General features: G+C 34.9%; 5 protein-coding genes, 1 long non-coding RNA gene and 1 other non-coding gene across 18 annotated transcripts; 5 read left to right on the forward strand and 2 right to left on the reverse strand.

The window, feature by feature from the left end:
- Nucleotides 1-4,384: 4,384 nt before the first annotated feature.
- Nucleotides 4,385-28,643, forward strand: LOC106058413 (uncharacterized). Of its 5 annotated transcripts, none has more exons than XM_056028316.1 (10): nucleotides 4,443-4,483; nucleotides 5,972-6,074; nucleotides 6,471-6,655; nucleotides 9,269-9,458; nucleotides 12,796-13,068; nucleotides 15,869-15,952; nucleotides 17,760-17,846; nucleotides 19,673-19,693; nucleotides 20,932-20,970; nucleotides 27,840-28,643. In XM_056028316.1, exons 3-10 carry the CDS (start codon nucleotides 6,560-6,562, stop codon nucleotides 27,917-27,919), a joined length of 870 nt encoding a protein of 289 aa, XP_055884291.1. In that variant the 5' UTR covers nucleotides 4,443-4,483; nucleotides 5,972-6,074; nucleotides 6,471-6,559; the 3' UTR covers nucleotides 27,920-28,643. The 5 variants fall into 5 exon arrangements, with proteins under 5 accessions (XP_055884293.1, XP_013071303.2, XP_013071294.2 ...); XM_056028317.1 differs by having other exon boundaries at nucleotides 4,456-4,574; XM_056028318.1 differs by lacking the exon at nucleotides 5,972-6,074 and having other exon boundaries at nucleotides 4,385-4,483.
- A 3,450-nt stretch (nucleotides 28,644-32,093) lies between these two features.
- Nucleotides 32,094-51,887, forward strand: LOC106058390 (uncharacterized). 5 transcript variants are annotated; one of them, XM_056029176.1, is made up of 6 exons: nucleotides 32,094-32,216; nucleotides 37,583-37,748; nucleotides 38,169-38,292; nucleotides 44,240-44,333; nucleotides 45,896-48,085; nucleotides 49,039-51,887. In XM_056029176.1, the coding sequence occupies exons 5-6, from the start codon at nucleotides 47,069-47,071 to the stop codon at nucleotides 51,490-51,492; spliced, it is 3,471 nt and encodes a 1,156-aa protein (XP_055885151.1). In that variant the 5' UTR covers nucleotides 32,094-32,216; nucleotides 37,583-37,748; nucleotides 38,169-38,292; nucleotides 44,240-44,333; nucleotides 45,896-47,068; the 3' UTR covers nucleotides 51,493-51,887. The 5 variants fall into 5 exon arrangements, with proteins under 5 accessions (XP_055885151.1, XP_055885152.1, XP_013071269.2 ...); XM_056029177.1 differs by lacking the exon at nucleotides 44,240-44,333; XM_013215815.2 differs by lacking the exon at nucleotides 38,169-38,292.
- Nucleotides 51,888-52,256: 369 nt separating this feature from the next.
- On the reverse strand, nucleotides 52,257-79,248 carry LOC106058381 (dynein axonemal intermediate chain 3-like). Its single transcript, XM_013215802.2, has 23 exons — nucleotides 79,098-79,248; nucleotides 74,013-74,168; nucleotides 73,458-73,548; nucleotides 72,932-73,006; nucleotides 70,837-71,021; nucleotides 70,312-70,416; nucleotides 69,488-69,643; nucleotides 68,945-69,103; nucleotides 68,696-68,853; nucleotides 66,642-66,753; nucleotides 66,218-66,421; nucleotides 65,832-66,005; nucleotides 64,568-64,690; nucleotides 62,546-62,619; nucleotides 61,421-61,547; nucleotides 61,224-61,308; nucleotides 59,597-59,724; nucleotides 59,069-59,132; nucleotides 55,706-55,836; nucleotides 55,196-55,400; nucleotides 54,989-55,080; nucleotides 53,820-53,942; nucleotides 52,257-52,993 (listed from the first exon to the last, which is right to left on the reverse strand). The coding sequence occupies exons 2-23, from the start codon at nucleotides 74,121-74,123 to the stop codon at nucleotides 52,856-52,858; spliced, it is 2,820 nt and encodes a 939-aa protein (XP_013071256.2). The 5' UTR covers nucleotides 74,124-74,168; nucleotides 79,098-79,248; the 3' UTR covers nucleotides 52,257-52,855.
- A 273-nt stretch (nucleotides 79,249-79,521) lies between these two features.
- Nucleotides 79,522-79,593, forward strand: Trnac-gca (transfer RNA cysteine (anticodon GCA)). Its single transcript has one exon. It is a non-coding gene; the product is annotated as a tRNA-Cys (tRNA).
- A 16,870-nt stretch (nucleotides 79,594-96,463) lies between these two features.
- Nucleotides 96,464-98,483, reverse strand: LOC129926385 (uncharacterized). Of its 3 annotated transcripts, none has more exons than XR_008778020.1 (2): nucleotides 97,943-98,483; nucleotides 96,464-96,616 (listed from the first exon to the last, which is right to left on the reverse strand). It is a non-coding gene; the product is annotated as an uncharacterized LOC129926385 (long non-coding RNA). The 3 variants fall into 3 exon arrangements; XR_008778019.1 differs by having other exon boundaries at nucleotides 97,937-98,483; XR_008778021.1 differs by having other exon boundaries at nucleotides 97,885-98,483.
- A 33-nt stretch (nucleotides 98,484-98,516) lies between these two features.
- Nucleotides 98,517-112,953, forward strand: LOC106058353 (histone chaperone asf1b-B-like). The gene is made up of 4 exons (XM_013215765.2): nucleotides 98,517-98,754; nucleotides 106,080-106,195; nucleotides 108,921-109,097; nucleotides 109,983-112,953. The coding sequence occupies exons 1-4, from the start codon at nucleotides 98,646-98,648 to the stop codon at nucleotides 110,289-110,291; spliced, it is 711 nt and encodes a 236-aa protein (XP_013071219.1). The 5' UTR covers nucleotides 98,517-98,645; the 3' UTR covers nucleotides 110,292-112,953.
- An 8,994-nt stretch (nucleotides 112,954-121,947) lies between these two features.
- LOC106058346 (uncharacterized) lies at nucleotides 121,948-141,478 on the forward strand. Of its 2 annotated transcripts, XR_008778132.1 has the most exons (8): nucleotides 121,948-122,244; nucleotides 126,028-126,120; nucleotides 126,728-126,866; nucleotides 128,530-128,612; nucleotides 131,592-131,703; nucleotides 135,426-135,498; nucleotides 137,752-138,257; nucleotides 138,352-141,478. XR_008778132.1 is itself a non-coding variant. In XM_013215753.2 (7 exons), the coding sequence occupies exons 1-7, from the start codon at nucleotides 122,187-122,189 to the stop codon at nucleotides 138,151-138,153; spliced, it is 960 nt and encodes a 319-aa protein (XP_013071207.2). In that variant the 5' UTR covers nucleotides 121,948-122,186; the 3' UTR covers nucleotides 138,154-141,478. The 2 variants fall into 2 exon arrangements, 1 of the variants encoding a protein (XP_013071207.2); XM_013215753.2 differs by having other exon boundaries at nucleotides 137,752-141,478.
- The last annotated feature ends 2,701 nt before the right edge of the window (nucleotides 141,479-144,179 follow it).

The following is a 144,179-nucleotide window of genomic DNA, read 5'->3' on the forward strand; positions in this document are numbered from 1 at the left end:
TAAAGGTAGGCCTACATTTCTTTGATTTAGTGCTCCTAGTGCCAGTAGAGCATAAAGGTAGGCCTACATTTCTTTGATTTAGTGCTCCTTCGTCCCTAGTGCCAGTAGAGCATAAAGGTAGGCCTCTACATTTCTTTGATTTAGTGCTCCTTCGTCCCTAGTGCCAGTAGAGCATAAAGGTAGGCCTCTACATTTCTTTGATTTAGTGCTCCTTATTCCCTAGTGCCAGTAGAGCATAAAGGTAGGCCTCTACATTTCTTGGATTTAGTGCTCCTAGTGCCAGTAGAGCATAAAGGTAGGCCTACATTTCTTGGATTTAGTGCTCCTAGTGCCAGTAGAGCATAAAGGTAGGCCTACATTTCTTGGATTTAGTGCTCCTAGTGCCAGTAGAGCATAAAGGTAGGCCTCTACATTTCTTGGATTTAGTGCTCCTAGTGCCAGTAGAGCATAAAGGTAGGCCTCTACATTTCTTGGATTTAGTGCTCCTAGTGCCAGTAGAGCATAAAGGTAGGCCTCTACATTTCTTTGATTTAGTGCTCCTAGTGCCAGTAGAGCATAAAGGTAGGCCTCTACATTTCTTGGATTTAGTGCTCCTAGTGCCAGTAGAGCATAAAGGTAGGCCTCTACATTTCTTGGATTTAGTGCTCCTAGTGCCAGTAGAGCATAAAGGTAGGCCTCTACATTTCTTGGATTTAGTGCTCCTTCGTCCCTAGTGCCAGTAGAGCATAAAGGTAGGCCTCTACATTTCTTGGATTTAGTGCTCCTAGTGCCAGTAGAGCATAAAGGTAGGCCTCTACATTTCTTGGATTTAGTGCTCCTAGTGCCAGTAGAGCATAAAGGTAGGCCTACATTTCTTTGATTTAGTGCTCCTAGTGCCAGTAGAGCATAAAGGTAGGCCTACATTTCTTTGATTTAGTGCTCCTTCGTCCCTAGTGCCAGTAGAGCATAAAGGTAGGCCTCTACATTTCTTTGATTTAGTGCTCCTTCGTCCCTAGTGCCAGTAGAGCATAAAGTTAGGCCTCTACATTTCTTTGATTTAGTGCTCCTTCGTCCCTAGTGCCAGTAGAGCATAAAGGTAGGCCTCTACATTTCTTTGATTTAGTGCTCCTTCGTCCCTAGTGCCAGTAGAGCATAAAGGTAGGCCTACATTTCTTTGATTTAGTGCTCCTTCGTCCCTAGTGCCAGTAGAGCATAAAGGTAGGCCTCTACATTTCTTTGATTTAGTGCTCCTTCGTCCCTAGTGCCAGTAGAGCATAAAGGTAGGCCTCTACATTTCTTTGATTTAGTGCTCCTTCGTCCCTAGTGCCAGTAGAGCATAAAGGTAGGCCTCTACATTTCTTTGATTTAGTGCTCCTAGTGCCAGTAGAGCATAAAGGTAGGCCTCTACATTTCTTTGATTTAGTGCTCCTAGTGCCAGTAGAGCATAAAGGTAGGCCTACATTTCTTTGATTTAGTGCTTCTAGTGCCAGTAGAGCATAAAGGTAGGCCTACATTTCTTGGATTTAGTGCTCCTAGTGCCAGTAGAGCATAAAGGTAGGCCTCTACATTTCTTTGATTTAGTGCTCCTAGTGCCAGTAGAGCATAAAGGTAGGCCTCTACATTTCTTTGATTTAGTGCTCCTAGTGCCAGTAGAGCATAAAGGTAGGCCTCTACATTTCTTTGATTTAGTGCTCCTAGTGCCAGTAGAGCATAAAGGTAGGCCTACATTTCTTTGATTTAAGCTCCTTCGTCCCTAGTGCCAGTAGAGCATAAAGGTAGGCCTCTACATTTCTTTGATTTAGTGCTCCTAGTGCCAGTAGAGCATAAAGTTAGGCCTCTACATTTCTTGGATTTAGTGCTCCTTCGTCCCTAGTGCCAGTAGAGCATAAAGGTAGGCCTCTACATTTCTTGGATTTAGTGCTCCTAGTGCCAGTAGAGCATAAAGGTAGGCCTCTACATTTCTTTGATTTAGTGCTCCTAGTGCCAGTAGAGCATAAAGGTAGGCCTCTACATTTCTTTGATTTAGTGCTCCTAGTGCCAGTAGAGCATAAAGGTAGGCCTACATTTCTTTGATTTAAGCTCCTTCGTCCCTAGTGCCAGTAGAGCATAAAGGTAGGCCTCTACATTTCTTTGATTTAGTGCTCCTTCGTCCCTAGTGCCAGTAGAGCATAAAGGTAGGCCTCTACATTTCTTTGATTTAGTGCTCCTTCGTCCCTAGTGCCAGTAGAGCATAAAGGTAGGCCTCTACATTTCTTGGATTTAGTGCTCCTAGTGCCAGTAGAGCATAAAGGTAGGCCTCTACATTTCTTGGATTTAGTGCTCCTAGTGCCAGTAGAGCATAAAGGTAGGCCTACATTTCTTTGATTTAGTGCTCCTTCGTCCCTAGTGCCAGTAGAGCATAAAGGTAGGCCTCTACATTTCTTGGATTTAGTGCTCCTAGTGCCAGTAGAGCATAAAGGTAGGCCTACATTTCTTTGATTTAAGCTCCTTCGTCCCTAGTGCCAGTAGAGCATAAAGGTAGGCCTCTACATTTCTTTGATTTAGTGCTCCTTATTCCCTAGTGCCAGTAGAGCATAAAGGTAGGCCTCTACATTTCTTGGATTTAGTGCTCCTAGTGCCAGTAGAGCATAAAGGTAGGCCTACATTTCTTTGATTTAGTGCTCCTTCGTCCCTAGTGCCAGTAGAGCATAAAGGTAGGCCTCTACATTTCTTTGATTTAGTGCTCCTAGTGCCAGTAGAGCATAAAGGTAGGCCTCTACATTTCTTTGATTTAGTGCTCCTTCGTCCCTAGTGCCAGTAGAGCATAAAGGTAGGCCTACATTTCTTTGATTTAGTGCTCCTTCGTCCCTAGTGCCAGTAGAGCATAAAGGTAGGCCTACATTTCTTTGATTTAGTGCTCCTTCGTCCCTAGTGCCAGTAGAGCATAAAGGTAGGCCTCTACATTTCTTTGATTTAGTGCTCCTTATTCCCTAGTGCCAGTAGAGCATAAAGGTAGGCCTCTACATTTCTTTGATTTAGTGCTCCTTCGTCCCTAGTGCCAGTAGAGCATAAAGGTAGGCCTACATTTCTTTGATTTAGTGCTCCTTCGTCCCTAGTGCCAGTAGAGCATAAAGGTAGGCCTACATTTCTTTGATTTAGTGCTCCTTCGTCCCTAGTGCCAGTAGAGCATAAAGGTAGGCCTACATTTCTTTGATTTAGTGCTCCTTATTCCCTAGTGCCAGTAGAGCATAAAGGTAGGCCTCTACATTTCTTGGATTTAGTGCTCCTAGTGCCAGTAGAGCATAAAGGTAGGCCTACATTTCTTTGATTTAGTGCTCCTTCGTCCCTAGTGCCAGTAGAGCATAAAGGTAGGCCTCTACATTTCTTTGATTTAGTGCTCCTAGTGCCAGTAGAGCATAAAGGTAGGCCTCTACATTTCTTTGATTTAGTGCTCCTTCGTCCCTAGTGCCAGTAGAGCATAAAGGTAGGCCTACATTTCTTTGATTTAGTGCTCCTTCGTCCCTAGTGCCAGTAGAGCATAAAGGTAGGCCTACATTTCTTTGATTTAGTGCTCCTTCGTCCCTAGTGCCAGTAGAGCATAAAGGTAGGCCTACATTTCTTTGATTTAAGCTCCTTCGTCCCTAGTGCCAGTAAAGCATAAAGGTAGGCCTACATTTCTTTGATTTAGTGCTCCTTCGTCCCTAGTGCCAGTAGAGCATGGAATGGATTGTCGGAATCTTTTTTCTAATACATTACTGACGTTACTTCAAAAAAAGAAGATAATTGCTCTTACGCATTTCATGAATCCATCTAGTCAATCTAGTCATGCATATTAGTCAGTGACTTAACCTCTGCTGAGTCTTTCCTGGCCAGTAAAACCAAAATAAGTAAAGATTGAGTCTTTACACCAAAACATACAAGACCAGATGAATACAATAAGTCTCTAACATACAAGACCAGATGAATACAATAAGTCTCTAACATACAAGACCAGATGAATACAATAAGTCTCTAACATACAAGACCAGATGAATACAATAAGTCTCTAACATACAAGACCAGATGAACACAAGGATACATATTGGACGTCATTTTCTTTGTCGAAAGAATGTCTCTGTAATTTGTAAGAGAAAACATCCAGCAGTGAACAAGTTACAATCCCCCCTTCAGCAGTGAACTAGTTACAACCCCCCCTTCAGCAGTGAACTAGTTACAATCCCCCCTTCAGCAGTGAACAAGTTACAATCCCCCCTTCAGCAGTGAACAAGTTACAACCTCCCCTTCAGCAGTGAACTAGTTACAATCCCCCCTTCAGCAGTGAACAAGTTACAATCCCCCCTTCAGCAGTGAACAAGTTACAATCCCCCCTTCAGCAGTGAACAAGTTACAATCCCCCCTTCAGCAGTGAATAAGTTACAATCCCATAAAAAACACATTTGCACATTTGAGCACAAGATGCTTGTATTGAACTAGTTTTGTTGATATAGACATCTGTGTGTCCGACCGGATTTCCTTGTTTACAAACGTATGTTAAATAAGCTCCATGGATGTTATGTTTTTAACTTTAATGGTTTCTTTGCTAATGTTTGTTTGTATTCTAAATTATCATTTATCAGGTAAACTTTGAATAGACTCTATTATTGACATAATCTAGATCAAAATCTGATATATAATCATTATAATGTAACTGTTTACTTTAACTTTAGACACATTTGAGACCAAAAGAAAATCCGCTGCCGAGGACCAACGCAGACGGCGAAAAGAAAATCTAAATCGACCACCTGCGTATAATGGTTATGGTTGCCCTGAATGTGGCAAAATATGTAGGTCACAGCTGGGGCTGCGCCGTCACAGGAAATACTGCATTCCTCACTAAAATCTTTGGACTCGAAGACAAGCCTTATTTTTATTATTACTTTAGACAAGTTAACAAACTGGGTTGTGAAAAAACAGCTCTTTTGTTATAAAGAGTCTACAGAGAGTTGTATAAAATATTTGTCATATCGGAACAAAACTAAATCAAAGTCTATATCTTTAGTAGTCTAGAGTGTCTTCACTTCGCACTAAATAAAATATTTTGAGATGAAGATGTTTAGAGATAATTATTATTGGTTCTTAAAATATGATTTGCCCAGGGATAATGGTTCTCAACGTATTCGCAGTAACTTCGACGTGAAGTGGGGCGTTACAGTGTCATGATATGACAGGTTAAGAGATTTTAACCTCTTGGATGGTTCAAAGGGTCAAATAAAATCAAACATTCTTATCTCGATTCCATGGTTAGAATAGGTTCCAAATGACAAAACACAAAGAATGTCCGCATTAAAGTTTGTGCAGTTAGGAATGTTTCATAGAATGTGTGTGTGTGTGTGTGTATAAACTACTGTAAGGCAAATATTGAAACAGAAGTATAGTAGTCTAATATGCACTAACAAATACTATATTACATGTCAGTGTAAAGGCTAACTTTATTCTTCTAAACGGTCCATATGAAAAGATCTACACGATGTTTCAAATTCACATCCGTCCCTCAACTAACTCTTCTTAGTTCCGTCATGCGACATGTCAACAACCTAGATCACTGGATTTATCTATACTTTACAATAGCATTTCTGGTCAGACAAAAACAACAAGCACATTTACTCTATAAGGTCCTTTTGTCAATTATGAGCATGGTGCCATGTGGTATGCGCTCACGTTGGTATCTCGTTGGTACTGGGTTCGAACACTTCCCACGGCCTCTGCCCGTACTGCGGGAAATTTGAGCGAAAATGTAACTGAAGGAACGCTCATGTAAACCTGTCAAACAAAGTCAATAAAACCCAGTCAATAAAATCCAGTCAATAAAACCCAGTCAATAAAACCCAGTCAATAAAACCCAGTACGGCGTTTTGTAAATTGAAACAGCTGCATTGGTACAAATACTAAAAAAACAATACACTAACGAAATTTCTAAAAAAATTTTGGTATGGACCATTTACTTAAAATCAAATTATTCCTTTAAAAAAAACAGAGACCAAAGCCTTTCTAGAATAAGAAATAAATCTTTTGGTGTCAGTTGAGGACGTGGGATCATAAAGTCAGATTGACTCGTTGTCTTACATACGGCGTCCTCGGTAAGCTTCATTTGTTTTCACTTACATAAAGTCCTAGGCGTACTCAAGTTGGCTAAAATTACATAAACGTCCTATGTGTCCTCAAGTTTGTTTCTCCTACATAATGTCCTATGTGTCCTCAAGTTTGTTTCTCCTACATAAAGTTCTAGGTCTCCAAAAGTTATTAAAGTCATTGGTCTCCAAAAGTTTGCTAAAATTACATAAAGTCCTAGGTCTCCAAAAGTTTGCTAAAATTACATAAAGTCCTAGGTCTCCAAAATTTCGTTTCCTCTAAAAAAAAAAAAAAGGTATCAAACTTTGTCTTTTGTTCAGATAACTTTGTTCTTTTGTTTGTTAGTTTGTTCCAATTAAATGATAAGCAACTCATTTTCTATTTTGTTTTCTCTGCAAATCAAGCGGGTGTTCAAGTATCTCTTATTGACAACTCCATATCCAAAACGTGTCAGAAAGGCTTGTGGGCCGATAGAGACTGGCTCAATTTAACAATGATTGTGGATACAAAAGGGGAAGTAATCACTCCAAGATCAGTCATGACTGTGTCTTTTCGAGAACGGGAAAGAATTGGAAAGCGTGAAATTGAGGTGATCTTTTTTAGTTTTACATTGTTAGTGCAGTAGGTTATTCTTCTAAATTTAATTTGATTAATTGTATTTTACGTATACTGATTGGTTTGAAAATTTGATTGTATTTATAATTTTTTTTATGCCTTCAACACCCAAAGAAACATGCACAACTTCCTATACCCTAAAAACGTGGCGATTATGACATGTTGCAAGTGATGAGAGGTTTCAACATAGATACCAACCAACCAAACAAATTGAAGAAAGTTTGAAGACATCCATAGGAGTGCGGCAAGGATGCAGTCAGTTCTGGCAGACCATAGTGACCTGTGCGGCAAGGATGCAGTCAGTTCTGGCAGACCATAGTGACCTGATAACAATTGTAAACGAAAACGCAAAGACCTTCCTTCAGGCCTGCCATTGAAAGAGGTTCTATGGAAATTAGTGCAGAAAATGGAAAGTACAATGGAAAGTACTAGTTGGTGGTGGAGATAGTACAATGGAAAGTACTAGTTGGTTGCATACAGTTGAATGACCAAACGTTAGAAGAAAATGACGCATTGAAATACTTAGGAATCAAACATATAAAGAGATTGAAAAAAAAAAAACGAAAAAAAAAACTTAGCATCCGCCCCCATGAGTAAACTGTAGATAATCTGAAAAAGTAACTGTAGTTTCCTAGTAGAATAGTTCTGGTAGTAGTGGTCTCTGTACTCCTAGATCTATATGGTTGTGAAAGTTGGACACTGAACACGGAGAATGAAAGGAGAATTTTAGATTTTGAGAGTCAATTCTACAGAAAACTGCTGAGTCTCAGATACCAGGGAAAGAAAACAAAAGACTTTGTACTTTTAATGGTCAAGACTCTGGCTGGCAAAAAGATTGAGACCAAAGCTGTGAGCTGGTTTGGTCGTATTGTAAGACAAGACTCATTGTCAAAAACTACCTTTCAAGGTAAAATGGAGACAGCACAAAGAAAGGGTCGCCTAAAGAAAAGCTGGCTAGAACCGGCCTCTCTCTCTCTCTCTCTCTCTCTCTCTCTAATCCGCTAGGAGGAATAGCTGCTGGAAGAGTGTAACAGCACCCCTATGACGAAAGGCAAGAGACAGACGAAGATGATGAATTATAAAGATTACAATATGAACATAGCTACTCCAGTAAGAGAGACTTGCTAGAAATATCAAGGCTGGTCGATAGAAAGACAATAAAAGAGCATTAATAACTTTATAATACAAAAACAAATGTATTACCAAAAGTTTCAAAGATTTAAATCATTTAAGGAGAGATGTTGTTTCATCTTCTATGGAGGACCTCGTAGAACACATCCCGCCGTTTGCCCGAGACATGTCTGCAACTAGATCTCCTCAAAACGTTCAACACCACGTCTTCACTAGCGCAATCTTTCTCGATGTTCTTCTGTCAGAACATTCGAATGCTTAGTTCTAGAGTCAACTTTTGCGTGACAGAAATACAAGTTTCGCGATAAAACTCTACTTAATATGAAGATAATCTTACCACCGCTGCAGATAGTCATACGAAGAAACAAAATATGCTTAGCAGGATGCTAATGGCCAGTAGGCTGCCTTCTTTTCTTCTTGACTTAATCTTGACCTGTTTTTACAGTGCACTCTAAAATACATTTCTGCAGCTCAGAGTGTGGGTACGCTTTAATATTGGACTGACCCGCCACTTAAACTTAAAATGATTGCACTCTTTGCAGACGCGAGGAGAATGTGGAGATCTAAGAAAATGCTTGGACCTTGCTGAAACTCTAGCAGTGCTCCCTCTCATTTCCATGCATGCTGTGATGGGTGTCCGCTACAATCCCACAACTAATTAACAATAATATTTCTGTAATATACAAATAAACTTAAAAATTATTTCGAAAACACTCTTCTGGAAAATACAAACATTGAAACTTAATGGGCTACCTTTAATTAGCATTTACTGCGTACATTTGATGACCAAGTACAGGGGGGGCCAAGATAAAAAGAGGCCCTGAGTCCAGACTGATATAAGAATAAGACTTCCAATGATGGGCGAAAAGAAGCCATATGAAAGTATACATTTCATATGGTTTTTAATAATATTAAGTTTTTTCTGTAAGTATTTGCACTCCTGTAATCATACTAGGCCTTTTTTTTTGGCCGCCTTGTATATTGGTAATATTTATTTAAAAAAAAACTGGAAAACTGTGCTATAATTACGGATATGTTTTTTTTTATTTTACTTGTATAACTTATATGGATTCCGCTGGGGAAGTTTACAGCACATATCAGACACTCCTGCTTTGATAAATGTAAATGGACAAACACAGTTGATATTGCCTGGGGAAGGGTGCGTCACAGATAAAAGTTTTAGAAACACTGTCTTTATAGGAGTCTGTTGGACCGTTGGGACGCCACAGAAGATCTGTCAACCCGCTTTCTCCTCTCTGCTCTTTGACATCTCTTCTTCTTTGACTGAATACAAAGGTCAATTAGCTTGAAATGTTATACAAGTTATAAATTAACAATCAAATTTGTAGAAAAATCGATTGAGCCGTTTTCGAAATAACTGTCCACCCAGGGTCCAATTTAGCAAGCTAACAGTAGGAATCGCAATACAAATGTAAGATAATTATCTGGTCCTCAGGTGTGCTCGTTTGTCTATAAGACCGAATGTTTGGTGAAAAAAATTCATGGCTGTTTCTGTTATGAAACAAATGGAGAGAAATACTACATCCAATACATCGAAATAGCAAAGTTGCAATACAGCAGAAATTATGTTATCTTCAACAACGGAAAGCCTAATGAAACGATGATTCTTCCACCTATTGTAAATGGTACTTTATTTTATTGCATTTACTCCTCAAGATAAATCGAGAAAGTCAAAGAAGATGAATGTACATTTGGTGTCTTTCGCGAGTTTACTCGAGACCAATCGTTATAAATTTACTCACAGGACTGGTCAAAGTCTGTTATTAGGTTTAGATCTATGTACAATCAGTTACCAGTATTCTTTACAGTTTACATTATCACTAAAATGGTCAGAGTCTGTTATTAGGTTTAGATCTATATACAATCAGTTACCAGTATTCTTTACAGTTTACATTATCACTAAAATGGTCAGAGTCTGTTATTAGGTTTAGATCTATATACAATCAGTTACCAGTATACTTTTCGACATCTCGGGCTAAATAGACTGATAGATGAAATGTTGTGAAAGTCAAACTATAATCTTTACAAAATTCAAACTATACTCTTAAAGACGAAAGTCTATTACTTTTTAGTTGGATACTCTACCACACTTAGCAGCTGTTTCCTATTCAGAATTTTATTCCGCTATCCGGGACACAAACAGGAACAACTCTTTTCGTTGAAAGGTATTTTTAGCAGGCCCTAAAAAGGGAAAAGGCCGCTTTTAGTTTTATGTAGTCTCTCTCTCCATCAAATACTACAAAAATGTGTAGGAACTATCTTGGGTATTTTTATATCTTGCAATGTTCTGATACAACGGCCACCATCTATCTTCTAAAATCCATCCGCCTCTTAATTAAATAAAATATATAATCCTTATCTGGACGTGTATATACAAGGACTTATCTATACTGGACGTGAGAGATCATTGTAAATTGACGTGTGATTGCTTGGTGACTTCTCGCGTCTATGTTCTACCGTCTAACCTTCCTTCTCTCCCCCACATTTTCTATGTATAAACTCCCCTGTGGCCAGCTGGGGCTAGATAGTCATCTACATCGGAGAAACGTTTGTTCTATTCAAATAAGGCCATTTAGTTATCTTGACTGGACCCATAGCGCTAGAAAAGAGAACCCAGACTTAAATGAGCTCAGAGGCCCATTTGAGCTCTCCTATCTGTTAGCTCAACAACTCCAGCCACTTCATGATATTTGCCTTATCACAGCCAGAGTGTCTCACATGTCTTTGGGCGAGTCTTCTTAACGAGACCAATCGTCAGAGAAGGTCTAAACACTGACCGTATCTTTCCTGTCCTCTTGACCGACCACTTTAGCGAGCTATTGGCTAGTTGATCAAAAGATCATGTTTCTGAGCTAATTAAAGTCCCCCTGTCTCTAATGTCTTCTAGCCACAAATCTAAACCTGTCTCATCTGATCGTAAGATGATTCTAGACTTTCTTCCTACCCCACGCTCGAGGATATACACATTCACATTGCTCTTCTGCCTTTCTCCTAAAAGCAGAACGCTGTCCAATGTCTATTTATTCTCAGATTTAGTCTATTATATTTTGGTGGAAAGTGAACTGACCAGTGACTTATACTAAATTGCTGTGTATGGTTTCTGCAAATAAAATAAAACTAGCATTACCCACCGAGTACGCCCGTTGATTTGTTCCCAGAATATATAATGTTTATTTCGCCATGGTTCCCTTCCATTATTCTTACTAAAAGCAATATATCGATACTTGTCGACCGGCGGCGTAGCATACGTCGCTATTTTGCAGGGCCGGCCTTATGCCACTGCAACCTATGCGTCCACAGTGTGCCCCGCCCTTTCATAGGACCCGCGCTAATTCTAGGTGCATAAATTATTAAATTAAACCATTTTAAAACTTATAACAGATTTCCCGCGGCCTCCTGATTTACCAGGAGCTCTTGGAAATCTCCTGAAATTGTAAAATATACGAAAAAGTCCTTGAAATATCCGTAAATTATTAAAATCTTTTGAAAGCTCATACAAATCTCCTGAAATATAGATAAAAATTGTCATTTTGGGGTGTTATTTAACATGGAAAACGCCACTCCTGCGCGCGATGAAAAAAGGACATTATGCAATACACGTAAATGTGGAATCTAGTGAAAGAAGCTTCCCGCGCCTCAAACTAATGAAGAATTACTTGAGGTCAACAATTCTCAAAGATAGCTTGAAACATTTGGTAATTCTTGCTACTGAGCGGGATCTATGTAGGAAACTGAATTATTATGATATACTGTATAACTTTGCTACACGCAAGGCTCGTAAAGTAGTTCTGTAGGTAGTAAAGAATTAATAAATGCATAGACGAATTTATTTTCTAATACAAACTCTTAAATTTCACTTTTTGTCCGCTTCCCTACCCAAACTTGGCCCCGCGAAATCCGTTTCGAACAGGGCCACACAATGTTTAAGTCTGGCGCTGCTATTTAGTGTTTGTAAAATGTTTGTAAAATGTTTTACATGATTCGGATGTTCCTTCAGAGTTGAAGATTTATTTTTTAGTCCAAACGTCCCGCAAGACGAAGGGGGATGGGAGCGGGCAGAATTTGACAGTCCAGCTCGCAGCCATCCGTAGCGACGTGTGAATACCCACGTGTTCTCCCCCCCCCCCTCTTGTTTTCTCGTTGACTATCTTCTCGTGTTAACTGTTGAGGGAAGAAGAGAATTATATATATAGATAATATATAACGCTACAACATACATTTCTTTGGATTTATTTTAGTAAATTGGACCAGCTCATGGTATCGAGTATCACTAACCTCTCCTCCTCTCTTGATCAACAAGTCAGTTCAGTCAGTCAGTCAGTCAGTCAGTTCAGTCAGTCAGTCAGTTCAGTCAGTCAGTCAGTCAGTCAGTGCTATGTTGTGCTTCTAAAACAGACTAGCTACACCCATTGATTTTTCCCAGGCTTTAGATTGTTTGCTATTAACGGAGCAAACATTTTAACGATCCCCCTAACATACGTTTTAGCCTTTGAATTATTGTACCGGCCCACTCTCTCACTCTCTCTCTCTCTCACTCTCTCTCTCTCTCTCTCTCACTCTCTCTCTCACTCTCACTCACTCACTCTGGACCCCTTTTAGTTGTTTTCATTCTGCACATCATAAAGTTCTCTGACATAGACTTTTGACATTTAGTTTAGAAAACACCTGACAGTGCTACAAAGTATCATTCCTTGCTCTCTCAAAACAAAAAAAAAAAACAAGGTTGCAAAGACAGTGTATTTGGAAACACAACTCAAAATTCACCCCCCCCCCCGAAGTGGTTCACCCAGGCAGGTAAAAAGGCAGGTTTCCATATTTTCATAAATAATATCCGAATAAGATTCTATTATGTATAAACTTAGATGTGTATAAAATTGGTTATGTATAAAGTTGGACATGTATCAACTTGGAAGTATATTGATCTATCTAGGTGTGACTACAACTGGACGTGTCTATTTTCAGATAATATAACCGTCACCCTGGGCCTAAATAGAGAACGTCCTTACGACATCACAAACTCCAACTGCAATTATACTTTCTCAACCACTTTACTACAATCCAATTTGGATTTCTGTGTCTGGGGACTGAGCTATCCAAAGCTACGCTATGATTTTGGCGGCTCGGTTGATGACTGTCTTACCATAGAGTTTGTTAATGTTAATGAGACTATGTCACTTTCTGTCAAGTATGAGGATAGTTGTAACCGCAGCAGAAAGTTCACATGCTATGTTTACGGTGAGGAAGCATCGTCTTTCTCTTTCTCTCTCTCTCTCTCTCTCTCTCTATCTATCTATCTATCTATCTATCTGTCTATGTTGTTCTCTATTAATCTTTCTCTATCTTTTGTTTAAATGAGTTGATGGATAGCTGATTGATGGAAATGAGATGGATGGCTATGGGATGCAATCCTACATTGTAGTTTACATCTCTATCACACACCTAAATTACCACCTGATAAGACACCTGATCACTTATCTGGTCAATTTAATAACTCACTTTCTAAAATTATCTCAAATAATACTTCTAAATAGCTTGCAAACTCTTCTATGGTATTTGAGGGTCTGGACACGATTTCGAAAAGGACTCTAACGATGTTTCTAGAAATTTGACAGTTTATAATATATAGATATCATTTTGAAAACAATGACTAACAAATTCGTCTCTCATTAAAAACTCTAGTTTTACCTGTATAATTGTTCAAAATATAATCATTTTAAAATTAAATTTGGTTTTATTTGAGCCCACTTTCAGCTCTCGACTCAAATGTTTCTTAGTATTGAGTAAAGAGTTGACTTTCATGAACCGTCTTGTGTAGAAATGAGTTTGACTGTTATAGAAGAACTGGCTTGTGTAAACTCACTGGAGAGATAATGGCAACATTGACGCATTACAAGAAATAAATAGAAGGAAATGATAGGGACAATTATAGGCTTTATAAAAAAGAAATGGATTATTTGTTCAATGTTCTTTGTTTACTTGGATGAATGAGTCATGTTTGTATTGATGGTTCACTTGGACGAATCTGTTTCAGTGTTCTTCCTATGTGATTCTATTATTAGTATTTCCTCTGATACTTTGTGTGCTCGGCTGGTGATCTTGTGGTTACAGCTATACATCTACGTACATGTAAATATTTTATAAAATATATAAGAACTAATGATAATCACAAAAAAAGATCATTCCTCAGTAATAGAGTATGTTATAACCGATCATTCTTCAGCATGGGCGTAGCCAGGATTTTTTTTCGGGGGGGGGGGGTTTGGGGGGGAATGCCCCCCCGCGGAAAAAATTATATATATGTGTGTGTGTGTGTGTACATAATTAATCTTTATTACATTCGGACCCTTTCGGAAGACGCTTATTGTGCCCTAGAATAGGTTCTTTCTGGAATTAGTGGAAAACTTGTAGACTCCCCGCCCTTGCTGGTATTGAAAGCCAACAAAATGCATATTCTGAGGTATCTACAGTGCATTATCTTGCTATTAAAAAGTTTTATTTCAAAACCTAATGTTCTATTCTCACTGACTTAGACCCTCTCGCACCGTTCGGCTCATTGGGCGGCAAGCTGTTTCCGCAAAAATCTGTCACTGGCAATGTCTGAAGCCTCTTCCCACCTGCTCTGGGGACCTCAATGAAAGTGTGGCGCCAAGTTGTACTAGGATGTCATCGCAACTCTTATTATGCGGAATTCATTTTGTCGGAGAACATGTCCCGCAAAACTTCATGCGACGCTCTGTCACAACATAAATAAGGGTTCGACATATGATTTCTTTGATTTAGACCCGATCTCTATAACTGACTCCTAAAATCTGTCTTAGCCATCTTTGTTGAGCCACATTTAGTGTTTTTCAATTTCGGCAGATGACTATTCACACTTTATTAATGGAGCCCAGCCACTGGTAGAAATTTGTAACCTCTCTTGACTACGCTCTTGGAATTATATGTCTGTATTTCGCTTTAGATTTTATATCGAAAAGGAAAGTTTTATCGTCAAAATCATCTAAAACTAAAAAAATCTCTGGAGTTTGTTTTTTTTTAAATTCAAACCCCCATTTAGCTACGGTCATAGACTTTGGTGACTGTAGTTTGCTTTAAAATAATATTGAAGAGAGAGATTTTCAACTCAAAACGCTCTGTAGGGGAATTTTAAACTCAAAACTATTTGAAGGTTTTTTACATTTTTTTTTAAAAGCCATCTGGAGGAGGGGGATTTAAACTCAAAATCCCTCATTAGCTTAGCTACGCTCAAAGAATTTTAGTGTGTAATTTTGCTTTTTTATATTGAAGAGGTTTTTTTAGCATCAAAACACTCTGAAGGGGGATTTAAACTCAAAACTCCTTTGGCTACGCTCATAGAATTTTCAGTGTGTAATTTGCTTTCTTTATATTGAGAGGGGGTTTATCGTTATTTTTAGAGGCGGTTTAAAGTCAAATTCTTCCTTAGCTGTTTTCTTGGAATTTGGGGATTGTCGTTTGCATTGTTTTTAGTTTTGTTTATAGAAGAGGGAGACTTAACTGCAAAACCCCTGGTAGGGGGGTTTAAACTCAAAACCCCTTTAGGGGGTTTTAAACTCAAAACCCCTGGTAGGGGGTTTTAAACTCAAAACCCCTGTAGGGGGGTTTAAACTTAAAACCCCTGGTAGGGGGTTTTAAACTCAAAACCCCCTGATAGAGGGATTTTTATCTCAAAACTCCTGATAGGTTTTTTTTTTACTAAAAACCCTCTGTTAGGGGGTTTTAAACTCAAAACCCCCTGGTAGAGGGTTTTTTACTCAAAACCCCCTCGGCTGTGCTGTGGTAAGTAATGATTTAGTATTAAAATCTCACCTAAAATAAACAAAATTAAAGCAAAAAATCAGTCACTGAATTCCGTTCCCCCCCCCCTGCGGGGGGATTTCATTTCGGGGGGGGGGGGGGAGGTTGAACCCCCAAACCCCCCCCCCCCGGCTACGCCCATGTTCTTCAGTAACAATACCCTTTAATATAACCCGATCATTCACTTGTTACAGTATGTTATAACCCTATCATTCCTCAGTGATACAGTATATTATAACCGTGAAGACTACGACTACAGCCATTTTCAACAGCACAGTACCATACATTGAAACACCACAGACAGGTAAGTGTACGCCACTTGCAGCGGTTCCGTCTCCTCGTAGAATAGAACTTCACTTCAAATTGAATAAACACATGGAGGACTAGAAATTGAGAACACTCTTACCTAGATTCAGTATGAATAACTTTACAAATAAAATTATAAATAAGAAATCGCAAAAATATAATTGTTAAGCTAAACCCCTGCTTTAGATATACATATCAAACTCTTTTTTAGCGACACCCTATAGGGGAAACGCCGCTATTAGTTCGTGTGGTCTATGTGTTCGTCTGTCACGTTAAGATCACCAAAACTAGAAGTGATATTTAAAATCCGATATGATATTTAAGACCTTGCAATGTTCTGGTGCAAGTAATTTTTATTATTTTAAATTCAATGTGTTTATATTAAATAAATAATATCAGAAGTTTTAGGAGAGGCAAGTTTTCATAACAGGTCACAGACTTCTTCATTGATGGCTTTGTCTTCATTGATGGCTTTGTCTTCATTGATGGCTTTGTCTTCATTGATGGCTTTGTCTTCATTGATGGTTTTGTCTTCATTGATGGTTTTGTCTTCATTGATGGCTTTGTCTTCATTGATGGTTTTGTCTTCATTGATGGCTTTGTCTTCATTGATAGCGTTGTCTTCATTGATGTTTTTGTCTTCATTGATGGCTTTGTCTTCATTGATAGCTTTGTCTTCATTGATGGTTTTGTCTTCATTGATGGATTCGATATTGAAAATTAATAATTTGCATCTATGTCTTCTATTGTTACAATCGAAAATATTAATGTCTCATTATTATTTTTGTTCCATTAATTAGCTAACGTATTTAGTATTATACTCAAATGTTTATTAATTAATTAAGATTATTGTTCCGAGGTAGTGCACGCTTAGGTTATCTCTCAAATGAATTCGCAGTCCTGTCCTTTCGATATGCACTTGTCTTCAATCTAAATAGAATCCATATTAAGATCTAAGTTAATTAATAATTCGAAAACAACTTTAAGATTATTAAACAATGAAAATTGAAAACATGGATTGGAAGTGTTTGAGAAGCGATATGGTGTTATGTAACAAAAACTAGATCTAATTAAGATTTAGAATCATTTACATAGATCCATTTGACCGTGTTCTTCTATCCTTCGATATCAATTCTTCGTGTACATCATGTGATTTTATCCCATTATTATAACAAAGCAAACCGTTACAGTTCATTAAGCACTGCTCTTACGCCTTTGCGTACATTTGGTCAGTGGATCAGACAATGTCAACAAACTGTAGTCGAACAAATGCTTTCTTGGCCCTTATCAATTTATAGAAAAACAATCATAACCTGGCAAAAGATTTTAAAAAGAGCTTTTAGCTGTTCTTAGCGCAAGCTAGGTCATGAAAATACATTTTCTCTTTTAGACCTTGCAATCTATAGGGTGGATGATGTAAAAGTCATTTGTTTCTGTGGCCCACAGTTAACGAGGGTGTCATGTGGCCAGCACAACGACCAATCGCCTTTACTTATCCCTAACTAATGGATGGGCTCAGGGCTGCCCAAAGATCCCGAAATTAAAAATCCCAGTCTCCGAACCAGAGAACCCCGGTTCAGAGCTTTACCACTCAGCCACCGCGCCTCCTCAAAGGCATGTCATAACTGGTTAGATTTTCATGTTATCGCCCACCGCAACTTGGAGAATTCGTGAATTTAGTGATAAGTAAGTCAGTCAGTCAGTTAGAACTCTAGAATTATAGAAACATATATATGAATTATTTATGAATTCTGCTATACCAATTAATTTTATCATTTTTTTTTGTTTGTTTTGGATCATTTCAGAAGCGACCAGGTCTGCCTTCTCCGTGGCCTCAATTCTGTTAGCTCTAATTGTTCTTGCCGTCTGTTCTTTCGGCCTCTATTATTATTGTAAGAAATTGTCCTGAGTGTTAAAGTATGCGTTTCATTTTAGTTTGTGTTTCATTATAGTCTGTGTTTCATTATAGTCTGTGTTTCATTATAGTCTGTGTTTTATTGTAGTCTGTGTTTCATTGTAGTCTGTGTTTCATTGTAGTCTGTGTTTCATTGTAGTCTGTGTATCATTATAGTCTGTGTTTCATTGTAATCTGTGTTTCATTGTAGTCTGTGTTTCATTATAGTCTGTGTTTCATTGTATTCTGTGTTTCATTGTAGTCTGTGTATCATTATAGTCTGTGTTTCATTGTAATCTGTGTTTCATTGTAGTCTGTGTTTCATTATAGTCTGTGTTTCATTGTATTCTGTGTTTCATTGTAGTCTGTGTTTCATTGTAGTCTGTGTTTCATTGTAGTCTGTGTTTTATTGTAGTCTGTGTTTCATTATAGTCTGTGTTTCATTATAGTCTGTGTTTCATTGTAGTCTGTGTTTCATTACAGTCTGTGTTTCATTGTAGTCTGTGTTTCATTGTAGTCTGTGTTTCATTATAGTCTGTGTTTCATTGTAGTCTGTGTTTTATTGTAGTCTGTGTTTCATTATAGTCTGTGTTTCATTATAGTCTGTGTTTCATTGTAGTCTGTGTTTCATTGTAGTCTGTGTTTCATTGTAGTCTGTGTTTTATTGTAGTCTGTGTTTCATTATAGTCTGTGTTATTATAGTCTGTGTTTCATTGTATTCTGTGTTTCATTGTAGTCTGTGTTTCATTGTAGTCTGTGTTTTATTGCAGTCTGTGTTTCATTGTAGTCTGTGTTTCATTGTAGTCTGTGTTTCATTATAGTCTGTGTTTCATTACAGTCTGTGTTTCATTGTAGTCTGTGTTTCATTGTAGTCTGTGTTTCATTGTAGTCTGTGTTTCATTGTAGTCTGTGTTTTATTGTAGTTTGTGTTTCATTATAGTCTGTGTTTCATTATAGTCTGTGTTTCATTGTATTCTGTGTTTCATTGTAGTCTGTGTTTCATTGTAGTCTGTGTTTCATTGTAGTCTGTGTTTTATTGTAGTCTGTGTTTCATTATAGTCTGTGTTATTATAGTCTGTGTTTCATTGTAGTCTGTGTTTCATTATAGTCTGTGTTTTATTGTAGTCTGTGTTTCATTGTAGTCTGTGTTTCATTGTAGTCTGTGTTTCATTGTAGTCTGTGTTTCATTGTAGTCTGTGTTTCATTGTAGTCTGTGTTTTATTGTAGTCTGTGTTTTATTGTAGTCTGTGTTTCATTGTAGTCTGTGTTTCATTGTAGTCTGTGTTTCATTGTAGTCTGTGTTTCATTGTAGTCTGTGTTTCATTGTAGTCTGTTGGTCAGTGCAATTATGTGTGCCATGAACATAGCCTGCGCACCTGAAGTATGCACAAATTAGATCCAGGTCATATATTTATAAGGCGATCACGAAAAGGATTTCAGTTGTTGTTTTTTTATAATTCCTCTATTCACCTTGCAAATTCAGGGGCACTGCGGTTGTAAATTATTTTAAAAATCTATAATTCATTAGTAATATTCGCTCTTACGAAACAATTACAGCTTCGTAGCGAAGGAATTGTCTTTTTGTGAACGTATTTTTTGTTATTTTACTTGTTGTAACCCGATGACATGACTGACTTCAAGATAGAAACATAACAGAATGGCATTGGGAAGGTCTACATTTTAGCATCCAAAAACTTAGAAGGTGACACAAATAGGATGGCTTGTGGGTTAGGAGTACAGTACTATCATTTTAGTGTACTCAGACGCTATCATAAAAATGTTTCTCTTGATTATAAATGCTTACAAATGTATTGTCTGTTCCAGATACACATTACTACGATTCGGGTAAGTGCTCCTATGTTGTGCTATTTGTAATGTATATTTTCATAAGATGTCAGACTGTTCTGCAATAGCATATTACTTTAGGGTTATCAAGATGTAGTGAAGTGGATACTTTTTCAGGCCACACCGGCCACCCAAATATCCACGTGACCCTTTCCCCTTGTGTCCGCGTAAAAAGGCAGAACAACGTGGGCACTGTCCATTCTACCGGCATCTCTTGTCACTGTAGTGTCTGTACGTTACTGGACCTACTTCGTCTCCACTCCCTGTTTGTGCCTGGTTCTACACCATGTGTTTATGTAGGGCTGCAGGTAATTACATTTTACTTTCTTATATTAGATTGTAAGTTTATTTAGTAGTCTACATAGAATATCGCTACCCCGGATTTCGTCCACATTGTTGGACTATCGTTATTTTTAGAAAACCAGCATGTAAATGATTCCATTTGTTGAATTGTGTACCTTTAGTATACCATACGAATTAGATCATATATAGAATGTTAAATGTCCATCTTGTTAATCTAATTCTACAACCAGTGTGTAGATACTGGCTTTTTATGAACCAGTTGTTCTATTTAATTGTTATTGTCATTTAGTTTTATAATGTTTCGGGTGTTCCATATCTCTCTTGTGTTTGTAAAAGAGATGATTGGTTTACACTATAGGATTTTCTTTTTGTTTTTTGTTAAGATTTAGTATTTAGACTTCGATGTTGTGTCTACAACTTGGTCTAACCATTTAGGCTTATTAATTATGTTTAGTTTATGCCCATGTGTAATTATGTTTTATGTTTGCCTTTGGCAAGTCTTTAGTGTGTAATAAAGAAATTGAAATCGGCCTACGAGTTGCCTTCGTCGTGTCATTTAGAATTTAGTTGTGCCAAGCTCACCACAAGGAGATTACGGACAGACCCGCTTAAACTAATTGTAGACGTTTTGGTAAAGAGCAGAGAGTATACTCCGTCTCGGAAACATGGTTGCATCATATTTTCTACATCTGTGAAATATATGTGATAATTAAACAACTTGGGGAAACTTACAAGTAGGATTTTGATTTTAATATCGGTCCTTTGAATTGGTCTTTCACCCACGAATATAATTTGAGAAAAATAATACAATTAGGACATTCTCTATTATTGCAATTTGCAATACTAAATAATTCTTTTAGGGTTATGGTGTAGCCTAAAGATTAAAATGTTATATTTATTCAAAATCTAAAAACGTTTTTTTTTCCCACTTGCAGGAACTCAAGGGGAAGATGAGAATCAAGTTAAAGAAACAGGTATAAATATACACTGAGTAGATTTCAAATTTAGGATTCTCTCTCCTGTCTTTTACAAGTTTCTCTCCCCTGCCTCTTGTAGCCTACAACGCTGCGTTACTTCAAACTGGAACGCACCTAAGAAGGGCGACACGTCCTCACGAAAAGAAAAAGAGCAGGGGGGTGATCAATTTTACCTTTCAAGGGGGAAACTTGTCTGAATATTAACTAAGTAAAATGATTTAATTAGCGATGCTTCAAAAAATTTAAATTAAATTTTAAGCAAGAGATATGTCTTTTTCTAAGGATCTTTTCAAATGTATTCCCCTTTTCGTGGGAAGCTTCTATAACCAATTTCAAAACGACTCCACACATATATCTTGACTTTCTGTCAGAATGGGTCGCAATTCGTTAAGTTGACGAATTTTGTGTGACAAAAGAAAAATAAAGGGTCGCCGGCTAGACATCTTACTTAAGACGATCTGATCTTATGACAATGACGCCCATTCTCAGACGCCCGTGTGCGCTATGTACCTCCAATGGTTTTTCGTTGAATGGTATTGTCCAATGCTTCCTCATTTTGAAAAGGAATTACTTGGAGCTGCGACTTCACTAGAATAACTAAGTGGGCTCCAATACAATATTTCAATGCGACTTCACTAGAATAACTAAGTGGGCTCCAATACAACATTTCAATGCGACTTCACTAGAATAACTAAATGGGTTCCAATACAACATTTCAATGCGACTTCACTAGAATAACTAAGTGGGCTCCAATACAACATTTCAATGCGACTTCACTAGAATAACTAGTTGGGCTCCAATACAACATTTCAATGTGACTTCACTAGAATAACTAAGTGGGCTCCAATACAACATTTCAATGCGACTTCACTAGAATAACTAAGTGGGTTCCAATACAACATTTCAATGCGACTTCACTAGAATAACTAAGTGGGTTCCAATACAACATTTCAATGCGACTTCACTAGAATAACTAAGTGGGCTCCAATACAACATTTCAATGTGACTTCACTAGAATAACTAAGTGGGCTCCAATACAACATTTCAATGCGACTTCACTAGAATAACTAAGTGGGCTCCAATTGCAATACAACATTTCAATGTGACTTCACTAGAATAACTAAGTGGGTTCCAATACAACATTTCAATGCGACTTCACTAGAATAACTAAGTGGGTTCCAATACAACATTTCAATGCGACTTCACTAGAATAACTAAGTGGGTTCCAATACAACATTTCAATGCGACTTCACTAGAATAACTAAGTGGGTTCCAATACAACATTTCAATGCGACTTCACTAGAATAACTAAGTGGGCTCCAATACAACATTTCAATGTGACTTCACTAGAATAACTAAGTGGGTTGCAATTGCAATACAACATTTCAATGTGACTTCACTAGAATAACTAAGTGGGCTCCAATACAACATTTCAATGTGACTTCACTAGAATAACTAAGTGGGCTCCAATACAACATTTCAATGTGACTTCACTAGAATAACTAAGTGGGTTGCAATTGCAATACAACATTTCAATGTGACTTCACTAGAATAACTAAGTGGGCTCCAATACAACATTTCAATGTGACTTCACTAGAATAACTAAGTGGGCTCCAATACAACATTTCAATGTGACTTCACTAGAATAACTAAGTGGGTTCCAATACAACATTTCAATGCGACTTCACTAGAATAACTAAGTGGGTTCCAATACAACATTTCAATGCGACTTCACTAGAATAACTAAGTGGGCTCCAATACAACATTTCAATGTGACTTCACTAGAATAACTAAGTGGGTTGCAATTGCAATACAACATTTCAATGTGACTTCACTAGAATAACTAAGTGGGTTCCAATACAACATTTCAATGTGACTTCACTAGAATAACTAAGTGGGCTCCAATACAACATTTCAATGTGACTTCACTAGAATAACTAAGTGGGTTGCAATTGCAATACAACATTTCAATGTGACTTCACTAGAATAACTAGTTGGGCTCCAATACAACATTTCAATGTGACTTCACTTGAATAACTAGTTGGGCTCCAATACAACATTTCAATGTGACTTCACTAGAATAACTAAGTGGGCTCCAATACAACATTTCAATGTGACTTCACTAGAATAACTAGTTGGGCTCCAATACAACATTTCAATGTGACTTCACTAGAATAACTAAGTGGGCTCCAATACAACATTTCAATGCGACTTCACTAGAATAACTAAGTGGGCTCCAATACAACATTTCAATGTGACTTCACTAGAATAACTAAGTGGGCTCCAATACAACATTTCAATGCGACTTCACTAGAATAACTAAGTGGGTTCCAATACAACATTTCAATGCGACTTCACTAGAATAACTAAGTGGGCTCCAATACAACATTTCAATGTGACTTCACTAGAATAACTAAGTGGGCTCCAATACAACATTTCAATGTGACTTCACTAGAATAACTAAGTGGGCTCCAATACAACATTTCAATGTGACTTCACTAGAATAACTAAGTGGGCTCCAATACAACATTTCAATGTGACTTCACTAGAATAACTAAGTGGGCTCCAATACAACATTTCAATGTGACTTCACTAGAATAACTAAGTGGGTTCCAATACAACATTTCAATGCGACTTCACTAGAATAACTAAGTGGGCTCCAATACAACATTTCAATGTGACTTCACTAGAATAACTAAGTGGGTTCCAATACAACATTTCAATGCGACTTCACTAGAATAACCAAGTGGGCTCCAATACAACATTTCAATGTGACTTCACTAGAATAACTAAGTGGGCTCCAATACAACATTTCAATGTGACTTCACTAGAATAACCAAGTGGGTTCCAATACAACATTTCAATGCGACTTCACTAGAATAACTAAGTGGGCTCCAATACAACATTTCAATGTGACTTCACTAGAATAACTAAGTGGGCTCCAATACAACATTTCAATGTGACTTCACTAGAATAACTAAGTGGGCTCCAATACAACATTTCAATGTGACTTCACTAGAATAACTAAGTGGGCTCCAATACAACATTTCAATGTGACTTCACTAGAATAACTAAGTGGGCTCCAATACAACATTTCAATGTGACTTCACTAGAATAACTAAGTGGGTTGCAATACAACATTTCAATGCGACTTCACTAGAATAACTAAGTGGGCTCCAATACAACATTTCAATGTGACTTCACTAGAATAACTAAGTGGGCTCCAATACAACATTTCAATGTGACTTCACTAGAATAACTAAGTGGGCTCCAATTGCAATACAACATTTCAATGTGACTTCACTAGAATAACTAAGTGGGCTCCAATACAACATTTCAATGTGACTTCACTAGAATAACTAAGTGGGCTCCAATACAACATTTCAATGCGACTTCACTAGAATAACTAAGTGGGCTCCAATACAACATTTCAATGTGACTTCACTAGAATAACTAAGTGGGCTCCAATACAACATTTCAATGTGACTTCACTAGAATAACTAAGTGGGTTGCAATTGCAATACAACATTTCAATGTGACTTCACTAGAATAACTAAGTGGGCTCCAATACAACATTTCAATGTGACTTCACTAGAATAACTAAGTGGGCTCCAATACAACATTTCAATGTGACTTCACTAGAATAACTAAGTGGGCTCCAATACAACATTTCAATGTGACTTCACTAGAATAACTAAGTGGGCTCCAATACAACATTTCAATGTGACTTCACTAGAATAACCAAGTGGGTTCCAATACAACATTTCAATGCGACTTCACTAGAATAACTAAGTGGGCTCCAATACAACATTTCAATGTGACTTCACTAGAATAACTAAGTGGGCTCCAATACAACATTTCAATGTGACTTCACTAGAATAACTAAGTGGGCTCCAATACAACATTTCAATGCGACTTCACTAGAATAACTAAGTGGGTTGCAATTGCAATACAACATTTCAATGTGACTTCACTAGAATAACTAAGTGGGCTCCAATACAACATTTCAATGTGACTTCACTAGAATAACTAAGTGGGCTCCAATACAACATTTCAATGTGACTTCACTAGAATAACTAAGTGGGCTCCAATACAACATTTCAATGCGACTTCACTAGAATAACTAAGTGGGCTCCAATACAACATTTCAATGTGACTTCACTAGAATAACTAAGTGGGCTCCAATACAACATTTCAATGCGACTTCACTAGAATAACTAAGTGGGCTCCAATACAACATTTCAATGCGACTTCACTAGAATAACTAAGTGGGCTCCAATACAACATTTCAATGCGACTTCACTAGAATAACTAAGTGGGCTCCAATACAACATTTCAATGTGACTTCACTAGAATAACTAAGTGGGCTCCAATACAACATTTCAATGTGACTTCACTAGAATAACTAAGTGGGTTCCAATACAACATTTCAATGCGACTTCACTAGAATAACTAAGTGGGTTCCAATACAACATTTCAATGCGACTTCACTAGAATAACTAAGTGGGCTCCAATACAACATTTCAATGTGACTTCACTAGAATAACTAAGTGGGCTCCAATACAACATTTCAATGCGACTTCACTAGAATAACTAAGTGGGTTCCAATACAACATTTCAATGCGACTTCACTAGAATAACTAAGTGGGTTCCAATACAACATTTCAATGCGACTTCACTAGAATAACTAAGTGGGCTCCAATACAACATTTCAATGTGACTTCACTAGAATAACTAAGTGGGCTCCAATACAACATTTCAATGCGACTTCACTAGAATAACTAAGTGGGCTCCAATTGCAATACAACATTTCAATGCGACTTCACTAGAATAACTAAGTGGGCTCCAATTGCAATACAACATTTCAATGTGACTTCACTAGAATAACTAAGTGGGTTCCAATACAACATTTCAATGCGACTTCACTAGAATAACTAAGTGGGTTCCAATACAACATTTCAATGTGACTTCACTAGAATAACTAGGTGGGCTCCAATACAACATTTCAATGTGACTTCACTAGAATAACTAAGTGGGTTCCAATACAACATTTCAATGCGACTTCACTAGAATAACCAAGTGGGTTCCAATACAACATTTCAATGTGACTTCACTAGAATAACTAAGTGGGCTCCAATACAACATTTCAATGTGACTTCACTAGAATAACTAAGTGGGCTCCAATACAACATTTCAATATATGCTCCTCCCTCCCTTATCTTACGAGAACAAAAAATGTCAGGAGAAAATTCTGAAGCAGGAATACGGTTGGCGACGGGTTCCACTCCAGACCCAAAAGGGGGGGGGGCCTAACAGACCTTCCTAGACCCCATATCTTAGTAGGGTAGGGGAACCTGAAGCACCTCCAATACAATCTCCAGAAAGAAGACTCTACTTTAGAAAACAATTTTAAAATGAACTACAAAGCCCTATTTCCGAAACAAAAAATATACCGACTAGCGTTCTACGTAAATTTAGATTCCGAATGTATAGCAAATATTTATACAAAGTAAAACGGGAAAATCGTGGTTCTAATTCTATATAGCTCTAGGTGTCTTTTGATGTTCATTACATTCTTACGACCCTCCTGGACCACATTGTGGGAGACTACAGAGTCCTCAATCTCAATGTCTTCAGCTGGCTTAGGGGGACGCGAACTAATTTTTTTTGTCGGGGGTGCTACGTGTAAAAGTTTGAGAAATACTTTGTCAGGTGTTTCGAGGCAACCTTGCTTTCAACTTTTCTAAGAGATCTAAGGATTGGCTATTGACGTCATGTGGTAATTGTGCAAAGTAGTTAAACCCATCTGTCTGAGCTTGAATTTGACTGCCTCAGCTGACGAATAATATTACGGACAGTCTTAGAGGATTAGATGCATTATTGGACGACATTTTAAAATTTATTTTATCCCGGCAATTTACTATCAATATGTTTTTTTTTCTATTTGTCTTTAATGTGTCAGTTTAAAAGAAAAAAGAAACTGCTCTTAGAAAAGCAAATAGTACAACTGTCGAGACGCATTAGCCACAGGTTGCAAGATGTATCACATATGCCACAGGTTGCAAGATGTATCACATATGCCACAGGTTGCAAGATGTATCACATATGCCACAGGTTGCAAGATGTATCACATATGCCACAGGTTGCAAGATGTATCACATATGCCACAGGTTGCAAGATGTATCACATATGCCACAGGTTGCAAGATGTATCACATATGCCACAGGTTGCAAGATGTATCACATATGCCACAGGTTGCAAGATGTATCACATATGCCACAGGTTGCAAGATGTATCACTTGATCGTTTCGCATTCTAGTTTTAGATTATTATTGTTCGCTTTTTTTTAAAACTGAAATAATTAGATCGTCATGTACCAAAAGAACTTTAAAACTTTAGGACTCCTTGACTCCAACCTGTTCAGTATGTCCATCTGCTGGCCACATATAACCCCATCGTGTTAAGTATGTCCATCTGCTAACCATCTGCTGGCCACATATAACCCATGTGAACAGTTGGCCTTAGAAGTGGTCATAATATCTGTTGATAAATGTCATTGATGGTAAACTGATTCAGCTGTGTTGTTATTGTTTGTATTGATTTGGTCATCCTGTTTCATTCTATATTAAAAGTTACAGTACAAGCCTAGTGTTTTGTTCTTCAATGTATCATCAATCTCACTTACCCTTTGTTCTCACTAGTTAAAATGCAACTTTTCTGCACCTGCAAAGCACTTGCGTCACTTCTTTAGCACTATTATTTTGTTTTACATATTTAGCACTTATGTAGCACATATTTAGCACTTATTTAGTACTATAGCAATGGAGATGGATTGTATATTTTTTTGTAACTCTGCTCCTCCACAGAGTTGGACAAAACGGACGCAGAAACGTCAGGCAATACCACCGACATAGTGTCAGTCAAAAGCAAGATTGAACCATTTTGAAGCTGTTACCTTATATAGGTCATAGCATTGAAAATTGTCACATCGTTAAGGTCATTGCAGTGTCAAATTCTCTTCTCATCAAGATCATAGCACTGTGATGCTTCATTCGGACATAATTCAGTATCGCCGCGATGGTTTGCTCTCAGCTCTAGCTCAACGTCTAATTGTCTCCCCTTTTGTGATCCTAACAATCAGATCTCTGTTGATAGAAGCTACACCGATTCCCTGTTATTATTCAGGCATACATGCTTCGTTTTAGAAAGAGCATAATCACAGCTGTACTTTCACAGATCTGCCATTAACTTATACAATAATAGGTTTTTATTTATATCTTCTAAAACTTAGGCTTTTAATATTCAATTATGAGATGACACATTTCTCATCCATCACGCATCGCTGATCAATATATTTTTTTTTATCCAGACACCTCATAGACTCACTGATGAATAGTTTTATCATGATACATCTTTGATCATCAATCATATATCATTGACAAAAGAACTGACAGATTAGATTTTTTTTTCGCCATCTGTATCCACGCTCTGCATAGGAAGGAGGTGTTTATTGTACTAGTATTTTTTTTTCTTACAATTAGTTCTTTTTCTCTTACTGTCTCAAATATATGTATATATATGTGTGTGTGTGTGTATACGTGTGTTGATACTTTAAAAGCGCCTTTGTAAAGCTGCTGAATGATTCCTAGTAAATTGCTATAAAATCTCTCCTTTATTTCATTTTTTTAGTTTGTATATTTTTTTGTTAGTGTTTTTTTTTTCCTTTTCAATCTCTTTTTGAAATATTAATTTTTTTATAAAAATATTAATTATTTTCTAAGATTTTGGTAATGTTGTCAATTATCTTCAATTATGTTTTTTCAGGAGATTGTTATTGAGTTGATTACTTAGACTTTGGCCCTCCCGCGCCGTTTGGCTCATAGTGTGGGAAGTTTTCTCATAGGCCACTTCACAGCCTCTAACAAACTGTTGCCCACGGATTTTAGGTTTTCTAAGAAAACACTATTCGACAATGTCGACCCAGGGAAGATACTGGGCTTTGTCCGGGAGGTGGGGTTGACTGCGAAGATCTGATTAGTGAAATTGTGACCCTATAATATTTACATAAGATTTTTACTAATTATTAAATTTTTACTACCTTTACTATTGTAACTGTGAATAGACCTTGTTTTTAATGATTTAACTGTATGGAATTTAGCTCTTGTAAAGGAGAGTAATCCTTGAAGGATTACGGGCACGAAATGGCCTAAATTGTACCGATGTGGCAAAAACTCAAAACTCAAACTCATTTTATCTACGAACCTTGGAGGACAAAATAGAGATTTTTTTTTTGTATCTTAAGTTGCGGAAAATGTAGAGCCCTTTCAGCTCTCAAAGATGACGACCAGTCGTTGACATCAGTTTTGAAAAATGGTTTGCATCCCTATGGCAGGCACGTCAACGTGGAATGCAAAAAGCAACACCTGAGTATGTTGATGTCAATCTGAGTGGATTGTTGACTTCGTAGCCAATATACCGGATAACAAGCAGCCATGCTTTAACGTGAATGTAAACATCTTTGAAATGAAAGTGCAGACACTAAGCAAACGTTGAGGAACAAGTAATAGCGCGCTTTGCGAAGACAAAAGGAGCCGATACATTTGGTTGGAGCACGCCATACAGGCGATGGGAACTCGCAGTTTCGATTTGATGTTTTCAATTCCTAAGATTTCAATGTGTCCAACAGACAATAGGTCATTCTCAAAACAGTATAGAACATTCTCAAAACAATATAGGTCATTCTCAAAACAATATAGATGCTTCTTCTAACTGGGACATCTGATAGTGTCTAGCAATGTTATAAGATTAAACTTTGAAAGATTTTCAAACAGTGATAGGAAATGAATATTTTTTGTTACAAAATGAAAGGTAAAAAGAGTTTTGGATGATTCAAAATAAAAAGTTAATGGATTTTCAAACAACTGCCATTGTAATTATAAAGGGCTGAATAGTTTTAAAAAAGCTGCTTTGGTAAGGAATTCCGGTCAAAAAGCATAATAATAGAGTACTGTATATTATCTTATCTTATATAATACAGACGTTACTTCAAAAAAGAAGATGATTACGTCCTGCGCGTCATGCATTTAGTCATGCATATTAACCAATGACTTAAATTCTGCCAGGTCACTGGTTTTCCTGGCTAGCTCAGGCAACCCATTCCATGCTCTAATAGCACTAGGGAAGAAGGGGTATTTGTACAAATTTGTCCTAGCATGTGGGACGAGGAATGTGCCTTTATCTTTGTGTCTTTCAGAGTATTTTATTAAATTTTGTATTTGAAGATTATGGTTCAGTGTTTTATGTATGATTGCTACTTTACTTTTGAGCCTTCTGTCCTGAAGGCTTTCTAAATTTAGTGATTTTACTAAAGGTGTTACTCTAGTCAAATGTGAATATTCGTTTGTTATGAATCTCACTGCTCTATTTTGTGTCTGTTCCAGTTTCTTAATGTTTTCTTGAGTTGAGGGGTCCCAAACGGAGGATGCATATTCTATTATTGGCCTAACCAAGGTTAAATAACATTTTAGTTTTATGTTCTTATTTGATTTATAGAAATTTCTTTTAAGAAATCCTAATGCTTTGTTTGATTTTTTTGTAGTTTCATCAATATGTGGATTCCATGACAGTTTTTCATTTATTATAACACCTAGGTATTTTGCGTTTTTAGTCTGTGTTACTGGTTTGCCATAAATAAGATAAGTGGCATTAATTTGTTTTAGTTTTTTTGTTACTCTTAACAACTGACATTTTTCTGGGTGGAAAGACATGCTCCAATTTGATTCCCATTTCTGTAATTCATCTAATTCTCTTTGTAAAATATCTGTGTCTTGTGTTGTTTTTATTGTTCTATATATTATGCAATCGTCTGCAAATAATCTGACTTTTGTTCCTGAAGTAATGCAATTTGGTAAATCATTTATGTAAATTAAAAATAGTAGTGGACCCAAGACTGTTCCTTGAGGTACACCTGAGTTTACTGTTATCGGTGTTGATTTAGAGCCATTTATTATTACAGTTTGTTCTCTCCCTATCAGAAAATCTTTAATCCACTGATTCAGTGGACCATTAATGCCGAAATATTTTAATTTTTTAAGCAAACTATGGTGGTGAACTTTGTCAAAAGCCTTGGAAAAATCTAGTAAGATAGCATCTATTTGTTCACTATTATCTAAACCTTTTGAAAAATCATCAATTAGTCCTATTAGTTGTGTTTCACATGATCTATATTTCCTAAAGCCATGTTGGTATGGTGTGAGGACATTATGTTTGTTTAAGTGGTTTATGATGTTGCTACATATTATGTGTTCTAGGATTTTACATGTGATGCTGGTAAGTGATACTGGTCTGTAGTTTCCTGGGTCAGATTTTTCTCCTTTTTTTAAATATATATATTATAATAGAGTACTGTATATTATAATATAGTACTGTATTTTATTATAGAGTACTGTATATTATATTTCAATAGATTACAGATAGGAATTGATAAGCTGAAGAAAAGTCGGAGATTTTACATAAGACTAACTTCTAATGGGTGGGAGGGGGGGGGGAGAGAAATAGTAAAGGTGATACAAAAATTTACGGCCAAAAAGTATGTCGTTGTCTGTCGAGGGGTTGCGTTATAAAGCGGGCCATTCTAATTCAAGTCAAAAATCTGTCAGATAACTTTATGATGCGCAGAGTTTTAAAAAAATGAGGTTCCAGAGAGAACTCTGCTATGAAGCAAAACATGCAATCACCAATAGGAGGTCTCAACATAAAGAAGCGGTTTTAAGACCAATTGGAAGCACTAACGCTCAAAAACACTGCCATCTGCTGGATTACATGCCGGTGAGACAGAGCCATGCTAGAGATGTTTTGCACATAAGAGTAATGCTGAGCGCCAGTTGTGACCTGAACCACCATCTTGTTTGGACTAAGGGAGCTAAACTTTGATGTCAAAGACCAATTCCTAACCATCCATGATGTTGATTTCCCCTGCTGATTAAAGAAATAATAATAATAATTAAATAGGTCAAATTTGATAATGTTGGTGTGCATCAACTATAAATAGAAATCTGCGTTGTCAAGAAATTGTCAATTTAACCAAAATGTGTTTAGTGCAAAGTGTATGTTTGTAGTGATTTGTATTTCCTGTATCTTTAGAACTTGATTCTGTGTAACCTGTAACTTAATGGAAGTTCAGTTAGATCGTGTCAATTGTCAGTTTCTTGTTTTCATCCTAACCCTGTGTGATCTAACATCAGGTAGATAATAATAATAATAATCTTTATTATCCGTAAGGAAATTTGTCTTACAATTTGTGCATTACACCAAACAAAAAACATTATAACTATAAGAAACCAAAGTCATGAAAGTGTACATTCACACCAGACTCACTCATAATTTACATGTGACAAAGTTTATACCAGATTGTTCTTATTTAATGATTTGATTGCCAGGGGAACAAAAGAGTGTTTGCGTCTGTTTGTCTTTGCTATCGGTGTCTTGTATCTCTTTTGTGATACTATATCTACTAAACTTTTCAAGTCAAGTCTAATTAGATCCAGTGGCGTCACTAGGGTTGGTGTCGATCAGTGCGGTTCTCAAAAAAAAATTAAATAAATAAAAATAAAATAGTTTGTTGTACCGATCTTCTCCATGTTTGCTTTGGTCTTCCCTGTCAGATCTAGTCTAGAAGTTACGAAATTGATTCTTTTTATAACGATGCGAAAAAAGGGCGAGGTTTGCACAGTGGATTTAGTGTGTTAGTCTATAAATACTATATTAGTATGTTAGTATATAAATACTATTTGATAGTGTCGACTTCTTATCTTATATAATACAGACGTTACTTCAAAAAAGAAGATGATTACGTCCTACGCGTCATGCATTTAGTCATGCATATAAACCAATGACTTAAATTCTGCCAAGTCACTGGTTTTCCTGGCTAGCTCAGGCAACCCATTCCATGCTCTAATAGCACTAGGGAAGAAGGAGTATTTGTACAAATTTGTCCTAGCATATGGGACGAGGAATGTGCCTTTATCTTTGTGTCTTTCAGAGTATTTTATTAAATTTTGTTTTTGTATTTGAAGATTATGGTTCAGTGTTTTATGTATTATTGCTACTTTACTTTTGAGCCTTCTGTCCTGAAGGCTTTCTAAATTTAGTGATTTTACTAAAGGTGTTACTCTAGTCAAATGTGAATATTCGTTTGTTATGAATCGCACTGCTCTATTTTGTGTCTGTTCTAGTTTCTTAATGTTTTCTTGAGTTGAGGGGTCCCAAACAGAGGATGCATATTCTATTATTGGCCTAACCAAGGTTAAATAACATTTTAGTTTTATGTTCTTATTTGATTTATAGAAATTTCTTTTAATAAATCCTAATGCTTTGTTTGATTTTTTTGTAGTTTCATCAATATGTGGATTCCATGACAGTTTTTCATTTATTATAACACCTAGGTATTTTGCGTTTTTAGTCTGTGTTACTGGTTTGCCATGAATAAGATAAGTGGAATTAATTTGTTTTAGTTTTTTTGTTACTCTTAACAACTGACATTTTTCTGGGTGGAAGGACATGCTCCAATTTGATTCCCATTTCTGTAATTCATCTAATTCTCTTTGTAAAATATCTGTGTCTTGTGTTGTTTTTATTGTTCTATATATTATGCAATCGTCTGCAAATAATCTGACTTTTGTTCCTGAAGTAATGCAATTTGGTAAATCATTTATGTAAATTAAAAATAGTAGTGGACCCAAGACTGTTCCTTGAGGTACACCTGAGTTTACTGTTATCGGTGTTGATTTAGAGCCATTTATTATTACAGTTTGTTCTCTCCCTATCAGAAAGTCTTTAATCCACTGATGCAGTGGACCATTAATGCCGAAATATTTTAATTTTTTAAGCAAACTATGGTGGTGAACTTTGTCAAAAGCCTTAGAAAAATCTAGTAAGATAGCATCTATTTGTTCACTATTATCTAAACCTTTTGAAAAATCATCAATTAGTCCTATTAGTTGTGTTTCACATGATCTATATTTCCTAAAGCCATGTTGGTATGGTGTGAGGACATTATGTTTGTCTAAGTGGTTTATGATGTTGCTACATATTATGTGTTCTAGGATTTTACATGTGATGCTGGTAAGTGATACTGGTCTGTAGTTTCCTGGGTCAGATTTTTCTCCTTTTTTAAATAGGGGGGTGACATTAGCTTCTTTCCAGTCCTTTGGTACTCTGCCCTGGTTAAGTGAAGCCTGAAAGAGTATTTTGAACACTGGGGCTAGCTCATTACTTAGTTCTTTGAGTAATCTAGCTGGAATACCATCAGGTCCAGAAGCTTTATTTGGTTTGGTGTTGGCTAACAGTTTTTGAATTCCATTTTCTTGTACTACTATATCTTCTATGTTGTCTACTTGGTTCAAATTCAGTAATATGTCTTTGTCTCCTGGGGTTGAGAATGCTGATGCAAAGTATTTGTTTAGAATGTTTGCTTTAGTTTCATTATCATTATGTATTATGTTATGTTCATCTTTTAATGGCGCTACGCCTGTTGTTTCCATTTTCTTAGACTTAATGTATGACCATAGGTTTTTGTTGTTGTCTTTAGATATTACATTGTTTATGTATTCACTCTGCAGCTGTCTGCTTACTTTTTGGGTTAAGTGTTTAATTTTTATATACTTTTTGTAAACTCTTTCTGCATTAGTTTCTTTAAATGTTCTATATAGGTTTTCCTTCTGTTTACAAAGCTTCTTTAGTCTATTATTAAACCAGCATTTATTTATTTTGTTTGATGTGTATTTAGTTGGTATTTGATTTTCTATAATGCTTTTAAGATGGTTTTTAATGAAATTCCAGAGGTCATCGACTGGTTGGTTAATGTCTTTTTCTAATAAGAATGTTTGGGAAAGTACTGGGCTTCGTCTGGGAGGTGAGGTTGTCTGCGAAGATTAGATTTGTGAAATTGTGAACATATAATATTTACAAAAGATTTTTACTAAATTATTAAATTTTCACTACCTTTACTATTTTAACTGTGAATAGACCTTGTTTTTAATAACTAAATAAAATTTAGCTCTTGTGGTATGAAGGGAGAGTAACCTTTTTTGGGGATTACGGGCACGACATGGCCTAAAGTGTGCCGATGTGCAAAAAAACTCAAACTTAAACTCACAGCATGTAAGATTACAACCTTGCGCCCCCCAAATAACAGCCCGCCATTTTGTTGACAGAAAGTATGCCTTCAGTAGTGTATCGTCATTCAGAACTAAACTCGATTTCAAAGGCAATCAGATCAATGTTTAACGTCTTCGTTTCTGTCTTATTTCTACGTTTCACTTCTGAACGAATTGTCTACTTGGAACATGATCATCTGACTGCACCATTAGAACAAATGTGTGCCTGTTTGAGTTCTTAATCTTCTTTTGGATTTTCTCAACTTTTCTGATATTCTGCGAACTAACGTCCTTGTATTATCATAGAAATTACAGACGCATGTCCAAAAGAGAAAACCGTTACGTCCTGTGGAAAGTTTAACTCTGCTAAGTCGTTGGTTTACCTGGCTGATTCAGGCAACCTGTTCGATACCCAGTCTAATGGAACTGGGGAATTAGAAGCAGTGGTACCACTTTGTCCTAACATGTGCACTAGTATATGCTCCTTTATCTTTCTATCTACTTGATATTCTATACTTTACAGTTTTTGTCTTTTTTATGTAATGCAGAGTTGCCTACAAGTACGCATCTTGCGTATTTTGTACGCAAATGGACTCGAAAATACGCGAGTACGGTTTATCATCTAAAAATACGCATTTCCCTCTCTAAAGCAGAAAAAAAATAATTAAAAAAAAAAAACATCATCAGTAGTTCTTACTAATCATATAATATAGATCAGTGCGTCAATGCCTGGAAATGGACTATTGCTATTAGATCTACCACGAGATAGATTAGTATCGCTTTTTTTTTTTTTTTTTGTTCGCGCGCGCTGACGCGCGAAGACTTAAATATTTACTTGTTCTAGATCTTACTGATCTAAATAAAGTTGAGTTCCTTTCAACGTGTCAGCTTATATAAAGTCTTCAAACTAATTGGGAATTAATTGATTGATTAGTTCTAATCATTTAGACTGGATCTAGAACCAGAGATATGTCTGGCACCAATATTAGAATTGAGATCTAGATCTAGATCTAATTGTGTAATCTAAATATCTATCTTGAGTTTTCTAGATTTAGATATGAATCTAGATTCTAGATCTAAATCTTATTCTAGTCTACATTCTAACTCTAGATATGACCAGGTTTGTAATAGACTTAGATTTAGACTACCGGTACTGGCTAGATGTAGCAATCAATGTAAGCAGTAGGTTTAGATTACACTCTAGTAGAAGAGGTACCTCAAAAACTCATATGCACAGCAGTCTAATGGAACTGGGGAATAAGAAGCAGTGGTACCACTTTGTCCTAACATGTGCACTAGTATATGCTCCTTTATCTTAATATTCTATACTATACACTTCCTCCCTCACACCTTCAGCCCATACCATTTCCTCACACTTCCTCCCTCACACCTTCAGCTCATACCTCTTCCTCACACGTTCTCCCTCACACCTTCAGCTCATACCTCTTCCTCTCCTCACACGTCCTCCCTCACACCTTCAGCCCATACCGCTTCCACACACTTCCTCCCTCACACCTTCAGCTCATACCTCTTCCTCACACGTTCTCCCTCACACCTTCAGCTCATACCTCTTCCTCTCCTCACACGTCCTCCCTCACACCTTCAGCCCATACCGCTTCCACACACTTCCTCCCTCACACCTTCAGCTCATACCTCTTCCTCACACGTTCTTCCTCACACCTTCAGCCCATACTTCTTCCTCACACGTCCTCCCTCACACCTTCAGCTCATACCTCTTCCTCACACGTCCTCCCTCATAACTTCAGCTCATACCTCTTTCTCACACGTTCTCCCTCACACCTTCAGCTCATACCTCTTTCTCACACATCCTCCATCACACCTTCAGCTCATACCTCTTCCTCACACTTCCTCTTCTGCACATTTCCTCCCTCACACCTTCAGCTCATACCTCTTTCTCACACGTCCTCCTTCACACCTTCAGCTCATACCTCTTCCTCACACTTCCTCTTCTGCACACTTCCTCCCTCACACCTTCAGCTCATACCTCTTTCTCACATGTCCTCCCTCACACCTTCAGGTCATACCTCTTTCTCACACGTCCTCCTTCACACCTTCAGCTCATACCTCTTTCTCACACTTCCTCCCTCACACCTTCAGCTCATACCTCTTCTGCACACTTCCTCCCTCACATCTTCAGCTCATACCTCTTCTGTACACTTCCTCCCTCACACCTTAAACTCATTCCTCTCCCTCATATTTCTTCCCTACCAAAATACTTTTAATGTTTGTTTTTTTTTTTTTTTGGGGGGGGGAGGTTGGGGTATCATAATTAATCGAACTCTTACTAGTAAAATACAGACCCAAACACCTCCACTATGCCCCCCACACACACATACACACACTTAGAGGCACAATAACTTCTTACTCTTTCCAACCGGAGTGAAGGGGGGACAAGTTCAAAAGGTATTTACAGGTCATACTTACCTGTCTAGAGTCTAGGTGACGCTGTCGCAGGTATGTGTAAACCACACACACAACGACCTGTCAGCTGTTTGGCTTCGTGTACTGTTGTTCAAGACCAGAACTAAGGGTATTTCAACCCCGTTAGTTCAGTACCTGTAGTCTGAAACCCTCACAGGATATGTGTCTGTCAACATTGTAAGTATTAATCATGTATGTGTTTTTAACACGTTACTTTTATTGTCTTTTGATTCCCCCACCCCCTTTTGATAAACGTATTATTTAGATCTTAAAGTATTGCTAACTTTACACTATCACTATGAAATGCTTTTAAGGTGCCTGGTATATAACTTTAGAATCTGTAGTTAAGTATTTATTTATGTAATGTTATTTAAATAAAACTATATTCTATGCCTGTGTAGCCAATGTTTATAAACTAACGGCATTACCTGCAAATATCGTCAAACTTTATCTCTAAATAAAAACCCAAGTACTAGTTCTATTTAAAGCCGAATAACGTATTATCGTGACCTAATTTGATTCTTATTTATGTCACTGGCTATGAAATGTTAGAAGAATGAAATGAAAATAAATAAAATGTCATTCTGATCATTTTAGTCTATTGGATGGGCCAGTTGACCAATGCAGACCTTCAGAATGTTTCAATTATTGTAAGAGGAAAAAATAATGAAAGTGTTTGTTTGGGTCGCTGTGACAGAGTAGGTCATTATTATGTCTTTAGGTAAGTCTCAACAACTTTTATTATGCCCCCCCCCCACCCAAACAAAAACAATAAAGCAAATAGAAAATACATGTTTTTCTTTTAAAGTGATGTACATATACACCTAGAACATAAGTAGGCCTTTAATCTACGCAGACATAGATCATGTGTAGATATAGAACATGTGTAGGCTAGACTAGATCATAGTAAACCTACAACATCTGTAGACCCAGATCATATGTAGATCTACAGCCTATGTGGCCTATATAGAGAGCATATGTAAACTTAGAATATAGTAGATCTAGATCATATGTAGACATAGAACATATATAGAAGTATAACATATCTAGACATTCAACATATGTAGGCTCTACAGAGAACATATGTAGACATAGTATACCAAGATCATATGTGGGCATAGTATACCAAGATCATATGTAGACATAGTATACCAAGATCATATGTAGACATAGTATACCAAGATCATATGTGACATAGTATACCAAGATCATATGTAGACATAGTATACCAAGATCATATGTGGTAGGGGTGCACCGGATAGTACTTTTTGATATCCGGCCGGAGCCGGATATAACCGGATAGTAAAATTAGATATTCGGCCGGAGCCGGAGCCGGAGCCGGATACCTACATGACTCAAACAGCTCGTTTTACTGAAGTTTTTGCAAATCTTCTATATGACATACCTATATTCATATTATTTTGTTATTTACTTTCTTACTTTAAACTCTATCACTGATTGATAAATTAAAATGAACAGCATTTTTTTTTACAGATATGCTTATCATAAACTAATCTTTGTAACATGAGATGGTGTGTGCGTATGTATTGTAAAGTAGAATGTGGGATAACTCATGCAGAATATATAAACTTATATGTAACTAATGTAAATCTTTCAAAGGTAAAGTTCACTCTTGGTTTTATAGCGTAAATCTTTCTTAAGTACAATCTAAGTTGTATAGTGGGTAGATGTTTGTGTTCATGTATTTGACACCAACAACTTGTCATTAGGCTCGTGTTTTAAAGGCCACAAACCGCTTCTGGTTTGTATCTAATACAGATAATGGCTTAGTAAATATCTTAAGTACAGCAAATTTGCAGCAGTATGCTGGCCATTAAATTTTGTACAATGCAAAACATAGCTGCTTCGGTCAAATGACTCATTCAACCAATGGGCAGTTAAACCAAAATATGATTCGGTGGTATTATCAGCTGTCCAAGTGTCCGTTGAGAAAGCGATGCTTTTAGCATCAGATAGCATTTCACGAAGCTTTGAGGAAATATTGTCGTAGATATCTGGAATAACACGTTCTGTAAAATATTTGCTACTAGGCACAGTGTATCTTTTCTCCAGTACTTGTAAAAGTCCAATAAATCCAGGCTTCTCAACTACTTGGTAAGGTTCCATGTCAGTTGCAATCATCTTTGCTATGGCCAAGTGAATGCGTTTAGCATTATCACTATTAATATCCCACAATTTAGCTTTGTCTAAGACCTCTTTAATCCCTGGTTGCTGCTTGTGTGTGAGGCTTGACGAATCACTGGAGCTCGTAGATGTACTAGCACAGGCAGTGATATTACTTGATGCTGATTTCAATGCAGTCATTTCGTTGAATAAGTCTGGGTGTTTCCAGCGTAGATGACTAATCATAGTGGTGGTTGAGAAGTCTTTAGGTTTGCCTGGTTTACCACGTGACATTACTATTTTACAAGCATTGCAAACTGCTTTAGAGTTGTCCATTGTTTTGACATTAAAGTAACGCCATATAAGTGATGACTTTTTATCAGCCATTATTATTATTAAATTTACTAAATGCCCTTGCAAGCCACTTTTATACCCGTGGCTTGTGTAACAAAATACTTGTAGGAATGTGTCCTGTAGTTCAGCGCTCTAATTTACATTTCTCTTCAAGTAAACAAACTTAGTGTCATCATCTAGTGACCTCTAGACAGTGTCAATATGTCTTAACAATTTGGTTTGTGGTCCAGACCCTTGATTGACAACCTATCTCATAATAAACAAACTCATACCAGATTAACCTTATAGAGATTTGGCTTGTAGTCCCGCCCCTAATAAAAATTCTACTCCAAGTAAACAAACTCAGTTCCCTCATAAGATGTGACCTCTAGAAAGTGTCAACACGTTGACATCTGGCTTAATGTGGTCAGCTGCCTATCCGTGAACTCAATGTTATGGACTAAACAAACAAAAGGAGGTGGGGGTGCTCATCTCTACCTCTGGAGATATACTCGCACATCTAGACAGATTATCAGCGTGACGTAGTTAAGGAATATTACGTGTTTACAAGACCACTCAAAGGTCATGACAAGCTTTTAAAATGTGCCAGACATCGCTGCTACGTATGTAATACGAATTTATAATGTAAAGTCTAGTCCCCCCCCCCCCCAATAACAAACCTAGTTCCCTCGTGTGACCTCTAGAGAGTGCTTACGTCCATCGTATCTGACTTGGGGGTCACCTGTCAATCAATGAACTCAATGTGATGGGCTAAAAAAATAAAAGGGGGAGGGAGTTGTTCATCTAGACATATACCTGGTTACCTTAGAGGTGTGGCTCTTGTAGTCCAGCCCCCCCCCCCCCCTAATAAAGATTAACTACTAAGTAAACAAACTCAGTTCCCTCGAAAGGTGTGACCACTAGAGAGTGTCAATACGCTGACATTAAACCTACGTCCATCGTATTTAACTTGTGGTTACCCACCCATAAAAAACCCATTGTGATAAACTAAACTAATAAAAGGGGGTGGGAGTTGTTCATCTCTACCTCTGGAGATATACCCGCACAGCTAGACAGACGTCTGGTCAGCATGACGTAGTCAAGGAATGTAGCATTTTAACATGTTAACTAACTTACTTAAAGGTCAAGACAAATTGAAAAAAGTGCCAGCCATTGCTGCTCTGTATGTAAAGCGCATTTATGATGTAAAGTTTCATTTCTATTTATATTAAGTTATTAACACGCCTTGTCTTTATAATAAACGATGTTTGGTGCATATTCATAATGGCTCTATTTTTAAGCACATTATTTTGTTTTCATATAAACATTAATACATTCTATAACAGACAGTAATGGAACTAGGTCCACTTTATGCATATTAAATTATGTACTATCCGGTTTACTATCCGGTAGTGATATCCGACCGGAGCCGAATAGCACCGGATAGTAAAAAATGCCGGATATTCGGCAGAAGCCGGAGCCGGAGGGACTATCCGGTGCACCCCTAATATGTGGGCATAGTATACAAAGATCATATGTAGCCATAGTATACCAAGATCATATGTAGACATAGTATACCAAGATCATATGTGACATAGTATACCAAGATCATATGTAGACATAGTATACCAAGATCATATGTAGACATAGTATACAGAGATCATATGTAGACATAGTATACCAAGATCATATGTAGACATAGTATACTAAGATCATATGTGACATAGTATACCAAGATCATATGTAGACATAGTATACCAAGATCATATGTAGACATAGTATACCAAGATCATATGTGACATAGTATACCAAGATCATATGTAGACAAAGTATACCAAGATCATATGTAGACATAGTATACCAAGATCATATGTAGACATAGTATACCAAGATCATATGTGACATAGTATACCAAGATCATATGTAGACATAGTATACCAAGATCATATGTAGACATAGTATACCAAGATCATATGTGACATAGTATACCAAGATCATATGTGGGCATAGTATACCAAGATCATATATGTAGACATAGTATACCAAGATCATATGTGACATAGTGTACCAAGATCATATGTGACATAGTATACCAAGATCATATGTAGACATAGTATACCAAGATCATATGTAGACATAGTATACCAAGATCATATGTGACATAGTATACCAAGATCATATGTGGGCATAGTATACCAAGATCATATATGTAGACATAGTATACCAAGATCATATGTGACATAGTATACCAAGATCATATGTGACATAGTATACCAAGATCATATGTAGACATAGTATACCAAGATCATATGTAGACATAGTATACCAAGATCATATGTGGGCATAGTATACCAAGATCATATGTGACATAGTATACCAAGATCATATGTGACATAGTATACCAAGATTATATGTAGACATAGTATACCAAGATCATATGTAGACATAGTATACCAATATCATATGTGACATAGTATACCAAGATCATATTTGACATAGTATAGCAAGATCATATGTGACATAGTATACCAAGATTATATGTGACATAGTATACCAAGATCATATGTAGACTCTAGTGTTACGATGGAGACTAAACATTTTCCTCGATAAAGATTTGATAACAACTTCACTGGAACTCAGGTAATAAAATTGTAACTTGAATTTGAATAGTCTTAGACTGTGACATCCTTTGTACTGAGAAATCTTCACGGACTGTGACTTCTTCACTGACTGTAACATATTCACTGACTGTGACAGACATCTTTAGTGACTGTAAAATCTTCACTGACTCTGATTGTGACATCATCACTTACTGCAACATTTATAATGCCTGTGAGTGTGACATCTTCAATGACTGTAACATTTTCACTGACTATATCTTCACTGACTGTAATATCTTCACTGACTGTAATATCTTCACTGACTTTAATATCTTCACTCACTACAGTCACTACATCTTCACTGACTTTAATATCTCCACTGACTACATCTTCACTGACTTTAATATCTTCACTCACTACAGTCACTACATCTTCACTGACTTTAATATCTCCACTGACTACATCTTCACTGACTGTAATATCTCCACTGACTGTAATATCTTCACTGACTTTAATATCTTCACTGACTGTAATATCTTCACTGACTGTAATATCTCCACTGACTGTAATATCTTCATTGACTGTAATATCTCCACTGACTGTAATATCTTCACTGACTGTAATATCTCCACTGACTGTAATATCTTCACTGACTGTCTTCACTGACTGTAATATCTTCACTGACTGTAATATCTTCACTGACTGTAATATCTTCACTGACTGTAATATCTCCACTGACTGTAATATCTCCACTGACTGTAATATCTCCACTGACTGTAATATCTTCACTGACTGTAATATCTTCTCTGACTGTAATATCTTCACTGACTACAGTCACTACATCTCCACTGACTGTAATATCTTCATTGACTGTAATATCTCCACTGACTGTAATATCTCCACTGACTGTAATATCTCCACTGACTGTAATATCTCCACTGACTGTAATATCTCCACTGACTGTAATATCTTCACTGACTACAGTCACTACATCTCCACTGACTATAATATCTCCACTGACTGTAATATCTTCACTGACTGTAATATCTTCACTGACTACAGTCACTTCATCTCCACTGACTGTAATATCTCCACTGTCTGTAATATCTCCACTGACTGTAAGATCTTCACTGACTACAGTCACTACATCTCCACTGACTAATATCTCCACTGACTGTAATATCTCCACTGACTGTAAGATCTCCACTGACTATAATATCTCCACTGATTGAAATATCTTCACTCACTACAGTCACTACATCTTCACTGACTTTAATATCTCCACTGACTACATCTTCACTGACTGTAATATCTTCACTGACTAACATTTTCACTGACTGTAACATCTTCACTGAGTGTGACATCTTTATTTGAGATGACTTCTTCAATGAATATTACATCTAGTACTGGTACAGCTGATCATTAACACTACTGACTCTTGGAAGGTGTACATATTTCCATAGTTTTAATTAACTCTTAATCCCCGTAAGTATTTTCCACGTTCCAACGGAATTATTCATTTTGCTCATTAGTATTTCACTAACATGTTTTAATTTAACTTTTTGATTTAACTTTTTCGTTTGTTATCACATATTGTTTTCTTTGGTCTAGAGTTCAATTGAAAAGCATGCTCTATGGATAGAACACAAAGTCACTTTTATAAAATCAAACAGTCATTTCATTTGATGAGGTCAAATCATCGAAGGTATCGTCAATTAGGAGAGAAAGAGTTAAAAGAGACTTTTCTAGAATATCCAGAACAAGTAGGCCGATGAAAATGATCTGTAACACAAAATGAGCTAGGCTTTTAATGATCTGTAACACAAATGAGCTAAGCTTTTAATGATCTGTAACACAAATGAGCTAGGCTTTTAATGATCTGTAACACAAATGAGCTAGGCTTTTTATGTTTGGTTCATTAAAGCTCTAAAGCTCGAAAAAGATTACGGTAGTAATTATGGATTCATTTTTTTATAAAGAGAATTTGATAAGGATGCAATTACAACTTCATCATTTCTCAACCTTTAAACTTTTAAAAATCACAATCTAAGATCTGATTGGTTTCCTTTTTAATGAAACACATTTCATGTATGATACAAATAACAGCCTGTATGCTTTCTCTATACATATGTTGGAAAAGTGGTAATAAAGGAGTGACGTGTCTCAAAAAAACTAGTCATCAATCCTAGTGGTCAAATGTTGCGAACATCAGTGTATACAGAGACTTGCCAGGCGTCTTTTTTTATCCACTTGCTTCCCTTGGTGGTTGTAATTAAGACAGCATTTTAAACAAATTTGTCCAGACCTGATGAAGGCGACTATGGTCTGGTCTTAATAGAAACTAGTCTAGCAATTATAATTATGATTAATATTTGCGTTTTGTTACGAGATAAATGCGATAAAATTATGACACGGAGAAATAAATGTGCCTCAGATCTCACTCTGTCGTAAGAACCTACAGTCTTTTCTGGTCAGGACTGGCACACAGCTAGTGTGTCTGTGTCTTCTTACAGCTAGTGTGTCTGTCTTCTTACAGCTAGTGTGTCTGTCTTCTTACAGCTAGTGTGTCTGTCTTGGTGCATCTCTTGTAGGCCTATATATGGTTTTTCTAGAACTTAAAGATAATTTTAGGTTTAATTACAGGAGGCAAAAAGATGTATAAGGTTGATGACATACAAAAATAATAATTATCAGGAATACACGGCCCTGTCTTCCCCTGGCCGTGCTTAACTCTAAAAGAAACAAAAACCACACACACACACACACGATAGGGGCAGAGGGTGTTAATATAGTATACGGAACATTCAGACAAGTTTCATAGGCCGAAAGTATGTAAGGAACATACATATATTCATAGGCCTACCGATATATACATAGGCCTCCAGATATATACATAGGCCTCCAAATATATACATAGACCTACATCTTACATTGTGTTTTATATTTAGATGGTTTGGTAGAGTGAATGCAGTTCTATAAATCAGTGTACATTGTTAACCACTGTTTTTAAACTTTCTTTTTTTTTCATTGCCTTTAATTAGACACTTAATCTAAAATGTTAATAACCTTATCTAGGCCAGTCTATTTCCTTAGCATTACCGTTACCTACATACGCTTTGTTATGTAGAATCGTGTACATTCTCAAAATATATAGACCTATATGTATAGTTGTATCTACCACACACCCATCAGTAGCATGACATATCTATCACCATGTATTATGTATGATAAATCAACCCTTTTTTTTATTCTTTCTCTCTATGACAGGTTCAAACAAAGCCTTTCTTTTGTGTGTAATTATCGATCACAAAGATTGATAGATTCCAAACCAGACAAGTAGCACAGTGTTCACGTTGTACAGATAGTCATGCTCAGGTCACGTGACTTAGAATTACATGCATTCATAAAATGTAAACTGTCAAACGTCGGAATGGATTAGACAGAACAAGGCTTCTAGAGTTGACAAACACAAGTAGCTAGCTGACCAAAGAGAACAATGCAGCTACCGAATATATGCAGACTATTCACAAGTTTAGGTCACTCTTAAGTGGATCATCTACTGCATTGTACGTCTCAGAAGTGCCTCCAGGATGAAGATTTATCAAATCCTGGCAAAAACCTCCCGAAGGCTGGCAGGAGATGACGGCGTCCTGAATTTGAATTCAGCATCATCGTGGCGCCAGTCCAGAGTCTATTACACAGACAGCAATCCATTTCATTCTAATGGACCAATTCATTTTACGTAGACTGTTGTGCAGATAATATTGTGTAGCTTTTGTCTTTAGTTGGCCATCTATTTATAGTCTTGTGCTTCACTTTACATGTAAAGCTTATCCTCAATGGACTATCACTACTGAAGTCATAAATTCAGTTCAAACTAAATCAAGCAGCATTAAATCTTATCAGCTCAGTCTAAAGCAGTGTCAACAAGCCACCTGTATACATCTAAAGTGCATATTTCTTTGTGCTCTATTGTTTTGTAGAACTGACTCCTGTCATATTTGTTTCGTTTCTTAATTAATTTTCACTTTTTTCTTTCGGCACATTTACGTGCAGTACTTCTTGAGAGGATTACAACTTTGGAATCAACAAGGAAGTCCCATCTATTTATGTTTAACCTTGTGGCTAAAAACGTGCAGAGCGGATAAAAAAAAAGATTTATAGTTGGCAAACTGTTCAAGCCAGTCTTATTGTGAACTGGATAACCTTTTCATCCATCATAATAATAAGACTATTTGAAAAGTCACAACCTCAGATTATTCCTAACAAATTTTAAACAGTTTTTGTGACAAATTTCTTACAGTGCAAATATGAAACTAAAAGACTGACAAATATATTAATTACAGGTTCAGTTTGTAGATCTAACTATGGTCGACTAAGCGTCGATCGAAACTTTAATAAAAATAAAAACTATAGATATGCATAACTAATAAGAAAAATATGGCTGGTGAACATATAGATAAGTGCAATGTGCCAGAGAAGGAGATTAAGTTTGGATCACTTGACACCCATACGATGCAAAGGTCTCGCTCTTTAAACGAATTACCAGGTCACCATAGGGTTACCATACTAAAACGACAGGATACAGAAAGAACAAAAGCTCGTTTGGAAGCCGTTGCAGCTGGTATGGAGGAATTAAAACACTTAAGAAAACAGCACCAGCAGAGGATGGAAGAAACTCTATGCGAGTCGTCTAAGAAACAACAAGACCATACCACAGAGCTGGTCCATCGGCATAGACCTAATGAAAGGCATCGCACTAGTATGCCGTCCTTTTATCAAGAAAGGAATCATAAATACGCTCGAGATTATCCCGAGAATAATGTAGCTCATGATAAAAGCAAGCATCAAAGAAACAACCCACAGCGTGATTTAGACCATAAAAGAAACCCTTCCCAAAGTCCTGTAGAAAGCTTAAGACAAAATCGAACAGACACACAAAATAATGCGAGACAGTACAATACTAATTCAGATATAGTAACGCCACAAACAAACAGACCACAAGAAATTCAAAAGGTGTGTGACTTTGACCACCGACAGGGGAAACATCAAGATGCTCCAATGGAGTACGCAAGAACTCAAAACGACGACCAGCTTAGAAGCCGCAAACAGCAAAATGAATACATGCATTCAGTTGTATGTGTTCAATCTGAACCGAAAGTAAGAGTATCAAATAATCAAACTGCTGCTAGAAAAGAAAGAACAAGTAGCCAAGATTATTTAAATTCTCAAAACAATAATAGGTGTCAAAATGTAACTTTTCAAGATTGTTCAATAGTTTCTAATGATTCGAGACAGCGAAGTGCAAACATTTCTGACTATTCCCAACAGCGTGGTCACAATAAACCATTCTACCCTACCACCGCACCAATATCTCATTCAAAGGAGCGATGTTCCTCACTCAATAAAAGTGTAAATCAAATGAAAGAACACACCTCCAACGTTCCAATAATACAGGTCAGTGCCAAATTTACTCCCAGACCTTTATATATTATTCTGTATATTGGTTATTTTCAATATTTTGAGGATAAAAACATTTCGTTTTAAAAAAGAATCGTTTCGGTAAACAAAATATTCACTGGAAGGGAAGGAATTTAAGCACTGAACAAAACCAGTCTGTCGTTACATAAAGGCCTTGAATACAACATAGATGTAAGGCATTTCAAGAGAAGCAAAATATTTGAATTGGTTTGAAGAGAAAGGAAAGTTTTGAGCTTTAAATGTGTGTAAAATGTTTTACATGTTTTGGATGTTCCTTCAGAGTTAAAGATAATTTACTTCTTAGTCTAAACCTCCCGTAGACGACGGGGTCTGGCAGCGGGCAGGGTTTGAACCCGGCACCATCGATAAGTCCGAATGACAGTCCAGCGCGCAAACCTCACGACCAGGCAGCCATCCAAATTAATGAAATAGCTTAATGTTGAGGGGGGGGGGTATGATTGAAGTTTTCTGTTGAACACCGTTCAGAAATATTGCAAATGATCAATTCTAGGCCTAGCCCTAGCCCAAAGCAGGTTATCTGACCATGCAAATGATCAATTCTAGGCCTAGCCCTAGCCCAAAGCAAGTTATCTGACCATGCAAATGATCAATTCTAGGCCTAGCCCTAGCCCAAAGCAAGTTATCTAACCATCATTCTTTTTATGTTCATAATGGTAAATTTCTAATAATATAGGTAGGCCTGTGTTCAATCTGGGCATAATTATGTATTTTATGACCTAACTTTGTTTTGAAAATATTTCAATGTATAAATTGGCGTGTGTTAAAAAAAAACAACATGGTCCTAACTGACAACAAAGTTTCGACATGTCCTTTAGCAGACATAGGAATGATTGGTATTTTTTTTTTAAATAAAACTTTGAAGATTCTAAAATGTTCACTGTAACAGTAAGTAAATGTTTTACTTTCAGACCCCAACCAACTTTTCCTCTACTTCGTCATGGTCAGAAGAGGACAGGCGTGCAACAATCTACACAAGTTCATCGCATAGGTCTCCCAATCTTAATCGACAGATCAAAACTTCAGTGTCACTGTCACCTCAGAGAAAGTACGCTTCTAACAAAGTTTGTGGAGACAATACTTGTGGAGACAATAATTGTGGAGGCAATACTTGTGGGAACAATAATTGTGGAGTGAAGTTAAAGGAGCCCAATACGTTTCACAAAGCACAAAACTTGGATGCATCTGGTACTAGAGATCACTGTCACGTGGTGCTGTCTGTAAACGAGAGCGACCCTAACCATCAAAACAAAAGGGCACCTATAAAACAGATGGCGCACTATGACGATAATTCTGCCTCCATTGCCAGGCATAAGGACTACGATCACAAACTATCTCAATTTCTAATGCAACAAAGTAATCAACGGTTTTCTAGGGGGAGAACTCAGTCAGTTCACGAAAACTTTTATTACTTTCCGACACGTACAGATAATAGCAATATCTCAACTAATCAGAAAGACGATTCTAAAGTAATCAAAAGAGCTTCACCACAGCAATACAATACAGACAATTTGAACAGCAGATCGTTACAGAATAATTGTGTGAATTCAGACTGTGTGCTTTCTGTCCCTAGCGAGGCGAATAAAAATTCTAAACTCAGTGAGCAACGCTTCCTGAACACTTCATCTAGTCACAAAAGTTTTTCTTGGGAAGAGCTTCTAGTAGCTGTTGGACTCAGTAAAAAAGAAACGCAAATTAATCGTGAAAATAGCAGAGAATCTATTTTTAATGACACCATAGATTTAGATGACTGTCAAAGCAAGTTAACCACTACCGGTACTAGCACAAACACAAATACTTTGGAAGACGTCAAGAAAAATGATGATGAAAGCAGGAGTTCCTATAAACTTGGCTTGGCTAAACCCTACAGAAGTCAGTCTTTCTCCATCCAAGTGGAACCCTCTCGAAATGTGCAATACCCCGACGAAGTGCATTTGCAAAGCAAGCCTATTTTTAACTGGATTGGTATTTCAAGGCACCCGAGTTTAAGTACAATCAGCTCAAAAATACTAAACCCACTTCATGAAGTGGATCTCAGATCTATGAACCAACCAGGCCCAGTGCATGCAGTAACATTACAATATGCTGGACTGACTACCAGGCACATGTCTCTGGGAACCATTCCAAGTATTTCACATACAAACTGCAGGAATGAAGAATTGCACTCGACTATGCAGAAGTCTGACTTAACTGGCAAAGCTCATTTAGCATTTGAAATGTTTAAACTACAAAAAGATTCTCCAATCTCGAAAGTGTCTCATCCGGAACCTCGTCACAGTTTCAATCCAAAAGACCTCAGATTGTCTGGCAATAGGTCTCATGACGTAGATTTAAAGACTCAACCTCTGCATGACCTACAGACTTCATCCTGTTTAATGAACAACAAACCAAACACTATGTTGTCTGTCCCCTTTGATGATATTAACTCGCCTACATCTGTCGCACAAACCAGGTCCCACAATGCAACATCTACTTTCTCCCCTAAAATGTCTCCGATTAAAACTATCGTTGAAGACTGTGAAGACGTGTTTGAAAACTGTCTCCAGTTGATTACACCTCTCATCAAACCCAGGAGTCTTTCAGACACAGCGGACACATCAAAGTGTAGGAATCAACACAATGCCTCGTCCATCCTGAAGACATCCGCCCATTTATCAGACTCGAGACAAGAAACGACAGAAATGAAAATCGTTACTGTAATAGATGTCTCCATGTTGGCAGGTGTACCAACAGATAGCAACAGTTCTAACCGTGCTGATGTCGAAAGCATGTATTCAGACTTCAGATCTTCATCGTCTAATTCCGCAACACTGACCTTGAATGCTGGTGACGTAGTGGTTGTAGAGGGCACTGCCTCACAGAAAACAAAGGCTGATACTCAGTCCAGGGACAACAACTCTGTCAGCAGTGGAACTCTCAAAATTGACAGTGCATATAGCAATAACTCGTTTCAAGAGTTGGAGCAAAGTCAAAGTGAACTCAGCAAAAGCCAAACTGATCCTGGCCTCTTCTCGACACTAGATGGGAACACCGACACATCTTGTGGGAAGGAATGTAAACCACATATACTGGTCAATTCTAATGTCTTTCAGCAGACACCATCTGAATTATTTACACAAGTTTCCTGTAGTGTAATGACACCAGCCAACGTACAGTCTTTCCATAACATTGTCACGTCTAGATCTACAGAAAGGATAGATGACGCTACGACAATCATGAACGAACAGACCCGCAACCCAATTAGCGATCAAACTGATACTGATAAAGAATCTTTAGCCTTGGAGAAAACAAAACAAGGTCAATGTGATATTAAATTACTATCTCCTCCAAAAAAGAGACAACCATTTAAACAAACTGATGTTTGATTGTGTTGTTAATAAAAATTACATTTTTTTCATTAATGATTTTTTTAAAAACAGGTTCTGAGATCAATCTCAAGCATGTAATTTAACAGTGGATTTCACTTAATCATTAAAACAAATTTTACATTAAATGAAGTTAGTCAACCATTAAAAATTAATATGCTTTTTAAAATGTTGGGCCAAAAATGTTTTAATTATTGTGATTTGTGATTATATCTTTGGATTATTAAAGGAAACTCTATTGATGTATATTTATTACATTGTATATTTATTAATTTATATTTTTTATATTAAAATTTTACTTATTAACTGTATGCTGAAAGTCATAAGCCCTGTTTGAAATTACATATTACAGAATTGTGATATTTATTTTGTAGATTAAAATTTACTAGATTTCATCTCATTCCATAAATTGTTATATATCATTACATAGCTTGCATTTAGCTATCAAATCTGTTACACATATGTTGGGTGGTAAGCGACTCATTTTCTTTGCATACCACTAGGATGACTGCGCTGTCATGTGATATGTGCTCTGTACTGTGTTCAAAGCCTGCTGCTGCCATCCTGGTGGAGGATTAGGCTAGGATGTTATAATCTTCAGGAATAAAAAAACACCTAAAACATGTTTTAAAAAATTAACATAACACTCATAAAAGTCTTGAGATTTGAAAGAATATTTGTGATTTATAAGACAAATAAAATATGTAAAAGAAAAAATTAAGTTCTTCATAAAATATATTTTATAAATTCATAAACAAAATACAAACAACCAAGTAATACTTTTTATTTTATTATATAAATTCAAATGAAGAAATTAAAAAAAAAACATGTTCATTTTAAACAATTTTGTTATTTTGTGTGCCTGTAAGTTTTGGACGGAATTGATAGTTCAGTAAGGAATAAAAAGTCAGAGAGAATTCACTGAGTTAAAATAGCCAGAACTAAAATGGAAATCTGCTTTAAAGGTGAAAAAAATTTGTATCAGATTCAAAACATTTCCTGTAACCTAGTTTTTAAAATATATTTTGCTCTACATTGTTACTTCCTTCCAATTCTTTCAATAACGTATTCTTATAAAGACATTTTATGTTTATTTCAAATAGTATATATAGCGAGATCAAATTAAACAAATCAAATTAAATTTTAAAACAAATATAAACAAATTTGTCAATTAATTTTAAAATCTATTAAAAATACATTCTCGAATAAAAATGTACCTTATAAATATACATTGCTGTGTGTTCAATAGTGTACATGTCCCAGTCAGATAATTATTTTTATAAATTTAAACTCTATATATACACAACCAAGGATAAAGAGATGTATTTACACATTTTAAAATGAGTACATTCTTATAAAACATTCAAACAAGAACTTCATCCTCCTGAATGATGCCAAGTTGTCTGAGAAATGCACTCTCCTCAGCTAGATATTGGTCATACTCAAGTCTTTGTTTCATTTCAATTTCCTCTTCTGTAAGTGGAGCCATGGCACCAACAATCTAAAAAGCAATGGAAAAAAAAAAACTCATAGAATTGTTATCCAACATCCTTTTTTTGTTTGGTTTCATTTGTTTTTTTTTTAATCTAAACAAGTGATCAACTGGAAAAACATGAGTGTGAATGAATAAACAGACAATTCAATGATGAATGCGGTAGAGTTAGAAGAGTTCTTAAGTGTCAAACCAAAGTACAGATGAGTTTACTATATCACAGGCTTTCTGTAAACATTTAATGTCCAGACACAAAGTCTCAAAGAAGAGAAGATTAAAATAAAGTAAGCTGACTTCAACAGCAGTAAGCCAATATCATTCAATGACTCTTTCAGGAAAAATAGAAGAAAAATGAAAACATGAATTCTACAAACACTACAAAAACTTGAATAAAATGTTTGCAGAAGTATTTAGTTAATACTAATGACTTTTACAAGGGGCACAGTGGCTGAATGGTTAAGTGCTTGGCTTTTAAACATAAGGTCCTGAGTTTGAATTTTGGTGAACACTGGGATTTTGAATTTCATGATTTTTAGAATGCCCCTGAGTCCACCCAAATCAAATGGGCAGCTGACCTTAGTTAGGGAAAGTAAAGGCAGTTGTGCTGGCCACATGAAACCCTGCTTGTTAACCGTTGGCAAAAAAAACCCAGATTAACTTAACATCATCTGCCCTATAGATCACAAGGTCTAAAAGGGGAACATTTTACCTTACTTTAATGACTTTTACAAGATATAGCATGCAATGTTAATCAATACAAATGTAATTCAACTGTACAACTCTTTTTAAAAGTCTTTTAATTTTCTTTTCTTGTAAAGTAACTGTTCTCACTCACCCCAATTTTTCTTTTGACCTCAGCTTCTTGTTCTCTTTTTTCTCTTTCCCTAAAATTCCAGCGCTCCTCCACAAACGCTCTTCTCTTCACTTCTCTCTCAATGTAATTTGAAACAGCATTAACCTGTAGGACAAAAAAAAACTTCATATATTTTACTGCTTAATATAGAAGAAATAAATTTTCATTTAATTAATAAATAGCAATATCTTCATTTGTGAAGATTAAGGGAAGAGTGTAGTGTTTCACATGACTACTTAAACCCAGTTGCGACCTGCTCTGTATGCACAAATGTTAATCAAAACATTTTAGTTCTAGCTTTTCAACTCATGATTGTCACATTTATATATTTTGGAAACTAGCAAAGTATGACTAGAACTGCCACAGGCAAAGAGTGAAAGGTTTATTCAAAGTATGTTATTATTAACATAACTTTCTAAGAATAGAGAATAATCTGAATTATTTTGTTGTTTTCTTTAAAAAAAGTATTTAAACAATTAGTAGCCATCTACTTAGAGTGGAATACATTACTTTGAACTTCTGTTACTGCTACCTGTAAACAGTTTGCCCTATAAGTATGCAATATGTTTGCATCTTTTAATGTCTCAATACAGACTAGTTAGAAGTAAATAAACAAAATGTGTTTTTTTTCACTAATATATATTAGTATTTTAAAATATGGTGTGCTGCTTTAAAGAAATCTTGGATAATCTGAAAATTTGACTTAGTATAGTGAAAAACAAATGTATTTTTTTTTTATCTTAAGAGATCCTGTTGTTTATTTATTTTTTTTTTTCATTTACCAATATAATATTTTCAAATATATTTTTAAATAAGACATTTTTCTACTTTGCCTGTTGTAAATCTAGTCATTCTATAAAATGCCCAGGCAAAGTAGATGATGAATTATCATCAGAAAATGGCAAGCATTCTATGCAATGCATAGCGGTGTCACATTTTACATAATACATACATAAAGAAAGGTATGCATTGTACAGAATAAAGGAATATGAGAAAATCAACTGCATTACTGATCATTAAAAAGTGAGATTAAAAAATTTAAAAAATAAAATAAAAAAACAATATTAAAAAAATACAAAAATTAGTTTTTAAATAGTCTATATAAAAAACTGGAATGTTACAAAGGCTGATAAAATATGTTTCATTTTTACCTCATTAGCTGTAGGGTGTCTCAGACTCCAAGGAATTTCCAAAATATGAAGAGTTCCTGTGTAATCTCCAACTGCTATAAGTTGTTGTTTTTCTGAATAGATTATAAAAAAATTATTTATAATATATAACAAAAGGAAATTATTTTTTTATTACTATACAATTAAGACACAAGTTAAGCACTAAATTATGTAAATACTAAGTCTTACGTGTGACTTGGTATGGATAGATGGCAGAGATGGATGTTGGTGAAACACTTTGAGTCAGAGTTGGCTCATGAGTTTTGTCCAGCAAGTCCCAAACATCAATGGTTCCATCTACTTTAGAAATAAAGAAAACGCCTGGCCTGGTTGGTGACCACATGCCACAAGACAATCGGACATTTGATGCAGCTGGACACAATATAGGACCACTCTGTAGTTGAAATTTATTTAATCAAGAAGAATTCATTACTATTATGCTTGACTTTATATTTGAAAACAACACTAAATGAATTTAATTGTTTTTTTTTTATAAAAACACTTTATAATGTTTGATTCATTTTGTATGTATTTGGTATGTCAAAGAGCATTGGAGAGCACTTATGAGCACTTATGAAATGAAAATGAGATGGTCAACACCAAAGTCTTTTAACATAATTTAAAGAAAAGTTGTTGTTTTTTTATATTTAATAATGTCTGTAACTTACATGTCAACCATAACAGATAAATATTTCCTACCGAAACACCTTCTTTCCATAAAGCAAAAGTCCAACCTCCAACACTGAGAAGTACTTCTTTAAAGAAAGGTGACCTCTCCATGGATACAATAGGTCCATCATGAAGACAATGATAGAATGCTGGTTTAGGTGCTGAAAAGGTTTTTAAAAGCCATTTTAACAATGCACCATTAAGGAACAGATCATTAAGTTATGTTGTAAAATTTCTTTATTTTATCATACAACAAAGAAGCAATTGTTTTGAATATAGTGGATTGATTGTACTATCAACAAGTACAGAATTACTATTCTAAATGGACAAAAAAAAAAAACCTGGTAAACTTCAATTCAATTTTGTAGTCTTCATGCTCTATTCATGATTTATGTGTTACAATCTTAGTCCTTATGAAATGGTCAATGCAAATAATTAACTTATGTCATGATGTGTTTATTATTATCATTTAAAGAAAACAAAGCTAAAAAAAAACATATATTTCGATTATTCAAATAAATTCTGTTATTTGCACAAATTTGACAGTGGCCATTTATGTAATATCCTCCATTCATTAGCCTTATGTGTAATTAATTGTATGGTTCTAGTAGAAGTGTACAAATAACATCCTAAATCTGTTACTATATGCTAATATTGTTAAACTAGACCAAAAACTCTGCTCAAGGCAGGTGTCATCTCCAGCCCCCTTGATAAGTAGTCAAGCGGTTTAAGCCTCCCAGTCACACATATCACATCATTCCTATTTGGCAGTATTGAATTCTTCACTGGAAATGTGAATCTCAAAAGGGAGACAACACTGTGATTTAGTTATACTTCTTCTTCTTCTTCTTCTAGCCAGCTTTATTGCTGCTGAGCTGTGAGCTCTTTTGCAGACTGTGCCAAGGAAAAAAAGTGTGCTGTTTTCTTCAGTTGTTCAGCACTGCCGTACAGTGTGTTGGTTATGTTGGGCTGTAGTGGAAGTAGGGTCTGCCTAAGGTGGATTAGGGAGGGGCATTCAAAGAGGATATGGTTTACGGTTTCAAAGGGGTGGGCGCAATGTCTGCAAAGGGGTAGTTGTGTGGAGTTTATTTTGTTCAGGTGGTAATTTAATAGTGGTGTGTGTCCTGTTCTTAGTTGGAAGATTGTAGATTGTTCTTTGCGGGGGAGGAAGTTAATACTGTCCAGTTTGTTAGGCGTAGTCATTTCTCTGTACATGGCTCTGCCTGTGTTTCCTGATGCCCATTGGTTGAGCCACTCCTCTTTGTGATTGTTGACTAGCATTGACCTTAGGGTGAGGTAGTTAACAGGTCTATCTGGTTGTTCCATAGATGAACCTGCCTTTGATAGCTTATCTGCCTTTTCATTTCCCATGATGCCAATGTGTCCAGGGATCCACTGTAGTGTAATATTGATATTTAATTTTAATATCATCTGGTGGATTATCACAATGAGTGTTGTCAACTCTCTTGGGCTGTTTGAGGTGCTGCTGTTAAGTGCTTGCAGAGTAGATTGGGAGTCTGTAAAGACAACAATATCTGATGGTGGTTGCACTCCTTCATATAATTTGTTTTCCACTGTCTGGAGTGCTATGGTAATTGCCTCAATTTCGGCTTGGAAGTTTGAGCAGTAATCACCACAGGGTGCGCTTATCTCAAAGTGTTTATTTTTAGGGAAGACCAGGAAGGCACCAAGACCAGCATTGATGGTAGCTTTGAAAGCTGATCCATCTGTATAAATATGGATAGCTGTTTTTTGATAGCTTTCGATTGTTTCAAGCGTGCCTACTTTGAGCTCCAGTGGATTTGATTCTTTTGTTAAGGTGTTATTTAGTAAATGTGTTTTGATGGTTGGTTGTTTGTAGTTTAGTCCGGGTGTAATGTTTGAAAAACTGGTAATTTTTTCTCTGTTATTGGGTAGGTGGTGTTTTAGGGCTAGTTCGTCAGTAAGTTGGATCAGAGTCCTTTGCTTTTTTTGGTTGTTTTTCCTATTTCTCTGTGTTAGTAATTTATTTGGATGATCGTCCTCCAACCTTCTGTATCTCTCAATAGCTTCTAATGCTGCTCTGTTGCGCCTTAACTTAAGAGGTTCAATATTGGAGTCTATTTCACAGGCTGCTGTGGGAGTAGTTCTCATACCTCCACTAATTAGCTGCAAGGCTTGGTTTTGGATTGTATCTAATGATGATTGATAGGTTTTGTTGGCAGCTACTTGTATGGAGAGACAGTTATCCATTACAGATCTGACATATCCAGTGTATAACTGTCCTAAGGTTTTCTTTTCAGCTCCCCAGGATGTTCCTGCTAGGTGTTTTATTATGTTTAATCTTTGTGATGCCTTTTCTTTTAAATCTGCCATAAAGTGTTTTAGAGACAGTCTTTGGTCTAGTTTTACACCAAGATATGTTGGATTTTCTTCTTTATTTATTGGCTGAGAGTCTATTTTTAGGATGTAGTTTCTTTTTGCTGTTTTGTTGCTGTGGCTAAAGATTGAATAAACTGACTTTTCTTTGTTTATTTCCATTTTCCATAATTTTGAATATGTGGAGATAGTTGTGAGGGCTCTATTTAGTTTGGATCTAGTCAGCACTGGATATTTCTCTGTAGTCCAAATTAAAAGGTCGTCTGCATAAAGTGCCTTATTGACCGAAAAGAGGTCCGGGAGGTCATTCATGAAGATTAGAAAGAGAGTGCAGCTAAGGGCTGAACCTTGTGGTAGTCCTTCTTCCAAACTTTTTTTACTAGAGATGGCACCTTCGAATCGGGTTTGGATGGTACTGTTTTTTAAGAATGCCCTGATCCAGCTGTACATTTTTCCACTGATGCCCATTTTTTTCATCTTCAAAAATAGACCTTTTCTCCACACTCTATCATAGGCTTGCTGCAAATCTATAAATACTGCTGTAGTGTGCTTGTTTTCATGAAACCCTTCTACTGTGTCCTGGATAAAACGAAAGAGGTGGTCTTCTGTTCTACTTGCTTTCCTGAAGCCAGCTTGTGCATTGTGGAGTGAGCAGGTACTTTCTAGCCACCAATAAAGTCGGTTATTGATCATTTTTTCTGCCATTTTGCCAATGTTGGATGTTAGAGATATTGGTCTATAACTTTTTGGGGCTCCAGGTGGTTTATTTTTCTTTAAAATGGGTATTATGTTTGCGGTTCTCCATTCCTGTGGTATGTCTCCAGTTTTCCATGTATGGTTGATAAAGTTAAGTATACTGTTTTGGGCCTGTGGTCCTAGTCCCCGAATCATTTCATTTGTTATTTAGTTATACAAAAATGAAGATTAACAAGAGAAATGATAACTTTTAAAATCTGTAAGATATTGTTTTAATCACTCCAAATGGCAACATGTTAAGTAAGACTACAGGTAATAAAGTTGATACAATTATCTTACTTTGAATTTTACCAGAGTCTTGATCTTTTTGAGGCATCCAGTCTACATACACCACTTCACCATCCTAGACAAGAACATGGCATTGAGTTTAGAAATATTTAAACATTCAGTAAATGAAGAACACTGGTGACTAGCAAATGCAATTCTGCGTGTCCTTAAAATAAATAGAAAATCTTGTGTCTAGAAATAAAAAGAAGAAAGGCTTGAAATAAAAACTTGAATAAAAGTTTCAACAAGAAAGAAAAAAAAAATATATCTAGTTTTGTTTCATTATTAAATATCAGCATAAACTTGTAAACGGACTGTAGACTAAAATTTAATTTAAAGCAATTAATAGATAGGCTTAGCTAAAGGTAAAAATATTCTACATCTGACATTATTTTCAGAACTTGGTCAACTTACATACACCATCCATCATCGCACAAATATTTTGTTACGTAAATCAGTTGAATGAAATTCAAATAAAAAAGACCAAAAAATAACACCACAACGATCTACTGGTGTTCATTAATACAATGGAATTCTCACCTCTGTTCCAACATACATAAATGTTTTCACACCATGAAGAGTTTTCTCTTTTCCTGAAGTTGGTTTCTGAGAAGTACTTGCAGTTTTATTTAAATCAATATCTTTCATTTCTGATTTGGCTCCAGTAACTGAATGAAAGATTTATAATAATTATGTTCAAGACTTGAATTTAACATTGTTTGAAAAGAACAAAATCTAGATTTTCAAGATGAAACATGAATAAAAAAAAATAGGGGTAAAGTTATATAGCCTGAGAACACTGGTACTCTAAAATAATACAAAGCACAAGAAGTTAGTTCAATATTCAGAAAACAGTTGGAAAAAATTATCTTTTCTTCAAAATATTTTTTTTGGTATAAATAATTGTCAGAATTTTGCAATTATTTATTATGAAAAAGGTATACAAAAGACTTTGATAAATTTATCAGTGGCTTGTTGCTAAGACCAACGTAGTGCACATTACAGAGTTACTGTGAGTAGTGAAATGGTCTTTGCAGGGCATAATATATTGATTGCTCACCCATATAACTGTTAACAACAGACAAAACAACACCTATACAGTTAATCTAGTTGCTGCATTAAAACAGATGAAGGAGAAGAAGAACAGAAGAGGAACAACCAAGTTCTTTAGCATCAAGACAGGTGTGAGACAGTGGTGCATCCTATCTCTCTTCCTCTTCCTCCTAGATATCAACTACATAATGAGGAGAGAAATGAATCAGACTGCCTTATGTATTCCATGTTCTGAACAAAACTTCAACGATGACATTGCACTACAATGTATACAAGTAATGACGAAAGCCTAGATAGAGAAGAACCAAACATTGGCCTCCGCATGAACTTGGATAAGACTAAAATTGTGCAAAGGGTGCCCCCATCAGACTTGAAGAGTTGGACAAGTTCACATACCTTGGCAGCATCACAACATAGGATGAGAATGCCTAGCATGACATAGCATGCCAAATAAGAAAGGTAGGGAGCATTTTCCAGCCTATTTGAACAAGCCAAGCCATTGGACTTGAGATGATAATACACCTTCTAAACACAATCATCATCCCAACAGCAAAATATGCATGTGAGACATGAAAGTCGTCTGCTGAAATTTTGACAAAAGACTAAATGTGGCTCAACAAATAGAGATCAGGTCCCAAACAAGGAAATCCTATGCCAAACTGGGAGTCGCCCACTTATTGCGGTTGTGACAGATCATCGCATGAGATTTGGGGGACATGTTCTCAGACAAAATAAACTACACATACCAAGAGTTGTGATGTGTCAGGTCTTTATACAGTGGCTGTATGTGTCAGGTCTTTTATACACAGGCTGTATGTGTCAGGTCTATATACAGTGGCTGTATGTGTGAGGTCTTTATACAGTGGCTGTATGTGTCAGGTCTTTTATACACTGGCTCTATGTGTCAGGTCTTTATACAGTGCCTGTATGTGTCAGGTCTTTCTTAAGGGACATTTAGGAATCTGATATATATAATAAATGTGACAGAAATTATTATATATCACTGAAAAATTTATCACTTTTCTAAATTAAGGTTTTGAGATAATTAAATATCTAAGACTGGAAACCTTTAGGTGCCTTCAATATAGATATTAAAATAAGCATACATTATTACCAGTAAGTCTTTCCTTCTGTTTTTCTTGTATTGAAAACTTTATAGGTGCATGATCTCCCCCTGGTTCAGATTTAGCTAATGTCACCTGGAAGAAAATGTTATAAGCAAGAATGAATAAATTTCACTTTTCGTTCATCATAATGCTGTTACAATACATGTATGTCTTTAATAGTTTGAAGTTAAGTGTCTTCACTTACTCGAAGTAAAGGCTTCCAAGTTAAGTCTAAATATTTGAATGTTGCAGGTATTCCCATTGGCATCTTGGTTTTGTCATCCTGTATTTGATGTACTTTAGATGGTTTGGTATCCCAAAACAGTACCACACTGTAAGAAATTGTTTGTTTTAGAAAAGAATTAATTTTTACAAAGCTGATATCAACTCACTCTGTCTGTCTGTCTGTCTGCCTGGTAAAAAGTGTGTACTCGTTATTTCTCCCACACCCATCCCCAGATAGTTGAAACTTCGCACAATTATTCATTGACATAGACAAGACATAAATCAATTTTAAAAAAGTAATGAATTAGACAATTAATTACTTTGTTTAATACCAACAAGGGAAACTAATTCTTCACTATTCACAGATCTGGCTAAATTTGTTGGGCTTAGTCCCCTTAAATAATTGTTAACATTATTTATCCCTCACACATTCTCTGATCACGTTTTATAAACAATTATTTATTGTACCTAACAAAACATGAATCGATAAACAAAATACTCAATTAGTCAAGTAATTATTGGTAATTAATTATTTTATTTGATATTGAATAAGGGAAATAACTTGTACATTATTGGTATATATAGTTTAAGTATGGAGTTCTTCCCTTTTTAATAAGCTGCCATCCCCTATCCTCCTGTCGGAAGTTTGGACTAGGAAGTAAATTATCTTCAATTCTGAAGGAACATCAAAAACATGTAAAACATTTTACAAACATTTTACTGTCAAATTTCTAGAAAAATCATCTCGTCACCTACACTTATGACATTACTATTAGAGGTACAGTTAAGTTCCAGTAATAGCATCACACTATGCAATATATATGGAGAATAATAGCCTAATTCGATATAATTTGTATGAGACTAGTAACTAGAAGATATATTGTTTTTATTGATTAAATTAAACTTGTCAACATATTAATATACTTCCAAACAAACAAAATAGAAAATTAAAAGTGTGTGCAGGAAGCAAAGTAAAAACAACAACAAAGATCTGATAGTTGTAACTATTTATAAGTTAGACTAAGAGGAGGGTTAGTTATGTACAGAAATAGAGGAGATACCAAAAGCAGACTAAGAGTTTGATCTCACTTGTTCAATCACTTACTTGTCAGTGGCGCAGCTGATTAGCTGAGTTGACACATTCGTAATATTTTCTTGAGGAACTCCCATTTTTGTAATCTATAGCAAATAAGAAATATTTAAACATGATTCAATCAAGACTCAAGAAACATTTTTCAAATGGCATTAATTAGTTTCTAATTTAGATTAATTACAATTTTTTTTTTTCAGATTGCCTACTGGTTAAAAACTGTTTTAATAAATAAATAAAAACTATACTTTCTCAACAAAAAAAAAATAAGAAAAGAAATTGTTTCCTTTGATACCTATCATTCTATTGATTAGATTATTGATCTGGTTATGTGACCAACATTAACAAAGATGTCAAGTGATCAGCACAACAACCAATTACATTTACTTTCCTTCAAAAAAAAAATGTCTGTTATCCATTAGAGCTGATTGAATCAAGGATGCACTAACATTTCAAAAATCTTCATCAGGATTCAAAAAGAAACTCTCAATACTAAAACCAAAAAACTTTACCATTTAGCCACATTGCACTCGAATCACTCATCAAATAGAATCTTTTGAAGTACATTTCTAATCTGAATTGGTAGCAACTGATTAGTGCTTAAGCATTTTGTAATTTATCTTATCTTCTTATCTTATATAATACAGACGTTACTTCAAAAAAGAAGATGATTACGTCCTACGCGTCATGCATTTAGTCATGCATATTAACCAATGACTTAAATTCTGCCAAGTCACTGGTTTTCCTGGCTAGCTCAGGCAACCCATTCCATGCTCTAATAGCACTAAGGAAGAAGGAGTATTTGTCCAAATTTGTCCTAGCATATGGGACGAGGAATGTGCGTTTATCTTTGTGTCTTTCAGAGTATTTTATTAAATTCTGTTTTTGTATTTGAAGATTATGGTTCAGTGTTTTATGTATAATTGCTACTTTACTTTTGAGTCTTCTGTCCTGAAGGCTTTCTAAATTTAGTGATTTTACTATAGGTGTTACTCTAGTCAAATGTGAATATTCGTTTGTTATGAATCTCACTGCTCTATTTTGTGTCTGTTCCAGTTTCTTAATGTTTTCTTGAGCTGAGGGGTCCCAAACGGAGGATGCATATTCCATTATTGGCCTAACCAAGGTTAAATAACATTTTAGTTTTATGTTCTTATTTGATTTATAGAAATTTCTTTTAATAAATCCTAATGCTTTGTTTGATTTTTTTATAGTTTCATCAATATGGGGATTCTATGACAGTCTTTCATTTATTATAACACCTAGGTATTTTGCGTTTTTAGTCTGTGTTACTGGTTTGCTATGAATAAGATAAGTGGAATTAATTTGTTTTAGTTTTTTTGTTACTCTTAACAACTGACATTTTTCTGGGTGAAAAGACATGCTCCAATTAGATTCCCATTTCTGTAATTCAACTTATTCTCTTTGTAAAATATCTGTGTCTTGTGTTGTTTTTATTGTTCTATAGTCTTGTGTTGTTTTTATTGTTCTATATATTATGCAATCATCTGCAAATAATCTGACTTTTGTTCCTGAAGTAATGCAATTTGGTAAATCATTTATGTAAATTAAAAATAGTAGTGGACCCAAGACTGTTCCTTGAGGTACACCTGAGTTTACTGTTATCAGTGTTGATTTAGAGCCATTTATTATTACAATTTGTTCTCTCCCTATCAGAAAATCTTTAATCCACTGATGCAGTGGACCATTAATGGCGAAATATTTTAATTTTTTAAGCAAACTATGGTGGTGAACTTTGTCAAAAGCCTTAGAAAAATCTAGTAAGATAGCATCTATTTATTCGCTTTTATCTAAACCTTTTGAAAAATCATCAATTAGTCCTATTAGTTGTGTTTCACATGATCTATATTTCCTAAAGCTATGTTGGTATGGTGTGAGGACATTATGTTTGTCTAAGTGGTTTATGATGTTCATATTGCCATTACATGTATAGTGCCATATTATTTAACAAAATTATTTTCTTTGGTTAAATACAAATTGATTTACTTTAAATGAATTACCCTTTATTGTACAAACCTGCATATGATCAGGTAGCCATTGAATATCAGTAACTGGTGCACGGTGACTGTGATCAATGCTGGATACTGCACAATAATGTATGATTGGCGTCTTCAGAGCATTGGGGTCTTCAAACCCTGGCTTTAAAAAGAAATTAATGAAGTACTTAGCCAACAGCTACATATCTTATCTTATCTACTTCTGAAAATCTGGGTATTAATTTTGACTGCCTCAAAATTAAGTGAAATGGTAACAGAAATCATTGGCATGTCTTCATGCTTAGCATTCATTTAGAAATATATACAACAGTTTTTGACAGACATCTTCTCTAAAAAAATAAAACTTAATCATCAACATGTTTATAAGACACTATCTTCAAGTTCAAAGATCAATTTATATTACAGAATTGTAACTATCTTCGATAAACCAGCTATCACACAAGTACATATGAGCCCCTAGATCTTCCTTTTTGCAGTCAGTTTTCATTATTAGTACTTGCCTTTTATTGGTAATAAAACATGGGGCCTCAAAAAATGTTCCTCAGTCTTTGTAAGACAAGAGATTTCTTGCAATTGCTTATAAAAGCCACCTGAATACTACCAATCATCAGTTATATAATCACAGGTTTAATATTGGAAGTGGATTGCTTGAATGATTTCACAATAGCTTGCTTGTACCATGCAAGATATTTTTTTTTAAGTGCAGCTAAAGATTTGTAATGGAGGCATTGTTATTAGAGTGACTCGATGTAGAGATTTTGTTTGATAATACCTAAAATAATTGCAAAAAAAAATTATTTTAATAATTTTCTGCTGATTGTGCTTCGTTAAAAAAGCCTATAAACCAAGTTTTAAAATTATCCATTTTCACTTCTGAATTATATTAGGCTTTGATAATCTTACAAAATTTATGTAATAGTGTTGAGATTTTTCTATACCAAGTAAAACAAAAGTATCACTTGGAAAAGATATTTCAAACAAATTAGTTTCTAAATATGTTCATGATATCAATCTTCCAAGACCTAACACAATGTATCAGTGTGAAACTTATCATAAAATTATTGTATTCAAGATTTCTTTATATTAAGTTCAATTAACCAAAATGTGTACAATTAAATATATTTAAGTCTTTAATATCTTCCCTGATTTATCCTCAAAAGTCTGCATATTCAAAAAGTTTCCTATTAAAACATCAAGATATGTATTCTTTCATTATGAAGAGAATAGGCCCATAATTACAGTATAGTATCTCAACAAAGACTTTCAGTTCATATACTTCTTACCAAAACAGTCCTCTTTTTATTTCTGTTACTACCACGTTGCTGTTTCAGCCTGTCTGCATGACTAGTAATATCCCAAAGAATTATTTGCCCATTGTAACAGCCTCCAGCTATGTAATTTGGATTTGTGTTATTGAAGGCAAAACTGTAGATGTCATCTGGAGCTTCCAATATAAGCTTTTAAGAAAAAGCATAAAATACATGAGAGAAAAAAGAAACAATGAAAATCATATACAATTGATTCAAGCCCAAACAAATCTGGTTAAAAGTGAAGCATCTTAAAAGCTACAAGAACATAACAACTCAACTTACTGCCATGGAAAAAACACTCTTCAAATAAACTTCAATATCAATTTTTAAAAAGCCAGTCAATCCCTGGACTTTCTCACCTGAGGGTGTATTGGATCAGTGAAACTCCAAATCAGGATTATAGACGGTGTCATGATGACTCTAGCTGATTGGTCAATGCGTTCGTCAAAGGACAGCTTTTCAGCAACAGCTGTTGCCACAACACCTTTGATAACTGGATGCCATTGTATGCAAGTAATGACTTTATCTTTGCTAAACTGTAGGTCTGTGAAAGACTGATACTCCTGTGCAAAAGGAAAAAAATATATACATAAAAATTTTATAGCTGCATTTTTATATCATACAAAGTAGATTTATATATTTTATATATATTTAAATAATATGTCTTCAGGGTAACAATAATAAAGAGGTGACTACTGCACATGGACAACCGAAGACTATAAAACCAACATTGTCTATGCCCTATGTATTAATTGCATTATTATTTAAAAAATGCAAATATACCTTCATATGGTTGTCAGCTTTGCTTCCAAATGTATCATCACTATCTCCCAGATGGTGCCAGTCTATATAGAAGACACTGGTGATCTCATTCTGCTGTAGGGCCAGGTGAAAACTTTCAAGATATAATTGCATTAACAGTTAATAACACTTCAGTGTTCATTTTATCAATTTTTTTAAATCTATCAAACAATTGTGAGAAAACACAAGCAATCCTTAAAAATTAATATGAGCCTATAAAAAATATGACAATGATAACCATAATAAAAACATAATAATTATAATAATAAAATAGTAATTGTAATAATAATAATTTTATTTATGTAGTGCTGTCAACAAACATATTGTAGGCTCAATTTGCTTTGACAACTGCCAGAACACAAAATAACAGACTAAATTCAAGTGGAAAAGTGATACAAATAAATTTTTTAAAGGTAGTCTTAATTCTTCTTCTTGTTCATCGTTCTCATTTTTATGTTGGAGGGTTCAGATGACTAGACCAATATATGAGATGAACTGCGCAGTGGTTTCCAAATCAGGGAGCTCTCCATATAGATTTCTTTCTATTGGGGTGTTTTGGGGCCAGTGTCTTGTACAGGCCTCTTGGTAAAGAGAACAGTTTTGAAGAACATGGTCAGCCTTCTCTGGTGACACTCCACATGGGCAGATTTCACTGGTACATATGTTGTCTCATTCTGTCATGTCCAGTCCTGAGTTGAAAGATTAGACGTTGATGTTGTTGGGATAGCTTATAATAGGCATCATCTTTCTTATGATTCGGATGAGAGCTTATCAATTTTTCATTTATTTTATTCACTATTAGTTTCTTCATTTCTTCTGGATAGAGTGCAATGTTTAATTGTGTGTTTGTTCTCCCACACTTGGCGAGTGTAACAGCCATCTTATTTCCTTCTAGTTCTATATGTGCTAGTATCCATTGAATAACAGTTTTTTTGCTGTTGTTGTTGAGCTGTATAAGTGCTGTCCTGAGTCATTTTATATAAGAGGAATCAGAGTTTTCCAAACTTTGGAAGATTGTTTTCGCATAGGTTAGAAAGACAATCTTACTATGTGGGGTACTTGGATGATTTGCTAGCATGGTAGCAGCTAGTTCTAGCACTTCCCTTTCTACTCTGTAACTGTCAGAGAGCTCTCCAGTTGCAATGGATTTTTCTAGTTTTCCTCCATCTGGCTATTCGATAAGTATTCCAGCTCCTCCATTTGTGGTGGCTTTATGAGATGAGCCATCCGTGTAAACTCTGATCCACTGATTGCCAGGGTAATGAGTTTGTAGAAAAGAGTTCACTAATTCCTTGAGCTCTGTTGGAATGTAGTGAGAATTTTTGGTTATATTTTCAATATGGTCTCTTATAGTAGGAAGAGTGCTTTTATCCCAGGGTTGAGATTCATTATGATGTATCGTTGATTCCAGAGTTATTTTCTCAAGATAGTGTTTATTTTTTAGGTTTGAAATTAGTCCTTTTGAGATGGTTTTAAGTGCCAGTTTTGTGGATTTTTGTTCTGAGTGGGTGCCTCTCCAAGGTTTACAATTGAATGAATTGGGAAAGGATTTTTATTTCTCTTCTTTCATCCAGAGAGACCAGGGCAGCAGTTTCCTCCATAGCTCTTATTGATGTTGTTTTGATTGTTCCTGTCATTATTCTTAGACCAATGTTTTGAACCTTGTCTATTTTTCTTAGGTTGGTTTGGGCTGCTGAGCCCCATGCTGTGGCACCATATTCTAGAACAGGTCCTACGTAACTGGTTTAGGTCTTTCTCAGGATGTGATTAGCTCCCCAATCTGTGCCAGCTAATTTTTTCATAAGTCTTAATGTTAGGTAGGTCTTAATGTCAGGTAGATCTTAAGGTTCTTCTTAGATGTAGTGAAGCATCTCATTTGTCTGACTTCAATGGGGAGTGAGTTCCAAACCTTTAGTCCACATACTGAAAATGCCAACAAACTATAACTTATGAGAGAAAAGTGTAGCACAACTAAAAGCCTAACTTCTTTTCTGAGGAATTTATGGAGTGATTATTTGAACTTCAGTAATACATACTTGTATTCAGCAGAGAAAACAAACTGTTTGCAGGATGCAGAGTCATACAATTCTAATTTTTCTTGCTCTGTAAACTCTCTAGGATATGTCTGTACAGTGGCTGTCCTTGGGTAGGTCCAGTTTGTCTGTACACCTTCAGAGGTCACTTCATGGATAGCCTTTAAAAAAAAAAAGTTTGAAATTATGCAATTCAACTTATTTTATAAGTTTTTTATTTGTTTTTTGAAATAGAAAATATTGTCTCATTACCTGAGTACCTTTGTCCAACTCAATGCGAGCTACAGCAAAACTACGATCTTCAGAAGAAGGACAATCAACACTACCATCTTTAGCATCGCTGACATTTCTATCTTCAAATGTAACAGCTGCACCAAATTCCTTTCTTATTCGTTTCACTGAAACTTTCAACTGTAGGGGAAACATTAATAAAGATTAAGAAAGGTGTAAATGTCTACATTGACTAAACATTGAACATTAGAAGACTGATAGTGTAGAGCATACAAATATAACTTTAGAATAGAAAACAAAATTGAGTTGAAAACATTAATTGGGGAGAATCTTTCTGTTTGAATTCAATGAAAAGTAAAATGTCACAATCTTTTTTTTAGTTTGTTACTCAGAAAACGTTAAAAAAAAAAAAAAAAAAAAAAATTGAAGAATTACCTCCCTTCTTCCACACAACAAAATTCTGTTCTAGCTTATTACTCTAGAAAAGTTACTCCATAAGATTGTTTAAAACAACAAAACATAATGAAACTGCACACATTTATGTCAAGGGAGAAGGGAAACTACCTTTCTTCTTCCTTCTTTTAATATTCCTTCATCTATTTCTTTTTCACTCCCTTGCGACACCCACTCCTTAGACTCTGGTGGTACATATAGGTACACAGTGTCATCCTCCTCTTCAGCAGCCTGACTGTCTGCTTCTGTCTTATCTTCCTCTGTTGACTAGATGGACAAATTAAAAGTACTATACTAAAATGATGTAGTCACTATGTCTGTTGAAATGTGTTTATTTTACATCATGGACAATAAGTTTTTATATGTAATTGTACTTAATTCTAGTTATGTCATAATAATTCATATAAATGTAACTTAAATCATTCGAATGTACCCTGTTAGACCTTTAAAGATTTTCTTCAATTTTATGGCCAGCATATAAGAGGATTGTAGTCATTATCATCAAAATTTACTTTTAGACACCTGAGATCAATGAATCTGTATCAATAGTATCTGTGTGTTTTGCAAAATGTGATACAGTAGTTTTATAATAGACATGACATTTAAGACATAATAACAGCTCTGAGGCACAATACTTAATGAGACAAGGATAACTATTGTAGGCTAGTGCTGTTATTATATATTACATTTCATGTTGATTCATCATTCGTTACAGCACTAAAGCTTCCCACTCCATTTATGTTTCAGTGTTACAATTGTTACACAAATTTACTCATGGATAATAAAGATGATGATTATTATTATTATTATCATTCTCGTTCATCAAAACCCATTTACATAATTACATGATAATCTAAATCCAATGAAACCAAATCATGCAGAGAATACCTTCATTGCTACAGACAAGCTCTGATTAAGATTTATGGACAACAAACCTTCAATAACAACTCTTTAGCTTCCTCTGTAAGTGCAACAACAAAATTCTGTCCATATTTGAATTCATAATCATACATAATGAGTATATCCTCCCCAGGATAGTCCTAAAAAAAAAAAAAAACATCCTTATCCATTAGTATATAAGACAATGTATTGAAGATTGAGACAACAACAAAACATACTATAACAAAAACTAAAATTGTTTGATTATATAATCATATGCGCATTTTAGTTTTTTATTAAAATTTAACTCTGTATTATATGATAGAAAAAAGTCATTTAAAGAACAACGAAACATTAATAACCTAAATATAGTTATGATGAAGTACAAAGGACAAAAATAAAAGTTTTACTTGAAACCTAGCTATAAAATATATAAACAAATTATTAAACACAAAAAACAAGCAAATTTAGTCTATACCATGAAGCCTGTTCATTTACACTGTTGACCTATGCACAATATGCCTAACTCCTAAATTAACAAAGTTGAGAAATGAGCAAGAAATAAACCTTGTACAACTGACCAAGATTTCCTGTTTAAAAGGATGAAAGTCACAAACAGCTGCTCTCATTCTCATATCTTCCAAAATGTCAGCTTTGGGAATCATTATAAATGGGTTCTCAATGGTGACATCCTCATCACACTTGCAGTTGTATATCTCCTGAGTCTTGGAGGTCATGAACAGAGGGAAGACATTCTCAGGCAGTGCTTAATTCAAAACAGAAAATAAAAGAAGTTATAGGTCAAGTAGAGCCACTAATAAAACATTCACCAGAGTTGTATCATGAATATGGTGGTAAACCAATTGTGTTTTTAATCTTATTACCTATGTACAGAAGATAATGACAAAAAATTTTCTTGTAATTAAATGTGTCCATGTCATCTAGGGGTGGGGGGGGGGCGGTGGCTGAGCAGTAAAGCACTTGGCTTCTGAGCCGAGGGTCCTGGGTTCGAATCCTGGTGAAGATTGGTATTTTTATTTCGGGATCCTTGGGCACCTGTGAATCCACCCAGCTCAAATGGGTACCAGACATTAGTTGGGGATAAGTAAAGGCGGTTGGTCGTTATGCTGGCCACATAACACCCTTGTTAACTGTAGGCCCTAAAGACCATGAGGTCTGAAAGGGGAACTTTTTTTTTTCTATGTCAACTAGACAAAATGTTGGACGCATTTTGGTTCAAGTAATTTCTAAGGTGTCAACAGCTCTGACTGACTGATTTAGGAAGTGTACAAATAACAATGAAAGACAATTAGTGAAGTCAGTTAAAAAGGTTTATACCAGATGCTCTTCTATGGATTTATTCTTTTAACTAATTTATATTGCATCGGAATATCATACATGTTCATTTATTTTGAGTCTATTAATTCATAATATTATCTTATCTTAAATATTATAGACATTAATTCAAAAAAGATAATTATGTCCTATGCATTTCATGTGTAAATCTAGTCATGCATATTAATCAATGACTTAAACTCTGCCAAGTTGTTGGTTTTCCTGGCTAATTCAGGCAACCCATTCCATTCTCTAATGACACAAGTGAAGAAGGAACATTTGTACGAATTTGTTCTAGCATATGGAATAAGAAATGTGCCTCTTTGTGTATTTCATTAGGTTTTATTTTTCTATTTGTAAATTATGGTTTAGTATTTTAAGTATTATAGCTACTTTACTTTTTATTCTTCTGTCCTGAAGTAACTTTAAGTTTAGTAATTTTACCAATGGTAATTAAATTGGAATATTCGTTTGTTATAAATCACATTGCTCTATTTTGTATTTGTTCTAGTTTCTTTATTTCTTGAGTTCAGGGATCCCAAACAGAGGATGCATATTCTAATATTGGCCTAACTAAGTTAAATAGCATTTTAGTTTTATGTTCTTGATTGATTTGTAAAAACTTCTTTTAATAAACCCTAATATCTTGCTTGATTTTTTAATAATTTCATCAATATGGGGATTCAATGATAACTTTTCATTTATTATAACACCTAAATATTTTTGAGTTTAGCAATATGGTAGATCATTTATGTAAATTAGAAACTAGAGTTTACTATTATTGATGATGATTTGGAGCAATTTATAATTACAGTTTGTTGTTTTCATAGTAGGAAATCCTGAATCCATTGATGTAATGAACCATTAATCCCAAAGTATTTTTGTTTTTTTAGCAGGCTATGGCAGTGGACTTTGTCAATTGCCTTAGAAAAGTCTAATAAAATTGATAAATTAAATATGATAAATAAACACTGATTTTTTTTGCTATACATCATTGAAATGGTAATAAAATGTAACCTACAACTACAAATGTGGTATGCACTCTGGACTGTTAGATGGTCTCAAACCCTCCTTACAACTAGGGAGTTATTTCCTCATAGTTTTCTCACTGCATGACAAGTTACCATTATATGGAGACATTCTAAGATGAAAAACAACTAACTACCAGGCCCATAATGGCAATAAATATTATTTTTAGTTTTTAAACAAACACATCATTCTTAACATCTTGGGGGAAAAGAAGTAAACTTTTAGTTTAAATTTTCAAACCAAATAAATCTATAAATGCATGACCATTTCAAAAAGTTATACTTGGTTTTATTTGTAATGTAAATGACCAACCATTAGCTTCAGTTGATTCAGCGACTGGCTGAGTTTGTTCCACTTGAATATCATCTTTAGATGGTTTACCTTTGACTATAAAAAAAAAAAGAAATTAATAAATATCATTATCAAGCTGCATACTATAACAATCTCTTGTCAGGATTCACACAATATATTAAAATTTTCAGTGTTAAATGTTATGGAGAGTGTGTACTAACAAGAATAACACCACAGTAAAAACAAATTTTAAAAAATACTGAAAATATGAGATAATAACCAATTGATCAGTATCATTGGCCTCCTTCAGTCGTAAAACGACTATGGTTCATCTCGAACACCTTTGCATATGGTTGTGGAGCCCTATTTTGGAGAGACACTCCTGTCCATATATATTGCAGGTCAAGGTGGCTCTCGCTTTGGTGGTGGAGGAGCTGGCCATTTTCCATGAGGCACTCTTTTCCTCAAGAGCAGAGGCCCATGTTTTCTCGCTGTCTGAAGCGATATTGATCAGTATATATATAACTGGATATTACATTATTATTACCTTTAGTTTTTACGACTTTCTTTTCTTTTTTATCAGTTTCTGGAGGTGAATCAGCATTGGCTGAGATGTTTTTTTCACGCTGACTACTGTCCTGATATGACAATAATAGCTGACAATTAATTAATTAATATCCAAAAATATGTCACAAAATCTAAATTTCTTTCCTATTTAAGATAATTGAAATAATAATAACAGATTCTAAACTGTTCACAATAATAAATTTTATTAATCCAGAAATGTAGTGATTACATAAATGTAAGAAAACCTAAAAACAGTGGAATACAAATTTTTCACAATTAGTTCTTTAAGAGTAAAGATGAAAGACAGATATGCTTTATAAAAGTCCAGATTTTTACGATAAAAGGATAAAGTGTGCTAAATATTTATTCATAATATAATCATGAAAAATCTATGAATTATACACTTAGTGGAGAAAGGTATAACATGGCTGCTGATTTCTAACTAACATTTGTACATGTATTATGAAAAGTAAATTATTTATTTCATTTCTTTAAAAAAACAATCAATGAGGTCATCCAAACAATTTGATCATACCTCTTCCTTATCTTCAACTTGAGTCATTTCTTTCTCCATATTTCCATTGACATTTTTATCTTCACCTACCAAATCTGTTTTTTGTGTTTCTGTATTTTCACTTTCAGCCATGATTACAATAGAAATCAAATAACTGTATCACAAGTTGTTTTTTTTCTGTATTGAAATATAACATGTAAAATTTAAAATGTTTCAAGTTTTATTTTAAATTTGTGCCTTATATATTTTTTTGGGTTGATATTATAAAATTAGTCTAAATTAAGCAAAAGCCTATGTAAAAAGCAATAAAAACTAAAGTATCTTAAAAAATTTGTTTAAAAAAATGCAATATAAATCAATGACTACGAAAACTCTAATCAGAATGATTTAAGTCATCACTTTCATTTTTTAGAGCATGTTCAGGGCCAGATTTAAGTAGGTGGAGTCCTGGGGCAAAATGTTTGTGGAGTCCTGGGGCAAAATGTTTGTGGAGGCCCTTACACTTTTTCAAAAGCTATTTAATAGCAAGGCACATTTTAGAAGAAAGAAATAGAGTACTTGTACATTTGATCTAATTTTCCTACTTCAAAAACAATTATTTAATATGTAATTTTAGTAAAAAATGTATATACAGTATTTTTTTGTAGGGTGACCCACTGCCGTAGATCAGAAACTGCAATTATATATTACAAGCACACTACAAGTGGACACTTCTTAACAACGACAAAGTTGCCATCTGTAAAACGGTTTCTTCTGTCTCTAAAGACAATGGGTACGCATCATGCCTCATGCGCCCTGATGAATCAATAGTTTTAGTTTCTTCCTGAGTCCAGTGAGAATCTGATGTGACTAAACAAACCTATTATAGTCATTTATAGAGGGACAAAGTTTGCCACATTTTGTGCATATGGACGGTCCTGCTTAAAGGATATCTAATAAGGCAGCTTTATTTTTCATTCTCTTGGCTATGACCAGTTCATTCATTTTGCTCTCAGCTAGGTTTATAACAACACGTACAGTCTGTCTCCATGCGTAAATTTTGCATGATTTTCTACCAAATAATTTCTTTGATGATGGTAGTCCTCAGATCTCACTTAAAGACATCTCTGGGTCAGACTTGGGAATATCCTGGGATCTGACTCCCTCAGCAAGCTTAGCCTTGAGGATATTCTTAGGATGTCTTCCATCTGGCATGTGGGTGACAAGTACAAGCCAGGATAGTCATCTCTGGAAGATGAAGTACATATTCACAGCAAATTCGAGGAAGCCATTTTAACCTGGCTTGACATCAACATCAAGCAAAACCGAAAATTTTGTTAGCCAGAGACTAAAGATGCATCACTCACTGTTAGCTAGAGATGCATCACTCACCTCCCATTCGCAAGAAGGATTACAAAGGCAGGTAACTGCTTGGGCAGTTGCAAATTAAGAACTCAGTTTTACAATAAGATTCACCAAGACTGACATTGCCTGAATGTGCTCATGGCAAGTATTGGAAATCGCATCCTTACCTTAGAATTGAGGAATTTACCTACCAGGGTTCAACTATTGCAAGCAGCCCTAAATTTAGACTTTGAAGTGACAAATGTACCATGTCAATCATAAGATTCATGAACCATCTAAATCTATTTGTGGGGGCCCCTTTTTTGTGGAGTAGTCCTTGGGGCTTTAGGCACGCCTGCCTGAATCTGGCCGTGATCATGTTTAATAATTAAAATGATAACAGATCTATTACATACAAATTTACAATAGAAAGAGGAAGAGGGATCGGACCAGGAATACATGGCGCAGCGATTTGGAAGCAGATGGGCAATACGTGGGGACAGTTGTAGAGACTCACACAGAACTGAGATGCCTGGAGGAACCTAGTTGGTGGCCTGGTACAAACATATTATTGCATTGGGTGTATACTACTATATAATATATAAATATAGAGACATATGCACTCTCTGCCTCAGGATTTTAATGCTTTACCATCACCGATAACAAAAACAGAACAAAAACTCTTTATTTTCTAGTAACAGCATATCAAGATTGATTCTAGGTTATTAGATCTATAATAATCTATATTATCTAGAATAATCTAGACCTAGATCTATATAGATTACTGCGTGCTAAAACTGATGTAGCTAGTAGATCTAGATTCAAGTAGTTTAGTACTAGAAAGTCTAGACTTAACTCAATAACTGGTAGATCTCTAGACTCTAGATCTATTTACTACCCAGAGTCTCAGCGTGGATTCAGGAGTGGTAGATCCACCATATACAAATATACATGATATCCTCTCTGCAACTACTGCAGGAGAAATTCAGAGAGAGAGACAGACCCCATTACATCGTTTTTGGTGATCTGACTAAAGTCAGCAGAAGTGGCCTTTTCAAACTCCAAAGGAAAATAGGTTGCCCTCCCAAACTACTTAAGTTCATTGAGTGCTTTCACGATGAAATGAAAATGAAATGTACTGTCAAATTCAATGGAGCCCAATCAGCACCTTTTGAGGTTAGCAGTGGTGTCAAGCAGGGATGTGTGCTCGCACCTACTCTGTTTGGCATATTCAACGATGGTGTGTTTCTCCATACAAGATCCTCTGGAAAACTAGTTCAGAACACAAATACTGCACCTAAGTAAACATTAATGGCCAACCACTAGAAATTGTTGATCACTTTTGCTATCTAGGCTCCATCATATCCAACAATGCTCTTCTGGATAAAGACATTAACAACAGGATAGCCAAAGCAATGGGCACCATGTCACGGTTGCAGAAAAGAGTGTGGGACATATTGCTGACTAACAATATCAAAGCATTAGTCTACTGGACCTGTGTGATGAGCACTTTGCTATACGGAAGTGAAACATGGTCAACCTACTCATGGCAGGAAAAAAAGCTGAATTTCTTCCACCTCTGATGCCTAAGGCGGATCTTGAAAATAAGGTGGCAAGATAAAATAACCAATGAGGAAGTGGCTTGGCCACATTCATAGAATGCCAGTAGGTTGACTTCCACAAGACATTCTGTATGGCAATCTAATAGAAGGCGGGAGAGCTGCTGGTCGCTCACTTTTGCGGAATACGGATGAGTGCAAACGCGACATGAAGCTCTTCAAAATCGACATTAACAGCTGGCAAAAAGTAGTACTGGAAGGATCCACATGGAGAGAGAGCATAAAGGAAGGGTCTCGAATTGCAGATGCCATACACAACAGAAGCAGAAAGAAGGATGAAAATGCAACGGCGCCTGGTGATTACATATGCCCAACCTGCGACCGCAGCTGTGTATCAAGGATTGGCCTCTTTAGTCACACAAAAAGTTGCAAAGGGAAAAGATAGTCTCTCAAGATGTAAAATGCCATAGAATAGATCTATTAACTAAATTAGTACATTGACTAAAATACAACGTTCTAGTCTTACAGAGACTAAAAGTCACTGGATCTAGATATATAGCCTACTGTTAGCCTAAGGGCTAATGAACCTAATGTAAACTCCACACTACGATTACAGTATTGCATTAAATTCATTAATGCTTAATTTAAGTTTTAAGTCAATAAGTGAGTTTTAGCTTAATTTGAAGTGAACTTAGAATTAGAAATATAATGGATCTAGAATCTAGATTAGTAGTATATAGAGTAGAATAGATTATACCAACACAGGTAACATTACACTTCAATCTAGACTTAGATGGCTTAAGATAAATATTTATATCATCATCATTATCATCATTCCTTTGGGTTCCTCATGGAACATAGGGCCTTGACAAAAACATGTCACTCTCCACTGTCTCTTGCTACTTTTTATATGGTTTCCAAGCTCTTCCCGGTCCTCTCTGCTTCTTCTAGTACACTGCGTCGCCATGTTCTTTTTGGTCTTCCTCTGCGTCTTGTTTCCTGGGGGTTCCACTCTAAGGCCTGCCTAGCTCTGTTGCTGGTATCTTTTCTAAGGGTGTGACCAATCAATCTCCACTTCCTCTCTAAGATCTGCACTTCTATATTTTTCTGTCCACTCATCTCTCACAGTTTGGTGTTTTCTACTTTGTCGTACCAGTGTATTTTTAGGATATTTCTCAGGCATCTGTTGATGAAGGTCTGTACTTTTTTTTGTTGTCGCTTCAGTTGTTCTCCATGTTTCAAAACCATACAGTAGGATAGCCTTGACATAAGAGTTAAAGATTCTTAGTTTAGTCTTGCTTGAGATGTGAGGAGATTTCCAGGTTGGTTTTAGCTGTGTAAATGTCTGACGCACTAGATTTGTATGGCGTTTAATGTCTTCATCTGTTCCACCTGATATACTGACTACATTCCCAAGGTACACTCTCAAACAAATGAAGACAGGTAAAGCTGCTGGAATTGACAACATACCACTTGAAGTCCTAAAAGAAGGAGGAAGTGAAATTGACCAAATGCACAAACTATTGAACAAAATTTGGTTAACAGAAACACCTCCCGGTGAGTGTAAAAAGGGCTTGCTAATAAAAATACCAAAGAGTGGAGATCTATCACAATGTGAGAAATGGCGAGGCATCACTATGTTGTCAGTACCAAGCAAGATTTTCAGCAGATTAATCAGAAAAGGGAGATCTTGTGCTGACGAAATAGCAACACTCAGAATAATTGTATAACCAATATTTATATAGTGACTAGATAATATTAATTATCATAATTATTAATTCATGATTCATTAAGATTCTAGACTAGATCTATCTCTAGACTCTAGATCTAGTAATAGTAGGAAGTACTAGATTCTAGAAGGTCTAGAGAGTAGACTACTTCTTTTTTTTCTAAAGTGAAAGTAATGTCTTAGAGTCTTAAGTCTAAATTGACTCTAAGCTAAAAATAGAAATAAAAAATCACCCTTTGGGTCAAGATTTTGTGATCTTACCATCACAAATTAAAGAGATACAAGACACTGATAGCATTATAGCAAAGACAGACACAAATGTCACAAACTAGTTATATAGATCTATATTCTAAATAGAATCTAGATCTATATTATATAAATTTAAAATTATAATGTTTTGTTTGGTGAAATGGACAAATTGTAAGACAAATTTCCTACGAACTTTTAATGTTTTTGTAGCCTTAATTTCATTAGCACCAATAATCAATTACTTACATGAAATTTAGACTCTAAATTAGTAAAATATAGATGGACCTAAATTCTAGATCTAGATCTAATGATGTCAATGATCATCATGGTTTGGTATTTTTCGTTTCAAATGTCTATTTGAATGTGAAAGTCCGGAAGTAATGGCAATGGTATCCAAGGTAATCATTCTAGGATCTAGAGCTAGAGCTAAATTTACATCACGTTTCGAAAAAAAAAAATCCCTTTCTCCTTCCGATAGAAACAAAATGTAAATGTCATCACATTTGACTATCTGTATAATTGTCTGTTATTCACTTAATAACATATTAGTATTTAATATATACTCCTATATCATATTTCTTAACGTCAATTACCTAAAAAAAAAAAAAAAAAAACTTGGTGGAAAAAATTACACTACAATTTAGTTAATTATAAAAACTTTTCAATATGAGGGGATATAGCTCAGTGGTAGAGCATTCGACTGCAGATCGAGAGGTCCCCGGTTCAAACCCGGGTGTCCCCTATACTTTTTATTATTTTTAAACTAATTCTTCGAGACAAAAAAAAAATATAATAACTGTCTTCATTGTTTCGTCCACGTGTATTTTGCTGCTATGCAACAATGTAATTAGAAGTAGGGCCTATAATGTTAAGGTTTTTTTTTTCAAAGTTATTCCATCTGTCTGGTGAAAAATCTTGTACATGTTAATTTCTCCCACTTCCAATTCTTTGATTAAGTTGAAACTTTGCAAAATCATTATCTGTCGATGACAACACATGAATCAATTTAAAAATAATAAGTTAATGAACTAGTCGTAATTAATTAATTTTGGTTTTATGTGGAAAAATACTAAATCGGCGCCGGGCGACCCATGCCAATAATAACAATAAAGTTAACAAGCAAAATATAAAACATCCTTTTTAAAATTAATTTTAAAAAAAAAAGTATTTAAAGGAAAACAACTCCGTCCTACCAATAATGTACAAGCTTTTCCATTTATTCTATATCAAACAAAATAATTAATTACCGAAAATTAATTGACTAATTGTGTATTTTTGTTTATTGATTTATTTTTATTTTTTTAGGTACAAAAAATATTTGTTTAAAGTATCAATTTGATCGGAGAATGCTATATTTAAGTCATTGGTTAACATGCATGACTAGATGCATGACGCGTAGGACGTAATAATCTTCATTTTTTTAAGTAACGTCTATATTTTATAAGATAATTAAGATAAGAAGATGCGTTAGAGAGAAATAGCGCTCCCAATTATTTAAGGGATCTTAACCCAACAAATTTAGCCATATATGTGAATACTGAAGTATTAGTTTCCCTTGTTGCTATGAAACAAAATAATTTATTACCAGTAGGCTAATTAATTGTCTAATTGGTTACTTTTTCTTTTATTGATTCATGTCTTGTCTGTCAATGAATAATTATGGCATGCGAAGTTTCAGCTTGATCCGAGACTGGGTGTGGGAGAAATAATGTGTAGGCCTACACATTTTTTACCAGACAGAAAGACAGTGTGAGTTGATAGAAGCTTTGTAAAACTTAGGTCGTTTGTTAAAAATTTTTAATTTGCAAGAGACCAATATAATTTCTTTTTATAAGTAGCCTACTTCAATATCTCAGCGGCAAAATGCGTCGGCCTTCCATCATGGAGGCTCAATTTTTTAATTCAGACTCAAGAAACTTTCTTTTTGTGCATGTGTGTGTTTCTACTTAACTCACATATTTCAAAGCTCTCGTATCGCATCAAAGGGGTTTTCCTTTTTATATGATAGATTCAAAATAATTGATGCAATATCACTGAATATAAGCGAGTTTTTTAGAAAATTTTAATTTATTTTTTCATTATGTTGTTTTTTTGTTTTTGTATTTAACTTGTTTTAACGTAGTATCATTGGCCTCCCTCAGTTGCAGAGTAACTTCCGTTAATCTCAAAGAAAGGAGATGATAGTCTGAGCATATCTCCCACAAAGAGAGACATCTAAAACAACAAATAATTTTTTTTGCAAAGCTTATCTGTCTACCTGGTAACAACTGTGTACACGTTATGTCTCCCATACGCAATTTCTGATCAGGCTGAAATTTTGCACAATTATTTACTTTTACCTAACAATGCAAGAATCAGTAACGAAAAATTAACCAATTAATTTATTAACTATTGGTAATTAATTATTTTGTTTGGTATCTTGAACAAGGGAAAGAAATCGTACTTGACTGATGTGGTGGTATAAGTTAAATTAGCCCACTCTATACTTTGTAGGTCACCGCTTTAAAGTTTGAAACTAACAATAGATAACTATAAAACTTTGTTTTCATAAGCGATTGCTTGGTGCCCCAACGGTCCAACAGACTAAAGGTAAAAGTCTAACTCTATTAGGCCTACAAATTTAAATATTTTTTCTTGTTTTTCACTGTACACGTAGGCTATTGGCTGGGGTCAAGAAAAATTATTCACATGCTGCACGATTCCACGACAATGTGTTCGCCATTAAATATTTAGTTTAAGTATATGTCAGTATGTCCATTTATAATAATCAAATCCTGGACTTATGTTGTTTGTCTTTTTCGTTTGTAGGCCTATCTGTTGAAGGCCTCGTAGCCCGAGCATCCTGTTTTTCATTTGGCCCAGCAGAGCTTCCCATATCGATTATTCTAAATATATCTAGTTGTTCAATCCCGCTGCAGTAAATCTTTATGTTTCATTGGAAATATAACTATTTTTTGTATTCTTAAACGCCTTCGAATACACCTTGACATCACCTCGAGCACCCACACAGTTAGAGAAACGCTGATTTTTTTTTTTACTTTTGTAAAGTAGTATAATGTGTAGTGTACACTTTAAATGGGATTTCCATCACATTATTTGTAGCAAAATAATTATAATAATTACACAAGTAATTAAACGTACCGGTATAGAAGAACGTTTTGAAGGTAACGCTATCTCATTAACATCAATACTTTATTAAAAATCTGATTTGGGAACTAGTTGGTGCCTCCCCTTAATTGGCGTTCCACGCTGGGGTGTGCACCCCTCTATCGATGTTATTGCCTCCTAGAAGCACTTTATTGTAAACAAAATAGTTCATCTTTATTTTAGCCAACGAGTTATACCAACGTGACTCTACATCTTAAACGCAATGAGGGGTAAATACACCGACACATTCTGTCTATAAGAGAAAGTTTGAACAAATAAATTAGAATGAAATATTCCAGTGTAGAAACTTTTTTGTTAATTCTAATATAGTATTGTTGTTGTTTTTGTTCTTTTGTGTTAATTAATTTAATAAATACATTTTAAATGTTCAATATTGTGTTACTGGCAAAGGGCAGGTAGAAAAATATGAATGCATGTTTTGATTGGCTCCCATAGTTTTATGTAAAAATGTACGTGCCAGTGGGATGTGTTTCTTGTCTAACTTATTATATTCTAACATATGGCTACTGTAGAGGTACCAGTGTGCAATGGAAACTATATAGGCCTAAATTTTATTTTGTTTTTATACATGTTTTTGTGACTGCGCATGCCTTTATGCTCATGTTACTTAGTTACTTTTAAGATTAAAATTGTGCTATTTCAAATTAAAAAAGAACAAGATTACAAAGACAGTTTGTGTGGAAACACAAACTCAAAATCGGCCCCCGAAGTGGTCCACCCAGGCAGGCTTCATTATTTTCAGAAAGAACATCCAAATGAAATTATAACAAAGACAAATGTGAGATAAGAATGGAGAAAGAAGGTTGGCAGATCTTGTGTAGTGCCCCAACGGTACAGCAGATCAAAGGATAGGTGCAAGTGAATGCAAAGTTAGATGTGAACCTGGCCTAACTAGTTCCCCTTTCAGACCTTGTAGTCTATAGGGCAGATGATGTAAAGTTCATGTTTTTGTGGCCTACGGTTAACGAGGTGTCATGTAGCCAGCACAACGACCAATCGCCTTTACTTTTCCCCAACTAATATCAGGTACCCATTGGAGCTGGGTGGACTCAGAGGCGCCTAAGGATTCCGAAGTTGAAAACCCCAGTCTTCACTAGGATTCAAACACGGGGCCCCGGTTCGGAAGCCAAGCGCTTTACCGCTCAGCTACCGCGCCTCTCGTGGCCTAACTGAAGTCTTCTAATTGATGTAATTGTTTTGAAAAGGCTCAATCTCTTATTCGAATACTCAAAAAAAAAAAAAAAAAAAAAAAAAAAATTCGCAATTTAAAAAAAAAGTTCATGAAAATGAAGTTTACAAGATTACTATTCGTTTTAATTTAGGTCTAATTTATAATGCATACTAATTAGCTTTTTCTCTTTAAAAAACTGCTTGCATAACTGATTTTAAAAATTAGATTTTTCGCTTTCAGAAAACAAAAAAGTAGCCGTTGCATCAGAACCTTGAATGGTCTAAAATATTGTGATGTCGGATTTTCAATATCTTTTGTAGTTTACGAGATCTAATCGGGATGGACGGACAGACATTTCACACAAAACTATTCGGAGGCCGCTAAAAATTGAAACAGAATCCTGTTTGGAATATCAAAAGCTTGAATACAATTACGAATTAGGCATTTTATTTATAAATAGCGTTCAAACATAAAAGTCAACTTTTGGAAAGAATATAAAGTGATTCTAAATAGATTTTTAAAAGATTTTAATAAATCAACAATATAAATATAACGATGAAAATACATCCATAAATGCTAATGTATTTTCCATCATTAGAATGTATCAAAGCTTAATGAAAAAGTTAAATAAGGAAAATAAAAGTTTCCATAACATAAACAATGCATTGCACACTTTGATCACAAATATAAATATAATAAAATTGAACAGTATGATTTTAAAATTTCCATGTCTATTAATGTACAAATGGTTGACGTGAAAACTGAACACAATAGTTGAAAAAATTTTCTTACATCATGGGTTTTTATTTATATTTTAAAATTTTAAGCTTGGAGTGCATTATCTTCACAAGGACTATATGTAAAACAAAATGGGATTAATTTTAAAAAAGAAAGTAATACACTGTAAATATTGCATTTTTTAAACAAAGTTTTCTGTAATGTATTGACAGAAACAAAAAAATACTTGGTAATTTTGACTAGTTAATGCTACAAAAGGATCTGAGTCAACTAAGACAACTTGAACATTTTATAAAAAGGTTGCTAGCGCACAGACTTGCACTACATCATGGACAAATGGTGGCAAAACCATACTACAAACAGCAATGTCCTTACAAACGCCTGTATGGACAGCAAAGAGGGAATTCTTATGGTCTGACATTTACGCAGAGCAGGGCATGTATCCCGTAAAGGGTGATGAACGTATGCCTAAAGCAGTCTTTTTTGATGAGCTGAAAGGTGATTGATGTAACAGAGATTCCCCACAGAAACACTTTGAAAACCAGCTTAGGTGCCAACTTGCTTTAACTGACAGAAAAGAGCACCTAGTTGCAGGCAGCTTTGGAACAAGACAGATGTAGATCACTCAGAAAGGCCGCAGGATACACATTTTAGACCAAAAGAAAATCCACTGCCAAGGAAAGATGTAGATGACGAAAAGAAAATCTAAATCGACCACTTGCAGACAATGGATGCGCTGGATGTTGCAAAATATGTAGGTCGAAGCTGGGGCTGCATAGCCACGGGAAATACTGCATTCCTCATTAATCTTCAGATTCAAAGACAAGCCTTATTATAATACTACAAAACATTCTATCAAAACAATACTGGTACACAATAAAACAAAACTATGACTGTTTCTAGTATTAATTCATAATTAATCATAAAATGAAAGTTTCTAAGTCAGAGAGTGTTAATATATTTTTATAAGACCCAGTACATGTAATGAAAATGTTGCTATTTCTTTCTTTCTTTTTTTTTTTTTTTAACAAGGGGCAAGAAATCTATTGCATTAGCAATGTAGTTATAAATTTATAGTCAATATTGATCAAGTAAAACAAAATGATTGCCAATGTTGAAAAATTAATATTATTTAACGATGAAACAATCATTTTATCTTTTCATACTGTTTTCATCAGAGGTGTCTACAAAAGGATCAACTCAAAAAGTTTGTTTGAAGAAAACATTTCAATACATCTCTGCAAACATGAGTCAACCCATCGTTCTTTGTGTGTTACTCAAATTTCTCTCTTGTACCTTTGTTCTATTGATACCCTATGCATAAACAAAAGAGGCCCACTACAATGCTTTTTTTTTAATACAAGGGTGATGTTATGACAATAATGCTCAATGCAAAGGTACATGCATTATAAGTGCCTAGAATTTTTCAAAGGCTTTATTATTGGCCTATCCCTATTCTCAAATTAACTTTATATGCCCTGCAGATGCCAGTAGAATGTATTTATGAGGCTCAAAATGCAGGAAAACAATAGATGGACCTGCTGTGAGAGTTTACAGAAATTAGCAGGAACACTGTTCTACAGTCTTTGAAAGTTCTTTACTATGCAAAACAAAATTATTTGCTATCTGACATTGATAATTTAATCAGTTTAAAAATGATATTTAATTAATTTAGTTTTTGTCTTGCTAAATGATTATAACCTGAGCACATGCTAATTGAGGTTTGACTTTGCAAATAAATATAATATACAATTCTTATATTGATGCTAAACAACTAAGTGATACACATAGATATTGAGCTCTTGAGACATATATATATAATAGAGGAATATGAAATCTACATAAAAATGAATAAAGACAAGCAAAATTCAATTCAAATAAATAACAAGTACATCTCTTTTAAAAATGTGTACATAATCAATAAAATTGTAAAAAATGAGTACATAGTCAATAAAATTAAATGCAGTTGCTTTAGTGTCAAATGTACTGGAATGAGTAATTTATTATAATCATTTTTACAAACGTTTTAAGATCTACCTAGTGAAAAAAAAAAGATAAGTTTCCTTTTTAAGCTTTGATTAATGTCTGCTATGTTCTTGATGCAACTTATTTGTTATCAGTGTTTTCTAAATTATTATTTATAATTATAGGTTAGTGATATGCATATTTCTATACAGCTCAGAGATTCTAATCTTATTTTTAAGCATGTTAAGCTAATCACAGCTGTCTCTCCTTATTGTAGATACAGTATGTGTAGATGTCTTGTTATAATATTTGTTTTCACTGTTGCTAACATTAGTGTGCCACAATATATGGATAAACATGTAAGATTGATAATCTTGGATACATCAATATGGATATAGTAACAGTATTATATATACTAAAAAACATTAAAGAGTGTAAAAAAAAAAGTTATACTTATATAATAAAAGCACCAATAAAAAAAAAAAGAACTGCTTATATAAATGTTACCTATTTTTTAAAAAAACATTTGAATCAGAATTTAAAAAATTCCAATATCTTACATAAACTCATTTTTTCTACTACCCTGTACTTGAAATAAATCAAAAAGCTTTAATAACTTAAATGAGCTTCTTTCTATAAATAAAATTCTTTGCCACCCAAATTTGGAACATCTTCAACATCACTTTGTGTAATCTGCTCTACATTGATAGGATTTTCAGGATGATTTACAGGACGAATCAAACGTTTTTTTCTATACTTTTTGCTTATACCAGTGACAGCACAGTTTCCTGCACCATCGCTGGACCTTTGATAAAATGAAAGAAGGCCATCAGTGTCTCCTTCCTCAACAACTAGATTTTCTTCTGCATCTTCCATTGTCTTTAAGAGATCTTGTACATCATCTTTAAAATTTAACAATCGTCTTAACTTTGCATGACTATGTTGTAAAGCCAATATATGGTGATTTTTCCGTTCTAATTCCTCTTGTAATACTGAGACTGTACGTTCGGATGCTCGTAATTTATTTATTAAGATTTCTATTTCTTTGTCCTTAGCAGAGGATAGCTCAGAAATTTTATGTTGAAGCAGTTTGTCTTTAGCTAATAAATTTTCGTGCTGTTCATGAACTGTTTTTTCAAGACCATTGACTCGATGATGTAGCTGCTGAAGATGTCTGTTAGCTTCATCAATGCTAGTTCTTGGAATCATCATTATAATATCAATAATCTGTAAATTAGAGAGAGTAAATCTAGGTGTCTATTTAAGGTAGGTGTAAATCTATATTTCTACTGGATTACTACAATAATAGATCAAGATCTAATATGACTAATTCAAATTCAAGTATGTAGGTTACCATGCTGTTGCCCACCTTTGGCAAATTAATAAATTCTAAATCCAGAAGTACTATCAATTATCAATGCAGTACTAGATCTAGAATGTCCTTGCGAACGCCAGTATGGACAGTATAGAGCAGCGGTTCTCAAACTTTTATGCTTGGCGACCCCTTTTTACAATGCCCCACTCTGCCGCGACACCCCCCCCATACACACACATACAGAAATAGAAGAAAAAACAAAAACAATCCATATTTTCGATGGTCTTAGGCGACCCCTGGCTAATCGTCAATCGACCCCCAAGGGGGTCGCGACTCACAGGTTGAGAACCCCTGGTATAGAGGGACTTCTCATGGTCCGGCAGTTATGTTTTTGAGTTTTGAGTTTTTGGCACATCTGCACAATTTAGGCCATGTTGTGCCCGTAATCCTTCAAGGATTACTCTCCTTTACAAGAGCTAAATTCCATACAGTTAAATCATTAAAAACAAGGTCTATTCACAGTTAAATAGTAAAGGTAGTAAAAATTTAATAATTAGTAAAAATCTTATGTAAATATTGTAGGGTCACAATTTCACAAATCAGATCTCCGTAGTCAACCCTAGTCAACGCTGGGTAGGGCAAGTATCTCGCATAGGAGACAAATGTATGCCTAAGGCAGTCTTTTTTGGTGGGTAAAATATGTAGGTCACAGCTGGGGCTGCGCAGCCATGGGAAATACTGCCCTCCTCACTAATCTTTGGACTCAAGACAAGCCTTATTAGATCTAGATTCTAGACCATTATAAGTGACAAACGGACAAGCAAGAGAAGCAACCACATTTTTTTGTTTAACATGTTTGAGACCTTCCTTCAGAATTGAATTTAAGTAGCCCAAGCCTCAAACCAGAGAGTGAGGGATGGAAGCAGTTCAAACTGGGGACCATCGAGCTGACAGTCCAGAGCACATACCACATGACATGGCAGCCAGAATCAGATCTACCAGATATTATTATTAAATAATAGTCTTAACATTACTTCCAAAGTGATAAATCTTTTGTCGTGGTATTATTTTACATACTCAGATACCTGATGCGGTCAGATGTTGTTGACAACCTTTAAAAAAAAACAACAAATAATGCTATCAGCTTATATTTGTAACAATTTATGTGTTTTAATGTTTATTCATTTAAACTATTATAAAGACTGTACACCACCCTAACCTTTAAATTTTATAACCCTAACCTTAAACTTAAACCCTGTAGTGTAAACAAATTAAATTAAACAGAAAGAATATAATAAACAATATGTTACTATACTTATTTATAGTATACCGGTAATTATAATTAATAGTATAAGATAATAAGTATAAACTAAAAAGTCTCTAGCAGTCTGAGTCTAGAAGTAGAATCTAGAGTCTAGAGTAGATCTACTACTATAGTGTAACTATCTATATACTATACTATTATTACTTACATACTTTACTACTATGATCACTATGATCTAATCTAGAATCTAGATCTAGATGGTCTAATACTATGAATTATGAATGTATGAATAGTTCTAGGACTAGACTCCAACTCTAGATCTAGTTACTATATAATCAAAATGAGTATATAGTTAAATATAGTTACAATATAGATCTAGAATCTAGTATATAATTATAATAATAAATAATAATAAGGTAAATTATTATAGAGATCTATTTCTATATTATATATATTATATAGGATATATTATATAGTTAATATAGTTACTAGATCTAGTTACTAGTATGGTATTAAAAAACTATTATATAATATAATAATTAGTATTTAGATCTAGAGTAGAGTCACTAGACCTAGAGAGTAGTCAGTTGTCCTGAGTCCTGAGTAGTAGTTACTAAGTTAGCACAAATCACCAAATTATTGGTAGTACAATTTAATTTAATAGATCTAGAGTCTAGATCTATATAATATAAATATAGACTATAGATGTCTATAATTTAGATTCTAGATCTAGATTTATATAGATCTAGAATCTAGATCTAAATTCTAAATCCATAATCTACTAACTGTGCTAACAATATATACAATATATACTATAATATAACATAACACCTGCCTTCCAGGTTTATTTTTAATAAATTGTGAAGTTTAGCACTAGCCTATATAACAGATATATATGCTATTCGTGGATGATGCAGCATTAGTGGCACACAGATAAGATGAGCTTCTGACACATATGTCCCGCTTCTCTCAGGCCTCTACAGAATATGGGCTAACCATTAACACAAAGAAAACAAAAGTTATGGGGCCACCTAAAGCTGCTACAACACCACCGCCTCCATCTGGAGTCATCCAAGAAAACCAATAACTTGGCAGAATTAAAGTAAATGATTATAACATATAGCATGCTTGACCAGATTGACCCAGGGACACTCGTAGAACGTAATCATCTTCTTCTTTTTTTTTTTTTTTTTTTTTTGGAAGTAACTATTTTATACTGTATTTTATAAGATAAGATCCTCATTGATGAAAAAAAGATAAATTAACGATCTAGAGGCCGTAAATTAATTATGCTACCTTGGATCTATAGAAGTCTTTAAAAGACGAGAAAAAAAAAACGCATATAAGGAAAGCTGCATCGATCGACCTTCGATAGACTCACACAAAGAGTTTAAGAAAACCGGAAGCTCACTACAGTAACCAAAATGGAGGTGCACAAGGCATGCGTTTTGAGCACCCTACTGTAATGCAGTGAGTCATGGACTACCTATGCAAAGCAAGAGAGAAAACTATAAATTCATTCCACTTGTGCTGCCTCTGATGGATCTTGAAAATCGAATGGCAAGAGAGAGTATTCGACACTGAGATCCTTGCGCGAACAGGTCTTCCGGTATCTTAAGAATTTGCAATCATCAGACAACAACGCGTAACCCTGATTCTGGCTTGGTTATGTTTGCTGGATGGAGGACAATCGCATCTCGAAAGTCATCCTTTATGGGCAACTAGCGACTGGCTCAAGAAAAACTGGTCGTTCCCACCTCCGTTATGTGGATGTAGACGTAACCAAACGGGCCCTCAAAGCAGTGAATATTGATATACTGACTATTGGGAAGATATAGCCCTAGACTTCACTATGTGAAGAGAAATGGTGACCAAGAAAGCTATTGTCAGCGAAAAAACGTGCCTCAGCTCTGGAAGAAAAGTGTCCCAAACAAAAAATGGCTAGGCTGGCTCCTCTACCACTAAAGCAAAAGCCACATTTGTGACATTAATCCTAGATCTAGATCTAGCTTCTATTATGGCAATGGCAATATGTCTTCGATTTTGAAGATAAAGGAAAGTGAAGTGTTTCAAATGACCATTCAAACTCAGTTGCGACCTGCATATTTTGTCACATCTACTACATACATTGTCCGCCGGGGTCTATTAAAGTTTTCTTTTTGTCTTCTGTGCCTGTCTTCTCAAGGGCTTTCTTTGTGCCTCAAATGTGTGTCCCGTGTCCTTAGTGAGAGCTCTCCAATTGTCTCTTTCAGGGGCCATCTGCTACTAGCTACTTTCCTCTAAGCAAGTGATGGGAAAATGGCATCTGTATAGCGCTGTCTCGGATGTCGGGCATCTCTATTACGCCGTCCTCCTTTAAGCTCGCCAAAAGAAGATCGCAGTTATCCCCCATCGAGATGAGTGTTCAACCCAGCACAACTGACGAAAGATAAGTAGTGTTCCCACCATCCTCCAGCAGAATATGGTTATTATTTGTAAGGTAGTTTTTCTAGCAAATGCCCCCTGAAAGAGACAGTTGGAGAGCTCTCACTAAGGACACACATGTATTAGTTTTTCTTGGTAGACGAAGAGACCTATTTCCATTTACTCTCAATGGGGGCGAAAAAAAGCGCTGTTGGCTTTAGCGAGACCGTTTTCTATTTCTCGTGACAGTGACGCATCGTTGGACAGTTTGCTGCTCAGGTGCATGAAGCGGTCGACAGCATTAAGGAGGTGGCTATTCACATTGATTTGTGGAGCTTATTCCGTTTTAATAATTCTGGAGCACGGTATGTGCAGAAGGGCACAAATAATCGCATAAAGCTCAATAAGCGCAGATATAGATAAAGACGTAGACTCATTTTATGCTTCATAGAGTATTGCAAAGTGTGTTGAGGCGTGTACGCTTAATACCATTATCTATAGAGAAATGAGCTAATATGTCACCATTGTACCTAATTTTGACCTTTTTGACCCTGATGCATTCGTTTGAAAATAGAGATAAATCTTGGAGGGCATCAGAGCCGAGATAAAATACCTCACAAGGCATCGCGACTCACTGTGTTAAAAGCTTTGATCGAAATCCACGAAGGCAGCGTACAAGTCCAAATTCTGTTCTCTGCATTTTTTCTGCATTTATCGTAAAACGAAAATAATGTCCTTCTTCTTCTTCTTCGTTCTCATTTTACATGTCGGAGAGTTCAGATCAGTAATCCTATATGAGATGAACCGCGAATGGTTTTCAGATCAGGCAATTCTCCGTATAGGTTTTGCTCTATAGGAGGGTTTTAGAGTCTTGTTCGAGCCTCTTGATATAGTGTGGATATATAGTGTGCAGCTTGAAAACCACATTGACTTTCAGAGAGCATATATTGCCTACAATTGAGATGGAGAGTCAGTTGGGGAATATTCCGTCAAGGATTTTTTTCCGCCACTGACAATGGAGTAATGACCTGGCTATTGGAGCAGTCCAAATTGTCGCCTTATCTGTACATGGATATGACTTTCTTCTTGTGTATTCGTAAAAGTTACAACGTTCCTTCAAAAGAAGGATACGCACGTATCTATGCGTCAAACTAGTCATGCATGCTAATTAAAAACTTAAATTCCACTGTCATCTCTAATGGTACAAGGGAAACAAAAAAAAAAAAGCATAAAACATACTTTAAAAAACAACAACAAGAAAGCTTATATTTGGTGTAATTTTATCGTCTTATCTTATCTTATATAATACAGACGTTACTTCAAAAAAGAAGATGATTACGTCCTACGCGTCATGCATTTAGTCATGCATATTAACCAATGACTTAAATTCTGCCAAGTCACTGGTTTTCCTGGCTAGCTCAGGCAACCCATTCCATGCTCTAATAGCACTAGGGAAGAAGGAGTATTTGTACAAATTTGTCCTAGCATATGGGACGAGGAATGTGCCTTTATCTTTGTGTCTTTCAGAGTATTTTATTAAATTTTGTTTTTGTATTTGAAGATTATGGTTCAGTGTTTTATGTATGATTGCTACTTTACTTTTGAGCCTTCTGTCCTGAAGGCTTTCTAAATTTAGTGATTTTACTAAAGGTGTTACTCTAGTCAAATGTGAATATTCGTTTGTTATGAATCGCACTGCTCTATTTTGTGTCTGTTCTAGTTTCTTAATGTTTTCTTGAGTTGAGGGGTCCCAAACAGAGGATGCATATTCTATTATTGGCCTAACCAAGGTTAAATAACATTTTAGTTTTATGTTCTTATTTGATTTATAGAAATTTCTTTTAATAAATCCTAATGCTTTGTTTGATTTTTTTGTAGTTTCATCAATATGTGGATTCCATGACAGTTTTTCATTTATTATAACACCTAGGTATTTTGCGTTTTTAGTCTGTGTTACTGGTTTGCCATGAATAAGATAAGTGGAATTAATTTGTTTTAGTTTTTTTGTTACTCTTAACAACTGACATTTTTCTGGGTGGAAAGACATGCTCCAATTTGATTCCCATTTCTGTAATTCATCTAATTCTCTTTGTAAAATATCTGTGTCTTGTGTTGTTTTTATTGTTCTATATATTATGCCATCGTCTGCAAATAATCTGACTTTTGTTCCTGAACTAATGCAATTGGGTAAATCATTTATGTAAATTAAAAATAGTAGTGGACCCAAGACTGTTATCCTTGAGGTACACCTGAGTTTACTGTTATCGGTGTTGATTTAGAGCCATTTATTATTACAGTTTGTTCTCTCCCTATCAGAAAGTCTTTAATCCACTGATGCAGTGGACCATTAATGCCGAAATATTTTAATTTTTTAAGCAAACTATGGTGGTGAACTTTGTCAAAAGCCTTAGAAAAATCTAGTAAGATAGCATCTATTTGTTCACTATTATCTAAACCTTTTGAAAAATCATCAATTAGTCCTATTAGTTGTGTTTCACATGATCTATATTTCCTAAAGCCATGTTGGTATGGTGTGAGGACATTATGTTTGTCTAAGTGGTTTATGATGTTGCTACATATTATGTGTTCTAGGATTTTACATGTGATGCTGGTAAGTGATACTGGTCTGTAGTTTCCTGGGTCAGATTTTTCTCCTTTTTTAAATAGGGGGGTGACATTAGCTTCTTTCCAGTCCTTTGGTACTCTGCCCTGGTTAAGTGAAGCCTGAAAGAGTATTTTGAACACTGGGGCTAGCTCATTACTTAGTTCTTTGAGTAATCTAGCTGGAATACCATCAGGTCCAGAAGCTTTATTTGGTTTGGTGTTGGCTAATAGTTTTTGAATTCCATTTTCTTGTAGGCCTACTACTATATCTTCTATGTTGTCTACTTGGTTCAAATTCAGTAATATGTCTTTGTCTCCTGGGGCTGAGAATGCTGATGCAAAGTATTTGTTTAGAATGTTTGCTTTAGTTTCATTATCATTATGTATTATGTTATGTTCATCTTTTAATGGCGCTACGCCTGTTGTTTCCATTTTCTTAGACTTAATGTATGACCATAGGTTTTTGTTGTTGTCTTTAGATATTACATTGTTTATGTATTCACTCTGCAGCTGTCCATGGAAAGCTGTCTTGTATTAAATGTAAGGTTTCGGGAAAAAACCTCATACAAAAAATCAGTAGTAGGGTTCTTTAGCCGTTGGGTGTATGAACTATATTATGATAGTTAATCGTTCGAAGTTCGAACACAGTTAGTGTTATGTGTAATGCGAAGCATTACCAAACCAAAATGCTCTCTGGTCTAAAATCTAAACTTTTATAACGACGGTTTTTTATACTTTTGTATGTCAAGTTATGTATTTTTTTAAACTGTATTTTTTGTAATTGTAATCAAAACACACAGAAATATATTTTCTTTTATTTTCTACGAAAAAGCTAGATATAGATCTATACCATGAACAAAATTAAAGACCAACTGAAGAGGTTTTGGGGTCAGACGCGGAAACCGGTGTTATACTTTTTTTTAGATTCATAATGCTTAAAAAAATATACATACGAAATTTTAGACATTTATTCTTTGTAATTATTTAGATATAAGCAATTTAATGTGAGTTTTAGGGACTATTAAATTTCACAATCTCGAAGCCATTCGAGATCAGTATTTCCCAGACAACCAAGGTCGATGACGTAGTTTAAGGGAAATTAGGTCAAATTTTTCAATTATGGCTTAGCGTATTTCCCTATTCCTTTTTACAGGAATGCTAGTTTCTAAAAATAAAGGCGACTAAAACACGCCAATTTATAAAAAGTGGATGTTAGAGTTGGGGAAATTAGGTCAAATCACGCAATTTATGGCTTTGCATGTTAGATCTACTGTTTGTCGGCTTATTCTTGATCTAGTCAAGCGAACAGCGTTTCACCCCACGCAGTACCGCGAGCCTCAGTTCACATGTTTCGTTTTAGTCAAGTTACGCAATTTATGGCTTATGTTACTGCTTCAGGCTTATTCTAGTTCTAGATCTACTGCTTTTGATCAAGAGCAGAGTTCTTTTCTCAGATCATTAATGATGTACGAAGTAGACCTAAATTTAGATCTAAATCCAATTAGATGAAGTCTAGATCTAGTAGTAGCCTAGTATTGGATATTTAGAGATAAGACCTATCTATTTAGACTGATCCGATCGAGGTGCTGGGCCTAGATCTAGAAAAGCAAAGTTTAAAATTATATACTCTATCTATACACTTAGTGATTATTAACCTATAGTCGTCCCTAAATAGGCCCAATATGGGAAAAAACCAATTATTACAATGTGAATGTTGAGCTCATTCAATGTAGTTATTGTAGTATAGGATTATTTTTAGTTTGAATCTAGAGTCACAACCCCGTACAACACTAGGCAAATAGCTTTAACTTAAACCTTAACTTAGACTTAAAAGTAGTCTTAAAAAAAGTACTAGATCTAAATTTCTAAAAACTAATCTATAAGGCAAAAATTAGACCTAGATCTACCAATTCTATAATATTATTAATATACGAAATATGGATTTTATTACACTCTTATTTAAATATATTCGTACCGTATATTCGGGCCTATATACTTATAATACATAGTTCTATAAATATATATCTAAAAATTTAAGAGTTTTCATTTATCTCACGCTTGACTCATTTGTTGATTGGAATAGAATCATTAGATTATTAGATAGTTAAGTTAGCAAGTTAATCTGTAACTGTAGGTAACAAAGTTTTAAATTGTGTTTAGACTATAAATGAAAGAGATTATCCTACTGGAGAAGGAGTTGTCGTTTTTTTCTTTTCTCTGGGAAGTCAGGGAAGTGGAAAATAAATTATAGTATCAATATAATGTTAAGTAATGCATATAGGCTACTGTTGATGTAATTATGCAACTTATTTTATTAAATTTTAGTAACCCAATTATTGCCAGTTAATCACTGAATATATATATTTTTTTTATTGTTATTAAAAAATGCAGAGCTATTCATAATTTAAAGTGTTTAATAAATAAGGCTGGCAGTCGAGTCGAAAGATTAATGAGAAATGCAGTATTTTCCATGGCTACTCAGCCCCAGCTGCTAACTAGATATTTTGCCGCGTCCAGCGAAGACATAACCATATTCAGCTGGTGGTCAATTTAAATGTTCTTTACGACGTCTACGTCTTCCCTCATCAGTGGATTTTCTTTTGGCCTCTAATATGTATTCCACGTTGCAATTTCTAATAAATAGCATCATTCGAAGAATGAGATCCAACTTATTTTTAAAAAATGTAACCCCTTTACAGATCAAGTCATCATTGCAATGGACATTCAGATCTGCATTAACATAAAAATGATCAAAATTTGAATAGGTTTCGAAACGCAGAAAGTTGTGTGGTTTGCATTCCGAACTGTCTTCTCTGTGGTCTCAGGTTCAAACATTGACCACTGCCATTAACTAACATCCTGCTGGAGTTTTGGGCTATGACTTAATAATATTAAATCCTGATTCGAAACTTTGTCTAAACCTAGCAAGTGAAAAGGAACATACTAAAATAATGTTGTGTGTATAATGAAGAACTCTATTAAAATGTGATTTTGTATTTACATTTATTGGTATTTATTATATAAAATAAAATTGTAGAATGTTTCTGTGATTTGTTTCACAGGGAATATTGTATTTCCAAAATGATGAAAGATCCATCTAGTAAACTTGTCTGTATGCCACATGTCATATATGTTTTCTGTAAAATAGATTTTAAAAAATTTATTTATTAACATTTATACTTAATTATGTATACATATATAGAACTAGTGGTTATATATATATATATATATATGTTATACTGATTATCTGATCTAACATCAACATCTAACTCTTATTGTTCTTAATAATAATAAATTACTCTACTCTAGGTCTAGGCAATCTAATATATATAAGACCAGGGCCGGTCTTAAGCCACTGCAACCTATGCGGTCGCAGTGGGCCCTGCATAGGCTTCGTGCTAATTCTAGGTGTAATAGTTAATTGCAATATATATATATATATATCGGTATATATAAAACCTGGAAATCTCATAAAAATCTCCTGAAAAATAGACAAAATTGTGGGTGTCATTCATTCCGAAAACGCTAATCCTACGCGCGATAAATGAAATAAGACATTGTCAGCTTTCATGTACTAAAATGTAATAATCAGTCAAATTTTCACTTTAATCAGAAGTTTCCATACTTTATTTACTTTAATAGAGTGACTGGCATTTTAATATGCCATAGGTTGCAAAGTTCGTAAAGTAAAGTTAATTTGATCGTAATCTTGTACTTAGTAAAGATTTAATAAAATTCAAAGTCGAATTTTTTTAAAATACGAAATCTTAATTTTCCCTTATTATCCTTATTCCCACCCAGACTTTCACATAGGGCCCCGCAATCGTTAGGACCGGCCCTGTTTAAGTTTAAGACTTAAAGAAATGTCACATGTGTTTAGTAAAAATCTGTATTTTATATTACCAATATAAATGATGACTTATTATTTTTTTAGATCTAAAGTTTAGCCTTATTAATAAGTATAGTAAGGGCTAGTAAAGAGTATAAATATATTCTATATAGATTTAGCTTAGGCTTTAGGTTTAGTCCTTGACTATTATAATATTATATTTATATCTATGAATAATCTTTATGCTATTGCTAGGACACTACTCACTAGGTCTTACTATTACAAACTATTACCAAAAAATGTTGGCGACTGGGCTTAGACTTAACATAGAGTAGAGGCTAGTCTAGATTACTCTAGATTAGTCTAGATCTACTTAATTAGTTAAATCTACTAGTTTATAAACTATTACTAGTACTACTAGTAGTATTACTACAATTAGTACAATAATACAAGTCAAGTATTTATAAACTCTAGATCTAGTGAGTGACTAGTAAAAGTGTTAGAAGGCCTAGCTAGAATTAGACTTAGAGATATAGAAAATAATATAGATATAGATATAGTATAGATAGATCTAACCATTTAGTTTTGTTATAACTATTAGACTTAGTATAGTCTAAGTATAGTATACCTATACCTAGTCCTAGATGATCTACTAGTACTTGATGATACTAGAGACTACTACTAGAGTAGACTAGGTCTAGAGTCTAGATCTGAGTAGTAGATCTAGCTAGTGACTAGTCCGGTACCGACTAGTCCTATTATTATAATTATAATCTATCTATAACTATATTAATTCAATAGTCTGCTCTAGAATATATTTTGAAAAGTAGAAGAGTTCTCTTCATGGCATTTTGGTGCATCCCATGATAAGTATCATTTAAAATTGTTGGACAGCTAGATTTAGATAAGTTTTAGTTTTATCATCTGAATCGCTATCAATAACGTATCCAGCCATGTCTATTTTTATTTACATTTTCTCAGTCCATTACAATACGTCACTTCCGGTTTCGGCCATTGAAGCTGATTTTCAAATCTCGTTATTTTTTACACTTTCAAATTACTTTTTCTAATATAAATACGCTTTTCTAAAATCTCAAATTTTTAGGAACTAACTTTGATGCTATCTACTATCTAAATCAATCGCTATCTCAATTTCGAAAAAAACCTCTTCAGTTGGTCTTTAATGCATCTAGACTTTAGATTTTAAAAATCTGGTCATATTTTGTTGGCGCGCTAAAGAAGTCAACAAATAAAAGAGTCGAAGTCTAGAAAGAACGTTCTGTTGAGTACATCTAGGATTTGGTTCTTCATAATTTGTTGACAATCTTTATCTGATCATGGCTTTAGTAAATATTTTAGATGTAACGGTACTAAATAATCCCACGTCTTTTTTGAAACCATTCCAATTTGAAATTACATTTGAATGTCTTGAAGATTTACCTGAAGGTAATAAATAATAATTAATAATAATCTAGATCTAATATTTACTTACTAATAATCTAATAAAAAAATATAATCTTACTTCTAGACTAGTCACTAGTGACTAGATCTAGATGATACTAGATCTAGATCTACTGAATCATCATCTAGATCTAAATCTAGAGACTGAGACTCTGACTAGACTGTCACTCTAGTCACTAGTCTAGATCTAGAATCTAGAGTCAATCTAGACTTGTCTTAGTCGTTAGAGTAGTTAGAGTGACTTGACTTAGTCTTACTCTTAGTAAGTTAGTTAGTTAGATTACTAGAGTAACTTACATCTATCGAACACCTTCGTTTTAAGGTACTTATCGAACACCCCATCGTTACTCATTGTATTTTTTAAAATTCTCCTTTATTTCGATGATTATGAAGAAACAAAGTCCATTCATTACTTATATTATAGAGTAATAGAGTCTAGATCTACATATTGTGCATCGTCCATTTCTTTATAGATCTAGTTAAACTTAAGTTATATTTAGTTTGATTTTCACCCGAGGATAATTTTTTTACTTAGATCTATATTCAAAGTGAAAGTGCATTGGACTTGGTAATATTTATTATTGGTATAAATTATCACTATAAAATAATACTTTTTTTGACCTCTTGGGAAGAGTGAAGTGAGTCTCGGGTTAAGGGTATTTTTTAATGCCAATGATGCTTCAGCTAAACAAAACCTAGGCTGAGAAATAATTTGAAACTATTTGTTTAAAGTGTCTTTTGCTACTCAAACATGAAAATTGAGGTTTAAATAGGGGGGTGTTCGATAGTAGCAGTTTTTATAAGCAATCTCAGCTTCGTAAGAACACCATTTTAATGTTAAAAATAAACATCAAAGGGATATAACCCAAAGAAGACAAAATATTTAAATTATATATTTTTCAATTGTTATTTTTTTAAATAATGTAATGCAAAGTACATATATAAATTACTCTGTTACAATTTGTATCAGCTATGTGGTTTACTGTAGATGTGCATAGATATTTTTCTAAGTAAATAGATTTACATCGATATGCACTAATCGTACCCATTTTAAAAGCTTGATTTTATGACACATTTAGTTTGATGCTATGATCATCGTTGTGATGACACAGGAACAGTAAATATAGAATATATCCAGTTGTGTTTTTTTTATATTTCAGATGCCCCATTCTATTAACTTCTGAAATATGTGTTATAAACAAATACCTAGCGCATGTGCTTGATGTGAAGAGATATTAATAAAACGAAAGGGCTAAGGGGGGGGTATAGAATGTAGATATGATATTTTGAAATAAAATGTCTTTGGTAGGTAAAACAAAAAGGGGGGGGGGGGAGAGAAACAGTCAAGACACTGTATCAAGAGATCATCAATAATTGATCGACCATTAAAATATGACGTCAGCCTCAAATAAATACATAGAGTCAGTTGTGCTTCTCGATCTAGACGTGTGGCGCAGGGTCTATAAAATTATATATATATTACCATAAAGTATGATAAAGCTCATAATGCGCTACAAAGACACTCCTTTGAAACATCACAAATATTCTATAACAATAACACATTTAACCACTCTCTTATTCTGCCTACACCCCCTTACCCGCGCTTTCTTCTTACGCAATTCCACTGTCCAACATTCACACTTTTTCAGTGCAAAGTAACAACGTAAATTTCAAGACTCAATTCAAACGCAGCCACCAGACTAACACACAACAAAAAAAAAATGGTCAGTGATACCCCAACACACAGGTGTAAACCAGGCCACCAACACAGCCCCTCAACATTGTTCAAGTTGTAGTAAGAACAATGTTGAGGGGAAAGGGGGAGGAGCCATCAGTCGAGTACCTATGGTCAAGCCGCTAATTAGGTCACTAGGTGTGATATATATATATAGATATGTTGTTTGTGTGTGTGTGACAAATACTAAGCGTGCTCTGTGGTTTTTTTTTAGGGAGGGCGGATCTATCTACATCTATAGGTAACACAGCTCTCAAGCTACCATAGCTTTTCAGCCCCCCCCCCCTTTTTTTTTTCCCCCGCCCAGATAAAAAAATATCTAGCACTGACTTTTGGGCTGTTACATACACTGAGTGTGCTATATCGACGGCTAGTTACGTAGGACTGCAAACTGTATGTTTTGTTTTTAGGTCAACCAAGTAAACTGTTGTGTCCTGCAATGACTTGGGGAGGGCGGGATTATCTATTGGCTACCAAAGCTTATTAGGCTCTCCCTCAAATAAATAATATCTGAATTTGTTAATGGCCTTATATCTCAAAATAGCTTAGACCTAAAAAAAGTACTGGTACGGTAATGTGTCAGTAATGCGTTACTGGGCTTAGCACCGTCAGTTTCTAAGCAGAGCTGATCAGTGATAGATTCCTTCAATGTGGACCATGTGAAAATGACTAAAATCTGTCTGTCTTGACATGGCGTAAAAAGAAAATGATATAAATAAAAAAAAATAGAGATTATAACACTTTTGAAACACCATACTTTTCACAAAATTTTAAAGATTATAACACTATTAAAACACGATACTTCTCGTGTGTTCGATAAGTTCTTAATATGTTCGATAAGATAAGATAAAGGTAAAACAGTGTTCGATAATTTAAGCTTTTGAAATCATCAACCTGACCCACTTTAACATCAAATATAAGTTTAAATTTGAGTAGTAATAGAATAAAACATGTATACTTTTTAAGAAAAATGGATGAGGAGTTCATAGATACAATCAGTTTTTTCTAGGTCTAATTTTTACGGAGATACACAAATTCAAACATAAAAAATGTCGGCGACTGAGCTTAACTTGTTCGATAAACGTAAGTTACTCTAGTTTAGTTACTAATACTAGTATAGTAGTTTATTTAATTCGAACATTACATGAATTCGGACATTCGCTGTTTTTGTGGTCATTAAAGAATTATTTTAATATATATTATAAAACTAGCGCGCTGTATATTGTGCTTGTCCATTTTCCAATGATTCTGACCCAATTTCCTTCCATTTAAATTTAGGCAATTTTTTTAGCTGTCTTTTTCAGTTTTTTCCTATGTTAGCCAATGACTTTACGGTTTTACCTCTTCCTAGGGTTAAGACTATATTTTTTGATTGGCTAAGTCTATACTAATGACTAATGAGCCCGGCAATATTTATTCTCTTTTTGGAGCTGATTTATTTGATTCATTTATATAAGTGACAAGTCAAGTTGTTTGATTCTATACAAAAAAAAAATTAAACTAGTAGGGTGTCCGAATTAAATTATGATTTTCTTACCAAAATTTATTTCGGACAGCCAGTTTTGGATATCAATAAAAATGATATTATATTTGTTTGTTTGTTGTTGTATTTTTAATATAGAATAAATGCAAAATGGGCAAGTGTTTGGAGTGAGCTTGGTACATTGAATGAAAATGAAGTTAAATGCTTAGATCTAGACCTACTAGATAGATCTAGATTTATATAGCTTTAATAGAGAGAATATAGAGGATTCAGTTAGGCAAGAATGACTATCCTAAACTGTACTAAACTACAAAAGATCATCTGTATTAGAAATTTATTAAATTTTTTATTAAATTAATAAACAAAAAACACAAATATTCAATACACATCTAATCATGCAAACATAAAACAAGTCTAAAAGTCGGTGCAGAAGTTACTATCCCAGTGACCTAATTTTAGTAGAATAAGTGTGTTCATATTTAATTTTTATTTTTTGTGTTCATATTTATGCATAATTTGAAAACATCTTAATGATTTAATGTGAGGGGCTATGTCTGGGGATCTTAAAATTTAGTTAATGATAATATAGAATTAAAATCTGAGTTTATTGATGTCTAAATATAGAGACTGTCCGAAATAAATTATGGTGTCCAGAATCAAATAATGCGGGTCAAATTTGTCCGAAATAAATGAAAACACTCAGCCTCTTTGACCTTAAATATAATAACAAATATAGGTTAGGGGTACAAATATAAGTAGTCTTCCTTATTCTCCTTTAATAACTAAAGAAGATTTTGATACTTTCTTTTCTATGTCGAACCATTGTAAAATTATGTGCTGTCAAAGTTAAACTTTCAAATTTGGACCTATAGGTGTCCGAATAGCATAAACTTCTCTAGTTACTAGTTATCTACTAGATCTAGATCTATCATCTATGGTAGATTCTTATAACTGAACACCGACTTTCGGGAACTAGGTCAAATTTTTATTTTATTTTTTTGTTTGGTGAAGGTTTAACTTACAAAAAAAACTGAAAGCAGATTCTTATTCTTCAACTAAAGGACAATAAAAATAGCTGTGTTCCTTTTGTATTACCACCCATAGTCAAGATTTTATAAATTGGGTCACTTCATGCTCCTATTTTGAACGCAGTTTTTGGGCTTTCTCCATCAGTTGAACAGTGAGCACCGTCATTGAACACTACTATGTAATTGCTAATAAATTATATGTTACTTAAAAATTATTTAGATTGTAGTAAAAGAAGCAGATTTACTTTTGCAATATGTATTTATAGTCTATTTCCTCATATATATATATACTCTCTCTCTTCTCTCTCTCTCTCTATACATATATATACCATATATATATAATATATAATTATATATATATAATATACATATATATTTTACATATAGTTTATTTATTTAAATATGTATATAATCTATGTGTAGAAACAAATAAATTTAGATAGATTATAGAGCTATAAATTAATTATTTTAATTTAATAAACATGATATTTTCAACAAGGCTACTTGTATATTTCTCTCTGTCTTTCTTTTAATTCCCATCCAAGGACCCTCTTCTTGTTTTCATAATTTGGATGTTCGTTTTGTGACACCTTAACATCCCCTCCCTCCCCTAGATGCTTATAATTCTTTTCATGACTCTCTTCCCCTTCCCTCCACTGCCTGTTTGATAGTTTGTGACACTACACGCTTAGTGTATACCTCTCCTCACCGCCAGCTCATCTGGCATGATCACCTGCAGTGGGCATGGTCTCTGGCTTAAAATTAGCAACCCGCACTTTTTCTTTTATTCATAAATTATATATTCTAGATATCTCAATCTAGGTCATGTTTATTCTTTGAAAAAATCATAGATTTATTAATCCCAATAATATTTCTTATTACGATTTTGCTGTGTTCAAGGAAGGAGAATGAGCTGAATTCATTATTATTTGTTTGGACACCCACTTTTAAAATTTTATTTGACAGCTAATGGTAAAAATTGATTGGAATGTCTTTCTAAACATGTTTGGAAGCTTATTTTGATATGCCCATCAGTTTACGATCAAACAGGCTCATAATATAGCCTTCATGCGCAGTCCAGAAATGTCGTTTTTTTTGCTCCAAACATAAAAACAAATGAATTACTAAACTAAAAAAGTGACCCGTTTAAAAAAGGAGAATTCGATGGAGTGCTCAAAATATAAGGACCTCCTCTAGTTTATAATTTAATCTGGACATTACATGAATCTGAACACTCGCTGTTTTTGTGGTCATTACATCTTTATTTTGATATTTAATATGAAACTAGCGCGCTGTATAATGTGCTTGTCAATTTTCTAATGATTCAAATCCTATTTCCTTCCATTTATCTGTCTTTTTATGCAAGAAAAAAGAATTTCAAATGTGTTAGTCAGGTTGTTGTTTTTTCCTATGGCCTAAGGCTATGTTACCCGGATGACTTTACCTCTTCCCCTTAAGACTATATTTTTTGGTTGGCTAAGTCTATACTAATGAGCCTGGCAAAATTTATTATGTTTTTGGAGCTGATTTATTTGATTCATAAAACCAAGTTGTTTGATTCCATAAAAAAAAAATGAATACAGTGTTTGAATTAAATTATGATTTTCTTACCAAAATTTATTTCAGACAGCCAGTTTTGGACATCAGTGTTAATATTATATTTGTTTGTTTGTTGTTGTTTTTTTATAGAGAATAAATGGACAAATGTTTGGAGTGAGCTTGATACATTGAATGAAGTTAAATGCCTATATCTAGAGTTCTAGACCTACTAGATAGATCTACGATTTATATAGAGAGAATATAGTGGATTCAGCTATTTAGGCATGAATGGCCATCCTAGCCTGTACTATACATTATACTACAAAAGATCATCTGTATTAGAAATTTATTAAATGAATAAACAAAAAAACACAAACATTCAAAACACATCTATCTGCAACTGCAATGAATTGAATGAAAATACAATTTAGTCAATAACCCCCTCCCAGTGGACTGGTGGGCACTCCACAATTTGATAAATACTTGTTATAAAACGTCTTAAGTGGGCTGTTGTAATTCAATTTAATAAATATTTTAAACCTATATAATATAGAATTCCCAGGTGTTTATGTTAGGGACTGTTAGAATCTAGATCTAAATAAAAATGTGGGTTGTTTTTTAAAAGTAAAATTAATGGGGGGAGATGGCGGGATTACTGCTAAAATATATGAGTATTGTGAGCATTATGTTGGGCAGGATCGTGAGGATGCAGTTTAGAAAAAAAAAAGGGGTCTGGCTAAAGGACATTTAGAGCCTATCAAATATTTAAATTAAGAAAACAGAAAAGCCAGCCAAAGAAAAGAGAATCTTCGGAGAGAGAAAAGTGATGCATAAATTGTACATTTTATTTTATAATTTTTCATATATTAAATTTATTAGCACAGGTCTCATTAGAATAGAATGTGCTACGCTTGAATATCGCTTAACCCAATAGCTCCTATTTTCGGTTAGGAAAAACCTTACCAAGGCCTTAAGAAAGAGGGATAACCCTGAATTTTAAAAATTCTAAAAAATATTTTGAAAAAAATAATCAAATTTAAGATTCAATCCTAATAGCTAAACAAATAATTTTATTAAATAGAACGATAGTTTAAAAAAATATAATATAATATACTTTTTATTCCTTTAGAATATAAAAAAAGGATTCATAAATGCTCATTTTCCCAGGTTTATTTTTTAAAAAGCAATAAAAAAAAAAAAGAATCAGTAATCTCCACAATGATTTGTAATCATGCTTGCAACAAGACTAGAAGAAATCTTTTATTTAAAAAGTTACTGTTTAAAGCAAGTATATTGAAAAGGGGATTTTAGAAATGTTCTACTACTTTAGGACAAAATGAGAAAAACATTACCTACTGCAGAAGGAGCTAATGGGTTAAAAACCATTTTTCTAAATAACAAGATACCTGGTTGATAACATTTGACAAGGGCCTATATATATATGTTGCATTTGAACAGTGATATGTACCCTTTGAACACATTTTTGAAACACTTTAAACAGCTTTTTTTTTCTGCGATTTTTCAGATTTGGAATGGAGAATAATTTATGTTGGTTCTGCTGAAAGTATGGAACATGATCAAGTTCTAGATACTATTTTGGTTGGACCTGTTCCTGGTGGAAAACATATGTTCGTTTTTGAGGTTACCTTTTTTTTTTTTTTTTTTTTTTGTTTGCTGATTTTTTAAATGTATTGCCTTGAATAGATATTACAATTTTAGAAAGTAAATATTGCTATTAGCTAATATTTAGCCAAATAGTAATGACAAAAAATATCTATTATCAACATAAAACTTTAAGTTGGGGGAATCTTTTGATTTTGTTCTAATAGTTCTACTCAACTTCTCTAAAGAGGAACATATCTCAGTATAGAAATATTTGTGTACAGACAAAAAAAAATAATTATTTTATACCTATTGATTTTATTGCTTCTTTAGATGGATAAATAGACCTAAATAGTCAGTCAGCTGAGGCTAAAGTTTGTTTTTCAAAGGAAAAATAAAGTTGTAAAGTTGTATTTTCATTGTAGTTGTAAATCCATGTTTGAATAGTAATCAGTTAAACTAACATAATTATCCATTTTTTAACTTTTAACAATTGTGTTAATAGGTCATGTCATTTTAACTTTTTTTTATATATAGGTGTCTGCAACAAGATCAACTTAAAACATTTTTTTTTTTTTGCAAGACATCAAAATGTCCAATGAACACAGTTCTACTTATGTCAGAATAGTAGAATTTCTCCTGAATGTTGTACTTGTACATGTCGTTCATGACAAAAACAGTTCCTCTTTAGGATATTTTGCTTAACAAATATGAACTTCAATGATCACGCCCTTAACATATATATATACTTTAAATGTCCCTTATATTTCATTATATGGTTCAGTGCCATTTTTTTTTTTTTTTTTTTTTTTTTTTTTTTTGTGCTACAATTTATAACTTTAATGTTTTAACAGGGATTAACACATAGCTTATGTAGGCGCTATAAATTAGATTAAAGTCAGGTTTATTAGAATAAATAAAACATTTTATCAAGGTTAAAAATGACATGCCCATATTCAAGAAAGAACAACTGACAAAAAAAGATGGCCTTCAGAAGTTATCATAAGTATCATCTCTGAAAGGATTTCCACTATTTCCACCACACCTTGGCCATTAATAAGATAAGATAATTTTATTAATCCAATAAAATGGAAATTCAGTTTGACTACAATTGCCAACCTCAGCTTAACTACTTTACAAAAACAATATGGATGAAAAATTCGAAAAACATTCACTCACGAAACACATACATATTCACAACCAGCGCTTTATGAATTGGACTTCTTTGTACTTCTCGATGACGACAGCTGATCTTGTAACACTCTTGACCGATAGTGGGATAAAGGAGTTTTTAAATCTTTCTGTTTTAGTCCTAATGGAAAGGAGACGACCACTTCGTTCTGATCTTGTGTAACAGTGGTTTATTGGGTACAGGTTGTCTTTAAGAATCGTGAGTGTTTTGGAAATGCATATTTCTTGAAAAAGCTCTTCAAGAGATGGTAGCTGTATTTGAGTGATATACGATGCTTTTTTAATTAGTCTATTAAGTCTATGTCTTTGTGCCAGTGAAGTATTACCATACCATCAGGTAATGGCAAAGTTGATTAGATTGCTGATAGTTGCTGTGTGAATTTTCTTGTATATGTTTTGACAGTGTTCATTCCATTTTAGTTAGTTGTTGATAGTTGTACCTAGATATTTATATTCTTGTACTTGTTCTATGGTTTGGTTATTTATCTGAATTTCTGCAATATGGTCTTTGTATTTCCTAAAATCAATAATCATTTCTATAGTTTTCTGAACATTTAAAATTAGAAAGTATTCTATACACCATTGGTAAAAGGTGTTAATTGTTGAATGGTACATATTTTCGTCACCTGCAATAAGGCGAATGATTGCTGTGTCATCAGCAAATTTTATGATGATGATGGGAGTGTCAGCTGATGAGCTCTGAATGTCATTTGTGCATATGGTATACAATACTGGTGACAGGACGCACCCCTGCGATGCTCCAGTGCTAAGTTCTCTCGTTCTGTATGAACAGAATTATTCTAATTGTTATTTATCTCTCCAAATGTATTCACTACTTCCACCAGACTTTGGCCTTTGATCATTACATCAGGCAATATGCACAGGATAATATTGACATCCCTACATTAAAAAGAAACAATATAACTAAACACAAACGCCCCTTTACAATTGATTTACTTATTTACATATATACTATTTCATTTCTCAACAAGTATGAAGAGAGAAATGGGGAACATTTAAACCTTATAAAAACATTTTAAATAAACATATTTATATATTGGATTAAATGAGGGCTTAAAGGCAAAGCCTTAACAACACAATAAGTCAATGACTAAGAAAATAATTTTTAATTGGGTATGAAGTGACAAAAGATAAAATGGCCGGGGATGAAATTACCGGTCACTGTCAAGGTAAAGGTGTGAGAAACTTTTACCATTGCATTTTTAGCATTTTTTGTAGACAAAGACTTATTTTGGTTTTTGTGATTTTTGTCAATCACATTCAGATATTAAATATTTTAAGTGCTGTTGACAATTTCATGTCACCATCAAATGAGTTGTGCTCACAATAAGTTATTTGGCATTTGTGAAATACAGTAGAATAAAAGAATTAAATATATTTATGTGTGTGTTATTGTTATTCAACATCTACTAATTGTCTCCTAACATCATGCTAAAGCTTAGTATGATTTTGTAATATTATTCTTCCATTGTTGTTTTCTTTTCACTGCTAGACCAGTGCATGTTATTATTTGTAAAATATTTGTAAAAATGTATTGTTTTGGTTACTTTAGGCTGATCCACCAGATGTAAAAAAAATCCCTGTAGATGATATAATGGGTGTGACTGTTGTACTTCTAACCTGTTCCTACAGAGGCAAAGAGTTCATAAGAGTTGGTTACTATGTTAACAATGAATATGACGATCCAGAACTGAAAGAAAATCCTCCTACTGAAATTCAGTACAATAAGGTGAGTTTTCATACTAATTTAGTTTGTTATTTGTATGATAAAGGCACTTACAATGATGTTTCAAAGCTATTTTACTGACATGTTTTGTAGTTTATTATATTGGAAGATATTGCAGAGTTCACTTGAGGAACAAAATCAAAATAATGGCTGGTGACATCCACATTAAAAATTCCAAAATGATAACTGTTGACGTAGAGTGCTTTCTTGCTCGTAAGCTTAGTTAAAATTTTGAGATGGAAAGAAATAGAGAAGTTGAAATTCATCTCTTCAATCAGACTTTATTTGCATTATTTTATTATATGTAGTTTCCGTTCATGTCATTAAATATTTAGGGTTGGAAGTCTGCAGCTAGTCTGGATTTGTAAATTTATTGTTAACAAAAATTATGAATAGCTTTTATCTGGCCAATTTGATGAAACACAGTAAGTCTTAAAATCAACAGCATATTAATGGCTTTTTTAAATTGAAGAACTGATGGCTTTGATTAACTTTTGGCTTCATTAGTTAAATTTACTTTTTATTGTATTAGGTACATGATATGGCCTAATTATATGTAAATGGTTAGTAAAGTTGTTTTTAGAACAGTTAAGTCTACTTTTTTAAAAGCATGAAATAGGCATAAATTTATAGCCAGGCTCATGCTCCTAATTAGAAAAATATAGAAAGAGTTTGTATTGAACATAAATATCTCTAGTCTGGCAGAGTTCTAATTTGGGAAAGCAACCCCTCTAATGATTTTGATGCTTAACATTTTTAAACCTTTTTTTTTTTTTTAAAATACAAATCTTTATTTGCATTTACATTTTATTGCTATTTTTTCCAATAACTTCTCATTATAGAAGACTTGGGTGTTCTTATAATAATGATTTTGTTTTGACATTTTAGTTGACCAGAAACATCTTGTCATCTGAAGTGAGAGTGACCAGATTTACAATACCCTGGCATGATTCTAAAGGAGAAGAGGAGGAAGAGCAACAAAAAATGGAAGAAGATCCACCTTGTCTCACAGACATGCCAGCACCAAAAATTGTAGACGAGTTCGAGGACAAAATTGCTAAAGACCTTGCCTATGAAAGAGCAGAGAGAGAGAGGATGACAAATAAAGTTCCTTTATCTGACCCTGGCAACATTTATCCCCATGATGACAATAGGTTTTATCATTCAGAAGATTCATCCAGTTTGTGTTTGCCATAAGTATAATTAGCATGCATGTTGTTGTTTTTTTTATTTTTAAATAAATATTTAATTTATAATTATTAATCTATAAATAACAAAAATTGCCATGTTTAAAGGCTTGAGACTGCAACATTTGAATGAGTAAGAATTTATAATTTAAGGTCTTAAAAATGCTACATATATTTATGTATACATATTTATGGGTAACAATTTTTTTCCCTCTTCAGAGAAGCATATAACTGGATGTAGATAAACCTATTCTTCCTTTTCCAACATGTAAAAGTTTTAATATATTTCAAATTTTCAAGCTAGAATTTCTGAAAATTGTTGAAATAAATAAAAAAATACCTTTAGTGATATAGCTGCATCTGAAGTCTCAACATGTCATATAAAAAGTAATGCCACATTAGTGTGATTTTGTTATTATATTTCTTGTCTAAGCATTGTAATTGTAAGTTATTAATATTGAATACATTAGGAAGTTTGCACCGCTACTGCTTCTCTGAAAGATCTATTTTATGTTTTACTTGTAATGCACAATAAATAGTATGCTTTTATGTTGTGGGGGATTGAAGGGGATGGTATTTAACTGTCAAATAGATTCCTAGAATAACAAAGTTAAATTGTATTTTTTTTTGTCTTTGTTTCCTCCTTCCTATTGACATTTTTTTCTCATTGGGTTGTATTTCTAGTTTTATAATCTGATAATCCATATCCCCAATATAGGTACTTCTATAAACTTAAATTAGTTCAAGAGTAATTCATAAACAATTGACCCACTTTGCTGAGAGTTACCTTTTAGAAGTGGGGACACAACTTTTAATATTCTGTAGTGACTTAGAGCAGCGCATGTTTGCATTAACTAACATAGAAACCCTTCAAAGTATAAACATTGCTATCATGTCTATGTATTAGTGATAGGTGACAAATATGATAGTGTTCAACACATAATTGAAACATAATTAACATTAGCCTGAATCTTAATTAGTGTAACTGTTCAAGTTATGAGTTCCTGATGCTTGCAAGGAAATAGCTATTCGATAGTCTAAATTTCTAAAATATTTTGAATGGGGTATGAGTTTGGAGCCACCAAACAAATTAACAAGATTAGTAATTTATACTAATCTGGGAGTGAAAATGCACATATCAAATATAGTGTGTCTTTGTATATATATTTATGTTACCGGCAAAGTGTGAAATAAGGGCGTTTTATAGAAAGCCTGGTGGGTTTTTTTTACGCAAAGTACGAAATGATTCTCCATTTCCTACTTTGTGTAGGCATTCTATAGAATGACTACCTCTGCATCAAGTAAACTAATAAAATGTCTTATTTAGAAATAAATTTATTCATTAAATATAAATGTGTGGGGAAAAAAAACACAAATAAACAACAGGGTTTCTTGTAGACCCTTGATTTTATACCCTATGCTTAGTGCTATTTCAAGTATTAAATAATCAAATAATTTTGTAAATCTACAAATATTTTTAAATAGTAGGCTTATTATACATAAGTAAATATAAAAAATTTTAGTTTCTTCTAAAAAAAAAAAAGACTAAAATTAAAGATGCCAAAACATTTAGCAGGTAAACTGTCTACATGTAATAGAAAAAGAAAATAAAGATATTCATAAATTCTTCAATGCTACTCTTATTTTGAAATAGTTGTGTTAGTTTCTTCTTAAAAACAAATATAATAATGTTCTAATCAGGTGTCTTAACTTATATAATGAAAGGATAATTTTAATAAATCAGCTAAGTCTACATATTCTATTTGTACGCATTTTTGCATTTCCAACTATTCGTTGTTCTTATACATTATCTTATGTTGAGAAAAAATGGCGAATAGAAATATTATTCCAAGAAATTTATTTTAGTAAATACTTAAAATCATCATTTTTAACACTTTGCCTAAAGCAGTTGTAGTCATTCTATTGAATGCCTAGGCATTCTATACAATACCTAAGCAAGGTCAGAAATGGAGAAATCATTTCTCACTTGACCTGGATGTTTGGGGCATTCTGTAACATGCACAGGATTTCCCAGTTTGCTGCTAACATAGATATAGATAGATAGATGTGTGTATGTATGTATGTTCCTACTGAAGTGATTAGAAAATTATTATTTAATTGTTCTAAATCATCTGATGAAACACCCTGCTACAGTAAATGGGTTGCTGTATGTGTTCCTATGTAAGGTTATCTATTATCTTGTGAAACCCTACAATATATGGCATCCCAAAAGGTTAACTGCTAATTAAAAGTGCAATGTATATTCAATAACTCAATATACTTGCAGTGAAATCAATTGTTTATTTGTATGCACACTGTTCATAGTTTTGCTTAAGTATCAATTGTACATTTTTGTGGCTTTTTTTTTTTCATGTACTGATACTTTGATTTAGAAATGTTTAATCCTCTTGTTTACAAGCTCAATAGATTAGATTTAGATGATTTTTTTCACCCCATATTGGGGAGGAGCTTTTTGTAGCATTTGAGTTTGCATGAACCTTGTGCAAGTTTTCTCAATGTCCATATCTTGTGCAGTTTGAATAGCCACAACTTGAACTTTTATCAGATCAAGTTACCAAAAACAAAATGTTTCAGTTTTGTAAATAAAAAAAATATTTGTACATAAATTAAATTTTCTTTTTTAAGTGAAATAAAATATTAAAATATGCAAATGTTTTTGTACTATACCATTACATATATGAATTGGACAATGATTCTTAATACAAAGTACAAGCTACATATACTTTCTACTTTGTTACATACACACTGTGACACCCACACACACACAAAAGGAAGGGATGGGGTGTATTCATTGTAGAAATACAGAGAAGCAATACAATAACATTTAATGAGGAACTTTCTTTGCTAAGTCCTATGTTCAAAGTGAATATGACATCATTATATGCATTGTATACAAATAATTCAAGAATGTCTAATTGTAACTGAGTAGGAACCAATGCTAGGGTAACTTGCTACTCATAACTATAAGTTATTAAGACATCACAATAAACTATAATAAGAGAAACTGGAAACTAAGACTTAAAGAACTAAAAAAATAAATTTTAATTGTATCTATACAAACGTAGTATGGGATGTAACTTTGCTTTCAATATTATTAAAAGGGTGTGTGCATTACTTCCCTTAGACTGACAGATTTGTGTGTGTGTGTGTCTAAGAAACATTTGGTCCCGCCAATGTAGCGAGCTGTACTTTTCAATTCCTTGCACTTGTAGTTCTGATATAGGATCAACTACATTGAAGGATTCTACTTCACTGGTACTTTAAGTCTCCATGTCCCACATCTGGTGTACATCTAAGCTTTAAGAAACTAGCCATTGTTTTAGCTCGTGTAGTCCAAGACAAAAACCTTCGAATAGGAATCTTTTACTTGAAGCATAGTTCCCCTTTGTTTAGTGGTGCTCGTCTAATGCAGAGCAACTTGACCCTTTGTCTCGTTCTAAGTGAAGCATTCCGGCCTGCAGTTTCAAAGGAGCTAATGGTCGTAGATTATGCGTTGTATTAAAACAAAATTCTTCAATGTTTATTTGTAATGGAGTAGGAACCAATTTTGGGATAACTAATAGAATTTCTTATGAACACTCAGTATGTCATTCTTGTCTTCACAATGGAACCGTCGTAAATAATTATACAGTACTGGTAACAAAAATGAAGAAAAAAAAAGTTTGATCTAAGACTATGCAGTCTTGAATGATGGAAAAGTCGTGTCTGGAATAATTCTTGGGGGATGTCTATTTTTAATGAGTCCAGTTCCGGTTATTATTAGGTGTTTGTACCGGTGTTTAAAAAGGGTTAAATTGATTCTGATTTTCAATCATAAAAATAACTAGATCTGAAAGTGATGAAACCCCTGGCCTTCACCTGGCGGATGTACACCAGAGCTGTATCATTATTTTCGGCACTATTGTATACTTATAATACGTTCACGTAACGTGATAGCAAAAAAAAAAAATTTAAAAAAATGGGAGCGGCGAAGGCTTTTTAAAGGACAAAAATCGATTGTATTTGCATTGTAGCTCTACATAGTTTAGTAGTCTACTAAGTAAAAACGACGCTACTACCAATATGTAAGAAATTCAGGTGTCGTGCTATTTTTGAAGAATAATATATAACTTTTTTTTTTGTTCGTGAACTACGTTAGCAGCAATGTCTAAAGGTTCTTTTGTTGAAGGCATCTCTTTACCAACTCAAGTCTAGGAACAAATGGGCCTGAGTAGTAGGCCTATCGTCGTTCTAGTGACGTCTTTTGAACGGGCCCCCTACAAGTCGACTTGCTGAATACAAGCTTAATACAAATTTAGATGCTCTTTTAGACTTGAATGTCTCTCCTCATGGTTCAACATCCACCCATCACAACACTTCGAAATTTAATTCTATTGGTCTTGTTCCTACAGGAGATAGAGTTTCTGAAATGCAAAAGCACTTAACTTGTGGCTCCCCCCCCCCCTTACTAAACCACCTGGGTGGGGAACGTAAACATTTGTGGCTGTCAAAGTTTTAGAAATCTTTAGTTGTGTCGTATGGCGCACAGGACGGTAGCTCTCTCCACGAAGATAGGTCTAAGGCGACGTCCACAGTGGTGCCCACGGATTTTAGGTCTTCTAAAACGGTGCTACACCGTGATAGAGGTGCATAGCCTTGCTTTCGCTTTGCCTCGTTCATGTTAAGGCTCACTTTAGTGAACGTTCGGCCACGACTTCCGTTAAGGTTCGAATGCCCTTGTGGGAAAGAAATTTTCTATTGGTAACATTATCTCGGCTTGTTTTCCTCAGAATCCTTCTCAGCCATTACAGCTGAAACACGTTTAGTCTCTTAACAACATTCCACGTCTCGAAGCGGCCGTTGGGACAATGATTTTAGTGAGTTTGATTTTAATCTCCAGGCTAATTGATTTGTTTGTTCAGATAGGCCGTAGAGTACTTTTTGAAAGACAGCTCCTGCTTTCCCTATCCGACATGCAGTATCGTAATATGCATCTCCATACAGTGGCGTACCTAAAGGGGGGGGGGATAATTTTAAGACCCCCGGGCCCCCACCTGGGGGGTGGCCCAAATGGGTGTCCGAAATTTATTTGTAAATACATAAATTAATATATTTGATTGACAAATAGTGTCAACGCATGTCTTTTTTATTTTCAACATTTATGGATTAAATTTATAACAAAGACTAAACCTAGATCTAGGTCTATCAGTACGTTGACTTTGTTGACAACAAGTTCACTAGACGTTGGTATATAACTGTCTGTTTCGTTTGTTCCAACAGTTTGCAGTTCATTGTCTTCATCAGTATCATAGTACCCAGAGATGTCTTCATCGAAACTCATATTCAAAAAGCGTTGATTTCTTCTCTATGTTTTTCCATCGTTTGACTTTATGATGTAAGATCTGGGTGCTGAATGTTTTTTTACGACAACTGCTTTCTGCCATGTTTGACCTAGACGAACTCTCCGACAGAATAATCTTTAGGTAGTCTTGCTTTTGCATTGTATTTCACTTTGCTTTTCATCTGTCGTTTAGCTACCGATGGTTTCAATAGTTTGGGATCAGTTGGAATGATTCCCTGAGTCTTCTACTCGTCAGCAGTTGTGATGGTGAATACGGCAGTCCGCTTATCGGAGTATTTCCATACTCAAGCATAACGAGATATGGATCTTTCCCACTTTTGTATGCTTTGAATAATTTTGCTTTCGCACAAAACATAAACAACCAACAATGACGTAATGCCATATAATATTAGCACAGAATCATCTTCATGCAGTGGAAAATAAAGAATTTTTTGCATATCTGGAATTCTGGTCAAAGCTCCTGCGCCCAATTAATATAGTTCAGAAGAAACTACAAAAGTCTGGGCTGCATATACGGGAAGCTGCTGAGAAATTAGTACCCTTTCATGCTTTCTGCAAAATGATGAGAAACTGACAAAAAACACAATCCATCGAAAAATCAAAAGAAGGTAGTGAAAACTATGGATTTCCTGTAATCAAAACAACCAGAAGAAATAAAAGACTTGATGGGAAGTTGAGTTCTAATGTAAGACTGTCAATAAAATTGCAATTCAAACGTGTTGCGACAGAAGTGCTGGACAGATTTCATATGGAGATGAAGGGCAGATTCCAAAGGCTGGAAAGAAAATGGATACCTTTGGGTTTCTTCTTGAACCAAGACACCTGTTAGATGAAGACACGCTTATGACAAACTGTGCTATTTTTCCTGTTTGTATGATGAAATAAATGGCAAATCGCTTTTTCAATTATGTCATTGATGCACGAGCACTTTTCATCAACAAACCAGTAATACAATCACCAATAGAAATATTGAGGAAACAGGCTTCATTTTGTAATTACGTGTGCTCAAACCTTAAGACTAAGACTGCTTTATTGATCCTTACGGAAATTTGTTGTGATTACAAGGACTCTTTTGTCATATACAGACAACACAACAGAAAAATACACATAAATACAACAGACAACATAAAGAGTTCATTCAGCGACTACACACAGGTATCTTGGTGCATTTCATGTTCTCTGATCAATGAGTGGCGGTGATAGAGTCTGACCGAGTGAGGTACGAACGAGTTTTTGTACCGCTCAGTTCTTGTTTTGATTGACAGCAGTCGCCCACTTCGCGACGACCTGACGTAGTTCTGATGGAGCGGGTGGCCGTTGTCTTCCAAGATTTTTTCGATTTTTCTTAGGCACTTTTGCTCAAAAAGTTCCTTTAAATGTGGTAATGTTGTGAGTGTAATTTTTGATGCTTTTTTAATGATGTTTTCTAGACGTCGAAACAGTTTAGATGAGGCGTTGCCTTGCCAACAAGTTATTCCGTATGTCAGCAGATTTTGTATGGTCGCGCCTTAAAAAGTCTCAAGGATCTTCTTGTTTAGTTTAAAGCTATTGAGTTTGTATAGAAAAAAGAGTCGCTGGGCTGTTTCCAAGGTGGTCTTCCCATGAAAGCTTGTTGTTGATGATAACGCCTAGATATTTATATGCCTTTACTTGTTCTATAAATGTAGTGTTTATTTGCAGTTCACGTATAGTTTGTTTTTTCTTTCTAAAATCTATTATAAGTTCTTTAGTTTTTGTGACATTCAGTTCTAGAAAGTTGTCGGTGCACCAGTTTGTAAACTCTTCTATCGAGCTTCGATATTGAGTTTCGTCTCCTGAAATAAGACCGATTAAGGCAGTATCATCAGCGAATTTAATGAGTTTAACTGAGTCATAGATGCTTCTTATGTCATTAGTGTAAAGAGTGTATAGTACAGGAGAAAGTACAAAAACCTTGTGGAGCACCCGTACATAGTACTCGAGTTGACGATTTGGTGTTGTTGACTTTAACATACTGGGGCCGTTGGGTTAAAAAGTTTAGAACCCATGCTTGTAAGTAAGGGCTTACATTTAAGTTACTCAGTTTGTTTATCATTAGATGTTGCTGTATGGTATTGAAAGCCGAGGAGAAATCTACGAAGAGGACTCGTGCATATGTCTTGGGTATATCGAGATGCTTATAAAGCTGGTCCAAAAGCAATACAATGGCATCCTCAGTTCCTCTAGCTGCTTTGTATGCAAATTGGTGAGGGTCTAGGCTGTTATTGACTTTTGCTACAAGTTGTTTAAGCATATATTTTTCAAAACATTTCATAACAATAGGTGTTAGTGCTACTGGGCGGAAATCATTTAACTTTTACATTTGTAAGCCTGCTTAATGTTTACGTAGCATTTGTCGAGCGTTCTACCCTGCCTTGTAAGGAGGGAGAGGTACTGGCAATAGTTTGGCAGTGTGTTGTCAATATTTAGGTTGTTGAAATCTCCAGTTACTATACAAACAGTCTGGGTGTTTTGATTCTTGCAACCTCCTCCGAATACTGCTAACTCAGGCCACTTCCATAACGTCATGTGAGAGATCATTCTCAAAGCTCAAGTTCACCAAAAACTATCTCAGGAGTACAATGACGCAAGAAAGGCTTATCATGGCTTTAATGTCAGTAAAGTCACAAATACTAGAAAGTATCGATGTAGATCAGGGGTCTCAAACACGTGACCCGCGGGGCCACATGTGGCCCGCGAAACAATTTTGTGTGGCCCTCGGCCACGTCCTCGAATTAAAAAAATTAGATACAATTTACAATGACCACATACAAGCCGTGAAATGGTTTACAACTGCACAAATCTATAAATGAGGTGTCCGCCCATTGCAAGCGAAGATTCTGTGAAGGCAAGCTTTGTTGTTAACGAGATGATAGCAAAGGCATCACGACCATTCACTGAAGGCCAGTTTATAAAAGAGTGTATGCTACAGGCGTGTGAAATTATCTGCCCCGAGAAAAAGAAACTCTTCGAAGGCATAAGTTTGTCTGCGAACACAGTTGCAAGCAGGATCACCGAGTCAGCGACAAATGTTCAACAGCAACTGATTGCCGCTGCAAAAGACTTTGTAGCATATTCCATTGCACTGGACGAGTCTACTGGTGTAACAGACACCGCATACTGTGCCGTATTCATTCGTGAGGTCGACGAAAATTTTAACATTGTTGAAGAGCTATTGGACTTACTACCCATGAAAGGAACGACGAATGGACGCGATGTGTTTCAAGAACTGGAAGCTTGTATTGACAGATGTGGGCTACCTTGGGGAAAACTTGTTTCAGTGGCTACGGACGGTGCACCACCAATGTGTTCAGAGAAGGTTGGTGTTGTTGGATTAATGATAGAGAAACGGTATCAGCTCAGCTTGGCGGGAACTTTTGCAGCCATACACTGCATTCTGCACCAAGAAACACTCTGTGGCAAAAGTCTACAAATGAAGAACGTGATGGATGTTGTCGTGAAGACGGTGAACTTGATAAGTGCACAGGCAAAGCCAGTTTGTGTCATTTCTAGCTGATTTAGAAACGGAATGCGGAGAGTTGCTGTATCATACGGAAGTCAGATGGTTGAGTCGTGGAAAAGTGTTGCAGAGATTTTTTGAACTGAGACGGGAAATAGCAAATAGCTGATACCGTTTCATGGCAATGAAAGTAGGAGACATACCTCAGCTTAGTGACCCAATGTTTTGTCGGATCTTGCTTTTCTTACTGACATCACGCAACATCTCAATGCACTCAATTCACAACTACAGAGCACAAAGCAGCTGATTACCGTGATGTTTGACCGCATCAAATCATTCAGATGCTAGCTGACTTTGTGGGCCACTCAGCTGGCAGATGGAAACCTAGTTCATTTCTCTTTTCTACAGAGCATTACGGTTGAACCACAGCGACTGAAAAACTAAGTAGACATCCTCTCCAGACTACTGGAAGATTTTGAACACCGCTTTCAGCAATTCACTGCTCTCGAATCACAGTTTTTCCTTGTTGCCACTCCGTTCGCAGTTGACGTGAAAAACGTTCCAGAGGAAGTCCAGATGTAACTACTGGACCTGCAGTATGACACTGTTCTGAAGCAAAAATACGCTGATGTTGGTGTTCCAGATTTCTACCAGTTTCTTCCCAGAGAGAAGTTTCCAAACTTATTCTGCGCAGCTGCTAGAATTCTAGCGATGTTTGGGAGTACGTACGTTTGTGAACAGTTTTTTTCCAGAATGATCAACAAAACAGCATTACGATCAAGACTGACTGATAAGCATCTGAGAGCAACCTTGCGGCTTGCCACTACAGGCCTAACGTCGACGGTCTGGACTCTGCCAAACGCTCTCAGCTGAGTGGACAGAAACATGAGTGACCAGCCATCTGCAGTAGGCCTAAAAATTATAGTTGTTGTTTTGTGGGGAACTACAGTTTCTGCTTTTTAATAAGTGACAGAGACAACGTCAACTTATTTTAGTAAACTAAACTGCCTGTGCACGTAATAAACTACAATAATGTAATTAATAATTATAAAAACTTTATTTTAGCATTTAACTGCAGTGACAGTAGTGTTCGTAAAATTTAATGAAAAAAACATTCGCTTTTTGTGGTGCGGCCCGCTGAATGGTTGTTACTTTCCACTGTGGCCCACATGCTGAAATGAGTTTGATACCCCTGATGTAGATGATGTTATAGATTTCTTTGCTGCACATAATGCACGACGTGAAGCGATATTTATGGAGATTTGTCAATTGTGCATTATTTAACTAATAAACAACGGTAGTATTCATTAAAAGAGTCTTAATGATTATTTTTTGTTAAGTTTACTGATATACTGAACCAATTTGATTTAGGGCTTATATATTTTTGCGTACATTATCTCATGTCATATGTCGAATGTCAAAATGTAAGGGGCCCTCAAAGAAGTCAATCCCCCCGGGCCCCCAAATCCCTAGTTACGCCCCTGTCTCCATAGCTTGTGATAACGTTGCCTAAATAGGTGAACTTTTTTTTTATTTCTCCAAGATCTGTAGGACCAATGTTGACGGGGGCACTGGATGACCAGCAGCCAATACACATAACTTTGAGTGCGTCTTTATCAAAACTCTCCGTTATTTCTTGTAGATATTTAATTGTATTCCCGAGTAGGCCTAATGTATATCGTCTGCTAAATCCAGGTTCCCCAGTCAGTTTGGCTCATGTCATGGGATAATGAAGGCAGCCTGATTCAGGTTTTTAAAAAAAATGACAAAGTCGATAGAAAGTAAATGGGGGATACAATACATCTTTGTCTCACACCGTTTCGATGTTGAAGAGCTATTATTCCATCGTCAATTCTAACATAGCAGCTCGAGTTGCTGTAGAGATTCTGAAGCATCTTGACAAATTGTTGCGGAATCCCATATTCACTTTTCGCTTTTTTTTTTTTTTTGAGTGATTTGCGACGAAAGCTTTCAAACTCTTTCTTGGTATTCCAGGTTTGCTTCACCACGGGATTAGGTCTTCACCTTAGAAACTTTTGATCCCGCAGTGGTGTTACCACGCATTTGATGGACGGCAATTTTAATCATTGAAAAATATATTCTGCACCAAAGAAGATGTCATCTGCAACGTCTAGTTGCAAAAAACAACAACAAAAACAACAACAAAAACAACAACAAAACAAAAACAAAGTAGGCATAAGAACCAGTGAAAAAAAAAGGTATATCTTCAAACAATGATGTTACATTCACTAAAGTTCTTTCTGTATCCTCTGATAATATGTCTATATTCTTAGATCTAAATTTGTCACCCCCACTTTTAGTTTATTTTATTGATGCTTGACGATTGTTTCATAATTTGTTTGATATTAATGTAATTAAAAAGAAAAAAAAACACTTCTAAATAAAAGATCTAATGTGGTAAGGATAATGGTTTAGGATTGGAGTATAAAAGGAAAAAAAATAACGGTCTTCAAAAACAAAAAACAAAAATAAAATTTGGATATAAATCCTTGTGGTTTGTTTCCCTTGTTCAGCTCCCAAATTCCTAATTTAATATTTTTTTTTAGAAAGAAAAAAAGGGAGGCGTGGCCATAATGACGGCCCTGCTTAGATCTATATCTGTAAGCAGAAAACTTGAACTTTTCATTCTACTATCTAGTTGTGTTGTAAGTCAAAGTTCAGTTGTGTCACGTTCTACTAAAATATGATCTTGTATATTTATTATAGTCGTTCTAATTATTTCTATACGTCATTCAATTTGCAGACACATGCATTCGATTTTTTAAATATGTCATAAGTACCGGAATGTTAGACTTCTAAGCGGTGACGTCGAAACAGAACAAATGAGCGTGAGCTGTTATAGATAATGGACCACTATCTTTGACTCTGTAAGAAACACGCACACACACTTGTTTGAGTTGTTGTTTAGTTGGAGTGAGTGACAGACGGATGTGGTAAAGCTCATTGTTAAGTTTGAGATTGACGGTGCATATGATGATAACCACTTCATTCGTAGATCTAAGAGAACAGCTGAGTGCTTGACATTTTTAAGTTAGTCAATTCAAATGGAGCAGTGGGCTACAGTCTTGTTATTTTTAAAAACTGTGCTTCTAATTATTCCGGGTGAGTAGATCTAGGCCTCTATGGTCCTGTCTGAGTTGAGTCAATTTCTTATTTCATTGTTCAAGCAATGTCTTAATTCGTAGTAAAAGTAGTTAAGTGTTTGTATGAAAATAGATTAAACAAAAACAAAAGCCTAAAAAAATATTGTATTTCAGATTTAGAGTTTCTAAACAAAAAGTTAGTAAATCTGAGGTGAACACCATTCTAGTGCTAGTGTAGGTCTATTCTATTGATCTATTCACGAACTCCTTGCTGCTGCTGCTATTGGTATGCTAGTTTAGGACAGTGTAGCCTACTGTGTAGCACACATCAGACTAAATAACACACTCCACAACTCTGACGTAGCTCATATTTCAATTATTCTTTCCATACTGGGCTTTATGATGGCCAGATTCTCTGACACTTTGGTTTAGCAGGAATCGCCCTAAAGTGGCTTGGTTCCAGAGGCGTAGTGATGGAAGCAAAGGAGCAAGCTTCCCCTGGCGCCACTCTCGGGGGGAGGGGGCACACGCAAAAGTGCACCCAAAATTCCTAGAAATTTTAAATTTTAAAAATTGTTTTAACTAACAAACATTTCACATAAAATAATCACTTATTGCATTATTTGATCTGTCGTATAAATTATCAGTGTGCTTTTTTGAATTGTACAATAAGCATCTACAAGAATAATCGCGTTTTCAAAAAAATAAAAACTTTAACTAATAAAAAATCTAATTATAGATTAAATATTCAGTAGACGATAGTTGAGTAAAACTGTTCTAAAAGAGTTCACTAAAATAATTAGATAAAGAATAAAAAGCCTTTTTTTTTTTGCTACATCTAGATCAAGATCAACAATCAATTTTTTTTTTCAGTTTAGAATAATGTAAATTCTCCTTTTTTTGTGAGTTGTTCATAGTCTGAGGCCAGGATTTCTTAAACTGTGGGGCGCCTCCCCTACTCCCCCAGGGTGCTGACAAAAAACTGTTGAAGTTATAATTCGAATTTGAGTATTAGTCAAGTAAAAATGATATTATTATCAATGCTCAAATACAAAATATTATATGAAGTGAAGTCTTTTCATCTACTAATTAGGAACTTTCATACTGTTTTTGTGAGATGCGTCTGCAACAAGATCAATTTATAAAGATCTTTGAAAGAAGACTGAGAATTTTAGCGAGTAGGCTGACTTCCTTACATGACATTTACATGAGACATTTCTTTGGAGTCACGTTCAGTTGGCACTTTTTTTACGCAGACAATTAGAAACACCACTAGACATCTTTCTAAACACCAGTGTGAACTTTCGATCAAGCCCATTACGAAGGAACATGCTCAGATGCCTAGAATGTATCTGACAATTCTGTATCAACCTGTCCCAAGCTTTCTTCACTTTGACTTTGACTAAGAGTAAAGTGTGGTACGGACGAACACGTAATGAAGTTTACTGCAACGATTGGATCTAATTTAGCTACAGAACTTTCTACTAAATATGAACATTAATTGTGCACTAATTGAAAACAATGCTTTTGTTTTTGGTCATTATTCTTTATTGAACAAAGGTCTGCACTCTGACATCAGGGTAGTATCATCATACTAATGTGATCTGACATCAGGGTAGTATCATCATACAATTGTGATCTGACAGCAGTGCATTATCATACTAGTGTTATCTACAGTTTATTAATGAAATAATGCTTGCCCTGGATGTGGCAAAATATGCAGGTCACAGCTGGGGCTGCACAGCCACGGGAAATACTGTATTCCTCACTAATCTTCGGACTCGAAGACAAGCCTTATTATTATAATGAAATATGATAGGAAATTATAGTCCCTACATAGACGTTGTGAACTACTGTAAGACATCCAGCTGCGCTAGGTATTTTTAAAGTGGAATTTGAATTGTCCATGTAGGCGTAACAGGGATACCTCCCCGTAAGCGTTATAAAGATCAACTCAGGCGCCATTTAGCCCCCATTGGCATAGAGAAAAGTAGCTGGTAGCAAATGGACTGTGAAAGAAACAGTTGAAGAACTCTCACGAAGGCCGCGGGACATACATTTAAGGCCATTATATAAGATAGGCGCAGAAGGTGTAAAGAAAACTCAAATAGACCCCTAGCGGACAAAGGCTTGGCCTGCAGTAACCATGTGAAACATAGCACTCATAATTATCTTCTGAAACGAAGACATTGTTATTGTGATCAGAAATTATTTTTGTCTAAAATTGAGGAGACATCTTTAGCGTGCAGTTCAATAAGTCCCCCAAAACGATTCCTTCATGAAAACATTCTGTTGGTAAAAGCAGTATCTACAGAGCTTAAGACTTACAACATTTGCTCTCGACGAGAGAGAACTTAGGTTAAGTCAAATAAAGTTCTTAATTTTATTGGTTTAATGCCACATATTAGTAGATTTTCTATGTGGATCCCAGAAGATAAAAAAACTCAGTTTGAAATTGTGGTGATAGTTATGACTAGTTCTTGGTGTTATCATGACATTTTAAAAATGAACTGATAGAAATGACAAATTTTATTAACGATAATTGTTTTTTTAACATTTGTATGTCTACCAATTTGAGGTTTTATATTCCTTTTACATCCATATATGCAGGGTCATATTTGTTGCAATAAACTTTTGCTATCGATTTATGATTGAATTTTAGACAAATCTATTTTAAAAAATCTAGAGCAGTAAAGCAGTAGAGTACCGTATTTTGTAGAATTAATATTATTATAGATATTTAGTTAGGTAATGCATTCTAATGTTATTTTATTATGAGATTATTAAATACATCTAATTTATAAGCCTATATTTCTATGTGATGTTCATGGAAAATGGGGGAGGGGTCGTCCATAAAATGCCTTGCCCCGGGTGCACATTTTGCTCACTACGCCATTGCTTGGATCCTACCTGACTCCCCCTTATCCCTCCCCCGAAAGAGATATTAGAAAGTTATTGTTTCACTTGAATGCACACTTGTTAATACCTAGATTTTTAATAAGATTTATCTACATTCTACATCATTTATAGCTCAGGTTGTCATTACCGGAAGTGGTAATGGATATAAGCACGACATTATCTATAGAATGCTTCCTAATGGCATGCGTCTCAAATAGCCTCTGTCAACTAATCTAGCTCCTGGCCTTCGCATGTGGCTCAGATATTAAGTCCAGGGGAACTGTTTTCACTAACAGAAGGGGCGAAGGCGAGTACCTAAACCAGTTAGCTTCGGGCAGGAAGATCTCGTTAGCCATGGCTAGTATTTGACTACTCACCTAAGCTGAGAAAACTTTGAATTCAAACTTCTGCTGCCTAGCAGCTATACAAAATAATGGGGAAGGTTTCGGGAATCAACCCTGAGGAAACATCAGGATCCGGCGACCCTAAGGTAATTTGTAGAACTCAGTGCTACACCCTGGCAGAGCTTGCGACGTTGCTGACACCAAACTGTATCAGCACGTGCCGTACGTCAGCTGCGTGGAGGGGGAAGGGTGGAAACTGCTGTGTGGGCGATATCATTCCGACCATAGCTAATGCCCAGGCATTCAACTCATAAATATAGCTCAGAAGTCTTGTCCAGTTCATGTATACATCTTTGAATAGTTCATATGACAGAATGCATTCGCCAACTATTCCATTTATGATATCCTTAAACATATCTATAGGCTTAAAAATATTTACTAGCTTTAAAAAAAATATTCTTAATAATACTTTTTCAAACTTTATAAGAATGACTTAAAAGGTATACGGGTGTTTAGAAAGTGTGTGTATTTATTGTAATGTGACTCTAATATTATAACAGCCCACTCAAGAAGAATATCACTGAATAAATTAAATGTGACTGTCGGCGATGTAACAACTACAACAATAACATTGTTCTGGGATTATCTAGAAGGTACAAACATTATTCATATTTGAACCTGGGTAGATCTAATGAAATATTCACGTCTAGACATACTCATATAAAAAAATACAACATGAATTAATTCATACATACAAACATACCCACATCCAAATATATAAATACTTAAATACATTAATAAATACATACATGCATACCATAGGCCTACATACATACATACATACATACATACATACATACATACATACATACATACATACATACATACATACATACATACATACATACATGCCTGCAAGCATACATACATACATACATACATACATACATACATACATACATACATACATACATACATACATATATACATACATACATACATACATACAAACGTACGTACGTACCTACATACATACATACAAACGTACGTACGTACGTACATACATACATACATACATACAGATAGATATATATGTAAATTATATCCACTTATACACACCTAGAATAGCAGATAATGCAATGCTTATGCTGTATATCACTCACATGATTATACAATTTTGTTTTCTTTCATGGTTCACTCATAAAACTGTCGATTGATCAATCACCTGTTCTCGTTATTATTATTTTAAATTTTTATTAGAAATCGATCTGAATGATGACATATATATGTATGTGACGTACAACAAACAGACGATTCTTCCACATAATGACAACAACGATTGTTCACTGATTATAAAGATGTGTGTATTAAGAAATTTACATCCTGGAACAACATATGAGTAAGTTTGTTTCCTTGAAAAGAAGATTAGCTAAAGGGAAATAATACTAATAATTATAATTTAAAAAATCCTACACTTATCGTAGCCATAAAGTGATATTAGTAGATGGAATTAGCTTTTATGAAATGATAAGGTTATATCTGTTGATAACCTCATTACACAATAAAATCATTAAGTAAAATCCCTTGAGTGCAGTTTTAAGCTACCTAAAAATGTGTCGATTTTACTTTTTAAGTCTGGCAGTAATTGACTTGTAACTTGTGAACTTACAAAATTACATCTATATTTTTTGTACCTATGGTAGTTGAAGCCCCCCTCCAATATCCGTTATCAATAACGCCCAGCTATCAAGTGGAACTTCGTGGGCGGTATTTTGTTCTGAGAGTCAGATCTGAAACCTGAGTTCTCAGCAGTGGAACAGCAAATCTTTGAAATTATAGAACAGTAGTCTTCTAAAATAGGCTGCAGTAATTTTTTTCGTCAATTTTTCCGGACTAGATCTAAATGATCGGAATGCTGAGATCAAAGGCAGGAAAATGTGGACTCATTTTGGAGGTAGTAATTGTAGTTATTGCAACGCAGCCCGCATCCGTGTGGCCATTCAAGACGAATTTGATGTCCCGTGTTGCCCGAGTAACATTGGAGATGTAGACCACATTCTTAGCACCAGTAGGAGCCTGTACCAACTCTGGACAAGACCACACACTTAGCACCAGTAGGAGCCTGTACCAACTCTGGACAAGACCACATACTTAGCACCAGTAGGAGCCTGTACCAACTCTGGACAAGACCACATACTTAGCACCAGTAGCAGCCTGTACCAACTCTGGACAAGACCACATACTTAGCACCAATAGGAGCCTGTACCAACTCTGGACAAGACCACATACTTAGCACCAGTAGCAGCCTGTACCAACTCTGGACAAGACCACATACTTAGCACCAGTAGCAGCCTGTACCAACTCTGGACAAGACCACATACTTAGCACCAGTAGCAGCCTGTACCAACTCTGGACAAGACCACATACTTAGCACCAATAGGAGCCTGTACCAACTCTGGACAAGACCACGAAAGCGAGAGTTAGAAACAGACACATACTGATGAACGATAGACAGACTTTTAGCACCATAACGTCCAGCGCCAATGCGGAGGCACAAAAATGTCAGTGTTCTACTTATGAATTAGCATTTCATTTGTTAAATTATTTAATAGCTGAATTCTCGTCATAAGATCTAGAAGTAAGAATACCAGTATCAGAGGCACTAGAAACAGACGAGATGTGAGTTTTATCATTTATAGATACTGTAAGTGAAGTATCTATAGTCTGTTACAAGCTTACATTATTTCTTACGTATTACCTTTTTTTTCAACAATAAACTTTACAAAATAAGAATCTTAGAAAACAAAACACAAATAGACCTATTGTTCTGCCAAACCTTCGTGGCCCTATTATTTGTATTTTTCAGTACATTCAGCGCCCCATTGTCCCACGTTCCCCGAATGTTCTCTCATGAGATTGCATATTTTGAAATCGTTATTTGAACATTTCTATATGTCCTTTGGAGAGATTACTTTGTCTGAGTTTGAAGTCATTATTTCTTGGTAGCCATGTACAGTGTACTTAGTGTTATTATCAAAGCTTTCTCTCTTTAATGTCCACAGTGTCCAACTACAAATAGGAGCTAGAGGTGGAAATGACTCTTTACAAAGCTTTAAGGTCGCCACTTTAACTTTGCACGAAAAAGGTAGGCCTACTTTAGTCTTCAATTGTATTTTATCACACTAGACACTATTTTTAAAACGCTCGTGATATATTCCTGCTGGTGTTCTCTCTGTTAATATATTTACACGAAGTATGGTGAAGTTCATATTTTGATCCTTATTCTATGTAAAACATAACACTGATAGATTTCCATAACTGGAACCACTCCCACCTACACCATTCCCCCCCTTTCACGCCCATACAATCATATTTTCAAAGATTTCCTTTTAGACGACTCCTAAGAATGAATATAATTAATTACCCGTTATGAGTAAGAAAATTAGTGGAGACCTTTAGACTTGTACAATTAACCATCGAACTATCGTATTTCCTGATATCTCTAGCAACTGAGTTGATGCCAAGGTGGTGAGAGAGGGAACATGGTGTCATGGCAACTATGATACCTTAGCATACAAATCTTTGTGCGACATAATTCGTATGACTGACCTACAGAAGCCAACTACAAGTTTTAATTAAACAAATTCATTCATTGGCTTGATTTTTTTTTGTCGTTAAGGGGCTAGAATGATGACATCAGTGTAGAGTGTAGACCAGTGATTCCCAAAGTGGTCTATATAGACCCCCAGGGGTCTACGAAGACTTCCAGGGGGTCTACGAAAGTGAAAAAATAAATTGGGGGTCTATGAGATGTCCACGGGGGTCTACGGTAATAGATTTCATTTAAGCAGATCGTGACTTTAATTTTTACATTCATTTAATGTAATTATTTTGTAGACTAATATATGATGTGTACCTTGGTAAATCCTTTAAATATTTATCCTGCTAATCAAACCAAAGAATTGTAGTATTTAGTCTCAATACGTATTTAAAAAGCTTCATTTTGTCTACATGTAACAAATGTTTAACAACAAGAAATGTACACTGTCCAGTGTTGGTTATTTAAAACTGGGATTCATTCCTTCCTTGTCAAACAAGCGGTTGCCTAAGTGACTTTTTTTATAATGATACGAAACTATTACGCTGTAGGATCATCTGAGACAATGTCACCCTGACAAAATAGATAAAGATTTGAAAAATTTTCTAACCCTCAAAGATAAAGTTCTGAATAGACCCACACAATCTCTCTTCAACATCATATAGAGAAGATGTTGGTTTGTGAGTGTCTTACAATATCTCTTAACTTATAGCAAAATACGGAAAACACAATTGGTAAAACATTGATTTTACCAGCCGTTGTAGTTGTGAAAACTGTTTTACACACACCTACATCTGATATTATTAAAATAATTTCTTTAAGCAACAGTTCTATGGCACATCGGTGGCATGAGTTATCAAATTAAAAGCTTCTTATGTGATTCTTTGCAAAGGAAATATATATAGGTTGGGATAAGTGGCGTCACAGGCTGTGACAGGGTGTAGCGCTGTGTGCTGCAAACTGCCTAAGGGTCGCCAGCTCCTTATTTTTCCTCAGTTAACCCACGTACTGGATTCTCAGACAATAGACCAAGTAGAAAATTTTATATACCTAGGGAGTTTAGTCAGTATATGAGGTGGAACAGATGAAGACATTAAACGCCGTATAAATCTAGCGCGTCAGACATTTACACAGCTAAAACCAACCTGGAAATCTCCTCACATCTCAAACAAGACTAAACTATGAATCTTTAACTCTAATGTCAAGGCTGTGCTACTGTATGGTTCTGAAACATGGAGAATTACGGAGGGGACAATAAAAAAGTACAGACATTCATCAACAGATGCCTGAGAAATATCCTAAAAATACACTGGTACGACAAAGTAGAAAACACCAAACTGTGGGAGATGAGTGGACAGAAAAATATAGAAGTGCAGATCTTAGAGAGGAAGTGGAGATGGATTGGTCACACCCTTAGAAAAGATACCAGCAACAGAGCTAGGCAGGCCTTTGAGTGGACCCCCCAGGGAACAAGACGCAGAGGAAGACCAAAAAGAACATGGTGACGCTGTGTACTAGAAGAAGCCGAGAGGACCGGGAAGAGCTGGGGAACCATAAAAAAAAAAATAGCAAGAGACCGTGGAGGGTGGCGTGTTTTTGTCAAGGCCCTATGTTCCATGAGGAACCCAAAGGAATGATGATGATGATGAACTCACGACAGCTTTCCCATGTTTGGGTATAGTTGCAAGGCAGCAGCGTTTTGAATTCATTTTTCCTTCTGCTATGTGGCTAATGAGCCCTTCCTGCTTGAAGCCTACTGGCTAAGGCGCCAGTTACTCACCTTCACCCTTCTCCTTTAGTGAAAAAGGTTACGCGGACACGTGAAAGATCAAGAAATACACGAGAAACTCTTTGCGAAAACTTTTACACTGATTCTTAATACAAATAAATGAATTAATATTTAATGTTGGAATGTCTTCTTCATAGAATGTATGAACCATGACATCCGTAGGAACAGATGATAAGCCTGGGTAAAGAAACATTTCCAGTGTGTTTGATGACTCCAGCAATACATATTAATTGCCAATTTAATTGGTTTACATTTCATTTGAATTTAATCAATAAAAATTAGTTATTATTTAATACTTAATTTGTAGCTTTAAATTGTATTTTCACTCTTCAACTCACTAAAATTAGAAATTAGTTTTTAAAAAAAATTGCAAAAAAAAAAGCAATATAAGTTAAGCAGGGGGTCTACCGAAAAGCAGAAAACATGGCAATGGGTCTACGAGACAAAAAAGTTTGGGAACCACTGGTGTAGACTATAAGTTAAAATGCCTCACGGTATTAAATACGACAAACAATCCAAGTCGCATGCCATTGAGCAACTGTATTTAGCTTGTTCTTAATTTAGGCTACATATGGCCCATTGATAGCTCTAATTTAAATCCATAATTCACAGCTCACAACTCTTCAGATGTTAATCTATTGATAGCATACATCTCATTGCTTGAAAGACGGGAATAATTTTTTTTCTTATTTCTTATCTTATCTTATGAATATTTAATGATTGTTATTTTTATTCAGCCCCGCCAGAACTTAGTTGGTGGTTGATTTATGTGATGACACCGCCACTAGCTGTCATCGTTTTGGTCTTAGTAATAATTTTATTGTGTAGGATCTGCCGGTGCTGTTGTTGGTAAGTGATACATTATGATTTACAATAGAAACACGTATAATTATCAGGTAAAAATGTGATTAGAACCGCTAACAAACTAAACAAACAAAACCAAAAATATAACCCATAGACATAAAATATAACCCCTAGACCTAAAATATAACCCATCTGCCAATGTTATTGGCTATGTTCTCATGGATCATTCTTGAATTATAGAACCGGCGAGCTGATGCATTTGTTACAAAACCTAACGTAGTAGACGGGCTTATGTCAGGAATGAAATGCTTATTGGTCTTCTTCTGATAATGATTTTGATTAGCTGATTGTGTGATCTTAATCTTCGGCAATACTTGATGAAATAGTAATTCACAAAAAAAAATAGGGCCTAATGTCTGGAAAATTGAGACATTTGTGGTAAACATTTTTTTTACTTGTAATAAATAATTTCAACGTAGAGAACTATCGAATTTTTTTGGATCGAGTTTTTTTAAAACTCTTTTTCCCAAACTAACCACTAATATTTGGTACTTCAATTTACAGACATTTTTCTTTCTACCAGAAGATCTTAATAATTTTTAATGCTATTAGCATATTAAAATGAAAGTGAAACTATTATTACAATGAAAGTAAAAGTGCATGTATCAATACATTGAAGATTCATTATTAACTATCATAGATTCCTCTCCCTTGTCATCCTTCCCTTATTAAGACCTAATTTTTTGTTTAGTAAATCAAAGTAATTTTGTTGGAGTTGTCCTGAACATTTTCTGGCACTGTTGTACATGAAGCTAATCTAAACTAAAGATGAAGATCAGGATTACATTATACGTGAACAAGAAATATGTTAGACATTTATTGTTCATAAAAATGCATCATTATCATTTTTAGCGGCCCCCGAAAGGGGAAAAGACGCTATTAACTTTGTGTGGCCTGTCTGTCCGTCTGTCCGTCCCGTTTAGATCTCAGAAACTAGAAGAGAAAATGAAAATCGGACATCGTGATATTTTGATCATTCAAAGTTCTGATGCAACGGCTACTTTTTTCTTTCTGTAAGCGAAAAATCAAAAAAAATTTAAAATCAATTATGCAAGCAGTTTTTTTTCATAAAAATACACCATTTTTACAACTATTCACTATTAATAGTAATAAACAGTGAAGGCTTTTTAGTAAGGGAGATGACAATGTACCATTTTTCTAATATATTTATGCAAATAGTTTTAGATTTTTGGTCAAAAAATATTTTTTTTTTACAATTCTATTGTTAAGTTATGTAAGTTATGTCCTATTAATTACTACATTTACAAAAAAAATGTTAACTTTTTTTTAAAGAAAAAAAATCTATTTAATATGCAAATAAGTTGGACATAATTAAAACAACAATTAATAAGTAGTTTTTCATATTATCGCATGGACTTCAGAGTATCAGCAGCACTGCAGAACACAAAACTAAAGAAATGTTTTTTTCTTGAGGCTTTGAATAAGCGTTGACCCTTTACAAAACAATTAGATCAAATAGATACTCATTATAAGACATCAGTTAGGCCAGGTTCACATGTAACTTCACATTCACTTTCACCTATCCCTTGGTCTGCTGGACCTTTGGGGCACCACACAGGATCTGTCAACCTTCTTTCTCCATTCTTCTGTCATTTGCCTTTGATAGAATTTCATTCTGATATTCTTTCTGAAAATATTGAAACCTGCCTTTTTACCAGCCTGGGTGGGCCACTAGTAATAGAATTTAATACCGATATTCTTCTGAAAATATTGTTACGTATTTCTGAATCTTCTGGCTAAATGTACTAGTAGACACACAAATAAAAACACTGCAAAGAACTTGACGACTAAACTTTCAGTTTCATATAACTTTAATGACTATTAACTCTAACAATTCGTTACTGTAACATGTAGCGTAGAAGACTGTACAATATCTGTCAGTTTACAGTTAGCTATACTTTGTTGCAATTCATCTCTTCACATCGTTGCAATTCATTTCTCAACTTGCATCGAGCCGTATTCCACAGAACAGACCAACGACACACTTCCCAGTGTCGCTCCAGGTCTCCTAAAGCTGAACCAAGTCGTACTCAAGTCTACCGAATCAGAGCCTCACGCGTCTTACATCGACTGTATCGACTGTAACGGCTCAAGTCCACTGTAGTTCGCTGTATAGACTTTAACGACAGAAGTCCACTCCAGTTAACTCTACCCTAGTTAACTTGCACCGAGTCGTACACATTTCTCTTCCACAGAGCCGCACACGTCTTACATCGTCTGTATCGACTGTAACGGCTCACTCACGACTCCATACGACTGACTTTCACATTAACTCTCTGGCTTATATAGAGTCCCTAATCGCTTGTCCAAAGTTGCACAAACACGGCTAGTATCCTCTGGAATAACACGTGAGGAAACGTCACATCCTGTCTTTGTTTATACATGTAGATTCCAGAAAACATCGGCTGCAGTGTCATCTAGCCGGGGTCACAAGTAGTGACCTCTATCTCTCACTGGACATTGCTAGTACCTTCTGGAATAACACGTAAGGACACGTCACATCATGTCTTTGTTTATACATGTACATTCCAGAGAACACTCGCTGCTGTGTTATCTCGCCGGGGTCATACGTTGACCTCTACCTATCACTGTCATTTGTAACAATATTGAAACCTGTCTTTTTCTCCTGCCTGGGTGGACCACTTTGTAACCTTTTAAAAGATAGTGTGATTTGTGAACAGTGATTGCTCCAGATAATGTCTTTAAGGTCAGACGATAGAAGCTCCTGGCGCTCTTGAAGCAAGTGAAGTGTTATTAATCAGTTATTGTCTTTCAGCTTTTGTAACTAAATCTCCTCTACAGAAGAGGGAAGTATTTCTTTCATAGGCCATGAAGGAATATATAGGAATATATATATGAATATTAAAAATGAATATCAAAACCCCCTTTGGCAATAATCATAGAATTTTGAGTGTATAATTTGCTTTTTTTTAACATTAAAGAGGTATTTTTTAGTTTCAAACACCGCTGAAGAAGGTTTAAACTCAAAACCCATTTGGCTACGCACTTAGTATTTTGAGTGCGTAATTTGCTTTTTTTTATATTGAAGAGGTATTTTTTAGCTTCAAACTCCGCTGTGGAGGGGGGGGGGATTAAACTCAAAACCGATTTGGCTACGCTCATAGCATCTTGAGTACGGAATTTGCTTTTTTTTTATATTTTGGAGGGGTTTTAAAATCAAAATCTTCCATAGCTGTGTTCTTGCAATTAGGGGATTGTCGTTTGCATTTTTTTTTATTTAGAAGAGGTGGATTTAACTGCAAAACCCACTGGTAGGGGGTTTTAAACTCAAAACCCCCTTAACTGTGCTGGGGCAAGTGATGGTTTAGTATTAAAATCTCACCTAAAATAAACAAAATCAAAGCAAAAAAATCAGTCACTAAATTCCGACACCTCCCTCCCTGCGGTGGGATTTCATTTCGGGGGGGGGGTTAACCTGACTACGCCCATGCTCTTGTCCGTACCTTTTGGTGTCATTCCGTCAGCCGCCTAACACTACAAATCATATCGGCAACACTTTTGTTTATGGAGGCTGGTAAGAGACCGATTATTGAAAGCTCGTACTTCATAGCTTCTTCAATTCGTGATTGATATCTGCTTTTACAACTGCAGCTACTTAGACCAATTCTGTTTCCACACAAGCTCTCTTTGTAATCTAGTTTTGTTTTGTTTTTGTTTTATTTCAGGGGACAACACAGTATTAATGAATCTAACGGAACAAGAAGTGTGGAAAGTCGAACTACTAACGAATGGATTCAGGTGAAGAGAAATAATAAAAGTTTCATTCTATCTGGAAATTCTAAATCTATTTGTTTGTTTCAACACCTAGTAGGGCAGTCAGTGCTGTGGTGGGGGAAAGTCAAAATATTACAGAATTATATGTTGAAACGTTTGGTTTAAGGAAGAAAAAAAACAACTTCGTGTTGCAATTACTGAGATAAACAAACCATCTAGAATTAAAAGAAGAGGAGTCTTGGGCAGTATTGAGGTTTTACAAAGCTGATATCAACTCACTCTGTCTGTTTGTCTGTCTGGTAAAATGTTTGTACACGTTATTTTCTCCCACACCCATTCTCGGATCGAGTTGAAACTTTGCACAATTATACATTAGCGCTAACAATACACGAATCAATAATAAAAATTAACCAATTATTCCATTAATTACTGGTAATAAAAAATTGTTTCTGAAACCAACAAGGGAAATTAATCCTTAATTATATTTATAGATATCGTTAGATATGTAGGGTTCGTCCTCTTATATATCAAATCACTCTGTCAGTCTGTGTGTTTGGTAAAAACTGTTTTTATTTCTCTCACACACATTCTGTGATCATGGTGAACTTTGAAAGGATTATTTATTGTACCTTACAAAACACGAATCAATTGAAAGATTAACCAAATAGTCAATAAATTATTGGCAATTAATTATTTTGTTTAAGATCAAAAAGGGAAAAAAACTTCTACATTTTTGAGATATAGTTGTAAGTGCGGAGTACTTCCCATTAGATAAGCTTTGTTTTTTTTTTAAAATTTAAAAATATTCTGCTTGGATCAGTCATGTAATTGAATTTGTAATAGCTCTAGATTAACAATAATAAATATGTGCGATTACAATTTGTACTATTTGTTTTTCTTTAGCGAAATTTCATGCTTTTAGCTTTGTGAATACGCTATGATCCAATCAATTGTCTAGACCAGTTGGAAAGGGGTGGAGGAGAAAGAAGGGGGTATCTAAGTGATCGCTTTTTTTAATGCATTTATAAAAAAAGGAGAACGATCTGAATTTGAACTTGAGTGCTAAAGCCTCTTCAAGCCGGTACACTAACCACTGTGATAGGGAAGTGATTATGAAAATAGAATGTTTTTTAGTAAGCTATTGTTAGTTTCAATTTTTTTTCTCTACAAAGTATAAAGGGGACTAATTCAACTTATACCACTTCATCAGTCAAGTACAATTTCTTTCCCTTGTTGGAGATACAAAACAAAATAATTAATTACCAACATTTATTGTTTAAAATTGATTCTTGTGTAAGCAGGTAAAAGAAAAAAAATTTGCAAAATTTCAGCTTGATCAGAGACTGGGTTTGGGGAAAAAAAAGAAATTACAAGTACACTGTAAACGTTCTATGTGCTGTACGTATTTTTTAATATTACTATTACACATGAGACACATGTGTCGCGAATGCCGTAGAATGATGGGTTCGTGCTTCCTGGAGTCATACTTGACACATGACAAACATAGATATCATAGATTGACTTGAATCCTCCTTGGCAGACAAAATATAAAGTTTATTTAAAGATAATAATAATACAGCACTTCTTGTAAGAAACAATCACATCCGCATGACAGCGGTATTAAATATATTCATATTCAGAATAGACTACAAATAACGTCCGCGTCACGGCGGGTAACAATGAACTTTCACAAAATAGAATAATTCAGAATAATAATTACTAGAAATACATGTCTAAAATGACCACTGGCTTTTACTGCCCAAAAGATACTACTTAACTCAAAGTTACAACTCGACTCTCTAAGTCGCTACTGTTCGTACTGGACCAAAAGATAATACTTGACCGCCTTGTCCAAAGGATACCACTTGACTGACTGAACTCAAAGTCAATTTTAGTCATTCTACTTCCTGTTTCTATATCAGGAGTTTCACATGTCTTATTACCGTCTTAACCCTTCTTAACAGGCAATGTCAAGCGAGACTGGACATATACCTACAGATGGAGTTAACAAAAATACATGAGTAAACGAGTAAAAATTCTTCTATCAAAGGGTCTCGAAAACAAAGTTTTCTCACGAGTTCTCTTCCAGTTTATACTGATGACCTTTGCCCACCGTTCTATAACGTATTCAGTGCTCTTTGCAACGTTTGTTTTTGTTTGTATACATTCAATGTTGTTTTTTTTTTTGTCTTTTAAATAATTCAATTTTTTTTTTACATATTCAGTCATTTAATAAGTACTGAAAGTAAAAGAAACAAAAAATCTTTTATCAATCAGAATACAGTGAAAACAATGCCATCAGCTACACCTGCGGGATACGATCAGCCCAGAACTCATTGCAGCAACCAATCTGAGGACAATTCTCTTCTATTGAAAACTACACCAATCTTGCCAATCAAATCCAGACAAGCACTCAAGAACACTGGAAGCTTCCGCTGCGGTAAACAAGCTCCACTGTCATCGCCACCCTCCGTGCCTGACCTCTACGTCAACGCGAGCTCTGGACAGCAACCTGCGCCCTCTGAGCTGTATGCTAACTCTTCTCCCGTGGACCTACACACTCCTCACGGAGAGGTCAGAAGAGGTGTCCAGAATTCATCTGAGTTTGTGACTTATTCTAATACAGATGATCTCAATCAAATGTTGGGTAACGCCAGAAAAATGTTTCCATTATTGTAGTATTTTTTTTCAATTCCTACCATTAACTCTTTCTCTCCGTAATTATTTTTCTCATTCCGATAGGGTTATTCGTTTCGCTCATTTGTATTTCACTCTCCTGTTAGGTTTCAATAACTTTTTTTGTTTGCTATCAGAAATATTTTTCTCATTCCGATAGGGTTATTCGTTTCGCTCATTTGTATTTCACTCTCCTGTTAGGTTTCAATAACTTTTTTTGTTTGCTATCAGAAAATGATATATTTGGTAATGGTATTGCAATTATAGGAGAATGCATGCTCTTTTTACACACCACAAATTAAAGCGTATAAATCCAAAAACAAATTTAGTTTAACGGGAGTCAAATCAACGTTAGCATTGACAATTAGGAGAGAAAGAAGTAGCTTTACTTTCGTCAGAGTAAAAAATGTGGATCATTTAGTCTTACAACATTGGTATTATTCTATCGAGCTGAAACTTCTCACAAAATATCGACACAACGCATGTATCTAACATTTTAGAAATATCACTTCATTCATTATTGAATTATTTTTTTTAGTGTTTTATCTATGGGAGTCACGGAAATTAACAATTATAGGCCTATTATATTGTTCTTATTACTGAGTCTCAGAAGTATCCCTTTTGATACGTTAGGACACTATGACTATTTTGAACATAAAGTAGAAATCGAATTAAAGATATTTACCTATTTAGCCTAGCTTATAGAAGTCGTCATCTATTTCTGTAATCGAATTAACTTGTTACAGGTATGATATCTATAACATTAATGAATATAACATTTCCTACACCTTGTGTGTATATATCATGTAAAAATGTTCCCTAAACTTCAACATGCAATAGAGTTTATTGTTGAACATAAAAATTATTTATGTGTCAGACGCGAATAGCCCAATTTTCAGTAAAAGAAATTACAAAAGTCATTTCTCTATAGAAGAAGTTACGAAGGCTATATAAAATACAACCACAGACCTATATATACTACAATAAATATAGGTTTTTGATTGCTAGTTACGATTTATTTAGGTAGGTGCTGTTTTACTGTTACATACCAAGTATTAGAGTTTAGAAAAACCCAGGTTTGTTTCTTGTGCAACACTATTAGCTAACACCTCATATCATCTATCCATTAGTATATTTAGATCTATAATCATTCTAGTCTAGATCTATATATAAAAATCGAATAGATCTAGTAATAGTATAGATTCTATCTTGAGACTAGATTGCCGAGTCTAGCCTATGCTATGCATATAGTCAGTTTTTATTAGAAAAAATTCTAGATATTAATAAAGACTAAAGTTTTTTAATTATTAGATTATTAGATATAGACATAAGACATAGATCTAATAATACTGTAATACGTTTACTATACTCTATACTTAATCTACTAAACTAGAGATCTATCTATAGATCTATCTATAATCTAGTCAATCTAGATGTATACAATATTCATTATAATAGTGCTATTAGAGCATGGAATGGGTTGCCTGAGCAAGCCAGGAAAACCAGTGACTTGGCAGAATTTAAGTCATTGGTTAATATGCATGACTAAATGCATGACGCGTAGGACGTAATCATCTTCTTTTTTGAAGTAACGTCTGTATTATATAAGATAAGATAAGATAATACTTCTACTTATAATGACTTATTTAATAAGTTAGTACTTAGACTTAGATCTATTATAGTTTATTAATAGATTTACTTTTCAATGCCTAGACCTAATAATAAAATTGCAAATAATGTCTATAATGACTGATTTTTTTTTTATAATAATAGGCCTACTAAATCTAGGTCTAGACTCTACTTAAATCTAGTCTAAAATAATGACTGTCTAAGACTCTAGATGATTGAGAAGTTCACATATAGGTGTTGTTAATAATACGGCATGTCGGCTGAAAGTATAAAGTGCTTTTTTTTGTAAAAATAAAAAAGAGGCTCCGGTACTCAGTGATAGATTGCCTAACTTTCAACTAATAATAAATTAACAATTAACGTTGAATTACAAGAAAAGTAATCATTTTCCCCGACATTGAAAAAAGGTGCCGGTACCCCGTACCGGTGCATACCGTCACAAAAATATATGTATATCTCAATCTTCTTTCCTTTAATTTTTTTTGCGGGGTTATTGCTACTTAATACCGGATCGATTTAAATAGGACATAAGTATACAAAGTACAAAGTTTTATGGAAGAGGCAATATAATAGTTGTTTGAAGTTTGTAACTTCTTAAATTCAGGCTAAAAATATCGAAGCCTACATTTTTACACTCATTTCTAAACAATTAGAAGAGATGGACTGACTCATAGTGTAGCTTGTGTACATCTGCAAAAACACAAACTCAGACTTTCAAAACTATTAAAAGAAAAACTTAGTGATTATTTTTACTGTATAATTCTATAATTATTCCTTTTTAGAATTAGGATATAAACAAAAATTTGCCATATGACTTTATCTAACTGAAAAAAAATTAAACTTACGTCTATTTATGCGGTTATTTATAGTTACCTAGTAATATAAAATATATTGAACTAACACGTACATTCATTATAATGCAGCCATGCGATTTTTCGTTTATAAACATAGCATTATTTAGGACCAATATTTTACAAAGGCTGCTTAGAGAAATCAGGTATACCCATTAGGAGAAAAACGACCCCTTTACTCAAGAAAAATTTAAGAAACTAGAACTGACACAAAATAAACAGTGACATTCATAACAAAATAATATTCAAAATCGATTAGAGTAACACCTTTTTAAGTAATCATTTAAAGTTTAAAATCACTACAATTTTTTTCAACAATTATTTTGTGTATGAAATTGTGTATCGGAAAATGCCGGGTATATGAAATAAGCTAGTCCTAAAAAAACAACACAGATCTTGGGTAAAATACTCATCAAATAAAGTACTGTAAATGTGTAGTTTCACGCGCTAGTTTCAGGTCTTTTCTTTTTATAGCCTCTATCGGGTTATATCCCAACTACCCGTATTTTGTGCAGAATTTTTTTCTCTATCAGGTACACTTAAAATTAAAGCATAATAATGTCACTATAATTTAAAAAGAGAACTGAAAAATACAAAGATATATAGGGAAAAAAGCAACTTCCGGCCCAATACTTTTTAATCAAAGAAACGAAACGGACTAGTCCAACAAACCCTATTCGTTGATACTATTTTTGTTAGATATAATGAATTGTATTCTGAACTTTTGAATCATCAGCTCATTTTTTTATTCTGTTAATATGCTACACCAATTGCTAGACTGTATATTGATAGTAGTCTTGATAGAAATAATTTCAAAATTATAAAAATGTTTTTTATATCATTTCAGATTAGGATTTGTTTGATTCAGCATTTTAATGAACTTAATTTTGTTTGTAGTATCTGTTGTTTCATAAAATAAACATTCTAAAAAAATGATAACAAATCATCATAGACATATATATATATATAGACTGGACGATAAAGAACAAATTATTATCAGAAATATTTGGGAAAAGATAAGTTTGTAGATCCACATCACAAACCTATATATATATTTGCCTATGTCTATGATTGTAAAACAAAGACAAAATATTGGGAATATGGCAATTTTGTACTTTTCAAAACTAAAGATCAAAGGTACATATTGGCTAAAATGTTAGTCCTAGAATTTATAGCTCAATCGCCGCCATTTTTTTTTCACATAGATATAGTACATAAAACATATTGACTCCCCCAAATAAAAATAACTTCCTACTTCCAGTCTATATTTATTTATGTCTATGCAAATCATCTTGTAAAGAATCTGAAAAACAAAACAAAAAAAAACATTCTGCAGAATAGTTTCAATGTTCAGGGGAATGAAAACTAGTTGAAGTCAATGTTCAGATGAAAGGAAACTAGTTGAAGTCAATGTACTTAACCTAGAACGACAACAAATAAAATTCTACGCCCAGAAACTAAGCGACTGTGTAAATTGACTTGGATTATAATATTCCCAATGGTGATCAGAGGCGGCCCTAGCAGAGCGCGGGGCCCTGGGTGAGTGTCATATGCAGGGCCCTGAACTTATATATACAGTACCACATCACGCCAACGGGATCGTCCGCCTCTAACGCTGAAGCCTTTTTTTTTTTTTTGCTACTAAACATAGTAGCTTATTTTACTATTGGCCTTTCACTAATTACATGCTGTATTGTGAGTGTTCTGCATGAAAGATTTCACCTTTTAAAGTTAATAAACGTGACTAATGATTCAGAAACATTTTGCATGGAAAATCAACAAACTAGAAAATAATAATTTCAGCTAAGCTGGAGTCGGAAAGTAACTAATAATTACGGGAGGAGAACCAGAACACTGGCAATAACTAAATAGTTGCATAGACGATCACACACGGATTCAGTCACTGAACTTTCCTGACTTGTGGCTTTGCACTAATAATAATAATAGAATGTATTTTCTCTCACGATGCGTGGTTCGAATGCCAAAGCCCAATCGAGGTTCGTGTGCGATAGAAGTTACAGTTGTACCTTGACGTTTCCAGATCCGATTTTTGCGGAATGGCTATACCACGGGTTTTCAAAATAAATAATGGAAAAAAATACTTCGCGTTTTTTTTTTTTTGTTTTTTTTTTCGGAACAAGTGTTTTCCCACGGCCACATGATGTACATGCACAGTAGCCTATTGGAAAAAAATTAATACCTCATTCTTAAACTTTCTGTATGCTGGTTGGCCGAACTAACCGTCTAGCACATTGACTTTCTGCTGATTGGCCGAACTAACCGTCTAGCACATTGACTTTCTGCTGGTTGGACGAACTAGCCGTCTAGCACATTGACTTTCTGCTGGTTGGACGAACTAGCCGTCTAGCACATTGACTTTCTGCTGGTTGGACGAACTAGCCGTCTAGCACATTGACTTTCTGCTGGTTGGACGAACTAGCCGTCTAGCACATTGACTTTCTGCTGGTTGGACGAACTAGCCGTCTAGCACATTGACTTTCTGCTGGTTGGACGAACTACCGTCTAGCACATTGACTTTCTGCTGGTTGGACGAACTAGCCGTCTAGCACATTGACTTTCTGCTGGTTGGACGAACTACCGTCTAGCACATTGACTTTCTGCTGGTTGGACGAACTAGCCGTCTAGCACATTGACTTTCTGCTGGTTGGACGAACTAGCCGTCTAGCACATTGACTTTCTGCTGGTTGGACGAACTACCGTCTAGCACATTGACTTTCTGCTGGTTGGACGAACTAGCCGTCTAGCACATTGACTTTCTGCTGGTTGGACGAACTAGCCGTCTAGCACATTGACTTTCTGCTGGTTGGACGAACTACCGTCTAGCACATTGACTTTCTGCTGGTTGGACGAACTAGCCGTCTAGCAAATTGACTTTCTGCTGGTTGGACGAACTACCGTCTAGCACATTGACTTTCTGCTGGTTGGACGAACTAGCCGTCTAGCACATTGACTTTCTGCTGGTTGGACGAACTAGCCGTCTAGCACATTGACTTTCTGCTGGTTGGACGAACTAGCCGTCTAGCAAATTGACTTTCTGCTGGTTGGACGAACTAGCCGTCTAGCACATTGACTTTCTGCTGGTTGGACGAACTAGCCGTCTAGCACATTGACTTTCTGCTGGTTGGACGAACTAGCCGTCTAGCAAATTGACTTTCTGCTGGTTGGACGAACTAGCCGTCTAGCACATTGACTTTCTGCTGGTTGGACGAACTAGCCGTCTAGCACATTGACTTTCTGCTGGTTGGACGAACTAGCCGTCTAGCACATTGACTTTCTGCTGGTTGGACGAACTACCGTCTAGCACATTGACTTTCTGCTGGTTGGACGAACTAGCCGTCTAGCACATTGACTTTCTGCTGGTTGGACGAACTAGCCGTCTAGCACATTGACTTTCTGCTGGTTGGACGAACTAGCCGTCTAGCACATTGACTTTCTGCTGGTTGGACGAACTAGCCGTCTAGCACATTGACTTTCTGCTGGTTGGACGAACTACCGTCTAGCACATTGACTTTCTGCTGGTTGGACGAA

The sequence above is a fragment of the Biomphalaria glabrata genome, chromosome 5, assembly GCF_947242115.1.
Source record: "Biomphalaria glabrata chromosome 5, xgBioGlab47.1, whole genome shotgun sequence".
Lineage (NCBI taxonomy): Eukaryota > Metazoa > Mollusca > Gastropoda > Planorbidae > Biomphalaria > Biomphalaria glabrata.

Bases quoted from the DNA above. Each gene is read 5' to 3' on its own strand.
- LOC106058413 (XM_013215849.2), top strand. From the start codon at position 4,502: ATGGATGTTATGTTTTTAACTTTAATGGTTTCTTTGCTAATGTTTGTT. The intron at 4,575-6,470 runs GTAAACTTTGAA...CTGCAAATCAAG, and splicing joins TCTAAATTATCATTTATCAG to CGGGTGTTCAAGTATCTCTT. The intron at 17,847-19,672 runs GTAAGAAATTGT...TGTCTGTTCCAG, and splicing joins TTTCGGCCTCTATTATTATT to ATACACATTACTACGATTCG.
- LOC106058390 (XM_056029179.1), top strand. From the start codon at position 47,069: ATGGCTGGTGAACATATAGATAAGTGCAATGTGCCAGAGAAGGAGATT. The intron at 48,086-49,038 runs GTCAGTGCCAAA...TTTTACTTTCAG, and splicing joins CCAACGTTCCAATAATACAG to ACCCCAACCAACTTTTCCTC.
- LOC106058381 (XM_013215802.2), bottom strand. From the start codon at position 74,123: ATGGCTGAAAGTGAAAATACAGAAACACAAAAAACAGATTTGGTAGGT. The intron at 71,022-72,931 runs GTTGGTCATTTA...TTTTGAATTAAG, and splicing joins TGAATCAACTGAAGCTAATG to CACTGCCTGAGAATGTCTTC. The intron at 53,943-54,988 runs GTAAAAATGAAA...TTTGTCCTACAG, and splicing joins GACACCCTACAGCTAATGAG to GTTAATGCTGTTTCAAATTA.
- LOC106058353 (XM_013215765.2), top strand. From the start codon at position 98,646: ATGGCTTTAGTAAATATTTTAGATGTAACGGTACTAAATAATCCCACG. The intron at 98,755-106,079 runs GTAATAAATAAT...GCGATTTTTCAG, and splicing joins TCTTGAAGATTTACCTGAAG to ATTTGGAATGGAGAATAATT. The intron at 106,196-108,920 runs GTTACCTTTTTT...TGGTTACTTTAG, and splicing joins AACATATGTTCGTTTTTGAG to GCTGATCCACCAGATGTAAA.
- LOC106058346 (XM_013215753.2), top strand. From the start codon at position 122,187: ATGGAGCAGTGGGCTACAGTCTTGTTATTTTTAAAAACTGTGCTTCTA. The intron at 126,867-128,529 runs GTAAGTTTGTTT...TAATGTCCACAG, and splicing joins CATCCTGGAACAACATATGA to TGTCCAACTACAAATAGGAG. The intron at 128,613-131,591 runs GTAGGCCTACTT...ATTTTTATTCAG, and splicing joins TTTAACTTTGCACGAAAAAG to CCCCGCCAGAACTTAGTTGG.